Source organism: Vanessa atalanta, chromosome 8, assembly GCF_905147765.1.
Source record: "Vanessa atalanta chromosome 8, ilVanAtal1.2, whole genome shotgun sequence".
In the NCBI taxonomy this organism is placed as follows: Eukaryota; Metazoa; Arthropoda; class Insecta; order Lepidoptera; family Nymphalidae; genus Vanessa; species Vanessa atalanta.
The window spans coordinates 9307727-9429622 of record NC_061878.1 but is presented as its reverse complement, the minus strand read 5'-3'; the positions used below and the strand labels follow the sequence as shown (position 1 = coordinate 9429622).

Below are 121896 nucleotides of genomic sequence, written 5' to 3'. Positions count from 1 at the left end.
TTACCTGAGAGATTAAAAAAAATAATGCGTCCTATTTCGAATTCATAAACGTACAGTGAATCAGCTCAAAAATCGTACGGTTGGCTATACTGCAATGAGAAAATTCTTTTATTAATGACAGTTGACAATAGTAGTCTTATTTGACATTGACATATTTATTTATTTACTTCACACTCTTTAACTTACGTCAGACAATTGCGTTATTAATTTTCTTTGTCTTTGTAATATAGTTATTATATATAAGAACATAAGAACTAAAATTAATTAATTTATAGCGTTACAAAGAGTTTCACGGCGATTTACAAACAGTGAAGACTGGAGGGAGTTTGAATTTGGAGAATGGTTGTAGAATTTGTTATTAACATTAACACTACAAAAGCAAACTCTAACCGATAGAGTGCGATCGTTTATTAAGCCGTATATTAATAACATTTTAGTACTAGGTGTGCATTTGAATCAAAAATAACTGCTTGTTTAAAAATTGTATATTAGTTTAATTTTTGCTATTTTTCTATTTAAGAAATAATCATGGAGCGTAAATTTTTAAACGTTATTCTGCTTGGTTTCGGATTTATGTTCGTGTTTACTGCTTTCCAAACTATGGGAAATATTGAGGTAAGTGTACTCTCAGGAAAATGTGAAATCGCTATTATTTTATTGAAAGTATTTTGCTCTAACATTTTGTATTTATGGCAATAAAAACAAAATGTTGTTTTAATCTTATCATCCTTTAAAAGTTAAATTTCTTTTTTATATTATATCTTTGGTTGTGTGCCATGTGTGTTTGTCTTTATTGTACACAATATATGAAAACAATTGCACTGTAGCATTGAAAACATATTACTTTCACACTCAACCTTCGCAACTAGTTGATGGAGATTGAAGCTAATGAAACATTTTAGTCATTGCTATTTCACCAACAAAATTAAGAATTATAAATATCCTAAGGAATAATAAAATGGGTTCAAATAAACATAAAATTAAAATTGGTTTTGTTTTGGTGTTCAGGCACTTGAAATTTATTTTTGTAAATGTTTTTCTAATATGTACCCAACAGGACCAGAATTGGATCCATTACAAATACATATTTTTTTAAAAATAAATCTATAATTTTAGTTATTATTTTCTAAACTATTATGATTGTACTAAGATGAATCATATTGGATTTCTATTTAGCATATCAGCACAGAGCCCAGTTTTAAGAGACAGTTTTGGCATTACAGACAAGGCAACCCCTAACCTCTATATATAAAATTCATTGATAGTTACAGCAGCAGGAAAATTGAAGTAATGTTTACATCAAAATTATTATTATAATTCGATCCACACAATTACTGCACTTATCTTCCACATAACTGGGATAAAGGCTGAATGAAATGAGGATATTGATATAAGTCTTAGTTTTTTGTATTTTTTTAAACCATTAGAATATTTTATATTATTCACATTAGACAGAAATACATTAGATTACATAGAAATACATATATAACTGTCTTATTATTATTATGATTTAAAATAGGTAGGTAGGCTGCCAAATGGGCCAGCTGAAGGTAAGTCGTCACAATCTCAAATAAAATTACTGCTAGAAATTATTATGCTTTTACTAGAAGTTATTCATTCACCGGCTTAAATTGTATGTAAAGCTATCATTCTACTAGATGGATTATCAGTCTAAGTATAAGCATGTTTTGAGTACCATACCTTATTTATCCATGATATATATGTTGTGGACATATACAAGATTATAAAAATTTAACATTAATAAACATGGCAGTTGTTTATATACAACATATTTTAGGTACAATATTTATCCTCTCATAAATGAATCGTAGTAGGTAAGACAAATAGTGATAGATATAAGGATTCCATGTGTACATTATTCAAAAAGGTGAACATTCCATAAACGAGTTGACATTTACGCGCGTACACACGCGCATGCACGTCCTTGTGATTGAGTAATAAAATATTTACTGGCTACCACGAGATGTTATAGGTAGCATATTATGTTCCCTTTGCCACTGGCTTAATCGCAAATCGAATTGCCAAATAACAATGTAGTGTATTAGGTAGAATAACAATGAGTATGTGGTACCCTATTACCCTGCACAAAGCCGAGTATCAGTTAAGCTTTTTAGCAAGCTTCCAACTATATTCCCTTTATACCATGTACGATTTAAATAAACTGGTATATTTTTTGGTTTACTGACAACTTACAGTGTTTCATCTGAATTTATGTAATCAATTATAAAAACATCTAAAATACGAAACCTGAGAACCTCATCGACAACTATCAGCAAAAGGTTGTATGTATTGTTAATAGTTTTTCATTTTGCATTTTAGAAATCTGTTTAATTTCAGTATATCCTTACTAAAATCTACCGACAGTAATTTGATATAGAGTATAGTATAGAAAGAAATAACAAACAGGTTTCTATTAATATAATAAAGGAATGTAACACTACATTCCTTTTGTATCGACAGAAATCCTATGTATCCAAACGAAATAATAAAGCTACTTTTATATGTATTGTTTCAGATAATTCTATGTTTACGTTCTTTTCTCATTGAATAAGTCTTCTAGAACTTTTATCTATTATTATTGGAATTAAAAATAGGATCCACAAGGATAAATTTTAGGTCCTTTTCTATTTTTGGCGTGTATAGGTAAATTACCTAATTCCATGTTATGTTGAGCGTATTGTTTTGTTTATTGATTTTTAAATGTATAAAAAACTAATAAGAATTATTGCGATGTAAACAATGCTTTATTTTTCACACAATTGGATTACACCAAATAGTTTAATCCTAAGTATCAATAAAACAATGCACGTAGTATTCACCTTATCTTTGAACTAATATAAAATTAATCGTTAAGGACTGGATTACCACGGCATTTTGAAAATCATATTTTATTCCTACACAACATCATTTTTCAAACTGCTACCTAAAAATAAGAAAAAAAAAAAAAGAAAATAAGATTAGATCAGAATCTGCGGCATCTGATACTGATACTGAAAGATTAGTATAATATTGTAGTTATATTCACAGGCAGGTATTATGTAGGATTAAAAAAAAAAATTAAAATTGATTTTTTTTCGGGCTAGTATAGTTGCTTGGTGATATTTATCGGTTCGGTCGGTTGATAGATGACGGTTCTTCTTATTAGAATATACATTCCGAACCGGTTTTTGCTTTACATATTTTAATTCAATCTTGTAAAATGACGATACTAAATTGCTAGTAAAAGTTAACTTTAATTAAGTATATTTTGATGGAACGTTGTGCAAATTTGAAAAGATTCTTTTTTGATAAGTAAATCTTACATATTCAAAGAAAGAAAAAACTATCAAATGAAAGAATGTTATAATATCTCATAAGTATAATATAATGTTTGTGTATGTAATGTATTGTGTATTGTTTCTTCTTTGTGGAATAAATACTTAAATACCATTTATTCATTCGAATAAATCGAATTCGAAATCGAATAACGTGTAAAATGTAGTTAGCTATACATAAAAAATATCAGGAAATAACTTAAAAAAAAAGAATTATTATATTTTTGATTATATAAAGAGCTTACTAGATGCTGAGTTATCACGCATATAAATTGTTGGACAATTTCGTCTCTTTCAAAGTTGCGTTTTTGGTATCAACAAAGTACATATTCTGAATTGTTTTAGATACAGTTGGTACTTCCAATGAATTATTTTAGGTCGAATTTCATACTTGATCTATACAACGGAAATTAATTAACAACTTTTATACGCTTTTACTAGTGACTCGACCTTCTTCGTCGTACGGATGCAATTTATTAATAAAAACATAAAATAATAAACACTATAATATAATTAATTTCCTAAAGCCCTCGATTTTGTATTCGGTAATTAGTTCGGGAGATTACCCGCAAACAAACCAATTTTTTACCTCTTTATATATAATGGCTAATAATATTAATTATATAAATATGTTACAGGTTTTTTTAATAAGTAACTATTATATATAGGAGAGTTTCTAAACTAAAACAAAGCGCTCTTCAATAGTCGCGTGATTTATGGCCAGGAAATTCATATCGTTCGGTAACCCCGATTGCGTAACTTATTTATCTATAAGTATAAAATATATATCAATTAAAATGTATTTATTTATATTATACTAAAGTTAATGCTTTTGTAAGTATTTACCACTTAATTAAATTCAATACTATATATTTTAGAAAGTACAAAATTTTATTTCAAAGCGGTTAGGTAAAAAAAACAAACGATTAGGTCAAACTTACCACAGATAACATTTGTTATAGAACCATACAACTTGTGTATATTTTTGTTCAGCTTAATTATTTGACCCTATAAGATATCCTGTTTACAGCAAATCGATCGCAATTGTTTCTTATTTTATGTAGGTCGAGAAAGCATAATTTATTATTGTAATAATATCTTCCTCGGTCGTACTAACAAGTTATTGACATGACCATGTTTTATTTCAATTATGTAATGCGAATTGAGAATTTGAGATCATTGTCCGAAATCGCGATGGTCGCTTGTGTAACACTTTTTTAATGGCGTAACTTTTATGTCAGATTTTTTTTCCAATGTTAACGTAGTTTATTTTAGTAGTAGAGATGAGTGAGATATATTTCTGATATTTTAAAAAGGATTACAGTCACAAATTAATTGTGACTGTAATCCTTTTTTTCTTATGTACTGTATTTAAATGTAGTAGTTTAATTTTAATTATTATTACTAAGAAGTTTGAATGATAAACAAATATTTTTAATGAGTTGTAAACCAATAAAAAATATAAATGAACGCTGTAGTTGATGAACAAATTATCTAAGAAAATATAAAGTGTTAGTTTCCAACTAATAGAGAAAATACTCTAATTGGAACGATAGAACGCGTAAAATGATTAATTATTATTAATTAGAGCAGTCATCAAGCATACGTAATTACACTCGAGTATAATGTCCTTTATTTCGTTTTAAACTTAGGCGTTAGCTTACGGTATAGATGTTTAATATTTATATTTAATGCGTATTTTCTTATTTGATTCAGTTGGTACTTCTTGTGGCATTATAAATTTATATTTATGCTATGGGTTAACGTTCAATGTAATTCATTTCAAAATATTGCCATTATCCACAATTGTTGATATTATCTTTGCTCGTCTATAGTCGATAAACTCAAGGATCACACAATTTAGGTCAGACCGATTTATTGGTGAGATACGAAATTTCAAGGGTATATTTTCAATAACATGTCGCGTAATGTTGACATTATTATCAGTCAAATAAGATATTCTTTGATAATATCATAAATTTGCCCATACTTTTGGCTTGTGACATTAGGTATTTGAAGTTGATAAAATTGACATACAATAGTTTTATGCTTTCAATGTCTCTTATACTTAATTTAAATCTGCATTTAATTGTTCTTAATTTGTCGAAATACTTTAAGTAATTAATCGATTTTTAAATTGAACTTCATGGCTCTATTTATCTATCCATTTTATAGTAATGAATTTATTTTCTTCTATTAAATATTCTAAAACATTATAAAATTTATATATATATATATATATACATTGTTCTAATATTAATTATATTTATTGCAGTTCTGGCATTTAAAGTCATGTCTTGTCTATAGATAGATCATAGACAACATACATTACTACATACACTTTATATATTATTAATTGATAATTTATGGGTTTTCTCATAATATTTAGCTCTAATGCTGCTGCTTACATTCACTTTGAACGAGAACTTTGTGAGAGGGAATATTATGCGGCATGTAGACGTAACAACGATTTATGCAATAAGAATTAAAGTGTAATAATATTTAAATTTAATGCTAGACTATAGTAGGGTACATACTTTAATAAGACACCTTAGACTATAACTATAATGCATGTACTATATATTATAAAGTAGCGTTGAAAACAATCCAATGTTTTTTATGAGCCAATTATCTTCTATACATATAATAAAATTTGAGTGTATTTTTGTCATATCAAAATAACCGCTTTTTACTAAATGCATATGTTTGTACATACACGGTACGTATACCAAAAAAACATCGTTTACAATTTTTGTCTGTTTGTATGTTCGTTTGTTTCGGATAGTCTCTGGAACGGCTATAGGCCGTACAAATCATTTAAAAAGCAAATAAGCTCGTTTGAAATCCACTTTTAACACGCTAGAAATACAAAAAATGTTATACAAACTTGTAAAATGTTATATTTTCCTAAAATGCTATACCCATATTCGTACAATAATAACCCCTAATTCCATATTTGGATAATCCTTCGGATTGACAGCACTAAATTGCAAATTTCGAAATAAAAAATGTTTCCTTACATAATTTTTATCGCAACTGCATAGGTGATATAACCTTGGATTGTCTTAAATCAATAAATAAATTTCGATATTAATGTCTGTTTATTACGTTTTTGGGTTTATCCAATTCTGATATGGGTATCCTTAAGATGTTGCAACTTTATCGATAGTGTAACTCAATTTTGTGTAGGTATTTAAATATAAATAATGTCCTTGTTTACTCGAGCACCTTGTTCTGGATTCAAATAAGTAACTCAACGCTATTATCTAATGCTAATTGTACGTAATCTTTGTATGATCATTTATGCAAACTAAATAAAATGATTACCTCTCGAGAGAGGTGATCATTTTATGGGAACAATGTTGTATATTTACAAATCTACAGTACTTGAATGAACGTATAGTTTATCTTATCTAATGTTGTTTTGATGTACGATAACGAATTCCTTCGAAGGAAGACTTTTGACATCGCAATATTAGAGGGCCAAATAATATATTAGTTAAGTCGTAGATTACTTTGTGAAAAACAGCTCGCAAAAAAAAAACTGATGCTCGACCATGTCCTCTTTTTGAGAGGGTTTGGAACTTATTCCACTAAGCTGCTCCAAGATTGTTTATCTGATACACATATGGTAGAATTATGTCTGATACAAGTAGTTACCTAAACATTTCTTCCCTGTTGAACTCAGGAAGGCTTGATCTAAAATTGTCTAAGAAATAAATATATGTAATCTTAGGTTAATGAGACTGGGTCAATTCGGCTCTCTGTCCCCGGATTACTTTGTATCAGGATTCAGTGATTAACGACACTACTATGACTTTCTTTATGACACTATATATTAGAAAACTTACTAAACAATGTTGTGTATAATTGTTGAGTGATTTTGAAAATGATTATTTGGAAGGTTTCTTAAAATGCCTTTAATAGTTTATAAAGTTCGAAATTTCATTAATTTATCTGTTTGTTCCCAGAAAACCATATTGGACAGTATAACACAGGATGATCCAACCTTTACTGGCGATGGATACACGTCGCTCGCCATCATCTACGCAACGCTGGCTATTTGCAATTGGATGGCTCCCTCCATCATAAGCATCACGGGACCACGAGGGGCCATGCTTATCGGAGCACTTACTTATTTGTACGTACGCTTCCATATTTTGTTTCAGACTTTAACGCAATTAAGTATTAAATTATTTATTTAATTGCAATTGGTTATAATTAATAATTCCGTCTTAAATATAAAAGTGGCATCATACTTCTTGAATATTACAAATACGCTGTCCAGATGTGGACTGAACCCGCAATGAACTCAAAATATTTACTTACTCATACAATGCAATGTTACTGAGTAACGGACAGACGGACAACATGCATGTTATCATATGTAATTAAATACCCATAACTTATGAAAAGCGAATGTAATCGCCTTATTTGGACAATTACTATGTCATAGTTCAGATCAGTGAACTGCCGCCATAAATAATAGTCAAAGCGTAGTTAGTTAGTTAGTTAAAATTCCTTAAGAATGTTGTTGTAAAATATATTTTTCATTAAATATTTTCTACGCTAAAACGATTATTCTAATAGGTATCTTAAAGGTGTATTATAGGTATCTTATTGATTGGTACAAGTTTTTCTTATGTTTTGTTTTTTTTTTTATTTTGCTAATATGTCTATCCCTTCTGCGTTGATACAGCTCACAAATTCTTTGTTGTTATTTGTGTATTCTAGTTGCCCAGATACTTAATTGCATACCTACTAACATTTACTAGAAGAGTCGAACATAAAGTTTATGAACTCGATTGGCATTTTGCTGGCATATGTTGTGAGAATCAGCCAGTTGACCTTCATAATCTGGTCTTAGAACATTGACCAAAACTTTATTGATATTTATGTCAGTCATGGCAAAGTGATAACTTAATTTTAAACTGTGCGGATAAGATTTAATTTTAACTGTAGAACTTTCTGGAATAATTTTACATGTAAATTGAATTTGTTGGAAACTAATTTTATTACTTAGGTAATTAGTAGTAATTCCGTAAGAACTCACTTTGGATTTCACTCATGATATGTTCAACACCGACTTACTGCGATGCGCTATTGTGACGCGTTCTCGTTTTCATTTTATAATTAATAAAGTCAATGCCATTTATCTGACATTTACGATCGTGTTTTGCGGTGAATTTAGAGTTTGCTTGCTTGAGAGGTGTTGTCAAATCTTTCTACGTATCAGTAGAGCAACTTAACAGTGAGAGTTTATATGTATGTTATAAATTGCGTGATATTATTATTAGTAAATAGTATTTATCTGTTAGTAAGTCGGATAACGATAGCTTGGCAATTGGTCGAGTACCTACGCTCCAATAACAGCTACGTTGTGTAATATTCTTATACTTCTATTGCAGGCGTAGGTTTATCGATAACGATCTTGGATTATAAACGCTATGAAGTTCTTCCTTTATTGCAAGACCGTAGTAATTTAGTCAAACAACAAGTAAATAATTGTATTTCTTTTATTATTTACCTTATATGTTTATTATTTACTTGACAATGTCAAAGATCTCACGAAGGTTATTAATAAATTCAATCGATACCTTTTTTAATGTAACGTGTTTTTTTGATGATCTTAATAAACAAAAAGGTCAGTCGGAGGTTGTCGAATAATAAACATCTAATATTTGAATTTATTGCAAGTCTATCTGTTTTTATACTTCACCCATAACATCGCATAGGTAGATTCATATAATTTATCATGTAATAATTCTATCTTGCTATCTTGATATTTACTCAAATCTCGACTTTAACTTGTAGTTTATATAGTTCAGATTTGTGTAAACAATGTCGAGAAGCGTTTAGTATCTATGTGTGAGTTTGTTAGAGCCATTTGTTATGGTGCCGCGTAGCTAAAAGTGATTTCTCCTGACAACGTTGCGTAAAATTTGTTATAATTTTTTATCTAAATCTTAACATTATACAATCATAGAAAAGTGCAAAATGCTAATGAAATAAAATGTCTAATGTTATGACATGTGATATAGCGTATCAATTTCTTTTTATTGTTGAAATTTGAAACTTAATGAAATGTTATATTTAGATACGGTCGTCCTCAAAATATTTTTTTACCGGATGTTTGGAAAAACACTGATTTTTGTATAACCAATCATCCTTTGATTAATTAGAGATAAAATCGTAGGAGTATACTCGTATGCATAACAAAGATTTTAGTTTTCCAAGTAGGCGATATATACTTTTTTTAATATTAGGTTTGTATGTAATTTGTTACTCCAGTGAATTATTAAAACGGTAGGTTTAAATGTCGCGAGGCGATTGCATGTTTGGACGGCCAAGATAAGGAAACGTTATAGACGAGTGCAGTGCAGTGGTGCAGCATTGTTGTACCGTATACCTTCTGGTACCATCTCCTGAGAGATTATGACAGTCTCACCAGTAGGAGACTAAGCTCTCCGAATGCGTGAAGGGTCGTTCTCATGCTACGATCTTTTAATCAAAGAAGTAACAGTACGGTACCATCCTCGGTTCAGTCTTTCGCCATGACCTGACCATGCCCATGGTACATAAAGAGGACGTGGCTGACTTGAAGCCCAATAAACTGTTAAAATAAGGCAATAAACATCAAATGCTTACTTGTAGATTACATGATGAGTTCAAATCAAAAAAAAAAAACCGAATGCTCGATGTTATCATGGTCAAAAAAAAAATTACTGTTTCTTTCCTTTGCGTGTTTATGTCATGGTACAAAAAAAAAAACAAATCCAAACAGATTGTTCAGTCAGCACACGGCACGGGCGATACGGGATCCGTTATTCTAACGTCGCCGCTTGCATTTTAAACATATAGAATGTCGTTTTTTTGAACCTACTAATGTTAAACGACCTATGTTACTTTCCGATATATTTTGTTTAGTTTTTCCTGCTGTACTCTTTATATATTTATTTAACGTGAAATAAAGCGCTACACGATATATGTGCATATTGAAATATACCTACATAATTGCCATCCACCCAGCTTAATCGAAAAGATTATTGTGACAAATTTGAGGCTAAAAAGAAATAAATATAATAAAAATCATGAATACAATGCACGATATTATTTTGATTATTTTTCTATGAGACGAAAAGCAAAACCTGTATGAGTACTTATACTAATTGTCATGGGGATCCGTGAAACTGTACTACGAATATGAAGAACCGCAACAACGACAAAACTCATTCAAAATAAACAGCGTCTCCAACTTGCTAATTATTCTAAACATTGTTGAAGTCTGTTCATCTGAAACAAAGACACAAATTGTTTAGCATTCCATTTATTCACTCCGCGGGTGCCGAGTCGGGTGCACAGGGAGCAACTCACCTTCACTGTTCATATTGCCCTTCCCGCCTTGGAAAATTTGGTAGGAGGTTTGGTAGTCTGTTAGAGCTGCTTTAGATATTCGTTCTAAAATAGAACTTACTGCAGTTCTTGACAAGCTAAGGACTTTTAGTCTGGACTTAGTTATAGAGGAGTTTGCTGGTATACCTCTCGCTCCCACTTCCAGCGAATCAGGTTCAGTACCTGGGATTGATTACATAGGCTAACTTTCAGGATTAGCCTATATTATCAACGTTAATTTTCATGTGTAAGATAATGATCGTTAATCATTTTATTTTAAAATTATAGTTAAATATTGCTTTTTAATCTATTTTCTTATTTGAAAGCTATATAGATAAATTAAATGTTTTTAGTGACGTAACAATGCCATTTTATTTCATTTGTTTTGTTTTTTAATACTTTTTATATCATTGTAATGATAAAAATTGTCTTTAAAAAAGTTCAAGTTTCTTAATAATGTACTATACCTATCTAGGTAAGTTCACCGGCTAATCTACCACCTGGTTAGTGTTCATTCCTGCTCACGAGCATTGGCGCTGTAAGAAATATGAACCTTTCCTCGTTCAAAGCTTTACGACAAAGTACAATAAAACTCAAGTGAAGATTACTACAGTTCAAAAAGATGAAAATATTTTAGTAGCTCGTTTGGAATTCGTTTACTGACCTTATATTTTTAGAAAGAATTATACATAAATTACGGCAATAGGTCAATTACACAGCAACGAATAGAATGCATGGACATTGTAGTTATTCGGTCTAGTTAGTACCTTCACTGGAACCGAAACGATCAAGCCAAGGCCAGTGAGTTTTGACACGCCCATTTTATTATTCGTCTACGTCACGACGATCGCCTTTACTATATGTACGATCTGTATGTGACCTCGGTTATAAAATTACTAGTACGGAAACAGTTTTCAGATGAAAACATTGAACCCGCCAAGTGCGGATTCAAGATAATGAGTTTTGATTGATTCTGATTTCTTTAAATATTAAAATTGGTTTTCGATTTATATTCAAGGTAATTTACAATAAATTTTTTTCCATATGATAACAGCTTGATAGATTGGCAACAAGTTTTTAAGAGAGTAGGAAATATTTCATCAACCACAAGTGCGTTCATACGTAACGTACAGGTTTTATGTGTTAGTACATGTAGACTATTCCAATTGAAGAAAGAATACGGATCAGTAAACCTTAGAATTACGTATTCTATGCAATTTTCTAATAGTTCAGTTATATTGTACTATACTAACAGATCGTGATTAATGTAAGTTTGTTTATAATACAACACTATACCACTTAACAGTTTACATCCACTTTAATTTTACTATCAAAGTTTCCTTTATAGCTTCGTCGACGCACAAAACGCAATATTTATTGCAAATCCATAATTAATATCATAGATTATTCCAGCTTTCGACGAATCCTATGAAATGGAAATGTGGTTATATTGGCTTGTCTTGTCGTTTAAATAGGTTACTTATTTAATTTATCTTCATATTATAAGTACTTTGTTATCTAAATTTTAAATATAATTCATTATTTATTTACGTATAGAGAGCTATAACTATTTGCATCATTTTTTTCTTAAGTCTGGGGATTTTTCTTTGCCAAACAAAACAAATACATTTTTAACTTTAGGTTTTCAAGAAAAGACAATGTTGCCTGTAAATTTCACTCAATAAAATAGAACAGATTCATTTCATCCTTCCATTCCAGAAGAAGATAAATAGTGACTTCCATCATCATCCACCATATCTATAATACTAGTATCTCATTTTAATTAGATTTACTACATCGATGAACGTATGATACAATGTTCATTGTTATGTTGGATGAGCAGTGGACGATTTAAATAACGTATAAATATACGTTTCAATCCTTTCGTTATCAGCTTAACGTTTTGTTAAAGGAAATAGTATATGTTGTGTAACATTCCAACGATTAAAACATATAATGTTAAAAAACCACTAGTTGATAATGCGGATTGTAATTTGTAAGCTATTTTAAAAACGTTTTTTATGTAATGCCATGATTAAATTATATCTTGGTCGTTCATGACTTATATAAAAGATTTTTTTTTTCGCCCGTGGCTACGTTTGTGTGTGAGCGCAGGGAAAGCCCTCCACCCCTTTATACGCGAAATAAAAAGTAACCTATTGCCTATTCTTATGGAAGTAGAAAAAAAGATAAACAAACATTAGATTAACTTATTTCATGCGATTTGCTAATAACTCAGCTATACTGTGCACTACTAAGAGTTTATGATTAATATATCTTTATTTATAGTTTGTATTATAAATAAAGATATATTAATCATAAACTAATACACTTAATTGTCTATTTATGTTTGTAGGAAACTATTATGAAAAGTCCATTTAACCTTGTATGGAATTATAAAAATTGCGTGTAACAATTTTTATGATTTATTATTTCAGTTGTGAAATATTTCCTTATATTTCTCAAATGTATTCCTTGCTCTAAGTAATAATTTTATCACAATATAAACCAACCTTCATCCATAGACACTGAAGCGTTAAAAAGGATAAACCATTTCTTATTCAGGTCGCTATTTATATGGTATCTAAGACGTTCTGTCTATTGTACCTGTAATTACACTCGAATACTTACACTTAAAAAAATATTAAAGAAAACAAATCGGTTTAAAATTGGAATGTAATCGTATTTATTTACTTACAAAATTAATAATTGTCAGTTTTTAATGAATGAACGAATGACATAAATAACCTTATCAAAAGATCTGTAAATAAGAAACACTATTTTTGCTATTTCAAATAACGTAATTGTTTTATTTTTATAAATAACCATCTAGCTGCACTGTCGGGTCAAGTTTAAGTCAGTAGATAACATAACTTAAATAAAAAGTATATGTGACGTACAATCATGATTAATATTATATCGTACGTATGTGAGAAAAAAACATTTTCAATTTATTTTCTACTTTACGGTCTGTTAAACTTTTTCACACTTAAAAAGGTTATTTTTGTAAACAATTTACATACGCAAGGGAACATTAAATATTCCGAAGTTAAAGTGAAAATCTTTATTCATTATAGAAGTATTACAGTAGTTAATTAATTTTAAAAATCTACCACCGGTTCCGAAATAAATAGCACAGCAATGTTATTCTGTTAGAACTCACTGTGTATATCACTCGTGAATACCGACTGATGGTGATACGGTACACTGTTACTGCCAAATTTCACGACTTATTTATCAGTTTCAAAGACCTACGGAATACCTCTATAGGTCTAGAATAAAAAATACAGCGGGATTACTTTTTATTTTCAACAATTTTGTTGTGTACAATGTCTATGGGCGGTGGTGACCGCTATGGATTGACATGTCCGCCTACCTTTATAATAAAAACTCTCGTTTGTTGTGTATAATTAATATGTAGTTTTTTTTTCAGTAATAATATGAACGTCTTTATAATTAAAGAAACGGAACTGTTGTACCTTTATATGTATAATGATAGGCTATATGTATTTGTTAGAATTTTTTTGGTTGATAGCAATTTACGAGTTTTAGTGCTATCAACGAAACATTTGGAATCTTATTTCCTAAAAAATAAAGACCTAGTGTTAGCTAAATAAAATATACCAAATAACGGAATCTAACATCTCGTAACTTGTATAGTGCATGTAAATTATTATGTTTGTTAGTCAAATGTGTTCATTTACGTTTAAATTTCAGATTCTTCATAGTGACATTCCTGTTCCCTCGCACTTGGCTCCTGTACGTGGCCAGCGTGCTGATAGGCGCTGGAGCCGCCGCGATATGGACGGGGCAAGGGAACTACCTAACGCTTAACAGCGATGCTGAGACTATTTCCAGAAATTCTGGTATCTTTTGGGCGATGTTACAATGCAGGTAAAACGTCTTAAAATAACACTTACATTCAATTGGTGCTATTTAAGTAAAATGAAACTTACTTATGAGGTGATAAGTGGGAATTGAGTCCTAGTTGCATTAGGACTAATAATTAATAAAATCATAGAAAAAAACATATAATAAAAACGTTATATTGTTTTATTATTTGTTTTAATTCAGAACTGTATAAGTTTTTCTCTATAAAAATAACAAAAGAAGAAATTAAAGAAACAAATACTATAATTAATAAAGATATTAAATCTAACAAAATAAAAATAACAATATTTATATAAATAAAAAATATATATATACCATAGATTTGTACACAAAAAAAGTTAAATTCAATAAACAAAAAATTGGTCGATTTTCTTGGACCACAGACTATAGAAGTAATAGTTACGCTATCTATTGTTACCTTCGTTGTGGACATCTTAATATTTTATGCGCATTTCGTCAATAGGGAATTTCCACAATTGTGAGACAAAGAAATTCTTAGCAAATATATTTTATTTACAATAAGTCGCAGCAACATATTTATTACTCACTAAGTCGTATGCACTTGTTGTAATTTATAGAAATATTGCTTGTATTTACCTCATCGGAATATATTATTCTACTCAATAAGATCTTTATGTTATAATTTTTAATTAATATAATGTCTATAAAATACAATTGCTATGTACATAATATTCATGTTTAAATATTCAAATCGAGGATAAACAAAGTTTAGTATCATGTCTTCCACACTATTTTCTAATATCGCTGCTATATTGCGCACTACTAAGGGTTCTTGAATATTATATCCTTATTTATAATATATCACTATTCCTCTTGATACTTATATTTTACCGGAAACCTTAATTTTACTTCCAAAGTTCCGATAATAGTTTCGTCGACGTTTAAAACGCAATTTTATTCGCAAATCCATAATGAATATCATATAATATTCAAAATTTCAACCAATGATATTACGTTAATTCGATGTCAAATGTTGTATATTTGGCCTTTGTCCTCTTGTGGTTGGAATAGACTAAAGTTTTTTTTTTGTTATAAGTGGCTTCTTAAAGAGTTCATTACTAAGGCCAACAAGAGAATTATTTCAATTATCGTTCGTAATGTCTTGGAATCGCAATAAATAATATAAATACGAAAGTTAATTTGTTTGTTACGCTTTTAAGTCTTAACTACTCAACTGATTATCATGAAATATTGCATATCTACACATACCTACTTTCAGAAAAGGTACGTAGCACCTAAAAGCGGACGCAAATTTACAAATATAACAGTTTGATGTATGTCACATATCTGTAGGACTTTCATTGCTCTGTAATAAATCCATACTTATATATATCATTGCAGCTTATTCTTCGGCAACCTATTCGTCTTTATAAAGTTCCAAGGCAAGACGCATATAGACCTGGAGACTCGTAATGTAGTATTCGGCGCGCTGACCGCGGTGTGCGCTGTGGGGATCGTCTTCATACTGCTGTTGAGGCCGACCAGAAGAGCGCCGACCATTGATGATGTAAAGGTCTCTTTTTAATATTACCGTTTTCGCTTGTCATGTAATGTGGACTGCCTTATAAAATACTAGCGTTCTACCTCGGCTTCGCACGGGTGCAGTTTTTTAGAAAATATGATATATAACCATAATTTGTGCGCTAAAGCAGTCAGGAATAATGTTACTTTCCAGCAGTGAAAACTCTTTTAGAATAGGTTAATTACTTTTGGATATTAGAAACGAACAAACAAATTTTCCCTGTTTTTGAAATAATACAGATGAGGCTGTCACCGTCGAATCTATATTTTCTTCCAAAAATCCTTCTCGATATGAATGATGAACTACTACTGAATAAAGCCAATAATAAATATAATATCTTATTATTATGTAAATATTGAAATGATAAACCTTGCGTTCCTGAACTGGTACGTAAAGATGGTACAAGTTACAAAGTTGGATGGATATTTTTTTGTTGAAAAATTACTTTACTCCCTTAATATTTTAAAATGAAAAAGGGTTTAAAAATATTCTTTCATGGTATTTTAATGTCTAGGGTATTGTAGTGAAAAATTGGCTAAGAAAGTTCAGCTCATTTCCAACGATTTCGCCGGCCTATGAAATTAAATAGGTTCCTAATTATACCCTCAACGACATTGTTACATTATGAACATATATGAAACTAGTGGTCGTCCATGGCTTCGATCGTGTTAGGTGTTGGTCGTTTGGTAGCCATAAAAAATAGCCCATGGCTTTCGTTAGGGTAGAAACTCACTTCATGCTAAATTTGATCAAATTCTGTTCAGTGGTTTGGCCGTGAAAGAGCAACAGAGAGGCAGAGAGAGGTACTAGAGTTAGAGAGAGAGAGAGAGAGGAATTTTCACATAAGATCCAGTCATCAAAAAAGTACCGCGATTAATTCCTAATACAGATATGAGTGAACGTTACGTTAGTATTTCAGAAAATCATTTTCTGATATGCATAGATAATAACAAGGCTAGCGAAGTGTTAAAACGCAATTGAATTACACGGTAGGTAAAATATACTTCTATTGTGCCTATCTTCAAAATTTAATCGATTTCGTTCTCTCAACCGTAGCGGTCATTAATCTCCTGTCTTTTCCATCCAACGTGACATTGACGAAATAATCTATACCCTTTTGGCACAACTAAAAGCCATTAAACTAAAAATTTAATTTAATTTGTTAAATATATACTTAATTAATCTCTTATAAAGCAACCCATTCGATTTAAAAAATGACGTAAAACATAGTAAGTTCATTGAAATATTTTTGATTAGGTTTTTATCGAATTTTTGCATGATCAACAAAATCTTGACCTTCCATTGTCGATTTTTTATATTAGAAATAAATGTCATCCGCAACCGGATCTCGTTTTCTGCGAAGCTGATAAACCTGACCCTGACACAGATTAATATAAAGTAGTTTATCGATTATTTATCACATATGTTTTCGAAAAGATCGAGAAAAGGGAATCCTTAACGAATATGCTGAGCCGTATTTTTGTTGTACTAAATTACTTGGTACAATTAAAATTACAATTAAAAACCCTTGGTTGAATTTTAAAGGATCATTTAAAATTCAACCAAGGGTCAAACGAATATAAACGATAAAAAAACACGAACTTTATTCTCTTATAAACATATATTGGTGCTCATTATAAAGCCTTTTTATGGTTCGGTCAAGGGAATCTGGATGCTTTTGTGTTTACTGGAAACATGAGGTTGGGGCGGTCGTAAATTTGATTTTATAGTTCTTTAGTTCTTGACATACTACATAATGAAACATGATACATTTATATAACGTACATTTTCTTTCATTGATGAAAGAAAATGTACGTGAATGCAAATCAAAATTTAATTTTACCCCTGTAAACACCAATGACATAATTTGTACATTTAGGTCATTAGACATTAAGAAAACTGCTGATCTATGGGGTATTTCTGTAAAGGTGATTAATTCAATTATTGATCTAATTGCACCTTATCTTGCAATAATATTCAATGATTGTGTTCAACGTGGTGTATTTCCTGACCTGATGAAACATAGTAAAGTCATTCCAATATTTAAATCTGGTAGCTCTTCAGATCCTAACAACTATAGGCCAATCTCGATACTACCAACCCTCAGCAAAATATTTGAAAAAATTATTTTAAATCAATTATTAGCATATTTCAATAGATACAATCTGCTTCATAGAAAACAATTTGGATTTACGAGGGGTCGCTCGACTACCGACGCAGGTATCGAACTAATAAGAAATATCTATGAAGCCTGGGAGAGGTCGCAGGATGCCTTAGGGATATTCTGCGACTTATCCAAAGCCTTTGATTGTGTTCAACATGAAACTCTGGTCAGGAAACTATATCACTATGGAATTAGAGAATGTGCACTCGACCTTCTGACTTCTTATCTTAACAATAGAATTCAGAGGGTTGACGTTAAAGGGACAAGGTCTCCTGGGGTCTCAGTTGGTATGGGGGTCCCACAAGGATCAATTCTTGGACCTTTTCTATTCCTCATATATATTAATGACTTGCCCTTTCTTGTTGGGAACAAACATGATATAGTATTGTTTGCTGATGATACCTCTTTGGTTTTTAAAATTAATAGGAAACAGGTACAGTATGACGATGTAAACAATGCTATGTCTGATATAGTACACTGGTTTAGCGTAAATAATCTTAGGCTGAATAATAAAAAAACTAAAATTGTAAAATTTAGCACACCAAACGTGCAAAATGTAAAACCCGATGTACTTATCAATGGGGAATCGATGGATCCAGTTGAAACAACTGAATTTCTTGGCCTTACTCTTGATGCCAAATTACAGTGGCTCCCCCATATAAACGGATTGGCGGGTAGACTGAGTTCTGCGGCATTTGCGGTCAAAAAAATTAGATTATTTACCGATGTTGATACGGCTCGCCTAGTTTATTTCAGTTACTTTCACAGTATAATGTCGTACGGTATTATGCTTTGGGGTAACGCAGCCGCTATCCATACTATATTTGTGCTGCAGAAGAGGGCTATTCGCGCAATCTATAACCTGGGAGCCAAGGAATCTTTGAGGTATAAATTTAAAGAAATTAAGATATTGACTGTTGCTTCTCAATATATATTCTGTAATGTTTTGTATGTACGGAAAAATATTAATGTTTTTATGAGAAAATGTGATTCTCATAACGTTGGTACAAGGAACAAACACAATCTTGTTACTCCTGTTACTCGACTGCATAGAGTCAGTAACTCTTTTGTGGGGCAATGTATACGCTTCTACAACAGGATCCCAGAAAGCGTTCAAAATGCTTCTGTTGCGAAATTTAAAAAAATTGTTAAGGAACGCTTGTGTGCGAAAGGTTACTATACAATTAGTGAGTTTATGTTTGATAGCACACCTTGGGAATGAAACGATCGCCTCCTGGCTGTTTCTACTCATATATAATTATGTATATAATTAATTTGACGTAAAAAAAAAAAAAAAGTCCCGCTGAGTTTCTTTCGCCGGTTCTTCTCAGGTCAGGGTGTTTTCTTTTCCGAACCGGTGGTAGTGTTTAACTTGACAATCAATAAGAAAGTGTAATACTTCTATATTGAATAAAGGAATTTGAGTTTGAGTTTGAGTTTGATATTAAATAAATAAATAATAAGTGTTATAAAAAATCATATCTTTTTTCCCGCAGCCCCAGTATCTAGCATATTCTTAAAATTTCTGCTGAACACTCACGAGAATATGTACAAAACGACACTTTGTTATTACACTTATTTGTGACACCCAAAAAGTCCTACTTAAGATTCGAAAAAATCAATCGTTTAAAAAGGATGTGGTTCTTGCGATTTGTATTTTTTCTTCGTAAATATATCCTATTTAAGTATTTTTTTTATAAACTTCCAATAAATGGCTAAAATGTAAATGATTCCATAAATATAAACTTTTCGCCAAAACTTCTGGTACATGCCCTGGGAATCCTGGGATCCATTAAGAAGTATATTTGAAAGAACAGAATTTCTACTCTTTAAAATATCTAGTTGTTATTAAATTATTATAATATAATATCTATTATTTGTATACTGAACATAGAAATATTTTTTTTTGTTATCTAGAGCGAGATGGCTGTGTCAGAGGCCGAAGGTCCAATGGAAGCGTTCAGAGGAGCGCTCAGGCTGTTCTGCACCAGTGATATGATACTGTTGAGCGCTGCTTTTGTTTATACAGGTTATTATTTTAAAACATAATGCATATTATATTTATTGATATTAGCTGTCCCGGGTGAGCATAGCGAGTGACCTTTTTAGATACACATAAAAGGGAAGAGGGCCCTCAGGTTTTGAGTTGGTCCTTGATTCATATCAAGGGTCAGGGCATTTTATTATCGATATTCTGATAGCTTAGTTTACGGAACATGGCAACAATTGTCATAAACACGTGATATTAGGCATTCATACCTTTTAAAAAATTCTCAGTAACTGCCCGGAGCCTGGGAGTTGACAGTTTGTACACTCTTCGGAAAGTACGAAAAGTCCGGCGTCTGAACTCTTACCGGTTGCGTCGGATTTGCCATCCCATGGGATTATGAGAGTCAGGACTAGAGATTGCGCCTCTGTTTGCGCAAACACTTGTTCCCTATAATACGGACCTGCGTAGTTGGCTCCTTTGAGAATGGCTGGCGAGATTAAAATCGGCCAGGACGACATCAAAGGTGAACTGAACTTCAGTATTAATATTTTAAATGTTTACAGGTGTCGAGTTATCCTTCTTCAGTGGCGTGTACAGCCCCAGTATCGGTTTCACCCTTGCAATGGGCGAAAACGCAAAACAACTTGTTGGCCTCTCTGGTGTATTCATCGGTATGGGAGAAGTTCTTGGTAAGTAATAACTAATCAGACATAAACTTAATTATGTCATAACGATCTGTAAAACTTAGATTGTTGTTCTCGAGTTGAGAGACGTGTTAATAGATCAAAAGGCCAGAGATGAAGTTATCTGGAAATTTAGAATAATTTTGCAACTAACAATTGAAAACTGATGATACTAAACACACGGGTTAAATATGCGGAACCCTCTTTCTTACGTGGTTAATCGGTACTGTCTAGCAGTATAGGTACATATTTTGAAAAATCAAAATAATTGGAATTAGCTTCTACATTATTAAATGCATTTTGCCGGTGCGGGCATTGTTACTAGTTTGATCTCTCGCTGCAACCATTGCCCTGACCTCTTGCCGACGTATTTAAAGTAATTCAAGTGTTGTCATTGTAATAATGTTAGTTCGATGTCATAATTTACGTCAAGAAGATATTTGTCCTCAGTTCGTGTTTCGTACCGGAGAGGTACTTTAAATGTTATCAGCGTGATAGAAAACGCATTGTTCTCTGAAGTGCTATTTTTTGTGTAATCTATATTTACCTGACAATACTTGACGGTTCAAAAGTACTTGCTGAAGTTTATTTGATTACATTTTTATGTTATTCATGTACTTGTGTTGAGTTCATTTATCTTTTACGGTAAAAAACGCTGGGGTGAGTTCAAGGTCGGCAATGACTCGTTTAGTCAGATTCAATTTAATTAGTATTTTTTTTTATAAACTAACTTATTATATTATTATTAAAAACATATTCCCTTCATAATACATTTTTAAACAACACAAGTTTATAAAGCCTTTTAATTCTAGGTGGAGCCATTTTCGGTATCCTCGGTAACAAAACAACGAGATGGGGTCGGGATCCTGTGGTGATCATGGGTTATCTCATCCATATGACCAGCTTCTTCCTGATCTTCATCAATCTGCCCAACGCAGCGCCCTTCGGCGACACCATGGACACCTCCTACATCACGCCCTCACCCTACTTGGCCATGTTCTGCAGTTTCCTCCTAGGATTCGGGGACGCCTGTTACAACACCCAGATTTACTCGATGCTGGGCGGAAAGTACGCGGATAATAGTACATCCGCCTTCGCTCTGTTCAAGTTCACTCAGGTCAGTCTACTTTTATTTTATAAAAGAAAACATATTTTTCTATAATATGGTTTTGAACGCATCCTAGCGTTTCGGTGTGAAATTGTCTTAGTGTAAATTTTAGACGTGTAAAACATTAACATTACATACCATGCTTATTTATATAAACACATATTGTTATAATGTGGATCATAAGCGCAATGTTTTAATGGCCGCCTAGCGATGTAAAGTCGCTGTAAAGGATCAATCCTGACCCCTTTTGCTACCGTCCCCACTCCCAACGCAAGCTTTAAGCTTTATTGGAGGGGTAAATAGGAATATTAGTAATTCCTTATATTGGGGCATTGCTATTATTCTTTTAAAAAAAAGAAAAACTAACGATCACATTATCATTATCATTGGGAACAGTCGCTGGCCGCCGCGTCGTGCTTCTTCTACTCGTCGCGCGCGCCGCTGTCGGTGCAGCTGGGCGTGCTGGCCGTGCTGGCGTCGGCGGGCACGGCCGCCTTCTGCCGCGTGGAGTGGCGCTCGCGGGCCCGCGCACGCGCCGCCGCGCTCGAGCCCGCCGACGACAAGCTGGCGCCCGCCACGCACTCGCTCGCCGACAACACGCTGCACTACGACTGAGCGCCCCCCCCCCTGCCTCGCCGCTGCGATGTGCTGACTTCACTTGTGTGACGGATGATGGCTGTTGTTGTCGTTGCCGTGTCGACATTCCATATTCTTAAAACGTTATTTTTTTATAGGAGCTTTATTATTTTTTCGCTTTACTATGAATTAGTTCTTAATAATTTCAATCAACGTTACCATACTGTGTCCTAGCGACCTTTACGATCGTATCCCACAAGCGGACTCATCTTTTAAAGTAGGTACTTATGACAGACCTTTTATCACATGCCTCGAGTACTGAGCCGATGATTACTCAACTTTGCATTTTTAATGGCTTTCATTTTATACATTTGTTAATGGTAATAATTATTCTTCCATTTTGAGAAACAAAAAAGATGATTTTGTTCCGTTAATCGCAGTGGAAGCTGGAAATTGGTTCGAATAATTTTTTTATTAATTAATGTAAATTTAATAAATAAGTTACTTGAAGATGCTCAAGTAACACTATTAACACTAACAGAATGACATGAACACTAACTATAACTCTATTTTAAATATTAGCCAATTATTAATTTTATTTATTTCTTATAAATAAGAAATAAAACTTCTAAGGTATTAAAATCTTGAATATTAAAATTATGTTAGGACCATATTTAGCGATTTTATTGTTAGAACTAAGATGATCAGTGGCAGCTGCTGTGCGCGTCCTGGTTAGATACTACGAAACGTAAAAACAATTTAAATGTTCAGTATATATCTTTTTCATTTTAATTTCTCATATCATATATAAAATTTAATTTGATATCGTACTAAACATTGTACAATTTCATTTAAATATCTGGAAACAGTAGATTACATACAGCATTTGTTTTTTGAGTATTGTTTTATTAATAATATCATCAAAGATCTCAAAAACCACTAATAATTTTGAAATAACGTCAATCAAGTAGTGAGCAATTACAACGTTGTTTATATGTATACAAAAAGTATCAATAGAATTTCATAAAAAGGCAGAGAAGCCTCAGACTGATATTGAAAAGGTTTATCGTAGTTAAACATTCGAATTTGTTAGTATTATAGATAATTGACTGAATACAGGTGCAGGCCACAATATTGATGTAAAAGTAATATTCATTGGTTAATTATAATATATACTATCTGTGGCCCGGTGCTAAAAGGCCAATAAATAACCCATACTTTTGGTAATCAAAATAGAAACAAGGAACAGATGTTGCTAGTTATAAAACATATGCCTTTTTGTTTAATATTGTTGGTATCGTTGTATGTAATGTTATGCTTATGTCGTTTTAGCACGGATAAATTTATTTTAAATTATTTTACAAACGGTAAAATGTGGCACCAGGCCACAGATAATATGATAATTGAAAAAGAAGTGTTTCAATTTCGTAGTAATCATTCTCAGTGATCAGATCCTAATGTAAAATTAAAAAATTATAAGTAAAGTTTAATTACTTTTTTTTATAAATAATTTCGTCGAGACTTGGCTTTTCTAATTCTGATATTATATTGGCCTATTTTCAAAAGTTTAATTAAACGTAATTCAACTAACGTATGAATATTATATTACAATAATTACTAAGATAATTTCTTAAGATAATTAATCAAAACTATTATTAATGTGTATAATATTTATTCAGATAATTAAATATTTAATTTGAAATTATATAGAGATATAAATCAGAGACATTCCAGCCAACAAATAAAATAAATATTTTATATAAATTAATTTGTAAATATTTGATGTATATAGGATATTGTTTTGTTATAATTGTATTGTTAGTTTATTCTATTTTGCAGTGAATCGTCGAAAAAGGTTTTAGCAATATTATCTAGTCATCTATTCTTTTTTTTTTTTACAGAACTGTTAAATGAATTTGTTAACATTGAAACATTGTAAATTTCTCTGATTATAAATTGTTTTCCATAAAATTTTAATATTATTGAAATAAAGAATAAAATATATATTTTATTAATAAATGTTTTTCTTTTAAGAATAAAAAAAATAGTTTATTTTACTATGCACCTCTTTTATGAATAAATATATTTTTAATTTGGGACTAACTTCAATAAGATGGTCCCAAAACAAAGTTGAATTAAATGACATTGAGTTTAAACTTCTGTGCAACCAATATTGAATGTATGTGGTTCTTAAATGACAATATAAAAACAAAATACTACAGAATCTAGTTTCTACAATATTATGTTTTACAAAATGTTTAACACGCTTTGAAGACTTATTTGAATTTTTATGTATCAAATACAATAAAATTGCATCTTTGACATTTGCATACACATTATTTAAGAATCTGACTCATATATATTCATTTTTTATCATTAGGTATTTAAGAGATAATATTAGATCTGGCAACATAGCGTAATTTGTTTTCATAAGTCAGCTATTAACACTCCACTTACAACACCATGGGTAAATTAAATGAATTTTTCAGTTATCTTTATTATTTTATTTATTATCCTTCATTCAAAGTTTTGCATAGCACTGAGAATTGTCTTATTAGTTTTGTTAAATTATAAAAATAGCCCAATACTATTGAAGGAACAGAGTCAAAATAAATAAAAAATAAACAACAATTTATAATGTTTATTACTCTATTAACTAACTCAATAATAATATGAAGTCTAACTAGTTTTATCGTCATCATCTTTGTTTACTCCAAGTTTAAAATCTAAGGGTTTATCATATCCCATTATTTTAGCATAATAAAGGGGATCTGTGAAGTGTCTTGCCTCAATGAACAGAGGCTTGCCCTTGGCTACCATGGTGGTAAACATTCCTGGGATATCAGGTACGACCACATCTTCTGCTTTAAAATTCAACTGAAACAATTAAAATAATTTGATATTTTTATTAATTTTAAAGATTTTAAAAGTAAAAATATTTAAAACAACATAAACTATTTTCAACTTTACTATGTCTGAGATTTTATAATATTAAACACAAACTATGGTCCGAGCCTTTTCTTTTGCTCTTTTAATTACACAATTTATTTAAAATATAAATGTTTAACAGCATAACAAAACAATTTAATTTATTAAAGAAAATATGAAATAATAAAACTTAATAACTTACTTGTACAGATGCCAAAAAGAAATTTATAGTTGTAGCTTTGTAGGTTAAAGTATTAGGATCATAGTGAATTTCGGTCACATATTTTTTCGTAATGAGATGCAATAATAAAGGTGTAATAAAGGTGAAAAATCCAACGACTGAACATAATGCTACTAGTAGAGACGTGCTGCCGATAGTTGTTGCTTCGCGTATTATTATAGGTTGAGCTGCTAACCCTGCCGCACTTGAACTAACTGAAAATATCTTAACAGCTTTTATTTGCGGCGTAAGCGGTCCATAATATATGCGTTCTAGTTCGTTTTCTTGGTTTACTTTGCTAGCAAAATTCCTGCTAGAGTTTAATCCATGTACGCTTATGATCGCTGATTTTATTGAAGACCCTTCAAATAATGGAGGTTTAATTAAACATTTTATGTGTAAAGACGCGTTTCTTTGGCAAATGCGAATCATTTTAAGTTATAAATGCACTTCTTAATGAATATTTTTCATTATTTTTTACCTCATTATCTTGTCTGACATTTGTTCCGGTGTCAACTGTCAACTGTCTCTTGACAAGACGTCTGTCATGGAATGTCAAGTTAAAGTGGAAGATTAAAAGATACCTACAAACATACAATTACAAAGGAAACGATTAAGAAAAAATATATAAAATAATACAAGTCACACAAACATATTTAACTTTTTTATTTTATATTAATAATATATATTATGTAATTTAAAAATAAAGGTTTGTTTGAGCGGACCGGTTAGTAGTCAACCGATAAGAAATTTAATAGAAATAAATCTTTAATAATAATTCAATAATGGTTTCTTTCATAATCTACCACAATAATAAAAATCACTGCCTCGGTTATTCAGCTGTACACCTACAGATTTAATGTCACAGGTTCGAATCCCAGCCCGGACAATTGTTATTGGATTATAAAAAATATATTTAATTTCTGCGTCAAGATAATTATTATTTGTCAAGCATCCTGGAGCTACTATCACTCGCATAAAGCCTATATATTGTCATAAAATGTGTTAGAGATTCATTTTGCCTTTTGATATATTGGCGTAAAATTAGGATTATAAAATATAATTCTCGAGTTTTGAAAAAATAAACTTAAATTTGAACGTTTTGACTCTTATGTTTATGCTGCAAAAGTATATAAATAATGAATTAATTTATGTTTTTTGTCATTCATTGTTTGATACGGCTACGACCGCGACGGATGTTTATATTCGATAGTGTAATGTGTTTAAGTATAATATTATTGTTAAATAAAAGGCTAATATCGAATTTAGTTTCAAAGTATAAACAGGCGGCCAATAAAAACGATAGTTAATGTACCTACATATTTTTTAATATTCCAATTTTATCCTAAAAATTTAAAAAAAAATTAGCATAAATACACTCTTAAGTTTAATCTTTTTATTTATAGGAGTAACCCAAATTTATAATAAACTAATATACAAACACATGAGGGACTTTGTTTAAAAATCTTTAGAGCTCCTAATATAAACATTCACACACATTAAGTTACTATGGGTTGAAAATGAAAAAGTTATAAAATTAAATGTTTTATTTAAAAAAAAAACAATATGTTTATTTACATTTGGTATTCTTTCAGATTAGTTTTACAAACAGGGAGGAACTACACTGCAAGTCACTTTATTAGAAAATAGGGCATAGCAATGTCAATCATAGTTTGGTTTTTATTTTTGATATCGAGTGCGAGGCGGCCAAAATAGAGCCATAAAATGAACATAGTAAATCGCAATTTTTATTTGATACCAATATAGATATCTTATAGAGCGCAATCACGGTTCGCAATAATAGGCTTGTTTCCACTAATAATAAATCGGATGGCTTTGAGTTTCTAATGATTAACCATGATAATTAGTAAATAAAAAAACAACTTTTCTACAAAAATAATAAAAGATTAATTATATTTTTGGAAAATAAAATCGACAAAATGAGGCATTTAATCACGTGACATTAAACACCAATCAGAGTTGCGTGACGTCACACCTCGCGAAACAAGCGCGGAACGCTACGTTGTTGCTATCAATTATCATTATGGCAGATAAACTGGGGGTACTACTTGGTTCTGGATCTTTCAAACACTCTGCGATTATTGACAAACTTTGTTTTTTCAACATATATCTTCTTGGCATTCGAACTTCGTTGGTATACAACCTGGTTTCATGCGCACTTGTGTCTTTACCCATAATATGATACTCTGTTTAATTAGTCATATCATTTGGCAACTAAAAAAATAAGAAGAGTTTGAATTATTACATTTTATAAAACGAAAATAATATTTTAACTCAAACAAATCATAAAATCCTATTCTAGTCCTAACATTTTATAGGTTATGTGTGATATATTATATTTGCTAAATTCATTTCTTTTACTATACATTTATAAATAGATATATCAAGTTGTATTTAATACTTACATCGAAATGATCTTCACAGAAATAAATTGTGGAATTAGTAGTTGACAAAATAAGAGCATCTTGCCTCCATGCCATTTTTAACCACTTAATTCGTATTTATTTATTGTTTGGTACGTATATGAATAATTTGTCTGGCGTTTTTATCGTTGTACTTTCACATTGGGGCACCATACAGTATTTATAATACGAGGAATTCATTATTTATTAAAAAACACAATTGACTGTCATACACAAACACGGCTGTTTCGCGAGGTGTGACGTCATTCAAGACGCCATGACAGTCTTGGCCTTTTTCGCGGTCAATTTCAAGTTCATTTCTAAAAACTCAAAATACTAACATAAAAAACCTATTTTTCTTAAAATAGTATATTTTTGGGGTGAAATAGATGCTAAGCTATAGTTTTAAACTAATTTCCAAATTTTGTCAACTAGCCTATTAGTATACGCTGTACCTCTTCGTGTTTGAGGTGCAAAATTTCGTAAAATATAAATGTAGGTATAAAAAGTAAATACATATGTACCTACAAAACTTAGGTGGTAACCAAAGCAGTATTTCTATACTTATATAGAAATTTTCATTAAATTTAATACACTTAGGTATTTAAATAAGGCAACGGAACAAAAAAAATACTTGTACTTTCGTACGCCCTTTCTATGTTTTCTCCGTCCGATTAGGATACACTTGTAAACATGATTTTAATGGTTATGTATAATGTCATTAATAGTTATAGACATTTAAGTTATTTAAATATTAAATTTATTGGTTATTATAAATATGTACAACCTTTTTATACTTTATCGACAAATTTAATTACAACAAATATATTTTTTTTAACAAACTTAATTAAAAAAAAAACTTTAGTGAAATTTCAATTAATAACCTTTAACATAAGTATACACATATGCATAGGTATATAAAGCACTTGGTCATGTTATAAGTACTCTCAGACTCTTTCGATTTTATAGGAACACCTCAAAAGTATAAAACATAATTATAAATCCACTATTTTTTCGACAATTGTCCGTCTTAAATTTACAACAGATATGAAATTTCACTGGCTATAAATCCAATTATTTTTTTCATGAATCTATTTGCGGTTTATTAAAATATACCTATTTACTTTCAAATGCTAATTTATCCAAAATTTGAATTAAAATTCTTCAATAAATTTTTAAAATAGGTTAATAAAAATTAACTTTAACAATAGCTACACAAAAAGAAAATAACGCTTGAAACAAATGGACAGTAAATCATATTTGGTTAGTAAGATAAGAAGGCGAATCAGACCTAAAGTAAGCAAGGCTGAATGGCGACAAAGCGGCTATCTTTCGAGCGAGCAAACACGGGCTATTGATTTAGTTTATCTGAGTGCAAACGTAGGCTAACGCGTGACAAGTTCTATCGCCATCAAATTATTTTGTTTTTAGATGAATGGAATAAAATAAAATCTTAGTTTCCTTCTTAGTGATGTGAGAAATGGTAAATATTTCTTACAGTACCAATACGAATGGTTGATGGTTACCACTTATCATCAGATGGCCTATTTATTCACCAAACTATTATATATATAAAACTATTGTTCCAAACTCAAGACAAAAACGGGGAATGCGTGTAAAAGAAAAAAACAAAATTGCAAAAAGCGTACCGAAATTCATATCTCACTAATCGAAACATTACATAGCAACAAAATCGCCATTTAAACTTTTTAACCCATAATTTAGTGTAGGCATTATCTTAAAATGTTGTAAAAAAAATGCTGCATCATATTAGAAAAAATATCTAGGGTAGGGTAGCCTTATAACGACTTAAGTGCATTCAAATAAAGCTTCAATTATGTGCGCGCATAAAATCAAAATGGCATGACCTGATTTGTTTTAGCAAGAATTGAACATTTTTTGTGTTCTGTTTTAGCACAATATATCAACTCAAATTATATATAATTTACGTATTAAACTTACTTTTAATGTTTTAATATATATTATGTTTAATAACAGTCTTAAATAGTGAGGTTTTCCTTTCAAAATTATTAAAACTCATGACCTTTGTATATTTTTTTTCTTTAAATAACTCTTCACAATGTAGATTACTAAAATACGTATATATAGTTTACGTTACTATTAGTTTTGGAGAGTATAGAGTACTGTTTGCGTTCACAAGAATTTAATATTACTTATGTAGGTGTATATTTTTCGAAAAACAAGCACTTAAATAAATACCACATAACAATGATAAGCTGTCATAATAAAACATATTTATAATAATTATTATACGTAAAACGGTACCTCAACCGCCTTAAGCTTAAAAGATTGTTGATTGTCTTCGGTCTTTCCCGCCATTTCGAAAAGCTCTGATAAATAATTTTCAGTGTTTTTTTATTTATCAACTCTCTCCATCTGGATTTAGAGTCTATTTTGCCAAATATCGTTAATGTTGAGACAGCTATATATACCTGTTTCGCTCGGACGATATTATTATTGCTATCCTTGTCTTTCTTTAACGAAGTTATAGGGAAGCTGTGTAAAGTGGTGTTACCGTCTCTATCATACCTTGAAACGAAAGTTAAGTTTATAAGTTAGTACAATTTGAGAACTGGAGTAGGGTAGCCGTTTGCGTGCTTATTTTTACGTTTTGTTTATTTGTGTCAAAACAAATTAAAGGGACAAATTATGAGTTTGATAGAGAGAACATTTGAAGCGATGGTGTTGTGATATTAGTTCTCGTGTAATTTTATTTGACTTTATTGAAATTAAAAATGGGTCCAGAGGCAGTGTTTTGGACTGTTGTTTTGGGCTTGATCTGCATTGCGGAGGCGGGAACGATTGGTGATCAGTGCGACTGGACTGGCAGGTACGTACTGTCTTTGAAGACTTTGTTCTATTTATATATCATTTATGTATGTATGTATAACTGTTACGTTCAGTTTAAAAAAAATAATTAATTGTATATTCATGATAAATAATATTTTACTAAACACCTAAGTAGTAACTATACACTTTTGCGATGTATGCTTATGAATACTTATTTGATAAGTAGCTAATATCATATTTAACTTATTGGAATTATTTAAAAAAAAGTCTATTTAACGTTAAGTGGTCTTTTAAAATACTTAAATAAGGCGTAAAGTAGAAATATATAATCCAACTGGAGTTATTAGTCTTTTTATAAGAAACATTATTAAAAAATACTCTAAGGCATTAAAAATACGGTTTAATTTTGAATAAAACCATCAGTTTTTATATTCTATACTGGTTTTTGTTTATGGATATTCTTAAATCGGATTTAAAAATACAATGTGAGACGAGTATATTGTTGTAAGCCTTCAAGAATGTCAACCGTACTATAATATTATAATAATTTAGTCTTATAATATCATCGCTCAGAATAATTTAAGATCGTATTAAATGGATTATAAAAAAAATACTAGAATTTATTGCTCTAATAAGATATTTAAAGTGTTTTTATTACAAAGACTGAATTAATTCTTATATATTATATTATCAAGGTCGTATGTTAATAAGTAGCAGTAACAGCCCGTACTGCTAGGCATAAGCTTTTCGTTTTACTATAAGGAAAACATTTAGGGTTTATTCCACCTGCTGCTTTACTTCGGGTTGGTGGATACGTGTATCATCTGATTTGTTGACAATGTTTTCAAAGGTGCTTTTAAGCAAAGGCTGCTTATGAGAACAAAATTAACAAACTCAGTAAGGCTTGCTCGGATTAAAACCACCCTGTGGTATATCCGCTGAATATCTCGGCTCTTATATTCGATTATAGTTTATTTATAGTATTGTATTAATTTTCTTTAATGTTTTCTAAGGTATATTAAACTATGATAAATTATACGTATTGTTTGATTTGCTTGTTTGTTTTTCACATTGTAATCTGTTTCTGTTATAGATATATTTATTATCAATATAATCAATACATATTCGATAAAAGAGACAAAAAGGACGCGGGGCGAGCAGTATGTTTTTTTACATTTCAGGCAAAAATAAATGATGATGACTTGTTCAGCAAAAAGCTACTGATTATATTGACATGACATAGTATTAAAATAGATTGAGCAATATTGTTTATAGTTTAACGCGTAAAAAAGATTTGCTGTTTTTAAGCATCGTGCAAAAACAAGTCCGATACTTGTTCAGCTAAAATTTATGATTACAATTATAAATGCAAAAATACAGATAATCTGTATATATAAAAACATATGTCAAGGTTTTGTTCGTCATTTGATATTTAAGTATACATTAATACTATAAAATACACATTATGCAAATCTCCAAGCTTTTTCGTGTTTTGTCAAATCATTTGAATGTTTCATAAGTAGGATATAAATTCTTTATAAGAATTCGTATGGGTATCTTAGCCTGCGGCGAACTCCAATTGGCAATTTGCTTAATAACAAAGCTATTTCGAATACATTTTATATTGGTTGCATGCTGAAGATCGACCTAAAATTGTTGCGAACTATTTAATAATTTTAAGGTGGTAAGATTGAGTTCGTTTTTCTAAAGAATGAAATTCGAACGATTCGTCGAAATTCTAACAGTCATTTAAACATTTATAAATAAAGCCATTATTGAACTATTAAAACTTTCTCAACCAATAAACATAATATAATTTATTTATAAAACAAAACTGTATACATATCATTACAGGACATGGTTGTCCTAATTCGATATTACATGTAAATAATATATATGTATAATATATGATGTAAATCGTGATCGATATAAAATAGTTTACAATGTTACAATGACATCTATAGAATGTCTAATGATAATGAGTTTAACAAGGCTTAAGCGTACGTCAACACATCCAGAACATTTGAAGAAATTAATTTAATTGCTATCGCGCTCCGGAAATGATGCTAGTGAAGGGTGATTACGGAACAAAATCAACAAGTACGGTTTCCCATGCTATTCCCATTTCATTGGGGTAGCGTGGGAAAGCTATGGGAAAACTGTTCTCGTCCACCCTCCCCTCCCTGTTTGAGGACACGTGACCCTTCCGGCCTTAAGCGGGGGTGTGGCTATTGTCTACAATGAATTAAATAAAAAGTTGATATTGTTAACTACAGCTCGACTTCTATTCAAGTGATTTGTTGAGAGGCTTTATATCTCAGTTATTGAGTTGGTTATATAAACATATTTATACTTATCCATTATTATACCTACATGTATATAAGCCTAAAATAAGTTAAGGGTGAGTGAGTCGGTGATATTACAGGCACAAGACATCACTTCTCAGTTTCCAATTTTTATTGTACATTCACATAGTAAGAATGGTTATATTTTGCCAATATACATGGTCATGGTGACCATTTACCATAAGAAGGCCCATTTGCCAGCCGCCTTCCTATTATAATAATGTTCATTTGTCTGACAGTTTTAACAAAAGTAAGGTAGGTATCAAGTTTGGTCTTACATATTATACTAAGATAAATAACACGTGCATCCTCAAATAATTAAACGAACGATTAATCTTAAAGATGAGACGAGATATAAAACAAAGCGGCGCTAATCATAAAGTGCTCAAAGAATGCAAGAAGAACGTTAACGCGAGAATATATCAGTGTATTGAGCAAAAAGTACGAGTAAATTGAGTGTCAATGGACCAGCATTGGTCTGTACAGTGGGGCTCAAGTTCATACATTAATATTTATTAGGGAGGACGGAGGGGTCCGGGCTGTTTATTATAATATCCTCTATTATGACGCGTTCGCACGATACGCTGCACTGATTGATAAGTAGCTACGTTAAATTGACAATTTTACTACGCTATACGTAATATAATCTCTGTACACGTTATAGGTACGTTTGAAAATGTTATAAATTATGTAAAGTAAGTAGTAACTGGGCTAGGGCTTCCTCTCCTTCTCCTTATCACGAAGACGGTTTGGAGCTTATTACGGTTTGGTTTTATTTTCCTTCAACGTCAAGCTCATAATGAATAAATATGTATGAGAACCCGTATCCATTAAATAAGATTCACATGTTAGAGCACTGAATCATCACGGATAAATGTTTAATAAAAACTAATAATAAATATAATACGCAAATGTATAACTCAATTAAAGTTTTTACAATGATCCTAAAGGGCTGCTATAGCTACGTGGTTAAAGTACATGGAATACCACTTGAGCCTTAAAAATATCATTACATTCGGCTAAATAATTACATTCGTCAATTAAGACATACACGTCGACATATTTCAAGCAACTAAAATGTCTTATTAATTTGCCCCATACACTTACATTGTATCCCAAGCTGCAGCGGATGTGCGTAATATCATTATGCGTCATGAATATAAAAAAAAATAACTTGAAGAAAGTTAATCAGCTTAATGGAAGCAAAAGATTATTTAAATGCTCAATCCTGGCGCCAGCCTACAAATGATCCTCGGCTTTTAACAATGGCGGTTTCTACATAATAGATAATAGACGATAAGCCACGACAAAAGCGACCCTGCTGACATCATGACAAATACCAGTTTTTGTTACTTGACTAAATGTGCCTACATCCTGGTCTCGTGCCACGTTTTGTTGCATTCTAGATATAAGAAGTTGTTACAGAGATTTTTTATCGGATACCAACGTTATTTTACAAAAAGAGAACTAATTTACAAAACATTATTTCAATTTTAAAAAACAAATGAACTATGAATGAAATATAGCTTCATTCTAATAGCAGTGTACACGTTGTAAATTTATTGTATATAATACGTTAATGCGTTTTCTCGATGATGTAAAAACATGCAAGATATCGACGCAAATGACAGTGTCTATGAGAGCAAGCAATTAATCAAGTCGCTCTTAACAAAACCAACGGCGGAAGTTATAAACGCCTACCACATACTAAATGATCTTGTTCAGATAAAAACAATGATAAAATGTGTTTGTGATTTTTTTGCGGTTTTACTTCCTGAATTTGACCCATATTTTGTATGACCACGAAGCACGGATGTGGCTATCTGTTTACGTAGTGCACGATAAAACATCAGATGGTGCGTAGCGCACGTCATGGCCTTGCAGTGTGTAGTCAGTTCAGGACCGCTCCCCATATGGCAGATTCTGTATTAAATAGAGCATTATGTCGACGCATTGGGTTCCGGGAAGTTTCCTCAGTTCACTGTCCTTATGTTTGCTATACTTGTCTTTCATATATATATGTATATTTGTCCGAGTCATTAGCGATTCCAAATTGATTCGGCAGTTCATGGGATCGCGACATAGGGACATTTCACATGGGATAAGCCTGGGAACTCCGCGCTTCGTTCCACTAAGAGAAAACATCCATCACATGTTGCTGGATGAAATCACTGTTATTTTTAAGCGACGATTGTTTTTATTCGTTCGCCAATTGGGGGCAATCAGCGACACGTGTTCCGTTCGAGACGCTCGCCTTAGGCAAGTCTATTGAGCTCATTGAAACTGCCGTGGAATCAAACAATTTGTTGACGAGAATAACTTTATTTATTGGTTATATATACCTGAATAAAGTATACTAAATTGTCTGTAATAAAATTTGTAAATAAATTACGACGAACGTGCTTACTTAACAACTTTATTACTACACGTATTGGTGTAGGATTTTAATGCGAGTTCCCAAGACACTTGATGGTGGCGACTATTACTATCATCTTTCGGCTCACACTACAGGCATACGTAGAAATATTTTATGATGTGCTTGAAGTTCAATCACAGAGATAACATGTCTGGTGTTACGGGCGTGGTAATCGAATACAGTACGCCACATGTCCACCGAGGCTAATAGGCAGGAATTATTTTAAGTGATTTTTTACATATTTTATTTTTATATAACTTCATTCATAAATATACTTTTATATACTTTAAAATGATTACCATAAGTATAATTAATTACTGAGACATGCTATTGTTAGTAGTTTATGTGAAAATATATAATGATTAATTTATAATCGAAAATAAAACCTCACGTTTTATTGTTGATTAAGAATAATGATTTTGGCCTAGTTTGGGGAAGAAGTTACAACAGCGCTGTCGTGTTTTATTTGAATTAATAGCTATGTCTTTCTACTTGATGTTTATACTTTTAAATCAAACTACATTATAATCTGAACGTATTATTCAAAAGCCATATTAACTGTGAAGGGAATATATATGAAGGTCAACAGATAAAATGCCAAGTCGCTTAAAATTAATTGTTCAACCCTGACAAGACAGAGTTTAATTGAGGTGATATTTCATCCATTATAATATGCTCTATTTAAAGATTGATTTCACGTTTATTGCAAAAATAAGCAATGTGGAATGAACATTTAATATTTCATTAGCTTACAAACGAGTCAAGTCAGTATTTATATCAAATTTATCCAATTATAAATCTTTTACTTTTTTTCTCTGTCCCTGTCCCTCGAGATATTAGTTGTTCAAAGATAAGTTAAAACGAATAAGTAAAGTGTTAGGTATACAGACATCGAACATGGAATCCTTTGAATGAACTTCAACTAATTAGTGGCGTATGTAGGTCGGCATTGTATCAACAGGTCAGATGAAGCTGTTCTTTGTTATGTAGTTTATTTTTTCAATTTGTTCACGGAGACGCTTGCGCTGCCTTACGGTGCTAATTAAAGATCTTACAACAACTATCGATCTACGACTAGTAACACGAGCCGAAACATCGATGTCGAAAATTAATATTTATGTTTCGTGTAGTCGTAGTGATAGAAACTCAAATATCCAATCTTTCAATAATACTCAGGTTTCTAAAATATTTTCACTCTCTAAGTGTGAATAAAATAATTTAAATATAAAAAAGTTGAAAAGTTATCAACACAATGATAAACTGTAAATATTTTATGGCTTTTCAAAAGAGAGAATTTAGTCCAAAAAATTCGGTATGCGAGATCAGCAGGATTCGTTGAATAATGCATTAGTGGTGTCTAGAGCGGTTATTATAGAGGATGCGCGGGCGCGGGCGCGGGCCTCCGTCGCACGAGCTGCATTTTAATGTCTCTCAATCTCCTCGACACAACGACGATTATAATAGTTCATTTTTGAAAGATTCAAATCAATATTTATACGTGTGCTTCTACCTATCCGGAACCATGCTGAGAATAAATGATAATATTGCCTACAATATTTGTTAACCCATTTGAGAAACTGCTATTTTATTGTTTCAAGTCATGGCGTCCTACAACTTTTTCCTCAGCAACAATTCGATTGTTAAGACTTTTGAATACGATAATATTTCTTGTTTATGTAAATGACTCGAGCCGGTCTTCGTATACAGCATCAAGCTATTATTTACTTTATAACGTGGCGCGTCGCTAATGAGGCGGCACGGGCTGACGTGTAACTTGATTCTTGTCATGGCGTCCCTCCTGGTTAGCCGACTTGATAACTCTTGCGGACAAGATTTATAATGGATCGATGCTCATTATCTTTCTCGAGTAAATTAGCACAATCATTTTTTCTATAACGTTGGACCCTGGGATACATCCAAATAGCAATCATATTTCCTACCACAATTATATCCAGCCAGAATTGTTCATGTACGGAAAAATATCCATTACCGTAAACGGAATATAAAATCTCTTTGCATCCATTGCCATTTACAATCTTCGCTTATCTGGACACTATAAAAAAAGACGTGAGTTGGGACGACCGATTATAATGTAAAAAGAGCTTCGCGGTCGTTCCATAACCGATTGCAAATGGCACCCGCCTGAGGCTCCAGTCCACCATTTATAGCGCTTTGCAATCTCGGCCGCTAAAAAATAAGCATGAACTGATTTCTTTAACGATTTGATATCTAGCTATCCTTTGCGATGATGGTGTGAGCTCAAAAGATACGATTGTTAGGGATACTTAAATTAGTATGACAAAAAAGGGCTGCGAGCCGCGGCTCTCTTTTGAAATGCCTACGCGTAACGTAGGATCGTTTTTATTTTGTTTATATCATCAGTGACAAGGCTCCCTATTATATTGAGTTTCTTTGGTTTTCCACCTTTGTATATTTGTTTGTATGTTAATTATGACTGTAATAAAAATTCTCTTGCTCTTAATAAATGGGAAATTATGTGACTACGACCTTTGAAATGACTTCATTCGGTAATAGTAGATAAGTGAATGAAATTATTTCAGTCTTCCACTTAAGTTTATCAATAAAAAATGTTAATGGGACGAAGAAATACATTTTTACCACGCGTCATAGATTATAAACGAAGTAAACGAAACTTTTAATATCTACATATAAACACTCGGAATCAAAGATATCTTGCGGGTGATAGATAGTGTAATTTCAGTAGTTCGGGATGGCAAAATAAAATTATGTTTTACAATCATGTTTCAATCTCTCTCTATAATTTTACAATCCCTCACAATCATCCAATTGTTTTCCTTATGACAGCTCAATCGTTTTTAAAATAAGAAATAATGTTACATGCCAGTATTAAATGTTATTCCATGTAAAATAATATTAACTATAAATAATAATAATGTGATATTATTAATGATATAATTAATTATGATATCCTATGACGCAGCACCGTATTGGAGGCTAGGGCTAGTCTCTAACAATAAAAATTATTGACACTTAGATGTTGATACAAATAAATTGCAAATTTCCTCGGATAAACTTATCGAAGATTTGGGGAGTAATTTTATTATAATTTAAAAAAATGTCATTATCTTTGCCTCGTGCCCAAATTTAATTTGATCATATGTCATGGTATATATTGAAATAGTTATTCAAAAAATTGTATCCCTATGTGTACACTGTGAATTTAAAAGTTACCCTCAGTAATTCTTTCTAAAAAGGTAATTTTTTCTTTTTAAATTTCAAAATATTATAAGCAATTGTTCATGTATTAACGAAACTATAATAGATTTGTCCCTTTTTATTTCAATACATAACATTAGTTCATTTATGTAATATAGATAGAAAGGTCATAAGTGTCATCGAGTAAAAATCACTTTATAATTTTATTTAAAATCTCGCCATTTGGATTATTTCCTGTCTCTTTACACTTTAATAATCTTGACTTCCACTTTTAACGTAAATAATTGGTTTTCGTGTTAAATTGCTTAATTCCACTCGACTACACAGCTTTGCTCTTGTAACTTGATATGACACGCAAGTGACATTCGATACGCAGAACGACCGATCGTTTAAAATATTTTTATTAAAAATTAAAAAAAAGGTTTTATTGAATTGAAAAATAAAAAAATAAACACTTCTCGTGTTAATTGGCTGTCTAGTTTGTATTTGTTTATTGATAATGATATAGGTTCAAAATAATAGAATATTTTCTATTATTATAATATAATCAGAATCTATTCTATCATTTTGAATCTATATTAATATTTCTTCTTAAAGAAGTATTCATTGCACATAAATTCTATGGTATTTAGAGCGAAGAGTAAGATGTAAACTAACAATGTAAGTCACTTTATAAAGTATATGTGGGAGGTACAGTACAGAATATAGAAGGAAGTCAACAACTTGAGTTTTTTGTGAAGCGATACCAATCTAACATCATATTTCTAAATTCAATTTTTCATTGAATTGACTATTATTAAAAACTGTATTTATATTTTGATGCGGAATGCTTTTCTGATTACCAACTCTTACATCACAAACAACATTAATACAACGACGAAATACTTCTTGTTATGATTTAGTTCTTTGTATCTTACATAAGTAAATAATGGAAAGCGCTTCCTAATATTGCCAGTGTCATAATATAAGTTATTATTTATATATACTATACTAGCGCCCCGGCACGACTTCATACGGGAGCATTTTGTTTATAAAGAAAATTAAAAATGCAATTAGCAGAAAAATATTAAGTAGGTGCGTTTTAATGTTGATTGATATACTAGCTAATATAAGTATAACACAAATTATCATTTTATTATAAAACGTATATTAATATTTTTCCACGGCTTATAGATTTAAAACTGGATAATTTTAACTGACAAGTTCAAAATTTTAATGTCACAGACAGACAGTTCTTCGACCACCCGTTTCGCAGCGAACGGTTTTTTTGTTTGCATATTATTTGGAATCGTTGATACTTTTCAGTTTTCGAATAACGGTTAAGGGAGAAAATAACTTCGCAAATAGCATTTAGTTTTATGCTAATCTGTACCTAATAGATAAAAATAATTATTACTGCGAACTTTTCTGTAGGTTTTTTTACAACTTACAATTTTCTAGGAAATTGTTTTGATGTATCTTCTAAAGTTTAGCCAACATTAGAAAATGAAGTTAAATATATTAAATTTTTCTGTGTTAACATCGCTATAGTTCAGTTATTTTGTACAAAATATTTACAAATGATACAAACAAACCCTCGCCCTTTTTATAACCGAAAACCACTCAGAAGTGAGCGGAGATAAAGACAAGCAGAAATTGACTTTGTTTTATATTATTTAACTTAATAAAATAGATTTAAAGTTTAATATATACATATAATTTTTAATGGCCGATGAAAAGAATTCGGAGCTAAGTTTTAAGATATTGAATTAAGCTATAAGCACTGGTGTTGAGCATAGATCACGTAGCGAACGGGCAGCGGTCATTCGGATTTATTAGACCGGTCGGCTTACCTCACAATAAGAAAGCCACGATCATGCTTTTCACACCTCCGTATTTGAGCGGAGACTTAGCGTTCACGCCTCGTGTGTATCTACCCCTAAAGTTCGCACCTCAACACATAGCGTATGCCCACTATGTAAAAGCATTCCTTGTTTATATATTTGTTAAGGTGCCATCCAAAAATATTTTAAATTACATATCGTATTGCAACGCCAAAGGATGTTAATATTTATCATACATTTAGTCTGTTCGTATTTACAAATATTATTATAACTGATATCGATAATGATCTTACGTAAAGGTGTATTCGTACACGCAATCGCAATTTTATAAAGATTGATCTATTGTGCTCTCGTCTGTCCTTCGTGACTTGATCTCGAGGTTGTGTTGTCAGGGAGTACGATTGTTGTAGTGAAAGTCAGCATTATGAGCGTTTTGCGTGTTACGAAAACTCTATTAACAATCGAGGACGACAATACTTTTTGTTCTTTGTAATCATGAGAAACGAGATACAATAGTTTACGGAATATAATCGATAATGCGAGCGCAAGAAACTGCAGACTGTTAGTATTGCACCATCCCTTATTTATGATGTTGGTGATCAATGTGATAACTACAAAAAGAGTTATTAAATTAGAACAATTCGACAGATAAGACTTCATCAAAGCGTGTAAGCTCGTTAGCGACATTGAAAAGCGATTCACGTCATAAAATAATGTCTTCATTATCAGCATCGCTCCTCCTTCGCGTTGGAGTTAATCAAAATTGCATTACTCGTACGTTCATTTGGTCACGGATTGAGGCGCGGAGCGATGCGAGAAAAAAGTAGCAATAACACACCATACATACGTGCTTTTATGATTGATGAGAAGCTTAACTTTGAAAGGATTATTTATAGTCATCGGACGTAAAATCACAATTGCATTTCGAAAAATCAATATTTATTTAGCTCATGAAATATGTCGACACGATAATTTACGTTAGAGCTGAGTGTTCCCTGGTAATGGTAAGCTGACGCGTCCAATGGCCCGATAGGTTGAGGTGTAGGCGGGTTCGAATGGCGCTTGGTGTCTAACGAGCTCTGTAAACACACACTGGCCACTACTGACACAAGTATATGCTTGACGCGCAGCCGGCTTTAAATACACAATACACATTCCTAGTAGTTAGAAAAGTCCACTTAAATCAAGACGGTGTTTCATGTTTACACTGTTTGGTTGGGAAGCATATTATGTTTTCTACATTATATCTATAAGCCAGGGCTATATGGATGCCACTGTTCACATGACTATTATCAACAGCAGTGACTTCGAAAAAAGAATAACAAAGTCATAAATTTTTATGGAACATAAATTTCACTCCATTAAAATAAAGGAGACGATAAATACTGTCACAGGCTGTAAGATTTAAAATCAGTGTTGCTAGTTTTTAAAAGCACATAAATCTTTTAACAAAGTTACTTATTTGATAATATTATGTATTTTTTGTATAGAATATATAATAAAGGTTTGTGGAACGTTTGATATATTTATGAAGAACCTATCCGTTAATCGATTTATAAATAATAATAGATAATTTTGTTTTCAAAATGAGCAATGGAAAGTTTTATGAGCGTATTTGTAGAAAAATCAAATTTGCCTTAAATACTTATATATGTATTTATATGTAAATATGTTATAATTTTTATTTTAACATAAATTAACATTGTGTTACACAAAGTATGGATATGAAAAATATATCGATGCGTATAAAAAGTGAACATGTTTAAATAGGATCGACGTGGGCGCGAGGTTTTGTTTTTTTTTTTTTTTTTATTTGGAATCTCGACACAAAGGGCTCTTTGTGGTCGCCATTGTTGTTGCTTAGTGGTCTCTAAATCCACGTAAGAGTTCATATTCAAATAATTGAGCCTATAGCAAAATTAAGATATTTATATTTGGCATATAACTGGCAAGATAAATAGTATTTCATTAAAAAATATAACTCATTTAAATAGCTTTCAAATATTTAAATATTATAATATTATAATATTCTCCTTTTTTTGTTATTTGGAAAATCGTCCTAATCGGGCATGAAAAGAGATATGTTCTTGGTCTTCTGTACTTAAAGTGCCATCGTTGTATACTTGTTTAATGAGAATGTATTCATAAAAAGATCTATTAAAAAGCATAACTGTAAGGAATATTTCTTAAAACAGGTATACATCAGTGCGGTCATTATTGTCGCTTCACTGATATGAAATAGGATCCTGTTGGCAGAACACTTCGGTTGTATTATTGAGTGCCATTATACTCTTTATATTTATTTCGTTCGTTAATCTTTTGTACAATGCAAGAAACATAGTTTATAGCATCTATTAAATGAATAGCGAATATATTTTATGTTGTAAGCAATTATTAAAATGTAAAAGTTTAATCGAAATATATAAAACTTCTTTTAATTAATGCCTTAAATATCAGATTTATTATTTAATAACGCGGAAAGAAATATTTTTACTGATATTTTCCTTTAAATAAAACCTGTATTTAGTCAGCACTGAGTCGGCACTTAGTCGGAATCGTATTTTTATAAACGTAATTTAAATATAAACGATAATACAGTTTTATACAATTGATTAACGCATTATATATATATAATCTGTGGCTATAACTTTCTTATGGTTATTTATATTCAAAAACGTAAAATATAAAAATGAATTAATACCTACATAATGTTTTTTCGTAATACACCGATTTTAGTTTGATAACTTTTCATTTTCATTAATTTTAACAACTGTATATTTATTTAAGAAACACACACGAGGAATTAACACGCATTAAAGAACTAAGTTTAGAATGCTTAACAAAAACCTTTTTTTTAAACATCATAATTCAGGTTGGTCTCATTTAAGACGCAACGAAATTTTGCGGTTGATCATGATCGTCATTAACTGTAATTATCAATCGAAATCATTTCTCATTTTTTGAAAGTAAAATAACACTCTAATGAGATATTGTTAGGCATAACAATATAAGGAATCGGAATGTGTCGGCGCTGTGCTGGTCAGTTTTGCGAAATCCTTATTGGATGGTTTGGCCGTCATCTCGCCTGATTTAATGACTTTGGTATTCGCGACACTCTAATTGGGTATTGGGTTCCGACCAAATTTAGATTCGACCATCATTAAAATATTTATATTTTTAATTTAATGTAATGTATAGCCAAATCATTCTACGAAGTACATCGCATCGTGAGATTTATCACAAACATACCCAGTATGCAAGTTCCTAATAGCAGGCCATTATTTATAATCGAGACATTTGTAGGTTATTTGAATAAGCATACCGTTTAAAGCTATCGGTGAAAACTTACTAGTTTATTCGAATTTGATCTCTATAAATGTTTTCCTTTAATTCATTCTAAATCCATTCAAATTGCGACATTGTCTCCCTTCTAAATCGCCTAGGTTGTATGGCGGTCATTTATATTAAAGTAACTGCACTGACGTAAGATATAGTACTGCAATTATAATTTATCGTGGGTGTAGAGCTGTAGAATTAGATTTAATGAGGTCGGTAAATCAAACGGAATAGAGTGCGGTCGGCGCGTGCCACAAGGTCGGTCAACTGAGGCGATACCAATCCTTGCCGCTACTTCTCACTCGCACCCGAGCTCGCTGTATAAGGAGTCGGGCGCGGGCATTATGCCTCAATATTCTAACGTCTAACCCGTTTGCCAAGCTCTTTTCGTCATTGCATCGACATCGTTGGTCGATACTTACGCACGTGCTTTGTAAGGTATTGCAGTCGATTCGACAACTGGATCCGTCTATAATAATATTTAAATCGGATGCAACAAAAACTGTCCACTACCAAATACAGAGTGGCGCATTTAAATGAATTTGGTTACCATAAAATCTGAAGCCTGTTAGCCATAACTTTGTACAAATACGGTCCCAGGAATTGAATATGGCTTGGGTAATTTACCTGTTAATTACACGAATCCGTTCTATTTTCGTAACCATTTTAGAATATGCAACAGACGTAGTTAATCTGTAAAAATGTTGAGTTAGTCATATTATAGGATTGCAAGACTGTGCATATTTAGCGAGTTTGCGTTGGATATGGCCGGGGGCGAAGTCTGTCCGGGGCGTAGAGGTCCGTTAAATAATAACGAGCATGTACATGTGGTTCCACCGAGCTATAAATTGTCCGCAGCCGCCGGGCACGCGGCACGCAATCTCAATGCGGAAAATATAGAGGCCAGTCCGTACAGCTAGATCGAGTTTACAACCTCTGGCGACTGGACCAAGCATTGTTGTTCTAGCCGCCTTTTACAACTAAGTATCTAAAACCGCTTTCGATCCGATATCATTTAAATTAATGCTTCTACAGAGTAACAGCGTTTAATTTCTATTAAAATTTGCATTGAAGCAAATATTAAACTGGAATATTCTGTTTCTGTTAAACAAACAGTTTCATTGCTGAGATAAAATCTTAAATATTTTCTTTTTTATGTAGGATACTCCTTCGTGCTGTCGATTTATCAGGGCTCTAAATTTTACTTACTGGCTGGTTTTAACTTCCTGGCGGTCCATTGCTACATTCCTCTGCATTGTCGCGGTCGTGCTCCGTTTACGCCACATTAAAACAATTTATTAACTTTGTGGGGTATAGATAGTTACTAAAACGGAGTGAATAAAACAGTAAATATTGTAAAGATTCTATTTTTGAAATAAAAATTTCTGAAGATAATGCTAGTAGCAAATTTTCTACCTAAATTAATGATTATTACGAATTAAACAAAAGTAGAGATCATACCAAAGGGTATTCTTATCTAACTCTAAAAGTAACACGTTGTGCAAAGAATACAAAGGAAATCATAAATATAAAATATATATTTTCATAATAAAAATATTTCTGCGGTTGAGTTGTTTTATTTTAAATTTTATTTGATACTATTAATAAATAATACGCGTCATATTTTATTAAGTCTGCGACTGTACAGCGGTAATAAACATTTTTTAATACAAACTGACAGTTACTGTGAATTATGAGTATTTTCTTTGATATACCGGCATGAACTCAAACTTAATTAGGAAAGCACAAACAGCCTATATCTCGATTAATAATCGCAGTTTCACCGCTTCGTGAGATTTATCACGATGTGCACTCGCCGCTGTCATTTTCGTGTACGGATAAGATTTACGGTGTTCATTGTGTCGCCTGTTTATATGTTAGGACAACTATTACGGAACAAAACAAATTATACGACATTAATATCTAAAGTAAAATACTGCAAGGTTATTTAAAATAAAAATATTTCGTCTTTATTTGTACAATGAGATTCTCTTAAGTAAGAGATAAAGAGTTTTGATCTGTAATAGGATTAAATTTACTTAAAACAATGACCGTCAAGACGTTTGAAATGAAAACGAAGCTACAAAACAAATGTAAGTGAAGTAAATGAAAATGTAAGTGATGTCTTGGTATTCTATTCGCAAAGTATACGGCTCTTTCTCACGCCTCTTTTCGTATTCCGTCTGTGATCGCTCGTGTGAACTACATTCATATGCGGGCATGGGGACGATGAAGCTATCTATCTATTCGATTTTATCTATGTTAGTAAACGTCCATTATTTTAAAACTGTAAGTATTCGAAGATATCGCTTTCGAATTTCCAAAAGCAATCTGGTTACAAAAGCCCTTGAAATTCACATCGCTTTATTTTCAAAATTGTAAGAATTAATAAATATGTACAACTTTTGTAATCGATTAACCATGTTTAAGATAAGTTATTTAAAAAATAAGGTCTTAATTTAAAAAAATTAAGGGTATCCGTTATTAAATTTATAAAAGGCTTTTATTAAAGTTTATCTCATTATAGATAAAATTATGAAAAAAGCGGTATGACAGCTGAGGTTTTAAAAAATATTTTTTTAAAGCACAAAGCGGGCATGTCGAGATAAGAACTACGACCTTTGTATTTTCAATGTTAATAGCTTGTAAAATAAAAAGTAAACGCGTAATAATTTTTTTAAAATATAATCATATGTAATCATTTTTTTTATCATTTTTAATTCTTACTGGGTACCTGTTCCGGCTTCACACAGGGATTGAAGAACAAACATAAAAAGAAAAGTGCCTATTAATTTCCGGATAAAAAAGTTAAAATTCTCGACTTTTCTCTACTATCTAATACACAATATGTATAATATAAGTAAACCTTCTCCTTGAATCACTATTTATTGATGAAAAACGCATTAAAATGCGTCGCATATTTTAAAGGATTAAGTGTGCAGACCCCGGGAACTGACTATGTTTTATTCTATGAAGAGATGTGCTAGGTTTTGATTGAACTAATAACTTTATAGTCATAGCTATATATAATGTTATTATTTTATATGATCTTTCATAAACATATATGTCTATTTTCACGGCCTAAGTTCATTTGGTATGCCGCTTGCATATTATTATCCGCCACAGATATTAAATTGAAAGAAATAGCGACAGAAGTATGCACGTAATACGAGTAAAACTTTAAGTAAAATAATTTGAGACGTATCTAGACGAAACAGAAATTATTTCGAAATGTAATCATTTTATCGAAACAGTAGGTGCTTGAGGCGTCAGAAATGACACTGGTCAAATCAATATATTGACAAACATGTAGGATTGGCAGAGTGACAGCTCTGACACTTGTCATTTAGAACGTGTGACCAATTCTTATCGAGGTACTGACGGAGACGAGATGTTTGCTCTAGGTTCCAGACACGTTTACCTTACCTACTCATAGATATATGATAAAAATATTCTTAAAAGTTTATTTGTGTAGCAATATTTAGTAATAGCAAGTTTTCTTTAGTTATAAACGGATTTCAATTGTAATTTGATTCTTGATTTTATTAATAACCATTTTTTTTGTTTCATTAAACAACACTGTCGAATTTATATTGTGACCACATTTGCCTTTTTTATTGACTGTGAAAAATTGTTATCATAAATTTATAGCGGTGGGATCGTAATATGATGTGGATCATTTGTAATCATTCCCACGATTGGCGTGATCACGCGAAAGCATGTGATCGCCTAAAATGATTGCTATCACCTTATCAATAAACATTCCCATGCGATTCATTCTTCGTCTCAATTTTCGTTTATTTGCATAATCGACAAAAAAATATTTGCTGGGAACTTGATAATATTTAAAATAATTTTATTATATTAAATCTGTGTACATTTTCAAGCACGATTATATGTTTAGTACCTTATTATAGCTGCGATTTAAATTGTTCTTGAAAGGGTTTTTATCGCACTTCGTTCGTTAGTCATTATGAAGCATAATTTTCGTAAAACTTTTCATTCCATGCAAAAGAATTCCCTTCTATAGCCAAGGAATTTTATAAGATCAAGTGTAATCATGAAAGCATGTGCTATGTTGAGTGCCCTCACTACGCTCTAATTAGTTCTTCTTCAAATTGCGCGTAATTATGCCGCAAAGGGTTTTGTTTACGGGAGTTTACATTTTTAGTTTCCTTGAGTTTTTTAATTGTCTTTTTTATTATAACACTACTTAAATTCGGTACGTTGTTTTTGTCTTTTTTATATAAGATAATATTAAAAGACTATTTTAATAATTATATTGTAATGAGTGTCTTAATATATTTTCTAATTTAAAATCCCACGTTCGTATTCCTTATCAAAAGTTTATTTTTATAAGTATCGCTAGGTCAGCAGTAGGTAAGGCAGTTTGTTTTAAAACGATTTATTTACAACGTCTGTCAACTACACGATACATGTGCTGCGCTGGCGCCGCGCCGGTGACGTCGTCGTCGCACATGCGCACTCAGCCAAATTCGTGTTTCATTTAAATAATAAAAACATTCTTTATGATTGTTCGTGCTACAAAAAAATAATTTATGATGACAATGGAATTCAAAATAAATTACATTTAAAATCGAGCCATGTTAAGTGGTACTAATTTAGCGCTTTTTTAGCCGTCTCATTCTACTGGCAACATATAGTATGTTGCCATATGTATGTAACAATCGCAATATAAATGCAAGCCTTGATTAACAATATAAGTTAGTCATACTCTAAATAGTTACGTTTATATTTTATTATAACTGACACTAATAGTTGTATATCTCTACACAGAGATACACAGGTAAGTTATTTGACATTACTAATACTGAATCAATTTCCTTTCCGTTATAAGTAGTAAATAAATTAGTCACGTACATACCATCGCGACTGTATGACTTGTCTCGGAAGCGTGTTTATACAGGTGATACTGGAGGTATGCCAACAGTAAGCATTAATCATACATAAAAAGATTTCTTCAATACCATTACAACTAGTAACTATTTGTATTGAACGAACAAAGTCCGCCTCCTCCGTTCTTGATTAGAAGTAACTCCCAAAAGTGTACCACAGCTGGGCTCGAGCTCTCATGCTGAAAAGAAGCTGTCTTAATTCAAATTTGTCCAGGAGAAAGAGTCGGCGCCTCGCGTATGATGGTCAAGTCTTGATCCATAGGTGAGTTGCCCCAGAAGCTTGAAATTGTTTTTGATGTAACCGCTAGAACACTGCTTGCACGAGTGCGCTTATTGTGCTGAAGAACGAATTATAAACATAAATGAATCCGCAATCTACAGTTAAACATCGTCAACTATTCTCTCTTTATTCAATTTCGCTTCAATATACTTATAACCATAAAATAGGATATATAAAGTATAAATCATATTTCTAGCAATTGATGGCAAGTCTTAGATTGCAAAGTTGGAATGAATCTCTCGACGTGATTTGTGAGGTGCAGAAAATAATAATCACGTATAAGTTGATCGGTGACGGAGGGACGCCAACACGCCGCCGCCCCGCACGAGTTGCTCCCATTATACAATCAGGACGAATCATCACTACCATTTTATACTATTACAGTGCTATCAAGATCTAATACACTTGCAGAGTATACACGTTCTGTTCTAAACGAATCTAAACCCGCACATTCGACGTAATGGTTTATCTGGAATATAGTTCTATCTAAATGACAAAATTATAGAATCTGATCTAATTATAGTAGAGATATGGTACTAAGTAATAATAAGTAATACTTATTATAAAAATGAAAACGCAATTAATCGTTAGTCTGTTATTAAAATTTTGATTCTGAAATTTGAACTCTTAAATTTAAACAGATTATAAAGGCTGTATGGAGTCATTTCAATGCCATAGTTTATTTACGCAGTCAAAGAGACAAATAATGTTATCTGTATTTATTATTAGTTTCTGTTGTAAGTACGTAGGTAAGGGGTTGTTTCGAACTTGTGTGAGTATGAAGGCTCAGGTTATATCAACATATGAATACAATACAATGAAGATGCACGTGCGCTGTACGGCCGCGACCATTGTCTGATACCACCGAGATGTATACTAAACTAAAGCTATAACAACACCATTGTTTCACGGAAATCCGTACATGCTTTGACACTTACAATAAATTGGACACATGTGTATTGTTTTTATGGGGAGCCATTATTGCTCGAGCACTTGACGGACTTTTTTATACGTGACTCAGAATACATGGCCGAATACGAATAAATTTTTTGATTAATCAGTTTTCGACATACATAAATTTAAAATAAATGATAAAATGTTGATTCAAATTTGAATTAAACTATGGAATACAAAATGGGTAACATTGAGTTATCACTTATGTGTATAAATTTCAAATATATCTCTTTTCTTTTTTTTTCGTTTGAATAAAGAGATTATATTGTATGTTTTATCAATATATCCGTATCATAGACTATAAAGAAAAAAAAACGGTCATTACAGTGCAGTATCGTAACAAAATCGTGCTTGCTTCAGCATTGAGGCTGACCTAAAAAATATCGTTTGTGCGCTGTGCCATTGTGTGGGTGAGTTTGAAAGCCTATAAATCTCGCCGCAGTAAGGCTCGTGGCGATGGCGGGGACAAGAGACTTGAAATTGTATCGGCCACAATATGTATAACCATATCCGCCTCGGCTTTGCTAGATTTTATCTCGCTCTCGTTTATACCGCACCTAGGTATTAGATATATATTTATTGTTTTATATACATTATTTATGACTTTGTAGATAGAATGATAAAATTATGCAAATACACTGCAGTTGAAACGGGTCTATATACGTATTTACATATGTATTGCGAGTACAAGGAATATATATTGACTTTCTGTATTGGAAACTACAAAGTTGATACAAAATTCATTTTTCTTATAATCATTTGCGTCATTTTTTTAATAAGTTGCAGTTTACAGAGCAAGTAAATATTGCGAATTAACGCAGACTATTATGTTAGCTTGCTATGGAAAGACGCGACGTATCTAAGGCATTACAATAATAGTATGGCATGATGATATCGAGTATGGTAATACGCTACCGGAGTACCGGCTTGGCGCGTGGGCAGAGCGCGGGCGCAGCTCGTGTCTTCTTTAGGGTTGCCATTTTATCAGAAATAGAAAACAATTATTAGCAACAAACATATGACATACCAATTAAAAAAAAATGAATGAATTTCTAATTTTTTTTTTTTGTTAAGTTGTATTCTAATTATTTTTCCGTTTTCAATAAATATCTGGTGGTGGTTTATACTATTACAGGATAATTGTAATATTTTTCCAATACATTGAACAAAATATTTTCTTTCATATGACTGAGATGTCATATACAACCCTATGATAGATTAAGGTTGAACGTACGACTCATTGTTATCTCGCGTCAGGTTTGGGCGAGAATAAATAAAAGTCTTCGTAGAAAAGATATACATTTATTTTATTATTCTAGCGCGACTGTTGTAACTGTGATAAAGCTTTATGGGTCTTTTTGTAGTACGCTAACGAACTTTCTTTATAACTCTCCATAAGGAGATATGAAAAATATGCTTTCATACAAGATTTCGTTTATACGAGTATATGAAACAATTTTATGACACAGATAAGCCTAAATTTGACTTGACAAAGTGATATTTTTTTTTTAAATTATTTTGTTCAGACAACTGTATATAAGTACTAAAATTAAGTATACCTACTATGGACTAGAGAGTAGTTTTCATATACAATATAATAATAATAGTATATTACATTAATAATGTTTAAAGTTATATATATCAAACTTAAAAAGTGAGTTGTTAAATATTTATAATAAAAAAATAAATGCAAACGCAAAATTCAAATTTCGAATTAATTGACCATTTAAAAAATTATACGTCTTTCTACGATGCATAATTAAAACATATATTATCATCTTTATTTAATTGGTTAGGTTTCCCCCAAACATTTATGACGAAAGAAAAAACTTTATAATCGACCAAGTCTTTCGATATTTTATCTTTTATCACCCATACGTTAAAAATTTCAATTTATTGATGGAAACGACTCTATTTCGTCGTAAAATAACAAAGGCGTTATAAAGCTAATAAAATATCTTCCACAAGGTTGTAAAGAGCAATTGCTCGAAGACTATTGTAAAGATCATTTTAAAAATCCTAAATATTATTTCACTGATATACGTATAATTTGATATTATACATTTTATATTATAGTTTTAATATAGGTATATATAGTTGTATTAACATCAGTTCAAATTTAAGGTATACTTTATAATCTATATTTAGTCAAACTTTTTTATTAAGATCGCTTTTTGTTCAAGTTTTTCTTTATTTTCGTAACCTTTACCACGCGCATGAAGCTTTTAGTCCGTTATCGACGGCAAGTCATTCGTCAATAATGACTAAAGATTGCTTTGTATTTAAGCTTTTCTCTTTCTAGCACGATTTATAAAAAAGAAATTATGACTGGAATATATAATGCCTCGTCACCAATGACAGATATATTGTAGTAGCTTATTTTATGGAGTAGATATGTACTAGATTTTGATTTTTTCCTTTTAACCGCTCCTATTTTTTTTCTCACTTAAAATTAGCATAAGTTTTGTTTCCAAGTCTATTATTACCCTGTATCTATCTAGCACAAATATTATATTGTTCAACGACCTCGTAATACCAGTTTTGATATCAAGACTCTTACACAAAAGCTTAGACTTTATCGCAAAAACACATTTAAACCACAATTCTAGTATATTTTACTGGGTGAAATATTTAAAATTCCGTGTATGTTTGTGTAGAACTAACAAAAAATGTGACCACTAAAGACGCGGAACAACCCATGGCAGTTAACACCCCTCCACGTAATATTTTTTGTTTGTGTTGAGAAACAAAAAGGTCTATGCGGTTTTTACGTAACATAGGTTTTTTGTTCGTGTTTGCTTTAGCGCGTTGATAACGTAATGGCGTCAGGGATTGACAATAACTAAGACAAAAAAAGTTTATTTTAATTCGAATTAAGTATGAAATGAGTGGTTTTAGAGTTATGTTTAAAGTTGCCATTATGCAACTATATTTAATATTCAAACTGGGTTTTATTATAATTACCAATTCGTAATCAATCAAGCTATAAATGTTTGCAAATCACATCTTGGTAATCGTAATGCCGCGTAATCTGCAAATGTATAAGGATAGTGCTACATTTCTCGGCATACTTCTAGTTTATATACTCTATAGAAGGTTGTTAACCCTTGACAACCCTTGCATCCACGTTTGTTGGAACCTGTACGCAATCTCGGAGGATAATAACATTAAATATTATAACATATTCTTAAAAATATAAATTGTTTTAGTTTAATGACGTTTCTTATAATAGATGTTTTAAAATTTATTGTTACTATTAAAATTTATGTTATGTATAGGTAATGGGTTATTAAAATCTTGTCCATATAATGGAAGTCATAAGAAGTGTGGTATGGAAAGCCCTCTCCTAACCGACGACCACTTTTTTTTGTCAGACCATAATACACGCACATATTTCAAGATTCAGCCCATTAGGGAGGATTAAGGAAGCCCTGCGATGACGTGAAAGTATTAAGGATGTGACTCGACGAAGTGCATTCTATAAAAGGCTCGTACAAAACGAAAAAGTGGCAATTCTTATAATATTAAGATCCGTTTTATGAATTAATTAACAAAATAAAAGCAAAAAAAAAACCTCATTTAGGTTAGATTATCATTCGAATTTTAAATATTAATGTCATGGTAAGATATCGAGGTATCGATACCTTATCTGAGGCTAAGAACAACTTCCTGCAATGCTCACTTTTTATAAGTTAAATACTCCCCACAGCGTGCGCACTTACAATGCCATATAAATCGTTACTGACTCAAAGGCACTTCAACATGACTAATAAAGAGGCGTCGGACAGGCCACACATACAATACATTTTACATAAAAGCCTAGTCGTTTTTTATGACTGTCACAAGGCATGTAGAACCATGCATGTTATCTTTTATAGCGTGCCCTTAATCGTATATTTCAGTTTTATGTTACGTTAGTGCCGTGGGCAGGGCGTGGGCGCTACTCCAGAAATTCTGCCCACGTGTCAGATGTAAGATTTGAACGGACAATTGGCTGGAGGCAACTGTATAGGAACATTTTCGTGATCTTTTCGTGATATATAACAGAGAGATCACATCTTGTAACCAAGTAATAAAATTATACCACCTACAAATAACACATATATATAGGTACCTAAATGAACGTTGTACAATCTTTAAAGACTGTGCAATTATGTGTTTTAATGTTAAATGTAATGTAATCATTGAAATGGTTTAGCCGCGGTGTAGTTTATATTTTTAATATTCTGTTACATTAAAAAGATACAGGTCTTTATTATTAATATAGCGTGATTTATTTATAATATAGCGAAAAGGACTAAAATTATAACATACTCTAATATACACTATATAAATATATATATATATATATATATATATATATATATATTTTTAATTGGATTTCGAATATTTTAATAAATTGAAAAATACAATTCAGTTTTTCAAATAATTATTTAATTTTTTTTTCTATTATAGTGGATTGACATCGACCGCGGAGCGTGGTGTGACACCGGTTTACCTCCGTTGCCGGGAGGGCAGCGTGTCGTGGATCTATCCCCGGGGCGCACTCCGGCTACTCTTCAAGCCGCCGCTGCCGGCCGATGAGCGCGACTTTACTGTTTGCGTCCGGGTCATAAGACGGCCTGACCCGCCTGATCTTTTCCATACATTGCGGCAAAATAAGACAGGTAAGCCGAGACTTCCGTTAAAATTTTCTGATTAAACGGCGACAGGAATGATAAACTTTTAAATTTACGTGGTTTATATTCAATATATTTATGTTTCACAGACGTCGCAGATCGCTTTCCAGCACGTATCTTTGTGGAAGGTGTTCGAAGGCTGGTACCTCTGTACGCGCCCGACGATGGTGATGTCCGCGAGCTGCGGTGCTTCCACAGCCGACACGGACAAGCCGCGTTGTACGTCGAAGCCGAACCAGAGGAAGGAACTAAGAGACGAGTGGCAACGTTTAAATATGAGGCCAGGCCGCTTGTGAGGCGACACTACGACCCCGCCACAGCTGACTGCAGACCTTGCTCTGAATCCGAATTGGAGTTGGCATTCTGCACAAGTGATCTCGGTAAGCATTTACTACCTATAAAAGTATAATTTATACTATTACTTGCAAATATAGTAAATACGCTAATTAATATAAGATTTTCTTTGGTAAGACCGTAATAGATAATATTTTTTTATACGCAGTGCTAATGAGAGCAAAATGTCGTCCTTAATTCGAATAGTAATTGACTTTTCTGTAGGTAGCTAAGCCGGCGTTTATGGTAGATATTACACCACCGCGATAATGAGCCAGCTCGAAACCAGAAGTGCTGTTGCGCCCTACTGAATGTTAATAAAGCTAATACTATTTTAACCGCACTGCAATTTGTCGCCATAATTTCCATTTCTCAAGCCTTAAATTAACTTTAGAATTTAAATTACTTTATCCCTTTGTGCAACTTGTTAAGAATTTGTTTTTAAATTAAAAGGCTTGCTATTATACGAAAATTAATTTGAATAATAATAATAAAAAACATGATTCATTTTGTTAAGTGTACCGAGTCGCTTCTTAGAGTGGACACAGATTAAAATGCAACCCGTACCGGTCTCAGTTTACGGAAGCTCTTATATATGCAGGAGGAGTAGGATGGGATGACTACTTAGATTCAATTTACGTCCATAATAAGCAAAGTGACAAGTACAGGATAAACTAGTCTGAAGGCACGCGACGCAGCGGGGAGTGAGCGTGGATATTTTTTCTAATCGTTTGATAGATTATAATGGTGGAGTTATGTCATAGCTCGCCCGACGTCGAAGCGGTGGGCGGCCATTATTAGCCGCCTCTAGCACGTATCATTGAAATTTCTGTGTGTCATCCTACATAATAATTATTATTATTGATATTCTTTGCCTGCGTGACATCGGTCAAGCGACTGTGCTTGTTTGGTAGATGTATATATTTATATTATATATTTTTTCGTATTATGTTTTTAAGGAACTGGTCTAGGTATAGGTATCTATAAATAATATCCTCCTAAATCTAAAAACAATAAGTTTTAATTCTTGTTAATCGTCTAAGTTGTTTTCATTTTATTTTGAATCCAATCAAAGTAAATTATAGCGTATGAATAAATAATTCATGAGAACATAAAATCAACCGAATGGTACCTATATTCTCGCTATTGTATTGAGGTTTAGGAGAGAGACATATGAGGCTCGTTAGTTAAAAGCCTTGTCAGTAATTACTCCTCGGGGCGGGGTTGATGACCGTTTACTTTTACAACTATTCACTTATCTCTCACAAACAAAAGCGACTTTTAAAAAGCAAGCAAGTGTCTACATTCGCTTACTCATAGATAAGCAAAAAGCTACGGACAATAGCTACAGTATCTTTGGAGATAACGAATCGGTTATGGTCAGTAGTTTAGTTTTTGCTCGAGGACAATGCTAATAAATTTTACATTTTGTCTTTGGTTAGGATACGGTAGTTGATTATATTTGAATTCGCGAAATTCAAAATTTTTGACAATTAATAAAAAGCGGCAACTTTATACGGGAATAAATAAGAATAATAGGTACATATCTCGATCGGTGGTGATTGGGCGATGTCGTACCTAGAGGAGGTCGCGGAAAGATCAATTGATGCTTATAACAATTACTGACAGTGTAAATATTTAACCTGATCTGAATTGATCAACATCCGTTATGACAATGTTTAACTGATGTTATCATTCCAAGTGTAGTTGTTCGATATTTTGATTTCTATATTGCTTTTTCGTATAAGAAATTATATTTGTATAAAATATGCATGGGCAGTTCTAATTCAAAATCCATTTATTCTTTAAGTCAGTTCACTTTTATAATGTAATGGTAAAAAGGAGTTTAAAAAGGTATTTGCTAACAAATGTATAATTCAACAGTGTCCCGTGGCGTGATCGTCGGTAGCGAACAGCGGGAGGAGCTGGACGCTACCCAGCTCACGTGGCGCCTCACCAAGCTGTTGCGCGCCACCGCGTCCGCCGACAGCGCGAACAGCGCAGACAGCATCGATGACGCCGGAGACATCGGCGACATCGGCAATAGTCTCGACGACGACCGCTACTACAGGTACATATTTATACAACAATATATTATCAACAAATTTTTAAATTGTTTTAGTTTGTTTCAAATTGGAATGAAAACATGCATAAATTTATTACACTCATGAAAGTTAACCTGAGTGATAAACGGTTACATATCGATTAGAGAAATAAGAAAGTTTTTATTAATGATCGCTCGAGGCAAAAGGCGTTTTTATCTTATTTTTAATTATCCAAGATCGATCATTAATTCGCCAAATAACTCGGACTGCAATAAACGCTGGAACGTGTCGATAATTATCAATCGCTCGCAGGTACGCGACGGACAGACGGCGGCGCCGCTCGCTGCTGGCGCACGTGCAGGTGTCGGCGGCGTGCGGCGCGGCGGCGGGCGCGGGCGAGTTCCTGCTGATGGCGCGGCGGCGGCTCGGCCGGTACTCGCTCGTGTGCGCGCCGCGCCTGCACGACTGGCGCGCGCTGGTCGAGCGCCGCAACGCCGAGGGCACCGCGCACTGCTCGCTGCAGCACTGACCCTCGGCACGAGCCGCCGCCTCTGACTCGCGTGCTTCCTCACGCCGCTGAATCGTGATCGAGTGTGGAAAATGTAAATACGAATGAGAGTATTTGATACGACTCATCCAATCAAAATTGTAAAAATAAAATGTACATAAATAGTTGAAACGAATTGAGCCTGCTGTGCCGCTGTCGTAGAGAAGTCGCCTACTATTCTGGAAAGATCGGAACAGTGTCAATTTTGTTCATTATTGTCCGAACTCGTATCGTATGGAAATGCCATCAATGCAACACATGATAAAACACTGTACATATTGTATTTAGAAATAATTACTTTTTAAAAGAGAGTAAAGCTAATTTATATATATAAATATATTATATAGGTTTATCAGAGCACATCATAAAAAAACGGCAGATCAAAAAAACAATAAACAAATATATTTGAATTCTTTACTGGAGAAGACGCAGAAAACAGATAAAATGTGTTTTGGTAACCCTAAAATAATAAAATATTTATATTAATATCTGCACAATATTTCATATATATAGTTTAAGGTTTTAAGTCTTTACTTGCCATAAAGCTATGTACACAAGAAACATTGTATAGTATAGCATTTATTTTATTATTATCGTAAAAGGTATACCGCAATACATATTTATAATTTATAAGGAAAATGTGGTCCAGAGTGCCAAAATCTGTTATATTTAGAATGTAAGGTTGATCTCAACTGTGTACATACGTTAAAGTTAGATATAATGTTACAAAGAGAACTTTTATCATCTGTATTATAATTACTTATAATGACATATGTCAAAAATAATATTTTATTTAAAATATATTCAATCATTAGTCTTCCTGTATTAAATCTCTCATAATTATATTAATTAAACAGCTGCAAATACATTGTAATATAAAATAATTACGTTATTAAAAGTTAATATATTGCGAAATATATTACCGCTAATGCGGAAATAGATTCCTGTTAGTGCTTCCAAGGAAGAAAATTGTATAAAATATATTCTTATATACATTTACTTATTGTATTTAAATATAGAAGAATTATTAACAGATAATATATAGTTATGTACAAATATTGTCAACAATATATAAATTTATTTGATAGGTGTCGATATGTGATATAGTTTTATGACGGAATATGGTGTGCCTCAAGTGTACATGAGTGTGAAATGTGTATTATGAAAGTATATGTTGTAAAGGTTGATATTAAACGCTGTTGAATGAAATAAAATAGTAATAAAATAATTTTGTTTTCAATATTAATTAATCACCAATTATATAATCCTTATCCTTAGTGTTTATAATAAATATCTATAATGATTGTTTTTTTTTACATATATTTGAGTCATCAAAACATAAAGTAAAAAAAGGCACGAGGGTCATTCCGCCGTTTCGTGCAAATTCAAACGTTCCGCGGATTAAAAAAAAAAGTCATATTTTCTAAGCTTTTTAGGAATTAATCAAGTTTAAATTGCTACTAGATTCATAAAAATTGGGAGGCACTTTTATATCTCGTATTGTTTCTGAGAAAATAATTCCTGAAATTTAAGGTATGGATGGTGATGAAATGGTAAAGGATTGTAATGAAATCACGGCATGGTATGATGATATGGTAAGGAAATACGACATTTGAACTGTAAAATCAGTCATAATAGTAAGTGTAGAATCGAAAAAATGCACAATGTAGGTTTATTAATCAATAACATTATTTATATTTAAGCACACATTAATTTTATCAGGGTAATCAAAATAATAAATGTTAGAAATGATGTTAGCTTAACTTTTCGCTGATTCAGATCTGAAGCAAGTATGAAATTATCTAATATAAAACCTTTTGTAAGGTACAAAATAACAAAAATAACAACTTCAACAATCAATACAATACCAATCATAGTATCAAACCAAATAAATCCCTCCTTATGTTTTTATGCATAATCACAATTTTATGGTTTTTACTTGGGGCTACATAGAATTTGCGGTTTTCCCAATTTAAACAGACGTCGGATAAAATTTTGACTTTTGGGGATCTCGCTTTTGTTGACGTTGAAGCTGTATTTGACAAAGGCGAGAGCTGTAAATCTATTGGGCCTGAGAGAGGTTTCAATTCTCTAAAATATCAGATTTATATAGATTATTTAAAATCATCGACATATCTATGCTTTGTGACTGATCGTTATCGGCTTCATTAGAATTAAATTGATCTACCAGTGCTTCACCGTAATTATCAAAATTAAGAATGCCTAAATGTTTATTATGCACACAAGGCATTCTGCAGTCTTGACATTCAAAGCAACTAAGACTTCGTAATAAGTTCATTACCTTCCAGTAAAAAAATGGACGGTACGGATGAGAATGACATGGAGATGAATGAAAAGTTACAACTTTTTACGGTGGCACGTCGTAGGTTTATATATTAAGACAATCAATTGTAAAACAATATCTAAATTGAATAGAAATGCATGTTTTTTTTTTAAAAATAATACTTTTTATGTTACTGTGCCTTGTTAAATCGAAGGAATGTGATGAAGTGATTTATGGACGAAGCATTTATAATTATATGAATATCGTAAACAATTTTAACAGCGCTAGGAGTACGTCTACCTCACTCAGTGGCATCGGCTGGCTGATCGGTATAAACGCGTTGTGACTTGCACCGCTTTCAAAGACGTTTAGATCACGTACAAGTGTTAAGTTTTAAGGTATAGATGGTAATGAATTTTTTTTTGTGACAAATCAAAAAATATTTATTTCTTTAATTGTACTTCGTTAACAGTGTTACTAAAATAATTTATTAATATGTCATGAGTTTATTAATATTATTTGATAGTCATTATAGTTGTTATATGGCAGATTAAGATTTTTTTATTGAAAAACCATCTAGGGTTCCTAGTTGGAAACAGAGAGGAATGATTTTTTAGGGGTATTTTTCCTATTTTTATAATAATCTAATTAATAAAAGTGTAAAATAACAAATACTACTTTTAAAATGATTATGTTCTAAATCGATGAGCTACTAATATTTAAAATTAATACTATTATTCATAAGCATATTCGCCTGGAAATGCTTTTTGCACGAAACTACGGAATGACCCACGAGCAACTTTGAGTGTGAACCGGTAGATGCTATTAAATAAATAAATCAGATATTAATTTTACGATGATAATTATTTTTAAATAATAAATGCGATCTATTTTATAATGCCTAACTGAACTGAAACTTTTTAACTTATTTAAAAATACAACTCGTATCAGGTGATGCGCCTTTCGTAGATTTCGTTTTTAGTATATAATATGATTTTAATATAACTAGCTGAACTTCGCAGTTTCTTAGACTATCGATGTGACTGCACGCTTGATGCTTTTACGTTTGAGACATCGACCGTCGTTGCTAGCGGTGCCCAATAGACAAACCAAGTTGCTCAAGGAAGCTCCACTGACTCGCACGTTACGTACCCTCAACGCCATAGTCGACAGGGAAAATTTGTTTTATTGCAGCCTGAGTGAACTCACAACTATAGTCACTTGGACTACATCATATATAACGTAGACTTATTTGAAATATTGTTAAACGTGCTGTAAGATCGAATTAGGACAACCATGTCCTGCAATGATATGTATACAGCTTAGTATTATAAATAAATAAATGTTCCTATTTTATATAAAAAAGTTATAACTATCATTTGTAACGAGGTATGTTTGGCATAACTATAGAAATGGCGAACAAAATAAAGAAACCAATTTAAATATAGCAATTTATTTATTGACAAAATCACAACTGATACCACATAGAAAAACTACTCGGCACGGTTTAACTCTTAACTATATATAATATCACATAAACACTTTATAATTTGATAAACTATATACATAGAGAAATATAGTAGACGTTTTTGGTACGAACATTATGAAAGTAAGTTTAACTGTAATCATAATCATAATCTGAGAAAATGTTACAAATTTCTTAAATTTCGTAGAAAATTAATATTTTAAAAATTAGATAACATTATGAAATTTTTCACGAATTATAATCTTCTAGTAAGTACTCACATATATATATGTCATATCGTATTTAAGAACATTCTAGCATGTTCAGAGTACTGTTATTTTTATCTGTTATATTGTCAACAACATATAGAAACGAAACTGTCGTGTTGTTAACTTAAAAATTTATAACATTACCTTTGCAAGTTTAAAAGATGATGAGATAAACTTACTAACCGAAATTAATTTTTCAATACGTTTCAAGGTCAAAATAATAATTATTATAAACAAAACTTAAATACATAAACAATACTTCTTATGCGTACCCGTAAGATACTATAACACAGTGTATATTGGTTCCAATTAAATCAAGAAAATAAATACATAACCTATTCAAATACATTTATACATCAAAATTCGTAAAACAAAGATCGTCCGTGGATTTTCCTTTCACAGGACTGCATATATAAAAGAAACGATATTATACAATAAATAGATCGTACATTTATATATTTCAGACGTAACTCCAGAAAAAAATTACAAAAGCTTTAAATTAGATATTTTGCTACTTTCCATAAATCACGACTTCTATTGTTGCATATTTTAAAACATGTACATATATAACAGCCACGTACATGAAATAACGTGAATGAGAAATCAAGAATAGGCTTTATATTTTACAAACGTAATGTGAAATGACATTATCACAAAATCATAATATATATATAAATAATAATTATTATTATTAGTCACAAATTAAGTAACATTGCACATACCAAAATAGATTTATTTCAAACAGGTACATTCAATTTAATTTCTTTGTGATATGTAGAATACATATGCAATACTTTACAAGATAAAAAGTTATAGACTTTTTTGAATATATATATATTTTAAATGTTATAAATAAAATTGTTAGCAAACATTAAAATCTTCTTTGTAAATATGAATAAAAAAAAGTAAATACACTTCCGAATTTAAATATAACAGATAAAAAAATAATAGCTTAGCAAGCACAATCCCAAAGATAATACTTTAATTTGACAAATAAAATTAGCTTTTTATTATTACACATATTTTCAAATTATATAACTTTAGGCACGTAGCACAGCGACTGAGCGCTTTTATTCATTAAATCGTGTTAATGTTGTCACATTCTTAATTTATAAGCAAATCGATAAGAAGCCATGAGCAAAATCTTTCAGCCTTAAATTTTTCATTTGGATTAAATTTAGATACCAATACAAATTTCATCATCAATAATGCTAAGCAATAATTAAAAACAGCTATCAAATTTCAAGATTATGATAATTCTAAATTATATGAATATGGAGTTTATGATTGACATATAACTCATACATACAAATATGTTGTAACACGTGCTATTATTTTCATTTGACATTTAAATGTTCTATAATTTTGTTATGTAGAGCAAATATACGATCATTGAATACAGATATAATTATAAGGTACATCCTACACACATACATACATATATATTGCCAAGACTATACAAAACCGCTTTATACATACAAATATCATCTGCTATACATCAACAACAACTTTAAATAATTGTCTATGCTAGATAGGAGCAGAGTGGTAACAGTTCATAGACGAATATTATAATAGAAAAAAGGCAGTTTAAAAAAATCTATCAGAAAAACTTTAATAGACAAACACCGAGTTGGTTTTAGAGTCCTTACGTGCCCTACTAGTGGTCTAAAAGATAAATAATATGGGTCTGTTGTATATCATAGCTGGTATTGGTTAATCATGAACCCAATTCAACTATTACGGCCGATTCAAATTGCAGGAATAAAAATAAATAAATAAACTTTAACCTCGAACTTGTTTCGTGAATAAATTTGAGTTTTTAATATTTGTTTTTGAAATTTAGGAGTAAAGATAGATATAGATTGTCGGATAGATATTTGTATTTTAATCAATAAATTTTTGTAGTGCACGAAATATAAGCTTTTAGCAAATCATATAAAAATATATGTTTTGTTTATTTCGACTTCTCCTGAAATTGGAATCAGCTATCGCGTTTATAATATGCAAGTTTATGAATGTTCACAATAAGGTTCCAGTTACATGGTATTGTTATGTAAGCTAATTTGGAATTAATTTCAACTAGTTAAGATTTAATTTCCATTTATCAGCTTAATAGTTGGCAGTGAAGTACAAAAGGAAACATTAATTTGGCTGTTAGCTCACTGATTTCATGAATTATGAAATAGAGACGTCAAAATATAAAAAAAATATTTTTTTTTTTTTAATTTGGAATATACTACAAGATTTACTTTACGTATGTATTTAATTTGGATTTATTGTCAAACCTTTTATTTCTAGGAAGCTCGGATAAATTTTATATGAGTATATTAAAACTTTATTAATAAAATTTGAATAAAATAGAGCGCAGGAAGTATAAAAAAAACTACAAAGAATATTAAAGAGCCAAAGTATACCGTCATACTCTAGTATTTGCCACTTTTTAGACTATTCGAAAATTGAATATTTCCATTACTGAGGAAAATAATAGCTTTTCTATGTGTGTCATTGCAAAGCACACAAATTAACTAACCCTTAATAAAAATAGCTAAATGTAATAAAAAAAAAAATGCTTAATAATTATATAAGCAAAATATATGATACAATACTATTTGAAATAATTAATATAAATTAATTCTAGGTTTTCGCTATGATACTAAGTATTTCTATAATTCTTTCACTATATATTTGTAAATAATTTTAGTAGAGAACGATTTTATAAATTTTAGACCATATTTGAACATTTTATTCAATACAAATTCATATTTTACATATATTTACAATGTCTTTCAATGTTTTTCATAAAAGTCTTTTGAGCTTCGAAGTCATAATAAATATCATAAATGCTTGATGATTTTAATTATTTGAACTCGTTCCTTTCGAAGGATTGTTTATTTGGTTTTTAATATTTTTATACATCTAACTACAGATTTTTAATTCATACTTTTTTTTTATAATAATTATAAAAAACAACTATTAAACGACAATAGTAACTTTACAAGTAAATGCCAAATACAAAGACTATACTATCTTGTACACAAAACTATATTAATTCGCACGAACGACTACGAATTATTACATTACAATTTATCGACATAAAAATTTGTATAATCAAACCAAATATATTATTTAAATAATAATAAAAAAAATCATTCAGGTTACATATAGTTCCTACCTTGATAATTTTCACGTAACAAACACTCTACAATATATTTTGTGTAAATTATACTCATAAGGATAGATGAGGTATGCGGTGAGTTCAATTATCTTTGAGGTGTATAGAACATTAACACCGAATTGTCTCGACCTAATTAGTCACAATTGCCATTTATAATACTGGTCAATTCCCTTCAAATTTAATTAGCACGTAGAGCTAATTTACTTTGCATAGTAACAAGACGTTAGGCTGTTTTTATACTGGATAAAACATTATTAACATTCGAACCACAGTATAAAAAGAATAACGAAATATTTATTGGGAAAAATATCAATACACATAGCTCAGGGTCACACAGAAAACGCTTATGACAGATAACTATTATAGTATAGCAGAATGTGTTCGGTCTAACAACAATCACAAGTAATACAAAGAGTAAGAAAGCTAACGTGCAACAATACATTTGTCTCTTTCTTACAATTCATACGTTTCGATTTCCCCTGAGTATTTTTATTAGCGAAAACGATTATTACGATACGACCATGGAATCCGAATAGTCGAATCTCCCGAGCGCCGCTTTGTTACCTGCTTTACTTTCGAAGATTCTGCCGTACGAAACGCACTCTCACGGCTACTCAAACTCCACGGGCGTCGGCGTGAGCACGTCGATGATGATGTCCTCCATGTTGGGCAGCACGAGGACCTTCTCGAACTCCTTGGTGAGTTTCTGCTCGATCCAGTTGGAGATGTGCGCGAAGCGGAGCGTGCGGGCGCCCACCGCCGGCCGCGCCTTCAGGACCAATTGGGGGTTTGTTGAAAATCTGCAAACAAGTACAATTCATTACTTATACGGTAGTTGGTAGTCCTCTCACCGGAAATTAAAATTAAGTCTTTTTTAAATTATGTAATTTTATATTCTTGTTAATCGAACCTTTGAGGTGTTGGGGGAAGAAATAATGATGGAAAGTAGTCGGAATCGCGTATAGTAAGTGCAAATATAAAATTATAAATAAGATATAAGTGTTAATAGTTAATTCACTATATCTCTCACCCGATCCACAGCCTGTCGTGAGGGGGCGGAGGCAGGTTGATAGCGAGCCTTCCTTCTAAGCCGTTGACTTCTAATTGTAGTTTAATGTCCGTATTAGACAAACCTTCCATTGCACGTTTTACGTACTTATAGTCCGTTACCTGCAAGGAAATAATAAATATATAAATCGTTAAGATGTTATCATATGTCGCACATTGCTACATATAGTCTACAGTACGCTTAGCTAACGTAGACGGAGCGGTGGCGACAGTAAAACAAATATTAAATTATAAAAATATATATAACAGAATAAACGCGTTTAAAAGTATACATTTTTAAGTTTGCCACGATGTCTTAACGTAGCGTCATACACATATCTTTTAATATACAAAAAATATTGTCTATTTGTGTTTTGTTTTCTATGCATTTGCATAGCACTTAATTACATAGCACTAGCAACAATAGATGGCATGCGAATCGTATCGGATAATTGTTTCTAAAAAAAAGTTAAAAAATATGTGCAACACTACACAGTGCGGGCACATAAAATTAACTCCTATAGAGGTACTATATGTTTAGTTTTAAATTCATTTTTTATAAGGAATAAATTGATTTGCGAGAACTTAATCAGATAAAAAATGAGGTTTTATACCTGTTGAAAGTATTTATTCGTGGCTATCTTGTCCACCATTCGAAGGAACTTCTTCTTTGAAGAGCCACCTTCGTTCGTTGATGTCCTGCAAGCAAATATAGCTTTAGTAAACTCACTAGCTAAGATTAGTTTGTTCTCCATGTCAGTAAGCAAGAAGAGCTTAATTTGCATAGCAAGTACGAGAAAGAGTTACTATAGAAGAATAGAGCGAGACGGAGAAAGATGAAAGAGAAAATCATATTTCCTTGGCCAAATATATATGGGATGACAACAGGATGTCAATAAACATCTACACATATAATAAAATTGGAGCGTCTGTTTGTAATATTAAAATAACCCATTTTTACTAAATGCATATGTATGTATACATGGTACATATATCAAAATAAGACTTTTTACAATTTTTGTCTGTCTGTCTGTTTGTTGCGGTTAATCTCTGGAACGGCTGAACCGATTTCGTCGGGACTTTCACTGGCAGATAGTGGATGTAATAAGGAGTGACTTAGGCTATTTTTTTTTGGAATTGTATATAGGAAAAAATAAAATCACACTACTATATCCAAATAACTTAAATTCAAACAACGTGCACGAAGTCGCGGGCACAGCTAGTATATAATAATCGTAGTGTAAAGTGTTTACGTGGACTCCGAGACGATCATGTTCTCAGCGCTGTCGACGGGCTGCACGGGCGGGCTCTCGTCGTCGCTGCTGGACTCCGCAGAGTCTTCTACGTCGGAATCGTAAATTGCTGGCTTTTTCCTCTAATAAAAAATTGTATATAATTTGCAAAGGTTTAATAATGCACTCATATTATTATATAGCTTTTAATTTGTGTGTGACGGAAATAATAATTCACAATTCACTTGATAAATATGAAATGAAAAAAATATTCCTTTGAGCATATTAACTCTCTAGATTGTGCAATTTTTTGTTACAGTAATGATAAAATTCAATACTAAATAAGGGCAAAAAAATTAACATGCTCACCTTCAGCTCCGGAGAAACGCACCCCGTCTGCGAGTCGAAATTGACCTCACTCTCGATTATGTTCTCACTCGTACCGAGTAACTGATCCTCCAACGTGATATCTGCGAATTAATCACACAGCCAAAGTCAAGGAGCACCGCGAGAAGTCGGCGACCGCAAGCGAATGCAACGTTACAAAACAGCACTAACTCTTCTCCTTGAGCTTCATGAGGTTGATCTGCGTGAGGATGGTGATGGTGGCGCCGCCGTCGTAGCGCAAGTGCGCGTGCAGCCACACGCCGCGCGCGTCGCACGTGGGCGCGCCCACGCCGCACAGCAGCGGGCACGCGCCCGCCAGCCGCAGCTCCGTCACCACCAGCGGCGACATGAACGACGGCAGCTGCGCACACGGAATGGTGAGGGAACGGTGAGGGGCCGCGACACGCGAGCGACGCGAGTGGGCACTGACCTTGAGCGTGTTGAGTTTCCGCTGGATGCGGTTCTGCAGCCGCGCGGCGGTGTTCGGGTCGCGCGTCACGTCGTACATGAGGCGCGCCAGCAGCGTGTTCATCCACGTCAGCTCGGCCGGCAGCGAGCGGCACTCGCAGTCCGGGGACGAGCTCTGTGTCTGCGCGGCAGGCGATTACATCCGCTGATACTTTACGTAGTCATGGCAGTGGGGGTCATCGAACCCGATTCATTTAAAAAATTATTAGAATAATAATACGGGTCGGTTTAAAAAACATCCCCATAATGATTTAGAGAAGAATCGTGATTATATATTAGAATCGCAGCTTATTATTTATCAAATCATGGAACAACAATATTAAATAGATGGTAAATGAGAAAGAAAGATATAATTACTTATAAAATGACTAATGTTAATAGACACAGATACAATGTTTAATTATAATATAAAACTTACACGTTTTGAATAATCTCAAACCAAAAAAAACTGAATTACTTTATCGATTTCTAAAATCGTTAAACATGAATGCATTTATTGTTAGTTGTTTATAAGTCGAGTTACATGATAAATGGCTAACAAATATCTAATATTAACATTCCTTACTGACAAATGTTTTATAGCGGTTGTATTGTGAAAGAATACTCTTAATTTTTCCTTATTGTCTATTGCTCTTGGTTTTATAGCGTCTCTAGTTGCGGAGAAGGAGGAGTTACTAAAATTCAACTCAGAAATGAGGAATTTTCTAGAGAGATCAGTAAGACTAACGTCCTAATATTGTCTCCTATGAGAACGCCGTCGGATTAAATCGTTGAAATTAGGGAAATACTATTACGCTGTTGTTATGAAAGGAATACGTGAACGTGTCGTCACTGTTATCGACGACACTTCGCAAGTCGAATTTTATTAGAAAAACAAATTACAGTTGACAGATATACATCGTTGAGTAAATAATATTCACGTATATATTGAGCTGAACATCCTACAGATCCTACAGATCCAGAAAAAAAAGATATTTCCATCTAAAATCCGATTTATAGAGAAACGTCATAGATCACATAACAAAACGCTTCCACTTACAGGGGCGAATCAGCAACGCTACGTGGGAACGAAACGAAAGCAACGAAACAGCGCCGAGCTGCTAGTTACGTAATGAATTAAATTCATCCGCTATACAACATTCATCAGTCGGGCTGGTAGTAATTAGTGCATGGTCTAGTTTAACTTTACTCAAAATGATAAAACACGAAATATCGAACATCGCCTTTTTTCTTCTTCTTGTGCTTGGAGCGCTCATGAGGAGTCGGCTCTAACTGGCACATAACGCCTATATCCGCTTTTTGTTTCGTTGGAACTTCATGCGTCTGTTATATATTTTATTATTTAAAAAGTGTAAAGGATATTTTTTTCTAAGGATAAAGGTAAACGTTAAGAATTCGGACTACTAATTAAATATTTTTGGCTTAACCTTATACCAACGTGCTGCGGACGAGGAGGAACTATAGTAACTAATAGTCATGATGTTAAGTCTTTTAACATTTTTTTTTTTTATAATAAAAAAGGACAGATACCATTTTTTTTTAAATAAATTCAAAAATCGAATAAAATTAACAATACAAATGACACTGTCACCATCACACAGTGTATACAGGTGGAGTAAAATTAAGTTTAATTATACGTCAATAAAGGATTATATCAAGATTTAGTCATTTCAATAGAGTTTTAATTATTGATTATCAACCAGCAGTCACTATGTGACTGGCGGAATAAATTTACGATCGTTGTGTATATGAAAAGGGACAAATTCAATTCAAAAAAATTCCAATGATAATAAATTTAAAAAAAAAGTATATTACTACATAAATACGATGGAATGGAGAAAAAAACTTACCTGTATAATTTTCTGCAAATACGGCCAGAAGGTTTTCTCGTAGGACTCAAAGATGGAGGGCGCGGGGTGCGACGGAGATATCGTGACGCCCTCCGTCACGGAATCGTTTGTTTTACTCTAAAACAACGTTATCTTTTAAAACAATTCCTTTATTTTTAACCAAATGTTTCCTACATTTCGGAATTCAATGTTCATCCTAAGCAAGCGATTGAACGTTTGCTCTTAAAACTGTTTTGTTTTGAAATAAAAGATAAATCTAATATCAAGACCGTATAATACATGATGAAACTTTTTTTTAAACTAGGTATAAATGGACAACCACCTTATGAGTCAATCCTAAATCCAACGTAACCGGGTTCCAGGGAGACCGGATAGCTTTTATAGGGCTTCCTTTGTATGAAATCGTTTTTTTATAAGATATAACGTGCACCTATGAAAAGTCACTGTACTTTGTGCACACATGAAGATATACCTTAGCAAACGCGACAGTGTCCTTCTCTGACAGTTTATACACGGCGAGCTCTATTCCGTCTTTCGTCTCCTGTGCGTTGTCGCTCGTAGACTTTTCTTCGGAGCCGGAGTTGTCTACCGACGCGTTCGCGTTCGCTTCTGAGATCGCTATCATGAAACGACGGTACCTGGTCAGAACAAAAAAAATGATCATCGGTATAAATTTCTTGCCATTCTTTTTTTTATATCATTGGTCGGGGGACGACCATATGGGCCACGTGATGATAAGAGGTCACCATCGCCAATAATGCAAGCCCATCTATGTGAGATATGATTGAATGGTACCTGGGTAGGTACCAAACCTGGTAACACGCACTCGTCTGCTATTACACCACCATACAGCAAAAGATACTTAGTTTGGTTGTGTTCCGGTTTAAAGAGTGAGTAAGTCAGTGCAACAAGGCAAAAGGGACATAACATCTCAGATCCCAAGGTCGGTGGCGCATTGACAATATACGTAAGTAATGTTAAAAAATTCTCATAGCGCCAATGTATTTGGTCGGTAGTGACTGTTTACCATTATGTGACCACCTACATTTTACATAAAAATTACGATAAATTAGCATTCAGCATTCATTTAGGTAAGTTAATAAACAAAGGGTTTCAGAAACATGACCGAGTTTTACCATTCGTGTTTATCTCGCCCCGTGCGTGCGAACAGATACAGGTGCGAGTGCTTGTCCTTGGATTGCTTCACGTGCACGCTCCACTCCCCCTCCGCCGCACCCTCCACTCCTGTCTCGATTTCCTGCAACAATGTGTCTGGGTTTGAACCCGCAATCTTCGGTTAAGATGCACGCGTTATAACCGCTGGGCCATCTCAAATATCGCAACTGTTTATATTTCGTATCATTTAAAGTGTGGCGCCTGTAGACATAGAATTATACGAGTTTGGATTTTATAAGTCCAAAAAGCTACGAGAAAGATGGCTCAGCGATGTGTGAAAGATTACACGAGTAAGATTTTGTTATTGAATGAATTTGAATGAACAAAACTACATACTAAATTCTTACTCGTTACGAGAAATATAGAGTTGAATTGAAGCAAATCACTGGTTATACACCTTTTCATGACAGCGATATCTCACATAGAGCTTACAAAAACCACTATCTAAGTTTAAATTAATATCTCTTCGTAGACATGAATATATTATACTTTGTTTCCTACATATAATATGGCAAAGTGCAAAGACCTTCTCGATCGAATATCAATATCAGTCCCGCGTAGATATCCCCTTTGAATTGATCGAAATAATTAAACATCGCTTTCGCGAAAACTTGTCTCGGAAATCAATCACCCATTATCCGTGTTCGAAACATATCGAACGAAAAACTTACCGAACACATTTTAGTAAATTCATTCAAAAAATTAGAACTAATTTGAATTAGCTTTAAAGTAACTTAATTAATATTTTCCTTATATTATTTAATTATAAAATGAAATTAATTTAATTTGTATTTTACAATTTTTGAAAGTTGCGTACATTTTAGCAGGATAAATGGATATGGATAAATAAGTAGAACTAAGTATGAAGTGATTCACGAAATTTGCATACTCACGGTTTCTTCTAAAAATTCCTTAATGCGTGACAGTTCACTTTCATCTAAATATTCGTCATCGTCTTTGGTGCTGGTGACAGACTTCGTGGTGAATTCTATTTCAGTCTCGACCGAGTCTTCCGGTTGAGTATTTTTATCGGATTGACCTTGGTTTTCTGGTTCCGTGCACGTCGACGTGCTGTCTATTTTCTTATCTATTTAGAAAAACAGACAGATATCATGTAGTGCAAAATTAATCTATGTTTATATTGATCTGAACGAAAAATATTCGGTGCACTTGTAGCGAACTTGGCATTTGAACCGAATGGTAAATAGCATTTGGAAATGGGGGAGATACTTTATCTATACTAACATATATATTGCTACTGTGTGTGAGTGTGTATGTGTGTTTGATGAAATTTGGTATGAATTAAGCTTGAACTACAAGGAGGACATGTGTTGTTCATTAGCTATTTAGGTCAACTAATACCTGTCGACCAACCCCTAAAACGCGAGCGAAGTCAACGCAAACTGTCAGAGGCAACTGTTTCTATAAAGGCGTTTCGTTAAGTTGTCACCATTGTGAGAGAGCATTTTAAAACAAAAAAGCAAAGCCAGTATGGTACATATCAAAGCTCTATATGACTGTTTTAATTATATAGATTGTTGTAATGTCATGAACCTGAGAAACCCACACGCATTCACTGGAGTAAGGAAAAATTAATCGATACAATAATGAGTAATGGTTTTTCACAAAAAAATTACATGTATTTGACACCAATAGGCTAGGCATTAAGGTGCTAATTTTAATCTTATTTGGTATATAAGGCAGACTAGCGAATGTTAGACAAAAAAAGATAAACGTAATAAAAAATATTAAGGATGTGTGACTATTATTAAATTGACATTCATATCAAGATAATTCAATAAATTATACAAATTCTTCAGAAATATCCCATTCAAACTAGTTTTGAATGACATTTATATGATATTGTTAGATTACAATACTTGTTTCTGTTTAAGTACAAGTCACATAAAAATTTTAAAAATATTTACGCCCAAGGTCAACTTTGTTGACGACATTCATTTTAGATTTTATTTGAACCAATGAGACAATCAAACAGGACAATATTGAAAGAAATATAAAAACAAAAATGCGTCACGTGACACCCGGTTGGAATCAAATTGTTAATAAAATTCCGTGTGAATTAAAACAATAACAAAAAGCAACATTAAATAAAACCATATATACTAGAAAGAGACATAGAAAAAGAGAGAGAGGGAAAGTGACCTGAAGTTGCGTAGCAATTTTTCCTTACGTGCCAATTTCCGCGAGTTCACTTTACAGTATCCGCGTAAAAGAACTTCGTACCAAACACCGTTGACACTTCAAGATTTGCGTTATAAAATAAACTCACCTCTATGCATTTTCCTAACTAATCTGTGTCGCAGACCTTCTTTCCCAGTTTCTCCTTCATTGTGTGGAATGCTATAAATAAGCAGGAAACTTATTAAATATTAGGAATAGTAATACATTGTTATGTCCAGATAGTGGACTACGTTTCACCTGTCACATGCATTTCATCTTTCACATCCGAACAAGAGATAATTAAGACGAATCTCGTGAAAACTCAGTCGTGCCCTCGGTAGAGGCTAATGAACACAATCAATTTATTCGATATTATTTTTTTGACTTAGGTAAGTGTAGTTTGTCTTGGTAAGTCAAGCTCATAGACAATGGTATCGTAATTTTTTTTAACATCCCTTTCATCGCCTAAGCGCCATCCACCTTGGGAACCGAGATGTAATGTCCTTTGTGCCTGTAGCCTGTAGTTGCTTACTCATCTTTCAAACAATACAACGATACTAAGTATTGCTGTTTGGCGGTAGAAAATATTATCAGTGGGTACCCAGAGAGGTTAGCACAAAGTCCTAGCACCAAATATTCTTAAAGTATTAAAATTTATTCTAAAATTAAAACTACCTTTTTTCTTTCCTTCTCCATATAAATTTCCTTTTTTTCTCTGGACTAGTATTCGTTTCCGTGCTCTCCGTCTCGAGCGGCAATTCCTTATTCTTTTTCTCTAATGACTCGGACAGCTTCCTCTCCGCCTGGGTATTTTCTTTCTCGAGCACTTGAATCTTCTCTTTTTCGTTTAAAATTATGCAAATCGGATATTTTTTGCTCCATTGCCTTTGTGAAAAATATTATACATATTTTATTGAGTCGTTAAAGTAGGCTAACACTTTTAGACACTCAGCTCGTCCAAATATAGTTGACCTATTATGAATCGATTTAAACCATTTAACCTAAATATGACAAGATTAATTTCGTATGAAGTTTTATCGTATAGTTAAAAAAACCTATCTATACCTACCTATTGGAATCCGTCGAACTTTAATCATGCACAAACCAGGTTAGTGTGATAGTGACCTATTAAATTTGAAGTACATTTGCTTGGATGTTATCGAATTCATCTATATCCTAGTCGATTCGAAATCTACATAAACTAATTGTTTTTTCATAGATGCGACTGACAGGCGTTTTTTATCCGCTGGTATAAAAATACTATATAAATAGGATATAAAACACACAACGAATTATCACTGTACTCTCGACTGCTTCGATTTTTTTACATGTTTCCCGCAATTTATATGACTATGTCTGATTTCGGTCTCATATACCTCAATGTTAAGTATCATAACAATCGATTCAGTGGTTTATGTTAGGAATATACCATATTATTAAAAAGTAGTCGGCTATATATCTGATCTTTGATTAGATTTCGCCCAAAAAATTCGATCGAGTTTTAGAGGTTGGTTGTCAGGTTTTAATCACAATATCTTTATAAATTTTATCCTTAGCGTTATTCTGATGTATAGGCTATATTATTGTAAATTTTCATTAAAATCCATTCAGTTGTTTTTGCGTGAAAGAGTAAATTTCTTATGTGTGGGTGCATGCATACAATTTTTTCGCCTTAATAATATTATTAAGGATTTGACACTATGTCAGAATGTCAGATCTCTTACAGAGTCAGTACAATATAAATAATAACTAAACATGACTAAGAACTTAATAGCGATAATCATAGAGTTTAGTCGTATTGAGGTATTTATATTTTTAATATAATTATTAGATATACCCAATATTTGTCTTGTAAATATAATCGATCATATTTGGTAACTTCCATGTCCATTTAGTTCATTATAATCTTAATTATAATAGTTTTATAATTAACTATTAGATATCAATCAGTGTTAATGCTGTTCCCAGATAAGCGATTCTAATTCACTTAACGAACAAATCTCATTGCTTGATCATTTTGTCTTTAATTTGAAAGTAGTTATCGAATTGATCTCAATTCATATAACAAATTGGTTGTTAATGAATAATGGCTGGTGTTTACGAGACCTCTTGCAGTCATTCAACTGGTTCAACCTCATTTCACGGGCGCTAGTTACGGAATAACGAACAAAGGTCAATGACCGTTTCTTTTCAAACGATTTTTATAGTACAACAATATCTTTGACACATTTAAGGGGACAGATAGATACGTTAATTTTAAAATCGGAGCATGCCTTCCTTAAATACGGAGACCGTATTAATTATTTATCAATATGTATTAATTAAGAAGAGTTTTTTTTTTATCAAAATTCAAATTTTAATCCATGTATAACTTTCGAGCTTAAAAAGTGTGTATATTAATTTATTAATCATTCCGTTCAATATTATTCAACGTTATGGCAACATTTTAAAAAGTAACAGACGAATTCTTAAACTAGAAACATTAACGTAATATAATATCTTAATAAGTTATACATATATACATATAGCTGTATAATTCTAAGCAGATTCTGTAGGAATTATTTAATATTGAACCGGTTATTTAATTAGCTCGATTCAAGGTCAAGACATTTGCGTGTGAATATTTTTTCTATTATATTTAATAGCTATATTTTAAACAAAATTCTATAAATAAATAATAGTTCGTTTGCCTATTTGTATAATACATAGCGGCCTTAAATGGTTCTGAAACGAAATATAAAATCCAAGGATATAGGATAGGATCCGTTCCCTCCCTTCTAATAATCCGTCTCAGGACTATAAAAACTATTGAGTCAATGTTGTGTAACTTTGCATACAGGTTGAAAGAACAGATTTCCTGATCTCGCTACGATTCTGTTGGACTATCGTGTATGACTTAGGGGATACTATTATTTATTGCTATATGCGAGAATTCCTAATATTATTCCGATTGGATATAGTCGAGATGAATATATTCAGACGTATTCTCGTTTCGTCATTCACTCGAACATTCAGGTCAAGATAATATCATTACCTTCAGAGTTAATTATAATTATTATTGAAGTGGACATAACATAATAGTATTAGTATATACCAGAAGCATAATATAGCGTCTACCACAGAATAAAACAGTTACATTAAAAATAATGTATCATGTTCGCAGTACCGAACCGTAAGTTTAGGGGGCTCAGTGCTAACACTACTTAGGGTCCCACCTAAGACATATTTGAACGTAGACTTGAATTATATTAATTGAATGGGTTTGATTAATTGCAGGACTCGCAGAGATGCAAATCATAATATCTGTTTCATTTAATAAATTTATGGTTTCTTTCGCATTATCGTATATTTTTGACTTTGACTTGACTTAGCTGGGGCTCCCTTGAATCCACTGGGCCCTGGGCTGAAGCCCAAAAAGCCATGTGGTAGATCCGGCCCTGCATGTTCGCATTGAATTGTGGATACCAAAGTTACCCGTTGTAGGGGCGAATATTAAGATCAGTCTAAGTGGAGAATCCATTAATATCCATACATATGTACATCCATACGTTCTAAGGGTGCCACTTATGTCTTCGGCAGTCGGCTGAAAAAGCTAGCGATATTTCCGTATGGAATTGTTAATTCGATTTTCCGAGCTCGAAAATGCACCAGAACACTTTCGTACCACGATAAAAGACGATAAGACTTATCATTGAATATATATTGACTAGTTATTCGTCCCGAAATTTTACACGTATGCCACGTGTAAAATTCACTCAAAGTTACCCCAAACACTTTGCCTCTTGGAGTTTAGAATTCCAATAATACTTGTTATAAAGGATCTATGTTGCGAAAGGTTAACTATGTTAAATTTCTAGTCAATCGGCCATATGGATCATGTACCTCTTGGTATTTCACTTTTATATAAATTAGAACAAGAAACAGTAAGTAAATTACAATCGCCCTTACTCGGTTTATTATGTTTCAACAATTGGTTCATACTTAATTAAAATTTCTTACAATATTTGACAAATTTAATTCCTAATAGGCTTTCTCTTATCTTATTACATTAAAATTTGTTTAAAGACAAACATACATCAAGTTACTGCTAAAAAAATGATTTTTAAATATTCCCGTTTAAAGAAATCTTTCATGAAACATCTCGATGACAAAATAACTTAAGTACAATGGAACTGTGATAGTTATTATGTGAACACTGAATAAAAATTCAATATTAAAATAATTAAGTTTCTAAACGACCTTTATAATTAACCTTTTTGGTGAATTATAATTACTATAATTGTGTAATTTACATATGACAGTGTTAATAAGCGTTGGAGGTCTGTTTATAGGCATGACATGTACCAAAAAGCAAAGGATCGTATGTGAAAATTGTGTACATCGTTGAAAACCATAAGAATGTATATATATTCATATTTTATTTTTCTATTTTTGGTTTTGTGACTAATTAGTGATAATAAATTAATAAATACAGTAAATTTAAATTTTTAATTAAAGTATATCATATTAAATTTGTGTAATGGAACAGAGCTGATGGTTTTAGTTCTATCGACAACTTTTTTTTTTTTAATCTATACGAAATGTTGCTGGATTTTTATTTTTTATTTTTGACATAGAGGTAACTTTGAGCCTAGTTATAGACATATCGATTACGGGATTTACTATTACTATACTATCAATTAATAAATACATTATTCAATTTGGTTACTAGATAACTAAGCAGAATCTCCACAAAAGGAAAATCGGATATACGAAAGTTTTGACACATGTTATAACAAACAAATAATAGTACGTAATAATTTAAAAACACACATGTATATTAATATTAAAAAACCTGCATCTAGCTAGATGTACTTTAAGGTTTTTAATTGTAATTATTATTTTAGTAGTCTTCGTATAGAGTGATAACTTACCGTCTCTTAACGAGTCCCTTGGGGAGCAATATGACCTTGGCGCCGGTTAGGTTGTACAGTCGGTGTTGGTAGAATGTGACCTTCTCGATCTTCTCGTCCCATAGCGCGCGCTTTGCTATTTTCGTTTTCGTGTATGATATGCGCAAATTGCATCCTAAAATAAAAACACTGTGTAGGCGTCGTTTTCAAACTTTTTTTTTCGTATGTTGTTGACCTTAATCTACAACGTCGATGGGTGGGGATGATTCTTAAAATACTAAGTATTTGGAAAATTAAATGGAGCTCAATAAAAGCTAAGAATAGGCGCGACTTAAGGGTGCTTTCTGTGAGACCAGACGACTCGGTTTAGGATGTCATTGATGACAGAAAGATGGACTGACGTGTGTAAGACGTCATACGTCCCGGCGTCGACGGGTCGTATTGAACAAAAATCGCGTTGTATAGTCTTTTGTAAATCAATCAAAAGTATGTTTAAGAAAAAAAAATCTTCTAAAGAATTAAAATCAATAAAATACTTTATTCAAAAAGAGAAGCATTTTAAAAATGTAATTTTACAAGATTGTATTTAATGTGAAACTATCACCGGTTTAGAATGTCGATTCTACCGAGAATAAAAGGCAAGAAACTCAGTAATATCTTTTTTATCCATATACAATCAACGAATACTAGCTAAGACTCGGACGAACAGAGACGCCATGAAAAAGTTAAAATTTGTATGGAAATAGAGATTAAACTTCTAGTCAATTGCACAGGAATTGTTGCAAATAACTGCAATGTCGTTTACAAATTGTACATTACTAGATGAACCTACGGCTTTACCAGCTCGAAATTTATAAAACTTCACCTATATCACACAAACCGTCAGCGACACATTTTATCTCCTCGAGGGGTGAATTAAAAATGTCTTTCCCTAGGACTCAAGCTATTTTCGTACCGAATTTCATCTAAATCGGCTCAGCGGTTTAAGCGTAAAGACGAAACAGAGTAATTTTAGCTTTTATAATATTAGTAAAGATTTATATAGAGGGAGTTAAGATGGCTGACTGTTTAAAACTCGTTAATCTTAGCCCAAGATTATATTTTCATAATATATTTGTATGTAAGTTATAAGCAAAATAGTTGAAGTTAAGACAGCCAGGCCGTGCTCAATCACCCTTCACGCGTAATACAACGCGTTTGTAAAGTTTGAATTGTACCTGGCGGATTCAATATAGATATAATATTTTGATGTACTTTAATAGTGTTTAAATAATATTTATTTTATTATTTAATTTCAATTTTCAATAGGAAATTTTCAATTCCATGGTAATTGGCCGTGGTCGCTTATACTTATGGGATGGTTTCTGTCTGTCTATGAACAAACGATTATTTTCACCGTCAACACGCCGCCAACCCTGGGATCTAAATTGTCATGTGATTGTATGGTTGGACAACTAATTAGTGGATACGACCTTTAAGGTTTCCTATATACATAATTATAATATAGTATAGTCTAATGGCTAGATTGATAAAACCTTAAGTGGGGATAATAAAAAAATGCTATAAGTAATACTTAGTAGCAGCTCGGTATAGGGATGTAGACATTGTACTCCCGTAAATGACTTAAAACATTTTTATCCGTGTCGGTTTGACGCCCCATCGGATTATCAGAACGAGGGAATCGCGAATACACCCTCATCGTTAGCTAGTCTTTCGAGATCATCATTTCAGACAAACTTTAAAGTATCTGAACTAAAATAATAAATAGGCTAGAAAAGTCGCCTTAAAGTCAAGTTTACCTACTTTACATAATAAATCGCTTAGAGGCTTGAAAGATAAGCTCGGAAACAGCTTGTTGAATTTTAATATGTCTTTGAAAAAACATATCACAATACAGTATAAAATTTGTAATATTAGCATTAGCATTGTAGCATTAGCAGCCTGTAAATTTTCCCACTGCTGGGCTAAAGGCCTCCTCTCCCTTTGAGGAGAAGGTTTTGGAGCATATTCCACCACGTTGCTCCAATGCGGGTTGGCGAAATACACATGTGGCAGAATTTCGTTGAAATTAGACACATGCAGGTTTCCTCACGATGTTTTCCTTCACCGCCGAGCACGAGATGAATTTTAAACACGATTTAAGCACATGAAAATTCAGTGGTGCCTGCCTGGGTTTGAACCCGAAATCATCGGTTAAGATGCACGCGTTCTAACCACTGGGCCATCTCGCCTCTTTGTAATAGGTGAATATTTATAAATAACCACTTGTATTGTTATATTCAAAAGTATGCTATTTGAGTATTATGTTCTTTAGTCATGAATTTAATCTAATTACTAAAACAAAATTTGTTAGTTATGATATAGGTAACTAGTTCGCATGCAACAAATTACCTACAAAGCGTCCTCGTACCATCCATTATTATTAATATAATTACCAATAAATTATATTTATTTAGGGGAATCGTTTAAATATCGTGCGTTTTAATTTTAGAATAAGACAATCATTTGTTTTGTAATTAGTTACGATAACGAATCTATTTATTTGTCATCAGACATATTTTGTTGTTTTTTTTTTATCGTTCTGAGGACAAGGTATCGTCCAGTTGAGCCTCATTTACTATCTTCTATATATTATAACTAAACTGAGAGGCACAGTTTAAAAAAATCAATACGAAGGATTTATAATATTAGCGTATCGAACCTACATGTTTATTTATAAACTTAATTTTTTTTTTTAATTAGTGTTTTATAAAATATAAATTATTTTTTGAAAAAAGATCTCAATGATATTTTGTTACCTTTTAGTTTTACGCTTGTTTGTTTACAGTAAACACGCCGTGGCCTGGGTCATTCAATTAGTTAACTAAGACGTAGCATTAGTGGTCTTATTTAAGTACTGTATGACGTATGTATGTATGACTAATTAAGGTAAGCACGCGCTTCAATTATCTTATCATTGTTAATACCTAATTAAAAGTAACCAAAATTTCGTCACCATCACATTTAGGAATAGCATCATTAATACATACTTATTTAAATTGTAATAAAACAAACATATATAATACGATTAGAATACGGTGGCTAAATTAGCTTATTTTGCTGTATGTATACCTATTTTTGCGGTGTCATATATGAAATTTGAATTCTTGGAAACCGTGGAGGAAAACTTTTTTTATATAAAAGATCGAATCTAAATAATCATTTTGTCTGTGCCTTGGGCGGATCTATTGATTATTTTGACTGAGTTAGTAGTTTGCTATGTGCCTGTATGTGTTTATGTATTTTTTTATAGAATTGATAGGCGGACTGGCAAATGGACCACCTGACGTAAGGGGTTACAAATAATGCCCATTGTTATTGGCTTTATATGAAATATAACCATCCCTTACATCGCCAATGCGCCACCAACCTTTGGAACTAAGATTATGTTCCCTGTGTTTGTAGTTACACTTAACCTTCAAACCAGAACACAGCAATACTGAGCACTGCTGTTTGGCGGTAGAATATCTGATGAGTTCCTTACCACCAGGTTTGTCCAGGGAGCTTAAGACTTATATTTGTGTATGCGTTACAATTACACATATTGTTACTCTATACCGATATGGCCCAATGGTTAGAACGCGTGCATCATAACCTATGATTTCGGGTTCAAACCCAGGCAAGCACCACTGAATTTTCATGTGCTTAATTTGTGTTTATAATTCATCTCGTGCTCGGCGGTGAAGGAAAACATCGTGAGGAAACCTGCATATGTCTAATTTCAACGAAATTCTGCCACATGTGTATTTAACCGGCATTGGAGCAGCGTGGTGGAATATGCTCCAAACTTTCTCCTCAAAGTGAGAGGAGGCCTTAGCCCAGCATGCCAGCCATGTAAATTACATTAGTAGATAAATAAATATACATTTATGGGGAAAGACTGACCTAGTTTCATTGAACTGTATTTCTTAGTTAGGACTTTTATCATAAATCCACAAAACAAATGCATCGTTTATTTATACATTCCATTGCTCCTTGAGCAAAAGGTCATACGTAATTATTACAGGAGGGCATATAACTTATGTTATTGTTTTATTGGAGTGATGTTTATATTTCTCTACGCTGACTGAGTTTCATGCGCTCGTCCTTACGAATAACGGCGGTTATGTAATCTTATACAATTACTATTTAAAATGCTTCACAATTTACATTCGCATAAAGCTTATTTATAAAAAATATATAATAAAAAATAAAGTTTTAAACGTATAACATACCTTCGAGTTTCATGAATGCGGTGGTTGTCTTATTTATGTGGTAGGTATAGGGGTCATAGTCTGGATACCGGTAGTGATTCATCCAACCCTGTAAAATATACCTGCATTACACACAAGCGGATACACACGACTTCTCTCTAAATATATTTAATATTTTTGGAGATATATGAAACTATTTTTTTATTTTAGTTTCTTCAATGGTTGTGCATGAACTCTTACGCTAATACATTTTTAATTTTATTTCATACGTAATCTCACTTAAATGAGAACACAACATACACAAGTAAAAAAAAAGGACTTGAAATAGTAATATAACAATTTTTTTATGTCATTAAACTCTTTGTGTGTTTTCAAGTGAGGTGACTACTCAAAACCCCTGGCTAATCTAGATTTACGAAATATATATCGTCTGAAATTCAACAACACAATTATAATTTTAAATATGTATTATTTAACACTTCAGCTAGCGACTAATAGTAATCCTCCCTTCCATCGACGACGGCGTCCTAAGCCGAGGTCCGGCCTTAGGACGCGGGTATTCTGAGCCTTTCAGTGGTTCCCAACATCCAGGATTGAGTATTATAACTCGCCTCCCCGCCCGGTAACGCCGTACAGGAAGGAAAATCAGTTAGAAAAAAAAATCAGTAATATTTCACGAAGAAATGAGTCAAGTCACGATATATAGCGTCTGAGGGGTTAGGATCGAATCTGCGGTTGTTCATATTGCTAGACGGCCTGTGCACCACCGAGCTAATGCTTATAATATTCAATATTATGTACTGAGACCTTGTTAAGTTCATACTCGTGTATATTAATATGTTCGTGATCAAAGTGCGTGACTTTCAAAGGAGGGTTCAATGCGTTTAATATATTACATTCTATATAAAAATAATGATTGCCTTCATTACATTTTTTAGTCAATATTTGAACAGAAATGGCCTAGTGGAAAGAATATTAGAATCTTTACCGAAGATCCTTGGTTCCAAATCCGGACCAGAACTACTAAATATGTATGTGCTTAATTTTAGTATTTGTTCTCGTCAAAAAACATCATGACTTAACCTATGAGAAACTGAAGTGAAACCTCCTTCAACCCTCTTTTTAAGGAGTTTATCGTTAAAAATAGGGTTAACTTAGTACAGCACGCACACACTGCCGAACACTTAATTTTTTCACTAATTTGCATAAGTGTGAGTCAACGCTTTACGATTGCCAATTCGATATTCAAAATATATCTATCTATAATATCAAAAAAAGTTGCACTTGAAAAACCAATTTTGACAAAGTTATTAAGAAATGTTTCAAAAGCGTATAATTACTTATAACTGTTTTACGTACTTTTGCGATTCTCTAGTATGCTTGTATATCCGGATACAATCATTGCATCGCTCAATGTCAACAATATTATATTGAAACCATTGTTAAAAATACGTTCAAATAAATAAAGAATTCTTCGTTCTTTATTCAAAATATCGACGTAAAAATAATGCTACATGAAAAACAAAAATAAAAAATTTAAAAAAAGGCCAAGTGTGAGTAAGACCACAAAGGGTTCCGTACTACGTGATCTATAAAATCGGCAAAAAAACTGTTTTATAGTATTTGTTGTTTTAGCGGCAACAGAAATACATCATCATCTGAAAAAATTTCAAGTGACTAAATATCAGGGTTCATGAGATGCAGCCTGGTGACAGACAGACAAAGAGACGGACGGATGGACAGCAGAGTCTTAGAAATAGGCTCCGTGTTATCTTTTAGGTACGGAACCCTAAAAAACGTTGCGAGATAATTACGACCTCGTTCGCCATTGCCGAAGTATACTTGAAAAATATGAATAATGTTAAGCTACAAATGTTTTTTTTAGTACAATCATAACAAAATGCATTTCAAATTGCGAAAAAAATATTATAGCATTGCAACCACATGCGGAGTGAAAACAAATAAACAACTCTGACATTGAAATTACGCGGTACTATACCAAAAAAGCGTTTGAATATCGGTAGAGTTGTGACTGTTGGTTAAATTCAATATAATCTAAAAATATCACTGGTATATCACTGGTATACTGTTGTATACAACTACAGGCACAAGGGACATAACATCTTAGTTCCCAAGGTTGGTAACGAATTGGCGAAGTAAGGGATGGTTAATATTTCAAACAGCGCCAATTTGTATGGGCGGTGGTGACCATTGAACCTCAGGTTGACGGTTTGCCCATTGGCCCACATGACGGTCCGCCTATGTATGACATAAAAAATGTAGTGCTTAATATAGCAGACCTATTAAAAAAGCGCATTGGATATATAGCTCGATACTATTATTTCATTGTAATATATTTATATATTATGTTTATCTGTTCTATGTACACCCCTACTTTTTTCCCTGTTGCGGTAGAGGAAAGCTCTACCTTAAGGTGGCCTGGAAGAGATCGCTGTTATAGCGATAAAGGCACCTCTTGTACTTCTTTCTCGAATGTAACTTACGTATGTGTTTATTGGTGTACAATAAAGATATTTTTTTATATATAAGTCATTTGTTAATTGTACATACCTCATATTTTTTGAGTGGCCTATGTTCTTTAACAGACGGTATTGTGTACGTGAAAGGCACCGAATTCGTACGATTCAATTGAAAGAAACCTCTTCGGGGCTCATCGCTGAAGTAATTATCCAACAGCCACTCCTTCAAGTTGCTCGCGAGACAGAAGAACCATATACCGAGCAAAAAACCATTCCATATTTGACAATTCGGGAACAGTATATAGTTCATCAAGAGGAATATTGTCAGGAGGTACATTGAGAATTTGAAGAAGTAGGCTTTCTGTTTCTTCGTCGGTTCCTCTTTGTGTAAGTTACTCTTGCTGGGTGGGAGGCCGAAGTTCGATGGCGGAGATGTGGGTATTGGTTGTAAAAGAGATGAGTCACGCTTTTGACTGTTAATATCCGTTTCTATCTGATTCAAGTCACCGAAAGCGTCTATCGTATCTTCTAGAGCTTCGACGCCAGATTCAACTTCTAGGCTGTCTTGTAATTCTTTTGTTAGATCAGATTCGCTGTGAGCTATAAAAATTTGAAATTTAAACATTCTACAAAACAAGCTCATAAATGTTAGTATGTGTCTATATTTATAAGATAGTGATATATCATCAGGGCCGGACCGTAAGTTTAGGGGACTCTGGGCTAACACTACTTAGGGGCCCATCTAAGACATATCTGAACGTAGATTTTAATTAAATTAATTGAAGGGGTTTGATTAATTGCAGGACTCACAGGAATGCAAACCATACGATCTGTTTAATTTAATAGTTAGAAGTTAAGTTAAAATTTGTTAAGTTACATTTTGCTGTGGAAATCACATGGAGATTATTCTGTTTCACTCGATATAGTATGCTTATGCATGAATATATCAATTGAGATAAATTACTGGTCTGTTCTGCAATATATAGCTTCTATTTGTCGCCGCAGCTTCGCTTGCGTTATAGGGGAAGGAACAACTTCTTGGGTTTTAAGTTTTAATAACAAATTTCATCAAAATTGTTTCATTGTTTTGATCGTGAAAGAGTAACAGACCGACAGAGTTACTTTTGCATTTATAACAGAAGTATAGATAGATACCATTACTCAATAAACAAACTAAATTAAAAATATATTTTCAAATCCCACTGGTTGTTCTCTATATTGATGCGGTCAACTATTCAAAGTTCAAACTCCTCAGTTGCATAATATAACTCAGATTGTCCGCCCTTAAAGCTCATAAAGTGACGATATATATATAGTCTCTGTCTATCTACCTTCCTCAATAAATGGGCTTAACTTAAAAATATTTAACAAATCAAACTGATAAATGCTGAGACTGTTTTCAAACAAACAAACAAAAACCAAACTATTCAGCTTTGCAATTATAGATAAGACACCAACTTAAAACCATTTAAAAGTAAGACGAGTAGCTCTTATCAGTTAACAACGACTTATCTGAATTCATTATAATTACCAATAATACCACAACAAAAAAAATAATGAATTACTCTACAATTTCACAATTGTAAACATTCTTGCAATATTATCTCAAGTCATTCTAATATAAAAAATAAATAAGTAATGTGTAATTTTTTTCAATTACTGTGTGTATTTTACATATATTTTTTCACTTACCTAAATTCTTATGTGTGTCATCACTGGATTCCGAATGGGTTTTGGTTGTATTAAGTTCCTTACATAATTCATACTCAGTAGGCTTGGCTGTTAACGGCTGAGTCACATCAGATAAATTCTGTATACTGCTATCTAACGATGATACCTATTGACAAAATACTTATCACAATATTGTTGAAAAAAAACCTGTTGCTTTATGTTTTATCTTTTTTGTGATTATTTTTGAGCATGATTTATTTTTATAGACCTTGATTTATTTTAAATGGTTTTTTAATAAAAAAAAAATATTGTTACTAAATTCTAATGATCATTTTATTATTTTATTATTATCACTCATTAAAGACATGGTCACACTTACAGAATATATAATAATATTTTTTTCTCTTGCCTTATTGATTGGCTGGATACATCACACATAAACTTTTCATATAAATACCTAATTAATATTTTACTTTACAATTACATAACTATATAGCAGTTGTAACCAATTAGTTTTCCTTTGTATTATTTCAAGAGGTACCCCAAATGTGTATACCCCTCAAAAAAATATACTATTAGTCAAACTAGCACACAAACACATTCAAATAACTATGTCTATACCCAGGGTTAAGCATACCAAAAATTGAAAAACCCAGCTCTGCACAGATAATAATAATAAATTAGTAATAAAAAATATTATATGAACTCTATGCTATGTCATTTTTCATTTCTTAGCATACATTTTGAAGGTAAAAATATAATCTCCAAGGGAAAATAATAGTGTAGTATTGTTGCATGAAAATTTCAATGTTTCATTACAGAAGTGACATATTGTCTTAATTTGTGAACATTGTTATGAAATAAAATATGTCGTAACATACCTGGTTATCAGTATCGCCCATGCTTTGTTGGTCTACATCTCTCATAGCAGAAGATTCTTCAGAATCAGATGTTGAATTTTCTCTTGGCAATGTTTTATCTTTTGTTTCTAATAAAAATCATTTTGATTTTAGAACACTCATAAACACTCACACATATAAATATTTGCTGTTATACAAAAAAAATAAAATACGAAAAAGTAACACTAACCTTCACCTGAACGTGTTTTCATATCCTCAACAGCCTGAGCTATTTTAAATTTGAAATCATGAAATATTTTCCAAGTCTCATTACTCTCTGGAACAACTTCTGAGATACTTCGTTTACCAAGACGGTTTAAGTATTCTTTCATTGGGGAGGATGTGACCTCTTTGGGTGCTATGGGGCTACGATTTTCTTCAGGTTTGGGATCCTGTTTTAGATCATCCACTTTCTCTGGGAGCTTTTCTGTTCTCATGGACTTAAAATATTTATCTATTATGGAGGGTGATTTCTCTGTTTTCTTTGGACTAGCACTTTCAGACCTGACTGGCGGGTCAGGTTGAGGAGTTGGAGGATCATCATCACATGCATGAAACAATTCTTCCAACTCTTCATTATTTGCATTGTATCTGAACGAAAGTGATGTGTTTGGTGATTTTCCTGAAATATAACTTTATTTTAATCCCTATAAATCAATATGTGTATATGTTTTTAACACAACTTATTGTTTACTTTAAGAGACTTATAGAAATTACTGTTTTTATCATAGAATGAATATCTATTATAAGATAAGAACAAAGAAAATTAACAATACAATAAGAACAAGCACACTTCAAAATGATTTTGTGTTATCATCTCCTGTTGTCAAAGAAACAAAAAAATAACTTAAGATATTATTAAATGAAGAAAAATAACAAACGATTAATTTTTCAAAAAGTGACGATTACATAATTAGTAAAACAGTATTCGGATATTTTTTAAATATTATTTATAAAATATTAAATCTGTTAATTATTTGTACCTGGGCCTGAAACCTCCATATTTATATCTTATCTTTGATTCCACATAACTTTTACATTCGCCTTTACAGTATTAGTAGTATTATAAAAATTACGATATCAAATATGTTATTTTATGCTATTTATTTTCCGTGTGATTAACACAACTGTGTACAAATTGTACAATGTAGTGAAAACAGTTCGCATTGAAATTTATAAAATTTGACGTTTTGTTTGTCTCGTGTCATTGTCAAATTGTCAATAGTCAATAAAATTTCAAATTGAATAATTTCAAACTTATCATAGATATTACATTAGTAATGTTTTCATTAGAATTATAAATATTACTTATCTTCAGTTGTATATACTGAAGATAAGTAATAATTATTTACTTCAATAGGGACCACTTAATTAATTTTCATTATTTTTTTTTTTAAATCAACTATTTTTGAACGAAACATGCCTTAATCTTTGACGTTTGGTTTGTTTTTATTTATATAACTTTTATAGTCTGTAGTACAAATGTGAAATGACAAGTGCGACGATTTTCTCATCATTTGTGATTATTGTTTCGCGACTACATACCTTTTAATTTTGCTATTTATTGGTTATGTTTTAAGTAGATATAAATGTATTAAGCAGAATGGGTTTATTAATACATAGTCGTTAATGAGAATGAAATAAAAATGAAGTATTTATTTATAATATTGTTTGTGGTAGAATCCTTCGGTGTCGGATCTGTTGTGGATAAAGATAGAAAGGTGAAGTGCTTTGTTATGCCCACATTAAATATTTAAAGTGCAAGGTGAAATGAATGTGACGTGAATAGTGCTTTTTTTACAGGAAAATACAGAATTATCTAGAGCTTTAGATGACCGGCCTTTGCTGTTTGCCACGTTAGGGGGCGGCATGGTGGCTGTGGAACCACAATCGGGAAATATAATCTGGAAACTTAAAGACGGTAACAGAAAAATAATTTCGAAATTAACTACAATACTGTATATTTTTTATACACTAATAAAACTGTAGTTTTTTTGTAAGTACTACAAAAGAATTGATTTCTGAGAAATTTTAATAAACTAATATGACTATAACATCTGATGCAACTTTGGGTAACGTAATACTCTAATATTTTATTTATATGCATTTTTAATAATATTATTATGTACCTTTTATACATATTAAATAAATTATGAAGTATTTTTTTGTACAACAAATTTTAATAAACTGTGAAAGATACAGCACTTAATGAATAATATAATAGAAGAGTAAATCTAATATATTTGTCAGTCAAAAATTGTTTAGCAACCTTTTAATTTATGTTAAAAGTCAAAATATAACATTTTAACTGAAGAATTTACCAATTTTAAAATTATTATTATTTCATTATGTATAGTTCTCAATTTAGTTGGATGACATTAGAATAGTAATTCGTTTGAAAACAATATTTTATTTCTTGAACAATTAATTGCCAGTTCTATATTTAAAATGTCTTAAACTGATGTAAAACATGTAATTATCTGTAGTTTTCCTTAACTCATTTTAAAAGATTAATATATATTATAAAACATTAAACAAAACATGATAGATATGCTATCCTTTAACCTAATTAGGGGATTAATTTTATTGATAATGATAAATTATAATACTCTAAATAATTTATAATCTTATTAATAATAATATCTTTGAATATTATTTGTTAATAATTTTATATGGCTTGGCGTTTGCCAGCTATAATAATGAATAAAAATAATTGATTTTTCCGAACTTATATTTCTTTATGGAGCTAAATGATTTATAGGTAAAATGTGAGTGGTAATAAATATTTGTATATATCTTATAAATGTTTCTAATGCAAAAAAAAAGATTTTACTTTAGTCAATTTAAAACATTAAGTGTTCAACAGCTTCTATAGACTGGCCTTAGGTCTCGTATTTGAGTTTTGTAGCTGATTATGGTTTGAAAACAAATGTGGAGAATAATCATTCCTCACATGCATTTTCCTAAAACAAATTAAGCACATGAAAATTCATTGGTGCTTACACAGGTTTGATCTAGTCTTCAATTAAGAGGAAGATATTTGCATTGTATATTGAAGCAATCCTTACTCCGTCAGAGCCTACCAAGAGATCTTATGTTATATAGCTTGTGCCTGTAATGATACTGGCTTAGGCATGTTTAAAAAAAAAAAACACTTCAATGCATGGTTTTGAAATCCGTCCTTCGCAGCAGAATAATTTAAAAGTAATAGGGTGATATTCACAAAGACATGCATGCGCATGCAGTCTATTCAATAGAGACCATTTCAATATTATTTTACATCCTAATTTACTCAGCCCATAATATAATAATTACATAATTTATTTAAGTCTCATGCATAAGTTCTAGAAACATGTTCCATTGTAATTATCATATTATTCATATTAATCAATTTACTATCACCATGTCATAATATAAATAGTAAAATTATGTCAAATGTAAATAATATTTAGTAAAAATCACTCTCCAATTACTATTACATAAAGATATGCCGGTCGGAATGTACATACCTGGTGTTTGTTATCAATATTAATGCGTTCGTATTTTATCATACGCGCATCGAGCGCCGGCCATGTGGAATTACGTCTACAAGTACCTAGTGATATGTAATAATAATAATAGATAAATGTAAAGGTTATTCATATTTTGTTTTGTAAAGCCGGTTTCATTGAATGTGCAAACTGTCTAGTCTAATAATATATAACTAATTATCAGTCTAGTCACTCGTAGCTAGTGGTTTATACACATTTTGATAATGTAAAAACGGGTACATAGCCTATATCCAGCTTTGTCGATTGGCATCTCATTGTATTATTCTGATGTCTATAAAATACTTAAGATTAAAAACACAAAACAGAGTTTTACGCCGGCGTGCGGTTAGCACAACAGATGTATGTGATAGTTTAGTTCTATTATGATGACGTAATTAATAAACCAATATAATGTTATATCGTTAAACGTTATTTATAAAACAATATAAAACGAATCTACTGAGTATTATAGAGTGAAGGATTATAGGAAAATTATTGGGTTCACGTACAATTTTTTAATAATTAAACTTATTCCCGCACTACTCCTATTCCAAAATGGGTGTCAAACCCCTTTCGAGTCGTAATACTATACCAGATTTTTTAATTATAAGCGCATATTGTATAAGTTTTATTTCTTTCCTTTTGAAATTTTGTGGCCTCGGGCCTGCGTCTCACTGACATAGCTTAAATTCGATCCGGTTGAATATTAATTATGCGCTTTTATGGCGAACTCTGAACGAAACCATATAATAATGTATATTACCTATTTGGAAATATTATAAATGGTTATAGATAAGTTCATTTCTATATTACACACTAGCTACCCGCCCGATTTTTTAAACAATAAGATGTAGATTGCATTTGACACTTGCTCAATATACCCCTACTTAACTGTGCTAATGCATAGTACAACCTTTATTTAAATATATGGTAAAATTTAAACAAAAATTTAATTGAAAAAATGTAAGTAATATTTGTCTACATAATACGCTTAAAATTATTATTTACGATATTAATGTTGTAAAAGATAAATCTTTTGGCAACTTAAACTAAATTGCACTTATAATGGTGTTTCCTCCTTTTATGATCCTATAAATAGTTACCGTTGAATTATCTATAAAAGATAGATGCTCGTCGTTTTTGTAGATATTTTGTAGATCCACAAACTTTTCAAGGTATCTGTTATACTTTTGGCGGCGTTCGAAAATGCCTGTAGCGACAATTCTCTCTCCAACTACTATGGCAAATTACAAACCATGTAGACTATATATAGCGTGAAACTAAATTAAAATAATATCAGAGTTCCATTTAAATCAGAATAGGTAGTAGTTGTTTTTGTTTGAAACTCTGAATATACAATTCTTGCATCTTTATATAATATATTATAAATATATTAAAAAGGGTCACAGAGAAATCACAGATAAATAATAAGAAAATAAATGAATAATAAAGGGTTAATACGAAAATCAAGCTAAAGAACTTGATATTTCCGCCGTACAGTGGCACATCCGAAGAATTTTCTGGCAATAAAAATCGTGTAATTAATATTAAAATATCGACCAATATCGGATTTATAAAAAAATGTTCGGTTAATTGTGCGGTAACACGCATTACATTAGCAACAGTTGGTACGCTGGCTGTGTGCGAGCGGAAAGATCTTGGCGCGATAACGATATAATTTAAAATTCATAATTTAAAATAAAACCCTAATTACGGTTGCCAGTAGCGCTGTGCGCCATAAACAGTGTCTATAGGATATCCATTTATATTTATATTTTTGATTGTAGAACCTGTAGTAAAAGTCCCGAATCAACATGCAAATCTCATGCCCCAATTTTTGCCGGACCCTCGCCACGGTTTCCTCTACATGTATGGTCCGAGAGGAGACAAACAGATGCTCAAGAAGTTACCATTCACGATACCGGAGCTGGTGGCGAATGCGCCCTGTCGTTCTACCGAGGGTATTCTTTATACAGGGAAGAAGAGCGACACGTGGTTCATGCTCGATCCTTTAACTGGGACGCGAGAACATGTTTCAGGTATATTTTGTCTAGAAGTTATTTTATTAATTATTTTAGAATTAATAACTCAATAGTTAGTGGGCTCCATAATGCGCCCATATTAAAATATTATTTATCAATACTATGACTAACTAAATATATAACCGGTTCAAATTCTACCTTAAGTTATTTTTTTTTTTTACGAATAAAATGAATTTTAGTATTATTGTGAATGTTTTGTGTAGTGTAATGTAATTTTGATTTTATTTAAGAAATTTCTGTCACAAATGTTATGTACGCAAGGCTTTGTCTTTTTTACAACACTATTACCACATATCATACGAACATTGATGATTTGTTTGCGTAATTATTTACAAACAACAATTTCCTCAGGCTTCGACAGTTCAAAGATATTTAACAGTGACAATGATCACACGTGCGAAGGAAAAAAGCGTGGTGTTTACATCGCTCGCACGGAATACAACATATTGATGCACGACGCTAACAATGAAAATCAGAACTGGAACGTCACATTCTACGACTACACCTCGCATGCGATGGGCAAAGAAATGCTGAACGATTATGGTATGGAATAAATTACGACTTAACCTCACCGAACATTAGTGATTGAATTTTTGATGGACCCCAAAATTCTGGCTTGGTTCTTAGTCTTCGTTATACACATATAGTAAATGTTTTAGAGCGAAATTGAAAAATACATTTATGTAATTAAACTTACTAAAATAATTTGTGTTCTTAATTCTCGTTATTGCGTTTCGTGTACTTATTTTAATACACGACGCACGTCTTCAGTACAGTGATCTTACGTTTATTGACAATCAAGTTTAGCAAGTCATTGTAATCTATTTAAAGGTTACTTTCAAATTTGTAAGCGCTCGTTAGGTAATAATATTTTTAAAGGGTAATGACTCCCATATTAAGAGTATTTTTTTTAATTCAAAGTATGAATAATAGATCGATATTAACTGCGGCTTTGCTCCGTTTTTTTTTCGAAAAGAAAGTATTTTTACGGAATTTTAAAACTCATAATATTTCTTTGTAGTTCGGTTGATAGTGTGGGAATAAAAATTGAACAGACAAACATACATAGTTATAGCATTTATACTTTAGTAATCTTCGAAGATTAAAAAAAGTTTATAATTGTAATCAATCATTCCTATTTATAGATGTGGGTTTTACTGAATATGCGTTTTTGATTATTAACGCCTTATCAAGAAAACAGAGCGATAATTGTCAGAATAATCGCGACATCGTTACCCGGCGTGTTAAATAACACAGACTTTATCGTACTTTCTAGATAAATGAACGCATCGTCTCCCAAACTATTTGCGATAACTCCAAAATATACCTGGCCAAAAAAAGTTTGCTTACAAAACAATTATTGAGTTTATTTATAAATTATGGGATTATTTGATAAAATTTGAACTTGAAAAATTATCCTCCTACGATATTGTAATTAATGTAAATTATATCCTGTAAAGGACAAACAGGTTCTGATACTAAACACATTTATATATATATAGTCGAGTCGCATACGAACCGTTATATATATACGCAAATAATTCATTATTTTTGATCATAATTTAAAAGAAAAACTTTGATACCATGAGTTATCCTTAGAAGATAGATATGTGCTGTCTTGGACTTTTTTTAGAATATTTTAAGAGAAACAAAACGATACATGAAACATATGGAAGTTTTTAAAATGCACGACTTAGTCATCGAATATCGTCATGAATTTAGCTTATTTATAAATATATACATAATAAATAGCCCTATCTGGAATAATGTACTTTTTAAAAGGTGTAATATTTTGTCAAAAAATCTATTTGCAATCTGTGGCTCGGGAACTTTACTTTCCGCACACACAGTTCACGCTCTCTTGTTATAATATTATATGTATATATGCAAGCGTATCGTGTTACCGGGTTGAGAAATGATGCGCTTACATACTAATCATAATTGATCCCTTATCTATTGACCTGTCATTTCACACGTATGTCATTCGTTTAATACTAACAGCTTATCGTATGTAACTTAATATCTTTATTTTAGGCATCATACATTTTACATCGACATCGAATGGGCGTATCATGTCATTTGATCGAAAAACTGGTGACCTCGTGTGGTCACATAATTTTGAAACGCCAGTCGTTGCCGCCTATTTACTAGACAGAGAAGGACTTTTATCTGTCCCTTTCAACTCTATAGGCGATGACACGTTAGACCATATCATGGAAGATGCCTCCACTTTAAGAAATGGACAGGGAATTAAGAATTCCAATATTGAATTGTAGTAAGTTATCTTAAGATTTATTCGGTGATCCGAACCTTATACTATCAAAGCATTGTTGAAATGATTTTTTTATTATTTGTTTACAGTCCTACTTTATACATAGGCGAGCACAATCACGGCCTGTACGCTTTGTCATCGCTGGTGGACAAAAATACAGTGACAATATCCACAGGGCACACGAGACCACTGCTTTTAGAAGGTCCCGTCACAGAAAACCAAGCGAAAGCGGAACGTGTCACATACGAACCGTTTAAAAACGTTCACTACCAACTTAACGATCTAAACTTACACGTTGCTCCGCCGTATTTACTCCTGGGACATTACAAAGTGCCGGAACTTACCACATCATGGATGCCGCAGCTTCCGAACATGAACTTCCTCAACGCACATTTAACTCAGAACAATGCCGTTAAATTGATAAATGGGGAAGTTCACACCGACTCTGAGAAAGACGGTGAAAACGAGACGAACTTAAAGTCTAGCTCCGTATCAGTTTCCGTCCAGACCGATGAGTTTCAGGACTTCCACTTTAGGCCAGATCTGTGGTACAAGCAAGGGTATATCTGGCTCCATCAGCAGGAGAACAAGGCGTTGAAAGTCCTGCTTATAATTTTGACGGGCCTGGTCGTTGCTATGTTTTGGTATCTGCGTTATCAAGTAAGTTGATATATATTGTTTTTGGATTAAATTTAAAAATTATATAATCTTTACTTGTAAAGTATATGCTACGTGTTTAAAGATGATATTTGTACAGTTGGGTATGAATGAGTTTTACTTTTTAAATGGTAATTATACTAAGTGTTGTCTAAACCAATAATCCAAGTGGCATAAATAGTCATCAACATTATATATGTAGGTAATTAAATTTGCGCGAACTAATGGCTAATATTAACATAGGCTGACTGCCTCGTTGGTCTAAAGGCTAGTTTATCAGATTCGATTTTGAACGGAATAAAGAATTGCTCACACTTGAGCACTATCATGTGTGCTGCGTAGTTGGCTAGTCTCGGAGAATAGTCGCCGTGGTCTAAATCGGTCAGTAGAATATCGTCATATCAGCATAAGTGTTGATAAAATAAATATTTATCAAATTTTTAAAATAAAATCTTTCGGTGTTATGGGTAGTTATAGAAACATGAACCAAAAAAAATATTCTTCAATAATACAGTAAGAGCCTGTAAACTTCCTACTGCTGAGCTAAGGCCTCCTCTCTCGTTAGGGAGAAGATTTGGAGCTTATTCCATCACGCTGCTTCAATGCGTTTTGGTGGATACAATGTGGCAGAATTTTATTGAAATTAGACACATTCGGTTTCCTCACGATGCCTTCACACAAATTAAGCACATGAAAATTCCGTGGTGCTTGCCTGGGTTTGAACCCGCAATTATCGGTTAAGATGCACGCGTTCTAACCACTGGGCCATCTCGGCTCTTCAAAAATGTTAATGCCTTGCAGTATTAATTAATCGGTTCTATGTTATGAAATAATTTCTTTATCGTCGATACTGTTCGTAGCGAAACTGTTATCGTGCTTTGCGTAATTGTTTTTTTTTCAATTGGGATTTTATTATTTTCATAAAAAATTATGTATTTTCTAGGCAACATTATGGTACCTTTATATAAGTACCTTTGCGTGTTTTTTTTAGGTAGGTTTTTTATCTTTTTCATAAGCTCAATGACTTATTTTAGATAACACAACGTTTTTTGTAATTATATAATAACATGTTGGATAATTTCAAGGCCACAATATTATAAATATAATTTTTCATGTTATAGAAATATTTACTACCAGTATTTAAAACGGGATATTTACCACGGTTTTTATTTTTATTCGGTGGAGCTCGTGAAGAAGACATTCGCAGATAATGTCGAAATATCGACATAGTATAGACGATAGTAATAAAAATAATCATATTCATTTAAAATCTTATATAGAAATAATTATCATAGTTTTTATACATTTTTTTTTATTTTTCTCAATTATTTATTGTTGATTGCCTCGTCGGTCTAGTCGCTAGCTTATAAGGCTACACTTTTCCGAGATCCCGATTTCAAATGAATAAAACGATCTTTGATAGACCTAGGTTTCACTGTTACAATATCTTTGTAGCAGTTTGGAAGTTATCATTGTTTTCGATCCGGTACGGTCTTGTCGGATTGTAGTTCTATTAGAAGACTCAGGGTATTAAGAGTCCGCTAGTCTTCGTAGGGAATGGTTGTCATGACCGGATGAAGGAGGACGGCCTATGACATCTATTTTTTTTTAAATATATTTTTATTTTAGACATGTGATAAAAGTCTCATCCAACAAGGTTTAAATGATCGATATCAACAATTACATTGAATAGTATATTGTCTCTACATGCATATTTTGATGTTAAGGTACATAGATTGATGACGTAGCTATAATATTGATATGAGTTAGCCCTTGAAAAACGATCGATAGTTTGATACCGCCCTCAAGAATATAATGTATGTAGGTCATTTAATCTATCTTTACACAAATATTATTAAGCATGCAAAATTGTAAGGTCTCTAAAATGATTCAAATTTGGAACATAAATTTTAAATTGTATTAATTATATTGTATTAATACTTACGCTCGTATATGTTGTATTGTATTGTATTTTCTTTAGTTTTCACGGCCTCTTATAGCGATCTCCGAAAGCCGTCTATTTTATGTAAAGTTTGTTTGTATTAGATTCGACATATAATCACAACGGATATCCTGTTTAAAAAAATGGTCATTTAGAATAATGTATGTGATGTTGTCCAATATTTATTTATTTATTTATTTATTTATTTATTTATTTATTTAGAATAATATTTTGTCGATAAGCTCTATGATACTGACCTGATTATTGAATTAAATAAATAAATCAGTTATTGCTTCTTTTTTCCTTAATACCGATCGAAATTAATTTAATAAAACGTATATATATATTATATATATATTACTATTTAATATATAGGTATATTAAATAGTAACGGTATCTTTATATACATATTATTATAATTAAGTACCTGGGCTACCGAATCCCGCTCAGCGCTAATAATATATTATAAAAAAATATTTGCTCTTTTGAAAATTAAGAAATTTGTGGAAATACTCCAATATAGATTAATTCAAAAAGTAATTTTACCTAAATTCAAAATTTGTATTATATCGTTAAAGCCGTTTCCTTGGTACGCGAATTAAATTGCTCGTTTAATATTTATTATAAGAATATATTTTAGAGAATTATTGTGTTCTAATGTTTTTATCTATGAAAAAGATGACGTTGTCACCAACACATTTGTGTTATCGTTATCTATAAAAAAGAATTAACGACAATCAATCTAATTTCTAAAGGAAGTAAAGATCCTATCGACTTTTTTATATTTTATTTATTTACTAGCTGCTCCGCGCGGTATCGTCTGCGTTAAACGAGCCACCATTTACCGCGACTAAGCAGTGACTTTGTATAGTTGGTTGCGCACGATCGTGATGGTGTGCTTCCCACTCTTAGTAAAATATCGATAGAACTCAAAATTTGAAAAAATATGTTTATTGCAAAATAATGACTCAATTCTAAAGGGTTTAGTTAAAATACTGTATTTTTTTATTATTATTGAACGAAAATGCCTTGGTTTTTTTTTTAATTTTGATGTTCTTTTAAGGTTTATTTACACTAAAAATATAACATCATTACCATAAGTTAGTGATTTTGATTTCGGTCAGTATCGATGTAGACTATAGCCGTTCTCTAGATTCTAAGATTAACGCGTTGTATTTATTTACTAAAATTTAAGTATTTGCCGAAAATATGAAAAAAATAATAAACCATCATTTTTCATCAGGCTCGAGAGTTTCAACAGCTGTCTCAAGGCGGTTCACGAAGTTCGAACTCGTCTACTTCCTCTCAAGGAGAAGTGACAGGTCAGCTGGTAGAACTTGGGGAGGGGGAGGTTCGTATCGGCAAGATCAGCTTCTACACGGATCAAGTTTTAGGGAAGGGATGTGAAGGAACATTTGTGTACAGGTGAGTGGAACCAGCTTACTCAATAATTGTTAACACGAGGTCAAGTAAGACTTAAGTCAAGTTTTTACAAGCATTTTAATTTAATTCATCTGTAATTACGTAGGGATTTTTTAAATTAAATTTTTACCCAGTTTTAATCCTAATCGCGCCTAAATCATACTTTTGGTGACGGTTACATTGTTATACAAATATTATTACTTTGTAGTAGGGTTTTGTGCAAGCCCGTCTTGGTAGGTGCCACCCACTCATCAGATATTTTACCACCAAATAACAGTACTCTATATTGTTGTGTTCCGGTTTGAAGGGTGAGTGAGCCAATGTAATCACAGGCACAAGGGACATAACATCTTAGTTCCCGAGGTTGGTGGCGCATAGGTGAAGTAAGGAATGGTTAATGTTTCTTACAGCGCCTTTGTCTATGGGCGGTGGTGACCACTTACCATCAGGTGGCCCATAAGCTCGTCCGCCAATCAATGCCATAAAAAAAATTATTTAAGCAGATGTATGGCTCTAATGAAAGGGATTCAATAAATGTGTGAATTGCTCATTCTTTTCTTATTGATTCACTATTAAATCAGGAATACAATACTTTCAGGGGCACGTTCGACAAGCGAGCGGTGGCCGTGAAGCGCCTGCTGCCGGAGTGCTTCACGTTCGCGGACCGCGAGGTGACGCTGCTGCGCGAGTCGGACGCGCACGCGCACGTCGTGCGGTACTACTGCACGGAGCGCGATAAACAGTTCAGGTTAGATATTGAGTCGATACCTAGACACTAGACAATCATCTGATGTGTATGTTTATATGTCATACTAAATACCTGATGATTTTAGATCTCATGGAAAGATGAGTTAATTGGATTCCCTAATTACATAATTTAATTCATGTATCATATGTATGTAACTCCTTTGCTTTGTTTATAAAAAAAAAGTAAAGTAAATCGTTGACCCCGAACTCGATAACGTAGTCATCCAATGTCTGCTATACATTGTAATACATACATACATACGAGTACGCGTACATAAGAGTACGCTGAATTTGTTGCAAAAGAATGTCTTAATATAAATTATTAAAGACTAGTCTAAGATCTATCACTTGCTTTAGATGAGAATTGTAATAAATCTAATTTCTATTTTCTACAGATACATTGCGTTAGAGCTGTGCTCAGCGACGTTACAGGATTATGTCGAGAAGAAATTGAATTTTGAATGCAAAATCGAAGCGGTTGAAGTGTTACGACAGGCGACGTTGGGTCTCTCGCATCTACATTCCATGGATATTGGTAATTTGCATTAAAACTTTTTTGTTCGTACATTGCACACCTCAAATTTGAACGTCGGTTGTGTTTTGCATCTTAAATAAAAAAAAAGTAAAAATATTTTATATTGTTTATTACTCCAATATCCATTAGCGGTGGTGAGGGATCTGTAACGGTTGATTTACTTGCCAGTCCACGTGGATATTTAAAAAAAAAAAATTTTAGTCCAAAAAGTAATTGCGCTAAAATACACTTGAAAACACAATATCTATTTAAAATCTCTGGACATATTATGAAGAGTTTAATTATAATCAACAATAAATTATAAACCATCATCCTCTTGCCCTAGCCCAATTTTATTTGGAGTCGGCGCAGGATGTCTTCTTTTTCCATACTTCTCTGTTTGACGTCATCTCACAAGTATCATTCCTTCTAGCCATTTCGTCTTTCACACAATCCATACATCATTTCTTTCATTTTAAATCATCGTATGTAAATAGTGGCTTCTCTTTCTGGCAGTTTACTGTCTCTATCTATCTCTCTTTTTTATAATAAAATGAGCGATTGAGGTGTGCAATTTTGGATTTATAATAATTTTCAAATTATTTGTTACGTATAATTGAACTTTCATTTCATTCACATACTATAAAGATAATTACTTTTTTTAAATTACGAAATAGTACTCAAGTTGAAACTTGTGATTTATTTAAAGTTGCCAGTTCACAGAGATATCAAACCTCATAATGTTCTGCTGTCCATGCCGTCGGGGACTGGCGAGGTTCGCGCGATGATATCAGACTTTGGTCTGTCGAAGAAATTGAATATCGGACGAGTCAGTTTCTCGAGGCGTTCTGGAGTCACCGGTACTGATGGTTGGATAGCGCCCGAAATGATCAACGGAGAAAGAACGGTGAGTTATGGTATCCATTAATATATGTAGTAAATAAGTTTAAGACTTATGCCAAGAAAAAAAAAACAATTACTAGGTTGTCAATCAAATATACATAAATAAATAAATAAATAAAAAATAACAGTATATGCAATTATTAACATGCGTGGAATTATTATTAGATGACTTTCATGCAGTATTTAAATGTATATATGTATGTATAAGATACTAACTTAAAGAGTGACCTAGAGTTGAAATTTAAAACTTAAAGTGCTTGATAGCTTTTTATAATAAAGTTTATTTTGTTTATTTATATACTGGTATGCTATATATAACTATTATCATGCATAATATAGTTATTGATAGCCGTTAAAAAACAATTAGTAAATAGAAATAGGATTTTTTTTTTTTTTTTTTATTGTTCGATTTTACGGTATTGTTTGTTCGTTGTGGACAATATAGTATATTAATAATAATATTTAGCATGATTAATGTTATACCTTTGTCATAAACTATTGATGAAAAAATTAAATAAAAAAAATAATAATTTTAATCTGAATAATTTAATTTTCAGACAACATCAGTCGACATGTTTTCTCTGGGCTGTGTGTTTTACTACGTGCTGTCAAAGGGATACCATCCCTTCGGCGACGTGCTGAGGAGGCAGGCTAACATACTTACAGGGGAATACAATTTAGACCAATTGGAGTAAGCTTAAATATCATTTTTGTGTTAAAAAATATCTTAATATTTACGAATTATTATTAATGTTTTGTTTTTTAATTGCCTATAGAAAAGTGTTGCCCGAAGAGGAAGTGTTGATCGCAAAGATCTTGATCAGATCGATGATCGGCGAGCGCGCACACGCGAGGCCGGCCTGCGCCGCCGTGCTCAAGTACCCCATGTTCTGGGGGAAGCAGAGCACATTGAACTTCTTACAGGTTAGATTACATCAGACGGATCGAATTAAAATTAAAAAATATATATATGACGTATACAACTGACCACACCGCTTTGCTGTGTGTTTATGACCGACATAAAATGATCTGAATTTCAAAATCATATTATCAGACCAGTCAACTAAGCAGGATATATTTTAGTGCACAAGTGTGTGCGCAAGGTGCAATCTCCATTGCCTCACGCTCGTAACACGATGCGATGGAAAGAGTTCAGGAACAGTACTAACAACTTAACGTGCTTTCCGAGGCACCGGAGTGTATATACTTCCAACTTTAAGATTCCGAGCCGTTAAATATTTTATACAACGAGGCAGATATATAAAAGAGAAAAAATTGAGAAGCCTAGGCTATTGGTACTACAATTGATTATCGCGTCGCTATTCTAAGGGTAAAAAATGTTGATGCAAGTATGTCTCGGTAGGACGTGAGCGACCAGGTGGAGAGCTGCAGCGGCGGCGCGGAGGGCGCGGCGCACGCGCTGGAGCGCGGCGCGCGGCGCGTGCTGCGCGGCGACTGGCGCGCGCACGTGTGCGGCGCCGTGGCCGCCGACCTGCGCGCGCGCCGCACCTACCGCGGGGAGCGCGTCGCGCACCTGCTGCGCGCCATCCGCAACAAGGTCAGCCAGACGCGCGTCGACTGGACCGACTTATTTTAGGGACAGCCTCTAAATATACTAATGGGGAACCCACCATCTTCAGATTCCGATTATCAGTAAATTTAGGTCCAAGTGCAGGTGGATGGTCTGGTGTTGACTGGCTATTTAATTTGCCATAATTCAACTCATTCTTAACCTTCTATGACAAATGTTTAACGTATTCTACTTATTGTTAACTCAGGGCTTACACTGACTTCGCTACTCAATGAGTTACTTTTAACGTTAAAACTAAATGCACAGCTAGACATTTTTGAACTCATGTATAACAAAACGTGAATGCTGATCGTATTATATTCAATAAACAATTTTAACATTTTAGAAACATCACTACAGAGAACTAGACGTGGAAATTCGTGAAAGCCTCGGGAAGTTACCCGATGGATTCGTCTCCTACTGGCTCAAGAGGTTCCCGCTGCTGCTGCCGCACGTGTGGATACAGATGCAACAATACAAACAGGAAGACATTTTACAAGCTTACTACCCACATTCCTTCACCTTCAATCGAGATGACATCATAGAATTCAGTGACGATATGGAAAATGAAGAATTACTCCCGAGTGATATGGAGAAAAATGAACTGTTCCTTAAAAGCAAAGTTTTCTTTGATGAAAACGATAAAGAAAAAAAAGTGTACAGAAAGGAAGGGTCCCCTCGTAAACGTGCAGACATGGTGAACTGGCGGAGTGACCAGCAAAGCACAGACTTTAGGATACTTAGGCAAGATGACGTGAGAATGAGAGATAGGCATTATTACAAGAAAAAGGAAAAGAAAAGGGAAGATATACCCGTCTGGAGTTTACCTCCGCAGTAGTTTAGTAAGTTTTATTTATTTAATTTTTATATAAGTGCAATTCGTAAGATTAAGTGGCGAAAATGGTCTCAATAAAATTTTGTACTGACCGTAGTTAAATTTAGGAACTACTAGATGAGATTTTGAGTGTATGAGATGAGAGTTTATTGAGCATTATTACATGATGTTTGTACTAAGGCCGATGATTTTATTATATATAGAGATTTTTTTTTTAATATTTTTCATTACAAATTGAAAGTAGGGACCAAAACAAGGCAAGGATTACAGATGATAATCATGTTTTAGTTTTGTGTTATTTATTAATCTATAAACTTCTATAATTTAAAAAAATATATATTGTTATATAGAATTGGTTACATTTATGTACTTCAACATTTAATATGAGTTTTAAATTTGTCTGATATGGAGTGTGGAGGTAAGGAGGTCTAGTTATATATCAAGCGTCCCGGATGTTAAGAAAATGTAAGATTAGCCTAATATAGAATAAATACAAAAATAAACAGAAAACAATAAGTATTCTTGATTAATAATATCTCAAACACGTCTTGTCGAAAGCCTTATGTTTGTTTCTATTGTTATAAAGGGAGTTTGACAATGCACAATATTATTGTTGAAGCGATTTTGAATTTGCTTTCTCCTAAATTATGCAATTCAAAACGTCGCTTTTATATATACGATTTTTTTTTTTAAATTAACAAATATAATTATAATTTTTTCGCTGACTTTATTCTTAGTCTTATTATATTGCTGATGATAGGGGCGCCTTCGTTTGTCAACAGATACGTGATACGTAGTATCCACATATTGTGGTTGCCTCTATATAAATAAAAATCGCTAGGTGTCTTTTAAAGGTTTTGCTGATTTGTAAGTTTACGTCTCGACTACGTTAGCAGTATTCATTTACTAAAGTTTTATAAAAAAGTGTAAATATTACAACTAATTTTATATTATGTTGCTTGTAATTGATAGATGTAAACTTCAGGTCTCGTTTTATTTTATAAGATGAAACGACTTTTTTGCGCGTTGAGGTTGTTATGCAATTGATATACCATAAGACTGGATCCTCCTTACCTCACAAACCATATATTTCATTTTTAATTAATTTGCATAAAATATAAACAAGTATAAAATTGAAATAATCATATAATTTAATATATTAAAATAATAGTTGTAAGAATTTAATATAATGTATTTGTTTATATTTTGTACATATTTTGTCGAATGACTACAAGACATTCATAGCATTTAAATAAATTATAAAATTGACAAAAAAGTTTCACAGGTAGCGATTTTAGAGGTTGTTTAATTAGAATGAAAGCTATACTAATTTTTTGATATTAAAATTAAAAAGTGAAATATTCGTAAAAGTTTGTTACCGTACTTATTTGTACTATATGTTTTTTTTTTATTGGAGAATGTGGCAAGTGTTATAAAGTTTGTAATAAACTATTGTTTACAACCTTCTTGGATTATAAATACTGAAGAAAATATATGAATTCAAGGAAAAAATAAAACTAATTTAATTATCGAATGTATTTATTTTGAACACATTGCCCGTTTCGTTTAACGTAATTACAAATGTATATAATTATTTGAACTTAATTATAAAATGTAAATTAGGGTAAGTCAATGAAGAGAATCTTGTGATATATACATGTAGTTTTTTATATATGATTGACATTGTAAAAAATTTAATATTTTTTTTGACACAATTTTATTCGTGAACTAATTTTAAACAACTGTCATGACAAATAAAACATTTAAAAAACAAAAACAAATAGTAACATTTAGTCAGTCTTATTATATTTTATCCTATAAGTCCAACAGATTCATTTTTTTTTGCATATTTAGAATAAGTCCTCTGCATCGCATTCTTATAATTATATCTTTGAAATTTAAATATGATTTCCTCAGGTGTAAACACAAAGTAATAAATGTAATAATATAAGTTTAATTTTAATTAATTTATGTGGTTTTAATTAGTCTTTTTTATAACATTAATAATGGAAATAACTATCTGCTTATACTATGGCACAAAAACGCACACTACTATAAAAATATTTGTGCATGATATGAAACGTGTATATGGAATGCAAATTGTACAATATCAAACTCAATCAGTTTACAAACCCATTCAGTTAATAAATAAATTGTTTTAAAAAAGGCTATTATTATTATTTCATAGTATAGTACAAAAAATTCTCTAACCTTGTAAAACGAGATTGCTTGATTTTAAAGTAGTGTATAATATCTTAATCAGGAATTGTCAATTTGATAGCAATCTATGTATTTATTATATGTTAGTCATTTAATAACAAGGTTATTTTATAACATAATATATTAAGTATACATGTTGATTTGTTATTTGGCTTATGTATATGTCTAAACCTTTAAAAACTAGAGTATTATATTTACTTAATTTTATTTGTATGTTTTTCAATTAAATCTATTATTGTTAAATGAAGTTTTTCTTTAGCCACTTCAATCGCAGACTTATCAGATCCGTTCAACATATTTAAATTCGGATTATAATTCAATAAAATTTTAGATGCACCAATGTTGCCAACTTCACTTGCATCATGTAATGGTGTGTTGCCAGAAAAATCGATTGCATTTATATCCGCTCCATTATCAAGTAATAAGCGAATTACAACAGTTTTATTATTTAAAGCAGCCAAATGTAAAGGTGTTTGACCTTTCTTATTGCAGATATTTATATTGGCTTTGTTGAGTATAAGAATTTTGCATAGTTCATCTAAGCCATATCTTGCGGCAAAGTGTAGGGCTGTCAACCCGTTAGTATCAGAAAAGTTGATGTCATAGTCAGATACTGCCTGGTGGGTTTTTTTACAGAGTTGACATTCACAGAGTGGATGGCAAGATGACCTATTTGTTATATTATTTGTATTAATATAATTTTCATACTTAATGTTCATGTAAAAACAAGCAAGTTTAACATCACCATAAGATATTGCTTGAAAAATTCTTTCTATTCTCTTTAAATTTTCTACAGTTTTTGAGACATTATTCAATTCATTATTTTTTACTTTAAGATTTTGCAATTTCATTGTTACAGGATTATCAGTTTTGCAATTTAATGTCTTCACATCTGTACTCGTAATGTGGATATATTCATACAAATTAGGTGTACTTGATTTAAGCACTTGTAATATCTTAAAATTATGAGCGTAATCAAATGCAGTTTTGTTATTACGGTTTTGTAGCGATGGTTCAGCACCATTTTCTATTAGTAATTTGGCTATGCCTTCATAGCCCCACTTTGAAGCTAAATGTAATGGAGTATTTCCATGTTCATTTGTACAATTTATTTGAAGTCTTTTCCGACCATGTTCTGCAAAATATATAAGAGCTTTAACGCAATTTATGTGCCCATTATTGACTGCTAAGTGTAATGGAGTATTCTTGTCAATATTTGCCTGATTAATAGATGCTCCAGAATGTAACAATAATAGCAAAGCATTCTGATGTCCACGAGCTGCAGAATAATGCAAAGATGTGCACTCATTGAGGTCAGTTGCATTGACCTTTGCTCCCATGTCAATAAGAATTTCCACTATATTTGCTCTACCATGTATAGATGCGACATGTAACGGAGTTAAGCCATGACTATCTCTTGATGACACAGTTGGTGAAGTTTTCAGGAGATTCTTTGAAATTTTAGAGCAGCATTTTTTACAACTACATAAAGGATGACAAAGTTTCTGGTATATTTCCAATTCATATCCTTCATCATCATCATCATCATCTTCATCATTGTAGTCCTGATTTTCAGCTAACTTTAGGGCACTTTTTTCATTTTGCTGCAGACTTTCTAAATGTTTTTGATTCTTTTCTAACAACATTTGTACTTGTTCAGAATTGTTTGCTTTAATCAGATCAAAGACATACTCCAGGGTTTCCTCTCTGCCATTTGTGTCACATGTCGATATTGATTCTGTTAAACTATTTTTTCTCTGATTAATATCATTTAAATTGTCTTCTGTGAGGTTACTTTCATAATAATAAGATTCTGGATTAGGGGGGCCAGCAAGAGCTCCCGATTGAATATGTTCTATAACAGCTTCTAAGGTAGTTATTAAAAATGCACTTTCATCACCATCACCATTTCCAACACCACTAAATCGGAATTCTTTCATATATTTAAGTTGGCTATACCAATTCGGTAAACCAGATTTGATAAGTAAAAACACAAAAACAGGTAATAAGTCATCTGCTGTTAACAGCACAATGTTATTAGTGTTATCTGTTTTATTAATGGCATTTAATGCTTGTTTTAAACAGAGAACTTTTTCCAGAACAGTATTATATGTAACAATTTTTGAAAGTATTTGTTTTGCTTTTGGCACAGCGTGATACAACTCTTTTTTAATGTCAAGATCTCGGAGTTGAATGTCGCACATGTTTCTTATCTTTTTGTTTAAATGGGAGTCCTCATAAGCACATATTGTACAGATCGGCTTGAACAGGGAGTCAAATAACAAATGTTGCATGTAGCATTCAACAGATAATTTTATATTTTCAAGTAAATGTTTGGATACTTTACATTTCTCACGAATCCTGCGGTTTTGCAAAGTACTTTGAAGACATTGCGTGTACAATTCACTTACCGCATCTCTCAATGGAGCAAGAGCTATAGGCAGGCTTGAATGTTTCTTGAGAAATTGTTGGACATTAAGTTCTATTTGATCTAGTACTTGACGGCCTGCTGCTTGTGTCCAGAGCAAGTCAATACAGTCATTTATAGATAAGAGACAATCTTTAGTCACAGCATTATCACCCACATTTGCATTTGGTTCTAGAGGACTTTCCACACACCATACTTTATATTTGATAAAGTCTTCAGTATAGAATGTTTCTTCAAACAATATGTGACTTTGTAGTGGCAAGCCTTTGGTAACTTCGAGTGTAATCACTTTATTGGCAACGGTGACTTGTTTCTCGGTGAGGGTGCTGTAATGTGTTTCAGGTAATTCGTCGCTAGGCACCAACACATGAGCACAGAAATCTTCGACGGTGAATACTCGTGTATTTAAGCTTCCAATACGAGGCACACATATTATCCACGACTGCGATATACAATGTTGAAATAAGTTAGAATATTCATTTTTAAACTCTATAAAGAATGGGTTGTCCGAAATAATTTCATCGTAGGCACCTTCCATAGTAACAGAAAATGATTTGACTCTTTAATCGCTATTTAGCAATGAATGCAAAGGCCATTTAGGTACATTAATGCTAATCTGTTTCCTTGAACTTCTTTTTTAATCTATCATTTATAGAAAGATATAATCATTTACTTTTTGGAACCGGATTTATTATTCATAACACGGTATAAGCTATTTTATATAAAAAATATTAAATATATTGTTACAGTATACAAAAAACACATGTTTGATAGAAATGCCAAATGCCAAATACACTAAAACTAAAAATGTCAAATGTCATCTATGTCATTTCAACAAAATATAAACAAACGATTATTTATATATTTGAATAAAAAAAAAACATATAATCAATAAAATATAATGTAAAAAAATGGCTATAGCCATGTTATTATTTCTGAATAGAACTATGCGTGATAATTTTTCCACGAATTAGTTTTAAAACAGTTCTTCTTTTATAACATAAATATAGGTAAAGTTTCTTAAGGTTTTTTAATATATTAAGAGGGCTAGATCGTATCGTGAAGGTCGGAAACCAGAGTACATGAGCATTTGGAGTTGTTACGTCTGTTTATACGTTTCAAGTATCTTTGCCTTCGTTAAGAGTCTGTATTTTATTACCCGCTAGGTTCGCGGTTTGAGAACTCATACGGAAACGCAGTCACACTGGCACCGCGTGAGCACGTTTAGTAAATTATAATAAAAAAGTGTGGGCAAAATCTTGAGCCTACACCGAACGATGTTTCAAGCGGGTACCAAATTATTTTGAGTACAGATTACAATCTCTACGTACATGTTCTGTAGAAACAGCTTAAGAGCGAAGAGTTAACTCTGACATTATCCGGAAAAAAATACAATTCAAAAGGCAATCATTTACGGACTTTATATTTTTACTTGGCATAGTTTAAAAAATGAAAACAAATATAGTAGATACTTTTTACTATCTAACCTTGAGGGAAAAAATAGAAATAGAAAAATATATTTAATCACATAAAAACTTAGTAGTATTTGCCCGGGAAGGGCAACAAAGGGAAACAAATAACAATCAGTTTCGATATATATCGTTAATTTAAAAAATAACTTTTCCTTAATAGACTATTATTGACTCATTTGAACCACGTTCCAAGATTCAAGTAAATATTATAATAAAACCTTTTTGGATTTTTCAAAAGAATCTGAGTCTTAGGTGTAGAATCATGAGACGTTAAAATGAATACGTGATAAAGTAAAACCAACGTAGTTTAACTTACTTATTGTTTATTATTTTAAAACATATTTATATTATACGTATATGAAGTTTATCTTTATAACTTATATTTAAATTAAATATCACAGTAATTATTTCATCCCCGTCCACCTCTTCCACCAAATCCACCAAATCCACGTCCACCAAACCCACCAAAACCGCGGCCGCCAAATCCTCTGCCTCCAAATCCCCTACCGCCGAAACCCGGCCTTCCAAATCCAAACCCTCGTCCACCAAAACTAGGTCTTCCGAAACCAAACCCTGGTCTGCCAATTCCAATTCCGATACCGCCTACAAGTATTGGTAATGGATACGGGCGAGGGTAATAACCTAAAATTTTAAACAAAACTTTCAAAATCGAAATTTAAATATTTCCAAATCTTTTATACTACACATGTATACATTAATAAGCATAAGGCTTTTATTATAAGGAGTCATTGCAACTATTGTTGTTGAAAGGAGCTGATTAAATAAAAAATAAGGTTTGATAAGAATACTGACCGTAGGGATAGTAGCCGAACTGCCTTTTCACTCTAACATTATCTTGATCTGTATTTTGGTTTTTATTTTCCTGTGTATTATCATGCAGTATAAGGTTCTCTAACGGATTATTTTTTTCATTTAAATGTAGTTGATCCTCGCTTTTTGTTAAAGTGATGCCTTGGATTATTAATAAAGACATAAGCAAGAGGTGACTGGTCTGAAATAATAAGTGTAAGTTGCTTTTAAATACAGAAATAAATAACAATATAAATCATTGACATACATAAATATATTTTTATGAGTATTTTTAATTAGTGAAATAGTTAATATATTAATATAATAATTTAATAAATACAAATCTTATATTGAGTAGTAGCTTAGTTTTGGATTATAATTAAATAATAAACTTACAGTGATATCCATATTCGTACGTTTTTCAGTATATCTAACACATGAATGATTCACTCATCTAAATGCTCTATTTATATAAATATTTATAGTCTCGCGAAGCGACTTGCTAATTGATATGCATCATAAAGATTTTCCCAATTGGAGGTATTGTCCTTCTCAATGATAAATCGCTGATTTTATTTACAAGGAAACATAGAATTTTTTGTTTTTTTAATTAAACAATGGTTGAATTTTTTATTTGTGTTCTTCTAAGAATATTAGCCATAGACCAATCTGTATTGATAAATGAGGGTACGATTTTTATGTGATTCCATAAAAAAATGCTAAGCCAATGTATACAAAACTTATACCAAGAGATGCGGCGCATTTTTGATAAGGTATTAGTTTAACAATTACATTCCTTTTAAGACTATTGACGTGTCAAACGTGAATTTCATGTTATTGTAAGAAATAGTTTGATAACAATATAGCATCCTGGTTCTTACGTCATGGTTTGATGCGGAATATTTTTTACGATCTTTTCAGTTTCAGGTTCTTTTATAAAAATATCCCACACGACCGCTTCGCTGAATGTCAACAAAAAGTAAATTGTGTTAAATGGTTTAATAGGCGGTGTAAAATAAAATTATACCCTGTTATATTTACACTAGTTAAAAACACGAATGTTTTCGAAAAGTATTCACATATTTATTTTAATTTTAGGGTCAACGATTTCGTTTGTAAACAATTACAAATTGCAATTTTGTGCGCCATAGACTCGAATAGTTCTATTGATATATACCTAATGGGAAAAGGTCTTTTATATAGTTGAACTAAAGGTGTTTTATTTGAAAATGAGGGCGCGCGAAGGAAAGAGCAGCAGCTTTTAAAGGCAGCCTTTTATTCGTCCATTCCTTGCGACGAACTTTCAGCTCCGCGAGTGCATTTCTATGATGTGCATAAGCGCTATTTAAGTTTATGACTCTAAAGTCATAAACTTCGTTCTAAAGAGAAACGTAGAAATGTTCAAGAGTTTTCGTGCGTTTATTAACTCCGCTATATACATTTCACAAATATTGTGCTATTTCTTTACGAGAGAAAAGCGTTCACCTTATAAAGTTTTGTATGCTCTCGTATTTAATATAATAAAGTTATAATAACATATTATATAGTATTTTTATATTTCTGAATCACATGTATAATACCAGGTCTTTCCATCGGCTTAACCGGCATTGATAGTTACTGCTCCGTCCTACTGGATCGTAGCGAAAAAAATCATCAGCTTTATACAGTAGATTATATCAATCAAATGATATAATAAAATTCATTAACTTTAAAAAGTCTTAATTGTAATTAATTAAATGAAATAGTTGGTTTACTTTTCAAAACTTCATTCAATTTTAAAAGTCTACGAGATGAATCGTAAACACAAATTAAACACATCTTAACTCAATGCTTGCCCAGAATTCAATCTTCAGTTAAGATCAAAAAATGTTGTTCACTAAACATGTTTATAAATTCTTAAAATAAAAATTTTGGTTTCAAATATTTAAATATAATTAAGTTTTCGTAACTGAAAGCGAATTTGTAGCGAGAAAATCGTCCCGAATAAATCTGCAGATCTGATTTTCTTATATTAAATCCATTCAATAATTAAAACATCTTCATTACATAGTATAAAACAAAGTCGCTTACCGCTGTCTGTCCCTATGTCTGCTTAGATCTTTAAAATTACACAACGGATTCTGATGCGGTTTTTATTAATAGATATATTGATTCAAGAGGAAGGTTTATATGCACAATATAGTAGAGAAGCACTGATCATTTTAGAGGTTTCTGAAGTGATGTCCTAAATAAACACATTTTTTGCGCTTACATTGCAAACGCTGGCTGAACCCTACGATATAGATCAAAATAATGTACTACAGTATTGTACACCTTAAAAAACTCTTCAAAAAAGTCCGCGATGGTATAGTCTATCAATTAGGGATAGTCCACAATAACAATTTTTTATCCTTTACTTTTTACGAGAAATAATGCTTATTTTCGAAGCAATTTTAAGCAATACAGCATTAATTCTTATCAATTGGATTATTTATATAACGTTACTGCTGTATGTACTATTTAGTATGAAAGCCTTTGTTCTCTAAATGGTGGTCCGTATTTTCATCTCTGTAACATTTACCAGTAGCACAATATCCTTGATAACTGATATGGTTTAGATTACTCAATCGATCGTTTCGATTTCCTCTTGTATTGTTTCAGATATTGCTCCTAAAGCCTGTCTATGTAATTCTACCTACACATATGACCTATGAGGTCTTTCCATCTTATCAATAGTATCATTACGATGTCGCTCCGTGGCCTTAATTTTTAACAAGTGTTTAGAAACTTGTTAAGTTTCTGATTTATTAAAACGTAGGAAAGTATTGTCTATTTTTAAAAATGGAAACAAAAGTTATCCGCGCAGTTATAGACCTATTTCAATACTTCCGTCGTTAAGCAAAATATTTAGTAAATTATGTTAAATGAAGTTCTGGTTCACTTTAGAATTAATGCTATTTTTCATAGTGCACAATTCGGCTTTACTAAGATTCGATGAACAACTGATGCTGGCATAGCGCTACATAGACATCACTACCATACTTGGGAGAAATTGCAGTATGTGATTTATCCAAATTTTACCTACAATATGAGTACCTTAAAGTCTAGAGTGAATAGGTGTCATCTAGGCAAGCGTTTTCCACTCTAGTCTGTATTATCACTTTCGATCGGGTGTGATAACAGTCAAGTTTAATTATTTATTATAATCTCGGAGCTCAAGAATCCTTTCCTTCGATGTTATTGATAAAGTAGGTATACTTACAGTTGTTTCACAATATTTTTATAAAAATATGATATATATTCACAACAATATAAAGATCTTTTTAAAATAAACATGACAATTATTTTATAGACACAAGAAGGAAGGGTGAACTAACACCTACTTTCCAACTTCGTAAAGTTATACATCCTTCCTGTGTCACAGTATCAATAATAACATTCCACAGCCATTAAAAAAAATTTAATCTCATGTCAAAAAAACAATGGTAAAAGTATTGTACTTTATTAAGATAATCTATAATTATAATGGTAGAAAAGGGTGACTGATTTTCAAGCCGGATCTTCTCGGTAGAATCTACTTTCAGAACCGGCGGTAGCTTTACATTTAATTCAACACAATATGATGATTCAACTTTTATGCGTTTACTTGAATAAAGAGTATTTTGTTCTAGTATATATAATGAAACAATTATGTAGGCATAAATCTACGAGATGTATTTTATTCGATTTTGTCGCTTCACTATACTTTACCTGCCTGTCTTGATCCTTATTCCGCTCGAGAAAAGCCGGAACAAAATATATATATAGATAGTGATCGCTTTATAACCTTGAACTTTGCAAATCAGATCGATGTAATGTTATTTTGTAGTTAAAGGTATAATAAAATGTTTATATGTTATATAAATAAATGTTTTATTTTATAAATAATAAATATCTCTATATATTTAGCTTTAAATAAAATATAAATTTAAATTCGATTCGAGATTGTCCAGAAGATTGAATGCGTAGATGTACTGAAATCGCGCGTTCCGTTTCGAGCAAGCAATTCTTTTAATGTGCATAATTTGTGTTTATAATTCATCTTATACTCGACGGTGAAGGTAAACATCGTAAGAAAAACTACGTGTGTTTTATTTCAATGAATTTTGGCAACATGTGTCTCCAATCCGCATTGGAGCAGTGTGGTAGAATTAGCTCCAAACTTTCTCCTCAAAGGTAGATGTGGCTTTAGCTCAACAGTTGGACATTAAGAGGTTGTTAAATTATCCGGTGAAGCTAAACATCCATTGAACTAGCGTGCTAGAATAAGCTTCAAATCTTCTCCTTCAGAGGATAGACGGCCTTTACCCTGCAGTAGATCATTTATATGCAGCTACTAACATATTCAATTTATTTTATAAATTTAAATAGGACCAAAAGTATCAGAGAAAAGCAATTAAAAAAAAGATCGAGACAGATTTCATTTGTTGATTTGTAACGCAAACAATTCTTTGGTGAAATTGTTGAAATGGAAAATGTTTTAATGTAATATTTATAATAAATAAATTAGAACATATTTTTTGAATAAAACAACGGCGTATATTAATACGTAACAGTGTTTCATTTTATAATTCGCTGTTCACATAAATGTTTCACTGAACGCGAGCCGGAATATGAAGTGGTTAATTTGAATTCCATCTCGAACGCCTCCCGGACTGTTCCCGACTGGCCCGGGCGTTCCGGATGTGCCACTTTTTATATTCACTTTTTGCTCACTTCCTCTCAGAATGCATAAGTGGACTGTTTTATACGGGCGAAGTCTGAATGCCACGAGAAATAGGGTAATTTTTATTAACGAAGAGACGTTTTCGTGTATGAAATTCAATGTATAACACATACATGTTCGTGGATAACGATTTCTGAAATGTTTCGTACAATAATAATTGTTTTTCTTTTACATATTATAGGGACTTTAATTTTACTGTGTACACAGTAGTAAACATCTTAAGCTATTTTTTACTAACATTAGCGATGTGAAACTTAGTCTCGCCCGAACGAAGAGACTCAATTAAAATTAGACTGATATTCAGTATAGAAGGTAATATTATGTTACGAAATAATTCATGTATCCTATCACTATTGGTAGAAATACTAAAATAAAAATATAAAATGTTAAATTTTAATTTACGTCAAGCACGGCAGGGTTCCACTAGTTGCCACAGTAGCATGTCCTAGCGCGATGACTCTCTTAGTGACGGTAGGTACCGCTGTTTTTTTAGTGGGTTTTTCCATTTTCGTGTGGTGGAAACGCGTAAGAGTGTTTTTCAAGCGATGAGAGAAATAAAGGGTTACATTAGTTATTAGGAAATCCATATAAAAATGATGATTATTTAGTCGAATTACTAGCGGCCTGTCCCGGCTTCGCACGAGTGGACATAAGATTTTTTTATATTTTTACTTTTTATTTATATTGTTTTTTTTTTAAATGCAGTATGTACCACATTATCTATTTATACTTACAATCCGAATTTGTTCATCGTTTTTTTTATCTAAGTAACGTAATTAATCTTAAGGGAGATAGTTTTTTTTTATTTTTTATTGCTATGATTTATTTAATTCGTAATATCTATTGAATAGATTAGCCGATTTGATCAATTCAAAAAGTTATCCAAGGATTTAAATAGATGTATGAATAACATGGTCTAATTTCAGATGGTATTTCTATTAACTTTTAAAATGTAAGAAGTGGTCATGCGACGAAAGACTTTTTTTACACCTTGAGTTACGTTACTTAAGTTTTAGTAAGGACCCCTAATCTTTTCTAGCAATAAATATAGCCTATTTTACTCTGAGTAAATGTAGATTTCCAATGGTGAAAGAATTTTTGAAATCGACACAGTAGTTTTTGAATTTATTCATTACAAACATACACACACACAAAAATACAAATTTTTCCTCTTTATAATAGTAATGTAGATTTGTTAAAACTTTGTATTATAAAATATATGATTAGTAAGTATATAGGTGGAGAGGTTAAGTTATGTAAAAATGTCCGGAAGGTGGCCGGTAGAACATGGATGAGAAGGACCGAAGATCGGGCTCAGTGGCGCGCCTTGGGGGGAGCTTACGTCCAGCAGTGGAATAATACAGGCTGATCATGATGATGATGATGATATAAAAATGTGTCTTCCACTGTAATGGGTAATGATAGCTCTCCGTACAGTAAACAAATAAAAATGACTTGTTCTGCGGAAAAACTGAAGATGTGATGAACGAAACATCGAATTGAATACTTAAAGTAGCTCCTATTATAATTACATTTGATACAAATTATTAAAATATACCATTGCCACGTTAAGATTTTTTAATTTTACTGTAACTCTACATTATAATATTTGTCAACGGTTAATCCTTAATCGCAAACTGTAGCTAGGGTAACATAACGCCCACTCGCACTTAAATCGACTCGCTGTATGCAAACAAAATAACCGCTTCAAAAATATCACAAACACCATTGAAGAGTCCTCGTGACATTACTCACTATTGTTTGTGAAGATTTGCCTGCCGTGTCATCACACCCGCTGCAACAATGTACCATTTCCTTAAGTGTCACTCAACGTTGAATAGACCCCATTATGAACAGCGGCCCCGCGAATGTAGCTATCGTTACAAAGAAAATGGAATTGAATATTTATAAAGAATAATAATTCTTTCAAAAAAATAATGTTCTTGTGTTTTGTTATTGTAGGTGATATGGTAAAAAAGTGTGATAAATATGATCTGCTAGTAAATATATTCGCGTGAAGCTACATAATTTTCTTGTCATAATATATTTCGCAAAATAATGCTAAAATGATATAGAGCTACTTTTTTCTGTTATTGTCACTCGTGGTTTCACCGCCATTTTACGGAGTGGTTGACAGGCTTCAGGACTAGCCTTTGTCCATCCTTGGAGATCAAGTTTCCTTCGTTATAAATTTTATCAAATTCGGTTTAGTGGTTTGACCGTGAAAGAGCATTAAACAGATAGACAGACAGACCGTATTTATAATATATTAAACTGGTTATAAGGAATTACGGTAGTACTCATTGAGCATAATTATAGTTATCTAATTTAGATTTTAATTTTTGCTGAAGTTTTCAGAAAACATATAAAAAATCGTCATTTAAAACATGTGACTATCTACAACTGTTCTTTCTAAGTAATTTATTTCAAGGCTTGATCGATGTAGTTATTTTAACATTATTCGTAATGCTTAAAATCGGCGGCGGCTGTTCCTTATTCTTTATTCAGAATGCGTTCTTTGTGACAAAGCAACATCTTTGCTACGTCTGCGGCAGACATAGAACAAGATGAAAAATACTCCGCCTTTTAACTTGAATTTTAAGCTATGGCTGGTTTAACTGCATGGCTTTTGTGTGATATCCTTTGTGTAATATTGTAAGGATTAACGCCATCCTATTTTTTACTTTAAAATATACTTTAAGCCTCCCAAAGCATTGTAAATATACAACGAAAACGTTCTGCTAGAAAACAAAACAAAAACTAATAAGAAACCGAAGATGCATTTTTGTTAACAAGAGACGTGGTTTCATTCGAATTAAAATAAAATAAACCTCTTTACGCAACACAGGATAGAGCCGTAAGTTTAGTTTAGATGTGATTTCTTTATGGACTTGACTTGTAACAACTTCTTATACTCAAGGAATAACTTGGTTTCTCCTCTTCAAGTATATAATTGCTCGCTCGGGACTCGTAAAATGCATTTGCGGATAAGTGAGCTCAGTATTGTTTAAGCTTTAAAGTAAATAGTTAGTTCCACATATTTATTTCGTGCGAGCAACCGGCATACAAAGCAACGCGTCGCTGACTCCTTAAAAGCGTATTCGTGTCCCTCTAAAGTTTTTCACGCCGCGCTCCCGGTTGTATTGCGGTGTCTGCAGCCAGGGAACGGGAGCCATGAGATTTATCTTTTGCTTTAATACCGTGACATTAAGGAATTATAAGCTTCCTTCTTTGAATTTTCGGTAAAAATATTATTCGTATAATTATTTAGCTTGCCTGACAATTTGTAATAATTATTTTGTTTATATGTTTTTTATTATGTTTAATGTGTTAAGTAGTAAGCAAAGTCATCGAGGTCGTCCGAGTTCAATGCAAACTTTTTGACATTCATTTGGAATCCAAAAATTTAGATTGTGATACTATCTATCAAAAAAAAAAAATTAATAACTATCTGTCAAAAAAATACAGACACATTGAACAAATATAACTAAAATTATAAAATTTACATAGCAACGACACGGACGGGTACGTGGAAAAATTATAAATAAAATAAAATAAAATAGCCTTTATTTCCAAACCCAATTTGCAATTTACATATTGTTTCCTTTCGTCGTCGAATTATATAATACTAATGAAATTAAATTAATAGTCGTTCTGGTGTTAAAAGATATATTTAACATGTCAGAAATTCTAAAGATTTATAAATAGTAATAATTTCATATGAAAAAAAGTCAGGTTAGTTTGGTTTAATTCTCGTGTGCATTTTAAAAAAAAAAGAAAATAAAAAAGTGTATAAAAAAGACAGAGAGAAAGTGAAAGAGAGGGAAGATTGGCTGGAGGCAAAACGTTTTTTCCTTACGCGATAATTTCTGACAGATTACTTTTAGCCGCGTAAAAAGATTCGTTCCTAAAAACGTAGAAGGTAAAATATGTTGTTAATTAAGAGTTGTCAACAGCCTTGTATTGTTCTGCAAATCATGGTAGGGGAAAAACACAAGAATATATATATATATGATCTATATCAAATACAAACATGTTTGTTTAACTAATATTTGCAGTCAGAAAATCTGACTCATCTGAAAATCAAATAACAAACGTAGTAACAACGTAGTTACTTTATAAAAGTTAATATTACAAAACAAGACTTACTTATATTTATTTGATTATTATTATTATTATGTGTGAATAATTTGTTTGTTTTTATTTCTTTATAGGCAAACGATGCTATCGTTCAATGTTTTATTCCCCTCTTTTTATAATAAATAATGAAAAAAATATGTTCAAAAATTTTCCTTGTTTACGTGATAATAATAAATAGATTCATTTTATCTGGTAAAGTGAAGGGGACAGTTGATATCGCCAGCGGAAAGCAGCGCTGGTTCGGTGTCCCTTCCGATTCCCTATCTGTGTCCTGTCTGGCGTGAAATGCGCCTGATGTGTGGACGCCATCAACTATATAATATTCGACGTTATTTGATAGGTAGGTAGGTATATTGTGGATATTATAAATGTATGTAATTGTATCGGAATTCGAAAGAAATGCTTATTGGGTGTAGAAGAACCAAGAAGGCTGATAAGTTTTTAGCCCACCATTACACATTTAAAGACTTAAATTTACTAATAGTGATTTAGGAGTATAAAAATTTTAAAAGGGACAGAAAGATTTAAATGTTATACAGAGATAACGAGTTATGTTTTTTTATTAGTTTTAATTGAAATTTTAACAAAACCAGTTTTGTGTTAACGGTGTCGTCAGAATTACCTATATATTTTTACGGCAAATGTTATTTTTATGTAACATAGGTGTTAAATATTCATGCTCATTCTGAATTATTTGCGATGGTCATCCATCTCGTATGATCGATTTTGTTTTATACTATGTAATAAATAATGATGTAGATATACATATACAGATTACGAATGATTTTTTAAAAGCATCAAAGTCATCATACTATAGATCTTTGATATAAATAGGTGCAATGAAATAATTTAGGCTAGTTGATCTTAAAATATATAACTTGACTTAAAACTGTTCGAGATAGAACCTTTGTTTGTTTCAACATTAATTTAAAAATGGCAAATAACATAATAATAATAAATACGAATAATAAACAATAAATTCAAAAAAATTCAAAAAATTAACAATAGAAAAGGAGAACTCTTTCTGTATCTCTTAGTCATTAAGTTATTTATTGTTAGTCAAAGTCAAAGTCAAAAATATTTATTAAATATAGAAGTGTTTACATTTGCCTATTGATAAATATTAAAGGTTCAGAAATTAACACTTCGGACCTGAGAAGAACCGGCGAAAGAAACTCAGCGGGATATTTTTCCATGTTACATGTACAATAATAATTATATTTTAGTTATTTGAAACAACCTGGAGGCGATCATTTCATTCCCAATTCAACTAAAAGTTATTATAAAACATATACATTTAACCTTTTAAGATTTTTTAGGAAATTCGAAACCTACAACAAGTTTTGTTTTGATTTCATTTCATTCTGAACCGCAAGTTCACACACACACACATTTTGGCGCCAAAATGATGAATCCTTTTTTAAATGAAAAAAACATATCAAATAGTTAATATCATTAATTCAGTTAGAATTGGAGTTTGTCGATAACAATTTCCTTTAATTTTGTTTTTATTTTATTTTTTTCTTTTCATTTTTTTTCTTATAGCCGTACTACTGCTCTCTAGCCGGCCAGAAACTTTTTCCGCTGTCATAATTTAATTATTTGTTAAACCGTAACAATTTAGTAAATTGCAATAAGGAATCCTCTTTATTTTTCTGCGCATCTACGGCTGGATCTCTTGTAAATGAGACCATAACCGATTTTTTAGTGTAGCTATCATCCCATAATCACTGGGACAAAAATCGGCTTACGCTATTAATATACAAGATTAGCTATGAATACAGAGAACTTATACATCGAAATTTTATTCGGGTTCCGACCTTTCATACACTTGTATTATGCATAAAAAAAATAAAACAATAACAGCCACAACGCTGCTGCACTGTGTATTAGTATCTATAAATGATAGAATTTAATGCAATATTTGCAGTTGTGACGTCATCACGAGCACGAAATAAATTATATTCGTAAAAACGAATTAAGCACATGAAAAAAATCAGTACT

General features: G+C 32.1%; 7 protein-coding genes across 10 annotated transcripts; 3 read left to right on the top strand and 4 right to left on the bottom strand.

Moving 5' to 3' along the window:
- Positions 1–294: 294 nt before the first annotated feature.
- LOC125065565 (UNC93-like protein MFSD11) lies at positions 295–23479 on the top strand. Of its 2 annotated transcripts, XM_047673244.1 has the most exons (9): positions 296–443; positions 521–615; positions 7307–7476; positions 14445–14621; positions 15981–16152; positions 20243–20354; positions 20879–21004; positions 21811–22115; positions 22503–23479. In XM_047673244.1, the coding sequence occupies exons 2-9, from the start codon at positions 529–531 to the stop codon at positions 22719–22721; spliced, it is 1368 nt and encodes a 455-aa protein (XP_047529200.1). In that variant the 5' UTR covers positions 296–443; positions 521–528; the 3' UTR covers positions 22722–23479. The 2 variants fall into 2 exon arrangements, with proteins under 2 accessions (XP_047529201.1, XP_047529200.1); XM_047673245.1 differs by having other exon boundaries at positions 295–615; positions 15981–16146.
- A 1829-nt stretch (positions 23480–25308) lies between these two features.
- Positions 25309–26340, bottom strand: LOC125065568 (transmembrane protein 70 homolog, mitochondrial). Its single transcript, XM_047673248.1, has 2 exons — positions 25813–26340; positions 25309–25559 (listed from the first exon to the last, which is right to left on the bottom strand). Exons 1-2 carry the CDS (start codon positions 26260–26262, stop codon positions 25362–25364), a joined length of 648 nt encoding a protein of 215 aa, XP_047529204.1. The 5' UTR covers positions 26263–26340; the 3' UTR covers positions 25309–25361.
- Positions 26341–30850: 4510 nt separating this feature from the next.
- Positions 30851–59164, top strand: LOC125065567 (meteorin-like protein). 2 transcript variants are annotated; one of them, XM_047673246.1, is made up of 5 exons: positions 30851–31104; positions 54788–54999; positions 55101–55391; positions 57229–57415; positions 57702–59164. In XM_047673246.1, exons 1-5 carry the CDS (start codon positions 31010–31012, stop codon positions 57916–57918), a joined length of 1002 nt encoding a protein of 333 aa, XP_047529202.1. In that variant the 5' UTR covers positions 30851–31009; the 3' UTR covers positions 57919–59164. The 2 variants fall into 2 exon arrangements, with proteins under 2 accessions (XP_047529202.1, XP_047529203.1); XM_047673247.1 differs by lacking the exon at positions 30851–31104 and adding an exon at positions 49232–49360.
- A 5504-nt stretch (positions 59165–64668) lies between these two features.
- LOC125065813 (testis-expressed protein 2) lies at positions 64669–88797 on the bottom strand. 2 transcript variants are annotated; one of them, XM_047673647.1, is made up of 21 exons: positions 88628–88797; positions 87835–88266; positions 87627–87733; positions 86767–86911; positions 85166–85674; positions 82616–82703; positions 78384–78537; positions 74146–74355; positions 73580–73650; positions 72183–72376; positions 71250–71371; positions 70586–70751; positions 70114–70230; positions 69482–69586; positions 68226–68384; positions 67967–68156; positions 67778–67878; positions 67430–67551; positions 66791–66875; positions 66160–66299; positions 64669–65929 (listed from the first exon to the last, which is right to left on the bottom strand). In XM_047673647.1, the coding sequence occupies exons 1-21, from the start codon at positions 88644–88646 to the stop codon at positions 65740–65742; spliced, it is 3426 nt and encodes a 1141-aa protein (XP_047529603.1). In that variant the 5' UTR covers positions 88647–88797; the 3' UTR covers positions 64669–65739. The 2 variants fall into 2 exon arrangements, with proteins under 2 accessions (XP_047529603.1, XP_047529605.1); XM_047673649.1 differs by lacking the exon at positions 69482–69586.
- A 382-nt stretch (positions 88798–89179) lies between these two features.
- Positions 89180–105685, top strand: LOC125065605 (serine/threonine-protein kinase/endoribonuclease IRE1). The gene is made up of 14 exons (XM_047673318.1): positions 89180–89365; positions 89448–89565; positions 92962–93213; positions 93568–93759; positions 95251–95491; positions 95578–96148; positions 99331–99512; positions 100108–100257; positions 100652–100791; positions 101487–101677; positions 102231–102364; positions 102450–102597; positions 103037–103231; positions 103590–105685. The coding sequence occupies exons 1-14, from the start codon at positions 89291–89293 to the stop codon at positions 104079–104081; spliced, it is 3081 nt and encodes a 1026-aa protein (XP_047529274.1). The 5' UTR covers positions 89180–89290; the 3' UTR covers positions 104082–105685.
- Positions 105686–105707: 22 nt separating this feature from the next.
- Positions 105708–109501, bottom strand: LOC125065606 (ankyrin repeat domain-containing protein 27-like). The gene has a single exon (XM_047673319.1). It carries the CDS (start codon positions 109262–109264, stop codon positions 106493–106495), a length of 2772 nt encoding a protein of 923 aa, XP_047529275.1. The 5' UTR covers positions 109265–109501; the 3' UTR covers positions 105708–106492.
- A 1058-nt stretch (positions 109502–110559) lies between these two features.
- LOC125065864 (H/ACA ribonucleoprotein complex subunit 1-like) lies at positions 110560–111446 on the bottom strand. The gene is made up of 3 exons (XM_047673713.1): positions 111405–111446; positions 111012–111210; positions 110560–110840 (listed from the first exon to the last, which is right to left on the bottom strand). The coding sequence occupies exons 1-3, from the start codon at positions 111414–111416 to the stop codon at positions 110608–110610; spliced, it is 444 nt and encodes a 147-aa protein (XP_047529669.1). The 5' UTR covers positions 111417–111446; the 3' UTR covers positions 110560–110607.
- Positions 111447–121896: the final 10450 nt, after the last annotated feature.

Excerpts from the sequence above, each read along its gene's own strand:
- LOC125065565 (XM_047673244.1), top strand. The coding sequence starts at position 529 with ATGGAGCGTAAATTTTTAAACGTTATTCTGCTTGGTTTCGGATTTATG. Across the intron at positions 7,477-14,444 it reads ATCGGAGCACTTACTTATTT|ATTCTTCATAGTGACATTCC; the intron begins GTACGTACGCTT and ends TTTAAATTTCAG. Across the intron at positions 20,355-20,878 it reads CGCTGCTTTTGTTTATACAG|GTGTCGAGTTATCCTTCTTC; the intron begins GTTATTATTTTA and ends AAATGTTTACAG.
- LOC125065568 (XM_047673248.1), bottom strand. The coding sequence starts at position 26,262 with ATGATTCGCATTTGCCAAAGAAACGCGTCTTTACACATAAAATGTTTA. Across the intron at positions 25,560-25,812 it reads TCTTTTTGGCATCTGTACAA|TTGAATTTTAAAGCAGAAGA; the intron begins GTAAGTTATTAA and ends TAATTGTTTCAG.
- LOC125065567 (XM_047673246.1), top strand. The coding sequence starts at position 31,010 with ATGGGTCCAGAGGCAGTGTTTTGGACTGTTGTTTTGGGCTTGATCTGC. Across the intron at positions 31,105-54,787 it reads CAGTGCGACTGGACTGGCAG|TGGATTGACATCGACCGCGG; the intron begins GTACGTACTGTC and ends TTTCTATTATAG. Across the intron at positions 57,416-57,701 it reads GACGACGACCGCTACTACAG|GTACGCGACGGACAGACGGC; the intron begins GTACATATTTAT and ends AATCGCTCGCAG.
- LOC125065813 (XM_047673647.1), bottom strand. Across the intron at positions 85,675-86,766 it reads TGACACACATAAGAATTTAG|CTCACAGCGAATCTGATCTA; the intron begins GTAAGTGAAAAA and ends AAATTTTTATAG. Across the intron at positions 68,157-68,225 it reads GGAAACTCAACACGCTCAAG|CTGCCGTCGTTCATGTCGCC; the intron begins GTCAGTGCCCAC and ends CCGTGTGCGCAG.
- LOC125065605 (XM_047673318.1), top strand. The coding sequence starts at position 89,291 with ATGAAGTATTTATTTATAATATTGTTTGTGGTAGAATCCTTCGGTGTC. Across the intron at positions 96,149-99,330 it reads TTTGGTATCTGCGTTATCAA|GCTCGAGAGTTTCAACAGCT; the intron begins GTAAGTTGATAT and ends ATTTTTCATCAG. Across the intron at positions 102,365-102,449 it reads TACAATTTAGACCAATTGGA|AAAAGTGTTGCCCGAAGAGG; the intron begins GTAAGCTTAAAT and ends AATTGCCTATAG.
- LOC125065606 (XM_047673319.1), bottom strand. The coding sequence starts at position 109,264 with ATGGAAGGTGCCTACGATGAAATTATTTCGGACAACCCATTCTTTATA.
- LOC125065864 (XM_047673713.1), bottom strand. Across the intron at positions 110,841-111,011 it reads GTTCGGCTACTATCCCTACG|GTTATTACCCTCGCCCGTAT; the intron begins GTCAGTATTCTT and ends TTAAAATTTTAG.